This window comes from Procambarus clarkii, chromosome 53 (assembly GCF_040958095.1).
Source record: "Procambarus clarkii isolate CNS0578487 chromosome 53, FALCON_Pclarkii_2.0, whole genome shotgun sequence".
Lineage (NCBI taxonomy): Eukaryota > Metazoa > Arthropoda > Malacostraca > Decapoda > Cambaridae > Procambarus > Procambarus clarkii.
In genome coordinates this window covers 22,463,489-22,607,667 of record NC_091202.1, presented here as the reverse complement: position 1 = coordinate 22,607,667, position 144,179 = coordinate 22,463,489, and the positions used below count along the sequence as shown (strand labels likewise).

Here is a 144,179-nt window from a genome sequence, read left to right as displayed (position 1 = left end):
TGACCAAGGGTCATTCACGGTCAACCACGACCCCCCCCCCCATTCCATCGACCTCAACCAGCCCCTTCCACCCCCCCCCCCTCCCTGGCACCCATCCCAACACCTCTTTCCCACCCTCACCACACCCACCCTCACCACACCCACCCTCACCACACCCACCCTCACCACACCCACCCTCACCACATCCACCCTCACCACACCCACCCTCACCACACCCACCCTCACCACACCCACCCTCACCGTACACTCACTTGAACATAATATTGTAGAATGTCCCATATTGACTGACTTTCGCCCTCCTGGGCTAAAGTTACCTTACCTTGAGGTTACCTTGAGGTGCTTCCAGGGCTTAGCGTCCCCGCGGCCCGGTCGTCGACCAGGCCTCCTGGTATGCTGAACTGTGTAACTACTATATGAGTACTGGAACACTTGATGATATATTGGACTTGTACCCAAGATTGACCATGTAATGTATCAGTTATACAATGTATGTGATGTAACTATATAACCTGAGCTTGTAAAAGCACCATAATCACCCTTCAGTGGTTAAGTGCCACACTAGTTTCTATAGCAGCTATCTTACAATAGGTTAGATTAGCATTTTAAAAGCACCACACTCGCCTTCTGTGGTTGATTGTTCAACACATCCCAGAACTGTGTGTTTAACAGATCTCTCACTCTGTCCATGGAGGACAGAAGCCATTGTTTATATGCTGGTTAGCAGTGTAAATGTCTGGCCACGTCTGTGGTAGAAGAAAAAAAAAAAACGCTCTCACCCTCCCTAACTCTATACCTATCCTCCTTATCTTCCTGTCCACCTGTTGATGATTCCGAGGATCAACGTCCCCGCGGCTCGGTTTCTGCCCAGGCATCCTGGTTGCTGGTTTGATCAACCAGGTTGTTCGATGCGGCTGCGTGCAGCGTGACGTATGAACCACAGCCTGGTTGGTTAGGGCTTGTCGAGCACCTTATGCTTTGAAGGTGCTTGTCAAGTTCTCTCTTGAACACTGCGAGAGTCCCTTATGTGTAGTGGAAGCGTGTTGAACAGTCTCGGGCCTCTGATGTTGATAGTTCTCTCTTGAACACTGTGAGGGGTCGGCCAGTTATGTCCCTTATGTGTAGTGGAAGCGTGATGAACAGTCTCGGGCCTCTGATGTTGATAGTTCTCTCTTGAACACTGTGAGGGGTCGGCCAGTTATGTCCCTTATGTGTAGTGGAAGCGTGTTGAACAGTCTCGGGCCTCTGATGTTGATAGTTCTCTCTTGAACACTGTGAGGGGTCTGCCAGTTATGTCCCTTATGTGTAGTGGAAGCGTGTTGAACAGTCTCGGTCCTCTGATGTTGATAGTTCTCTCTTGAACACTGTGAGGGGTCGGCCAGTTATGTCCCTTATGTGTAGTGGAAGCGTGTTGAACAGTCTCGGGCCTCTGATGTTGATAGTTCTCTCTTGAACACTGTGAGGGGTCGGCCAGTTATGTCCCTTATGTGTAGTGGAAGCGTGTTGAACAGTCTCGGGCCTCTGATGTTGATAGTTCTCTCATGAACACTGTGAGGGGTCGGCCAGTTATGTCCCTTATGTGTAGTGGAAGTGTTGAATAGTCTCGGGCCTCTGATGTTGATAGTTCTATCTTGAACACTGTGAGGGGTCGGCCAGTTATGTCCCTTATGTGTAGTGGAAGCGTGTTGAACAGTCTCGGGCCTCTGATGTTGATAGTTCTCTCTTGAACACTGTGAGGGGTCGGCCAGTTATGTCCCTTATGTGTAGTGGAAGCGTGTTGAACAGTCTCGGGCCTCTGATGTTGATAGTTCTCTCTTGAACACTGTGAGGGGTCGGCCAGTTATGTCCCTCATGTGTAGTGGAAGCGTGTTGAACAGTCTCGGGCCTCTGATGTTGATAGTTCTCTCTTGAACACTGTGAGGGGTCGGCCAGTTATGTCCCTTATGTGTAGTGGAAGCGTGTTGAACAGTCTCGGGCCTCTGATGTTGATAGAGTTCTCTCTCAGAGTACCTGTTGCACCTCTGCTCTTCAACGGGGGTATTCTGCACATCCTGCCATGCCTCCTGGTCTCATGTGATGTTATTTCTGTGTACAGGTTTGGAACCACTAATTCTAATATTTTCCAAGTGAAAATTATTATGTATCTCTCTCGCTTTCACTCTATGGAATACAGATTTAACATTAAGGAGGTCCCAATAATTTAGAGTATTGAGTGGAGTCTAGCAGTAAAGGATCTCTGCACGCTCTCCAGGTCAGCAATTTCTTCAGCGTTGAATGGGGCTGTTAGTATGCAGCAATATTCCGCACTAGAGAGCACTAGCGTCATAAAATGTATCATCATTGGTGTGTGATGATTAGTATATCTTTGTTTGGCAGGTTCTGGTTATCCAACCTGTCATTTCTCTTGCAGTTGTGACAACTTTGTTGTGTTGTTTAAGCGTAAAGTCTCTGGCATGATTACTCCTAAATCTTTTTACATGGCATTTTCTTTCAATGGTGAGGTTTAACTGTGTTTTATATGTGGTTTCTGCTCTGTGGTTGTCGTTTTTTTCCGTAGAGGCGTAAATGGAACTTGTCCTCTATAAATAATATCATGTTATTCTGTGGCCCATTGAAAGACGTGATTATCATGTGAGTGGAGATGTGTCGTGTCCTCTATGTTGTCTACGCTCAGGAATATCGCTGTATCATCTGCAAAAGATGATACAATACTGTATCTTTGCCACTGTGTATCTACCTAGTTGTGCTTGCGGGGGTTGAGCTCTGCTCTTTCGGCCCGCCTCTCAACTGTCAATCAACTGTTTACTAAGTAAACGAGGACAAGTACGGGAGCCAGCACAGTACCCTTGGGGGGGGGGGGGGGAGACGGAGCTCTTCACAGTAGATGATCCGGATGTTACTGTGTTGACTATTTCACTCTGCTTTCTGTTTGTTAGGAAGTTAAAGATCCATGTCCCTACTTGCTCCTTCTACCTCCTTCTTAGCTGCTCCCTACCTCCCTCCCTCCCTCTCTCTCCCTCTACAAACTTCCCTCCCTCACCTCCCTTCTCCCCCCCACCCCAGTGACCCCCCTCCCCCCCCCCCCCCACACACACACCCGCGGTTCAGCGGTGTTTATGTAACCTGACACACGGGCATCATTTTTTTCCCCTGAGGTTAAGGATAGGGGCTCCGGTCCCGTCCTGGTCGGGTGACCACCAGAGCTGTGCGCATGCGTCGGTACGCGGGTCTATAGCCTCCATTTGTCGGCTGGTCGGGCTGGTTATGTGTATATGTCGTCGGCTGTCGATCTGTCATATGCCAATATGTCAATCCCTGACATAAATTGCATCTCTGTCTCTCTCTCTCTCTCTCTCTCTCTCTCTCTCTCTCTCTCTCTCTCTCTCTCTCTCTCTCTCTCTCTCTCTCTCTCTCTCTCTCTCTTTCTCTCTCTCTCTCTCTCTCTCTCATCTAAGGTGTCTATCATTATCTATCATAACATGATAGACAGAAACTCAGGTGAGCCACACAGAGAGATTTAAGAAGACATTGTCTTCAGAATGTCTTCAAAACACAATCAAATCTGCCCATAGTCGGAAAACATCAAGAAAAGGATCCGGGAATAATAATGTCTGACGACCTAACGTTTAAGGAGCATAACCAAGCAAGTATTGCGTCAGCCAGAACAATGATAGGATGTATTACGAGAACTTTCAAGTCCAGGGATCCCATCACAATGGTTGTACTCTTCAAGTCACTTGTGTTGTCCCGTCTTGAGTACTGCTTAGTACTCACTTCCCCCTTCAGAGCAGGAGAGATTGCTGAAATAGAGGGAATACAGAGAACATATACGGCACGCATAGACGCGATAAAGCACCTAAATTATTGGGATCGTCTCAAAGCTCTCCAAATGTACTCAATAGATAGGAGACGAGAGAGATATCAAATAATATAAACATGGAAAATTCTGGAGGGCCAAGTACCTCACAGGAAGGAAAGCCAAGGTCTGCTTCAATGGAGCAGTCTCCAGAACAGTGAATATGGAACTCGGGACCCCCCAAGGCGGAGTCTTAAGCCCTACACTATTCAATGTACTTATGAACGCCATTGCAAATATTGATTTTCCGGAAGGAACACAACCAGTGGGATATGCAGATGATGTCCTAATACAAGCTCCCACCTTAGGAAAAATTGAACAGTCCATTGAACTCCTTGGAAGGAAATGTGTTGAGCTCTGTTTCACTCTCTCCACAAACAAGACCAAATAATACTCCCATCACAAGCGGAGAACAAATGAAGAACTACAAATTAATGGTGTAACACTTGAATGGGTTGACCACTATCGGTACCTTGGCGTCACTGTCGGCTCTAACAAGGGGAAGAAAGAGGAGCTCAATCAACTCATAGGAACATGCAAAAGTCGACTCTGAAGGCACTGAAAGCTATGACCTGGAATGGTCGTGCCTGTAGAGAGGTTACCTCCCTGGGAGGATGACTCATGCAGGATTATCATCAATGAAATGGCAACGAAAAAGTTCAACATGTTACCACAAGAAATGAGGCACAAGTATCTCGAGGAAATTTATAAAGAAGCCGGAGATGAACTAGATCAAATTTACACTGACGGGTCATCTAATCCTGTCAATGGCAGGGCTGGTGCAGCATACACGGTAATCAAGGATAATACTTTCCAACGCAGAAATGAAGAAAAAGCACATATTGAGAACTATGCCTCTTCAAAGCAAACAGAGTTGACTGCCATTGTTATGGCGTTAAGATTCCTTGAACTAAACACTAATGACGCAGTGATCTGCACTGACTCAAAAGCAGCCTAACTGCAAAGTCTAAGTAAAAGTCGGTCAGAAAATCTTGCGATAGTCGCTGAGATCAAGAGAGCTGTGAGGGTACTACCCAACCAGGGAAGAGTCGTCAAGTTCCTGTGGATCCCCTCCCATGTTGGGGAGCCCCCTCCCATGTTCGGGATCCCCTCCTATGTTGGAATATGTGGGAGTGAACGAGCAGATGTGCTGGCTGCTGAAGGCGCTGAAGGAGACCATATTGAATACTTCATACCCAAGACTCTACTACAAATTAGAGGTATTGTCAGGCAACATCACCGTGACAAGGTAACTGAGGAAAGGAGGATAGAAGCACAAACCAGTGAATCTGTACGATGGTACAACATGGTTGCTGCTGCCAATCCCAATCATTATGGACGAAGAGGAGGAGGACGCGGGAGAGAATCAGTAATAGCGAGAATCCGTCTTGGATACAAATATCCATGGAGATACGGAATGGAAACAACAGTTGAGCAGCGGAGTTGCAGAATCTGTGGTGAGAGTGACGGACACCGCCTTGACCACTACCTGAGAGAATGTGAACACCTGAGAGACATTAGAAATATGTGTAGAATAATAAACCCCACATTGTTTGAGTTAGGAAAACACTATTTGTCAAATATTGATTCTGTTCTTAAAAGATTCCCCCATTTTGCACCCTCAAGATAACGTAAGATTTCAAGGGTTGACAGATTACCATCACTATGGCGGTGTGTCCACTCACAGGATGAGTGGCGCTGCCCAATACTGTCACTATGGCGGTGTGTCCACTCACAGGATGAGTGGCGCTGCCCAATACTGTCACTATGGTGGTGTGTCCACTCACTGGATGAGTGACGCTGCCCAATACTGTCACTATGGTGGTGTGTCCACTCACAGGATGAGTGGCGCTGCCCAATACTGTCACTATGGTGGTGTGTCCACTCACTGGATGAGTGACGCTGCCCAATACTGTCACTATGGTGGTGTGTCCACTCACAGGATGAGTGACGCTGCCCAATACTGTCACTATGGTGGTGTGTCCACTCACTGGATGAGTGGCGCTGCCCAATACTGTCACTATGGTGGTGTGTCCACTCACTGGATGAGTGACGCTGCCCAATACTGTCACTATGGTGGTGTGTCCACTCACTGGATGAGTGACGCTGCCCAATAAACTCGTTCCTCGGGACAAAATTAAAAAAAATCCTCTCAGCGACTATAAGAAATATTGCCGGAACAACCGTGGACATCTTCAAGAGAAAACTAGATTGTTTCCTCCAAGGAGTGCCGGACCAACCGGGCTGTGGTGGGTATGTGGGCCTGCGGGCCGCTCCAAGCAACAGCCTGGTGGACCAAACTCTCACAAGTCAAGCCTGGCCTCGGGCCGGGCTTGGGGAGTAGAACTCCCAGAACTCCATCAACCAGGTACCAAGCAGAATAGAAGTAGTAGACTAGTAGAAAATGGAAGGTAGCGAAGCTACCTCTAACCACTGCCTTAAATCTAATTAAGACAATTAAGAAAACGTTTGCTCAGACCAGTTTAGACGGAGACAAGCCTAACCAGCCGCCGTGTACGAAACCAACTCTCATAATATAACATTAGCGCTGTTGGCTACGTACAAAAGCTTCTAGAACACCGTCGCTTTTGTGTAAATACAGTCCAAGACAGCCAGTCCAGAGGGCACCTTTTAGGGTGTGTGTATGGGGCGATGAACACTGAGATGCGGATGTGATTTAGGTCATTATAGCTGTTATTATTGGTGATTAGCCGTTGTCTCCAGCAGGCAGTAATTAGTGTGGGGCGACAGTAACTACCCGGAGCACTGTAGGACACCACTGGTGAAGGACACCATTCACGCCACAACCGCCCACTTATACATTTTCCCGCCAATGTACCTGGACAGTGAGCCGCCCGGGCCCAGGTGTGAGAGCCGCCAGGTAGCTCGCTAATTGGCTGATAATTGGACGGTGGGCGGAGCCGACTGACACCCGAGAAGGTGATTGGCTGCCGTCTCTCACCCTCCTGTAGCAGCCGACCAGTGAGCTGCCAGGCGTCTCAACTCCTGCTGTTTCCTGAATGACTAGTGTGACGATTGACAGGTGTGTGACGGCTGACAGATGTGTGACAGTGTACATGTGTGTGACAGTCAGCCTGGCTGGTGTTGTAACAGGACTGTGACTGGTACAGTTACAAAAGATGAACATAACAGCGTCTAACAGGCGCGTTGCACCAATGACGAGGGAGGTACAAATAAAGTTGATGAACCAATTGCTTGTTAGGGCGCGTACGTAGCCCCTTGTCCCACTCTCCCACTCACAGAAACATGGGTGACTACAGGAAACTATTACTGGAGTACAGAGTTAAGAGATACAAATGGTTTCATGCTGATAGAGACATTCGACAAAGAGGGTGGGGGGGGGGGGAGTAGCAATGTATGGTGTATTATAGAAGCTATAAACAGGTATGATCCTGTATGCGACCATTCTATACACGCATGTATGACTGAGGCTATACGCACATGTGACCCTGTATGCGTGTATGAGGCGATGCTATACGCATATATGACTGAGGCTATACGCACATGTGACCCTGTACGCGTGTATGAGACGATGCTACACGCATGTATGACAGAGGCTATACGCACATGTGACCCTGTACGCGTGTATGAGACGATGCTATACACGCATGTATGACTGAGGCTATACGCACATGTGACCCTGTACGCGTGTATGAGGCGATGCTATACGCATATATGACTGAGGCTATACGCACATGTGACCCTGTACGCGTGTATGAGACGATGCTACACGCATGTATGACAGAGGCTATACGCACATGTGACCCTGTACGCGTGTATGAGACGATGCTATACACGCATGTATGACTGAGGCTATAGGCACATGTGATCCTTTACACATGTATGAGGCGATGCTATACGCATGTATGAGAGAGGCTGTATGACTGAGGTCATACAGGTCATACATGTACTCACAGTTCCAAGATGGCTCAAGCATCATCACCTAACTACCAGTGCGGCCCCCGGGCCTGGCAGTGGACGTCGAATTTTGTATTATTTTTTAATGACAGGGCATTCACATGATAAAATATCAAACCCACGGAAAGGTAAGAAAGAGGGGGTTGACAGGGGTGAATATGGGTTGGCGGAGGTGAATAGGGCTTGGCGGAGGGGGGGGGGAGGGAAGGAAGGGGGTTGGGGGGGGGAGAGGTAACCTAAGAACAGGGTAGAGAAAACAGTAACTAAGTTAGGCAAACAGATCATTAACACATGAAGGCTCGCTTGTCCTGTCCCATCCCCCTCCCATCTCTCAGTCCCCTCCCTTCCCCTCCTTCTCCCCTTCCTCTCTGTCCCCTCATCCCTCCTCCCTTTCCTCCCTTGGGATGCCCTTTGGTCAATCTCCCTTTGTTTCTTAGGATAAAGGTAGACTCTCTTCCTCCCATTAATTATTTCTGTCGTGTGTGTGTGTCCCTGTGTGTGGTGTGTGTGTGTTTGTGTGTGTGTGTGTGTGTGGTGTGTGGTGTGTGTGGGTCCCTGTGTGTGTGTGTGTGGTGTGTGTCCCTGTGTGTGGTGTGTGTGTGTTTGTGTGTGTGTGTGTGTGGTGTGTGGTGTGTGTGTGTCCCTGTGTGTGGTGTGTGTGTGTTTGTGTGTGTGTGTGTGTGGTGTGTGGTGTGTGTGTGTCCCTGTGTGTGGTGTGTGTGTTTGTGTGGGTCCCTGTGTGTGATGTGTGTGTTTGTGTGGGTCCCTGTGTGTGGTGTGTGTGTTTGTGTGGGTCCCTGTGTGTGGTGTGTGTGTTTGTGTGGGTCCCTGTGTGTGGTGTGGTGTGTGTGTGTGTGTGTCCCTGTATGTGGTGTGTGTGTTTGTGTGTGTCCCTGTATGTGGTGTGTGTGTTTGTGTGGGTCCCTGTGTGTGGTGTGTGTGTGTTTGTGTGTGTGTGTGGTGTGTGGTGTGTGTGGGTCCCTGTGTGTGTGTGTGTGGTGTGTGTATGTCCCTGTGTGTGGTGTATGTGTGTTTGTGTGTGTGTGTGTGTGTGGTGTGTGTGTGTCCCTGTGTGTGGTGTGTGTGTTTGTGTGTGTGTGTGTGTGTCCCTGTGTGTGGTGTGTGTGTGTTTGTGTGTGTGTGTGTGTCCCTGTATGTGGTGTGTGTGTTTGTGTGGGTCCCTGTGTGTGGTGTGTGTGTTTGTGTGTCCCTGTGTGTGTGTGTGTGTGTGTGTGTGTGTGTGTGTGTGTGTGTGTGTGTGTGTGTGTGTGTCCCTGTGTGTGGTGTGTGTGTGTGTGTGTGTGTGTGTGTCCCTGTGTGTGGTGTGTGTGTGTGTGTGTGGGTCCCTGTGTGTGGTGTGTGTGTGTGTGTCCCTGTGTGTGTGTTGTGTGTGTGTGTGTGGGTCCCTGTGTGTGGTGTGTGTGGGTCCCTGTGTGTGTGGGTCCCTGTGTGTGTGTGTGGTGTGTGTGTGTGTTTGTGTGTGTGTCCCTGTGTGTGTGTGTGTGTGTGTGTGTGTGTGTGTGTGTGTGTGTCCCTGTGTGTGGTGTGTGTGTGTGGGTCCCTGTGTGTGGTGTGTGTGTGTGTGGTGTGTGTGTGTGTGTCCCTGTGTGTGGTGTGTGTGTGTGTGTGTGTGTGTGTGGGGGTCCCTGTGTGTGGTGTGTGTGGGTCCCTGTGTGTGTGTGTGTGGTGTGTGTGGTGTGTGTGTGTGTTTGTGTGTGTGTCCCTGTGTGTGTCCCTGTGTGTGGTGTGTGTGATGTGTGGTGTGTGTGTGGGTCCCTGTGTGTGGTGTGTGTGTGGGTCCCTGTGTGTGGTGTGTGTGGGTCCCTGTGTGTGGTGTGTGTGGGTCCCTGTGTGTGGTGTGTGTGTGTGTGGGTCCCTGTGTGTGGTGTGTGTGTGTGTGGTGTGTGTGTGGGTCCCTGTGTGTGGTGTGTGTGTGTGTGGGTCCCTGTGTGTGGTGTGTGTGGGTCCGTGTGTGTGGTGTGTGTGTGGGGTGTGTGTGTGTGTGTGGGTGCCTGTGTGTGGTGTGTGTGTGTGTGTGTGGGTGTCTGTGTGTGGTGTGTGTGGGTCCCTGTGTGTGGTGTGTGTGGGTCCCTGTGTGTGGTGTGTGTGGTGTGTGTGTGTGTGTGGGTCCCTGTGTGTAGTGTGTGTAGGTCCCTGTGTGTGGTGTGTGTGTGGGTCCCTGTGTGTGGTGTGTGTGTGTGGGTCCCTGTGTGGTGTGTGGTGTGTGGTGTGTGTGTGTGTGTGGTGTGTGTGTGGTGTGTGGTGTGTGTGGGTCCCTGTGTGTGGTGTGTAGTGTGTGTGTGGGTCTCTGTGTGTGGTGTGTGGTGTGTGTGGTGTGTGTGGGTCCCTGTGTGTGGTGTGTGTGTGGGTCCCTGTGTGTGGTGTGTGTGGGTCCCTGTGTGTGGTGTGTGTGTGTTTGGGTGCAGCTTCCTCTTATGTCCTCTTGTTCTACTTCCATTTAATTTAGAGAGGCTGTATTTGTCTATTCCCCCTCAGTATGTTGTATGGTGTGATCATGTCTCCTCTCATGTCAGGCGCACTCCTAGACACGTCGGGGGACCCCTAGACACGTCAAGGACCCCCTAGACACGTCAGGGGCACCCCTAGACACGTCAGGGGCACCCCTAGACACGTCAGGGGCACCCTAGACACATCAGGGGCACCCCTAGATATGTCAGGGGCCCCCCTAGACACGTCAGGGCATCCCTAGACACGTCAGGGGCATTCCTAGACACGTCGGGGGACCCCTAGACACGTCAGGGGGCACCCTAGACACGTCAGGGGCATCCCTAGACACATCAGGGGCATCCCTAGACACGTCAGGGGCCCCCTAGACACGTCAGAGGCCCCCTAGACACGTCAGGGGCACACCTAGACACGTCAGGGGCACCCATTAAAACGTCAGGGGCCCCCTAGACACGTCAGATGCACCCCTAGACACATCAGAGGCACCCTTAGACACGTCAGAGGCCCCCTAGACACGTCAGATGCACCCCTAGACACGTCAGAGGCACCCTTAGACACGTCAGGGGTACCCCTAGACACGTCAGGGGCACCCTAGACACGTCAGGGGCCCCTTAGACACGTCAGGGGCACCCCTAGACACGTCAGGGGCACCCCTAGACACGTCAGGGCCCCCCTAGACACGTCAGGGGCACCCTTAGACACGCCAGGGCCCCCTTAGATACGTCAGAGGCCCCTTTAGACACGCCAGGGGCCCCCTAGACACGTCAGGAGCATCCCTAGACACGTCAGGGGCACGCTAGACACGTCAGGGGCACCCTAGACACGTCAGGGGCCCCCTAGACACGCCAGGGGCCCCCTAGACACGTCAGGGGCATCCCTAGACACGTCAGGGGCCCCCCTAGACACGTCAGGGGCACCCTTAGATACGTCAGAGGCCCCCTATACACGCCAGGGGCCCCTAGACACGTCAGGGGCACCCTAGACACGTCAGGGGCCCCCTAGACACGCCAGGGGCCCTCTAGACACGTCAGGGGCATCCCTAGACACGTCAGGGGCACCCCTAGACACGTCAGGGGCACCCTTAGATACGTCAGAGGCCCCCTATACACGCCAGGGGCCCCTAGACACGTCAGGGGCACCGTAGACACGCCAGGGGCCCCCTAGACACGTCAGGGGCAGCCCTAGACACGTCAGGGGACCATCGCCCACATGGTAATGTGTGTATAACTAAGGCGAAGAGTGTTCCGTCCTCCGGTGAATATGTTACATGCTGACCCCGTCCCTCTCTCTCATGCCAGTGGTGGCAGGCTGGTGGCAGGCTGGTGGCAGGCTGGTGGCAGGCTGGGTGGTGGCAGGCAGGCTGGTGGCAGGCTGGTGGCAAGCAGGCTGGTGGCAGGCTGGTGGCAGGCTGGTGGCAGGCTGGGTGGTGGCAGGCAGGCTGGTGGCAAGCAGGCTGGTGGCAGGCTGGTGGCAGGCTGGGTGGTGGCAGGCAGGCTGGTGGCAGGCAGGCTGGTGGCAGGCAGGCTGGTGGCAAGCAGGCTGGTGACAGGCAGGTGGCAGGCAGGCTGGTGGCAAGCAGGCTGGTGACAGGCAGGTGGCAGGCAGGCTGGTGGCAGGCAGGCTGGTGGCAGGCAGGCTGGTGGCAAGCAGGCTGGTGACAGGCAGGTGGCAGGCAGGCTGGTGGCAGGCAGGCTGGTGGCAGGCAGGCTGGTGGCAGGCAGGCTGGTGGCAGGCAGGCTGGTGGCAAGCAGGCTGGTGACAGGCAGCTAGCAGGCTGGTGACAGGCAGCTAGCAGGCTGGTGACAGGCAGCTGGCAGGCAGGCTGGTGGCAGGCAGGCTGGTGGCAGGCTGGCTGGTGGCAGGCTGGCTGGTGGCAGGCAGGCTGGTGGCAGGCAGGCTGGTGGCAGGCAGGCTGGTGGCAGGCTGGCTGGTGGCAGGCTGGTTGGTGGCAGGCAGGCTGGTGGCAGGCAGGCTGGTGGCAGGCTGGCTGGTGGCAGGCTGGCTGGTGGCAGGCAGGCTGGTGGCAGGCAGGCTGGTGGCAGGCAGGCTGGTGGCAGGCTGGTTGGTGGCAGGCAGGCTGGTGGCAGGCTGGCTGGTGGCAGGCAGGCTGGTGGCAGGCTGGCTGGTGGCAGGCTGGTTGGTGGCAGGCAGGCTGGTGGCAGGCAGGCTGGTGGCAGGCTGGCTGGTGGCAGGTAGGCTGGTGGCAGGCTGGTTGGTGGCAGGCTGGCTGGTGGCAGGCAGGCTGGTGGCAGGCTGGCTGGTGGCAGGCAGGTTGGTGGCAGGTTGGCTGGTGGCAGGAAGGCTGGTGGCAGGCTGGTGGCAGGCTGGCTGGTGGCAGGCAGGCTGGTGGCAGGAAGGTTGGTGGCAGGCATTCTGGTGGCAGGCTGGTTGGTGGCAGGCAGGCTGGTGGCAGGCAGGCTGGTGGCAGGCTGGCTGGTGGCAGGCAGGTTGGTGGCAGGCAGGCTGGTGGCAGGCTGGCTGGTGGCAGGCAGGCAGGCTGGTGGCAGGCAGGCTGATGGCAGGCAGGTTGGTGGCAGGCTGGCTGGTGGCAGGCAGGCTGGTGGCAGGCTGGCTGGTGGCAGGCAGGCCGGTGGCAGGCTGGCTGGTGGCAGGCAGGCTGGTGGCAGGCAGGTTGGTAGCAGGCAGGTTGGTGGCAGGCAGGCTGGTGGCAGGCAGGTTGGTGGCAGGCTGGCTGGTGGCAGGCAGGCTGGTCGCAGGCTGGCTGGTGGCAGGCAGGCTGGAGGCAGGCAGGCTGGTGGCAGGCTGGTGGCAGGCAGGATGGCGGCAGGCTGGCTGGTGGCAGGCAGGCTAGTAGCAGGCAGGCAGGCTAGTAGCAGGCAGGCTGGAGGCAGGCAGGCTGGAGGCAGGCAGGTTGGTGGCAGGCAGGCTAGTAGCAGGCAGGCTGGTGGCAGGCAGGCTGGTGGCAGGCAGGCTGGTGGCAGGCAGGCTAGTGGCAGGGAGGCTGGTGGCAGGCAGGCAGGCTGGTGGCAGGCAGGCTGGCGGCAAGCTGGCTGGTGGCAGGCAGGTTGGTGGCAGGCAGGCTGGTGGCAGGCAGGCTAGTGGCAGGCAGGCTAGTGGCAGGCAGGCTGGTGGCAGGCAGGCAGGCTGGAGGCAGGCAGGCAGGCTGGAGGCAGGCAGGTTGGTGGCAGGCAGGCAGGCTGGAGGCAGGCAGGCTGGTGGCAGGCAGGCTGGTGGCAGGCAGGCTGGTGGCAGGCAGGTTGGTGGCAGGCAGGCTGGTGGCAGGCAGGCTGGAGGCAGGCAGGCAGGCTGGAGGCAGGCAGGTTGGTGGCAGGCAGGCAGGCAGGCTGGAGGCAGGCAGGCTGGTGGCAGGCAGGCTGGTGGCAGGCAGGCTGGAGGCAGGCAGGCTGGTGGCAGGCAGGCTGGTGGCAGGCAGGCTGGTGGCAGGCAGGCGAGAGAGAGGGCGGGGGGGGGGGGGGGAAGCGCACTAACAACCACCCTAGGGACCAAAATATCTAATGAGCTGTTGTACGTAAATCTTCCCACTACACTGTCCCACTACACTGTCCCACTACACTGTCCCGCTACACTGTCCCACTACACTGTCCCGCTACACTGTCCCGGTACACTGTCCCACTACACTTTCCCACTACACTGTCCCACTATACTGTCCCACTACACTGTCCCGCTACACTGTCCCACTACACTGTCCCACTACACTGTCCCACTACACTGTCCCGCTACACTGTCCCACTACACTGTCCCACTACACTGTCCCGCTACACTGTCCCACTACACTGTCCCGCTACACTGTCCCACTACACTGTCCCACTACACTGTCCCGCTACACTGTCCCACTACACTGTCCCGCTACACTGTCCCACTACACTGTCCCGCTACACTGTCCCGCTACACTGTCCCACTACACTGTCCCACTACACTGTCCCACTACACTGTCCCACTACACTGTCCCGCTACACTGTCCCACTACACTGTCCCGCTACACTGTCCCACTACACTGTCCCACTACACTGTCCCGCTACACTGTCCCGCTACACTGTCCCGCTACACTGACCTACTAGACTGTCCCGCTACACTGTCCCGCTACACTGTCCCACTACACTGTCCCGCTACACTGTCCCGCTACACTGACCTACTAGACTGTCCCGCTACACTGTCCCGCTACACTGTCCCACTACACTGTCCCGCTACACTGTCCCGCTACACTGTCCCACTACACTGTCCCGCTACACTGTCCCACTACACTGTCCCGCTACACTGTCCCGCTACACTGACCTACTAGACTGTCCCGCTACACTGTCCCGCTACACTGTCCCACTACACTGTCCCGCTACACTGTCCCACTACACTGTCCCGCTACACTGTCCCACTACACTGTCCCACTACACTGTCCCGCTACACTGTCCCACTACACTGTCCCGCTACACTGTCCCACTACACTGTCCCGCTACACTGTCCCACTACACTGTCCCACTACACTGTCCCGCTACACTGTCCCACTACACTGTCCCGCTACACTGTCCCACTACACTGTCCCGCTACACTGTCCCGCTACACTGTCCCACTACACTGTCCCGCTACACTGTCCCGCTACACTGACCTACTAGACTGTCCCGCTACACTGTCCCGCTACACTGTCCCACTACACTGTCCCGCTACACTGTCCCACTACACTGTCCCACTACACTGTCCCGCTACACTGTCCCACTACACTGTCCCACTACACTGTCCCGCTACACTGTCCCACTACACTGTCCCACTACACTGTCCCGCTACACTGTCCCACTACACTGTCCCACTACACTGTCCCACTACACTGTCCCGCTACACTGTCCCACTACACTGTCCCGCTACACTGTCCCACTACACTGTCCCACTACACTGTCCCACTACACTGTCCCGCTACACTGTCCCGCTACACTGTCCCACTACACTGTCCCGCTACACTGTCCCACTACATTGTCCCACTACACTGTCCCACTACACTGTCCCGCTACACTGTTCCACTACACTGTCCCGCTACACTGTCCCACTACACTGTCCCACTACACTGTCCCACTACACTGTCCCGCTACACTGTCCCACTACACTGTCCCGCTACACTGTCCCACTACATTGTCCCACTACACTGTCCCACTACACTGTCCCGCTACACTGTCCCACTACACTGTCCCACTACACTGTCCCGCTACACTGTCCCACTACACTGTCCCGCTACACTGTCCCACTACACTGTCCCGCTACACTGTCCCGCTACACTGTCCCACTACACTGACCCGCTACACTGTCCCGCTACACTGTCCCACTACACTGTCCCGCTACACTGTCCCACTACACTGACCCGCTACACTGTCCCACTACACTGTCCCGCTACACTGTCCCGCTACACTGTCCCACTACACTGACCCGCTACACTGTCCCACTACACTGTCCCGCTACACTGTCCCGCTACACTGTCCCGCTACACTGACCTACTACACTGTCCCGCTACACTGTCCCGCTACACTGTCCCGCTACACTGACCTACTACACTGACCCACTACACTGTCCCACTACACTGTCCATCACTACACTCTCCCACTACACCGTAACACTACACTGTCCCACTACACTGTGCCACTACACTGTCCCACTACACTGTCCCACTACACCGTAACACTACACTGTCCCATTACACTGTAACATTAAACTGTCCCACTACACTGTCCACCACTACACCGTAACACTACACTGTCCCATTACACTGTCCCACTACTCAGTCCCACTACACTGTCCCGCTACACTGTCCCGCTACACTGTCCCACTACACTGTCCCACTACACTGTCCACCACTACACCGTAACACTACACTGTCCCACTACACTGTCCACCACTACACCGTAACACTACACTGTCCCACTACACTGTCCCACTACTCAGTCCCACTACACTGTCCCACTACACTGTCCCGCTACACTGTCCCGCTACACTGTCCCACTACACTGTCCCACTACACTGTCCACCACTACACCGTAACACTACACTGTCCCACTATACTGTCCCACTACACTGTCCACCACTACACCGTAACACTACACCGTCCCACTACACTGTCGCACTACTCATTCCCACTACACTGTCCCGCTACACTGTCCCACTACACTGTCCCACTACACTGTCCCGCTACACTGTCCCACTACACTGTCCCACTACTCATTCCCACTACACTGTCCCGCTACACTGTCCCACTACACCTTCCCACTACACTGACCCACTACACTGTCCCACTACTCAGTCCCACTACACTGTCCCGCTACACTGTCCCACTACACCTTCCCGCTACACTGCCCCACTACACTGTCCCGCTACACTGTCCCATTACACTGTCCCGCTACACTGTCCCACTACACTGACCCGCTACACTGTCCAGCTACACTGTCCCACTACACTGGCCACCATTACACTGTCTCACTACACTGTCCCACTACACTGTCCACCATTACACTGTCTCACTACACTGTCCCACTACGCTGTCCACCATTACACTGTCCCACTACACTGTCTCACTACACTGTCTCGCTACACTGTCCCGCTACACTGTCTCGCTACACTGTCCCGCTACACTGTCCCGCTACACTGTCCCGCTACACTGTCCCACTACACTGTCCACCACTACACTGTTCCACTACACTGTCCACCACTACACTGTCCCACTACACTGTCCACCACTACACTGTTCCACTACACTGTCCACCACTACACTGTCCCGCTACACTGTCCACCACTACACTGACCCACTACACTGTCCACCACTACACTGTCCACCACTACACTGTCCCACTACACTGTCCCGCTACACTGTCCCACTACACTGTCCCACTACTGTCCCACTACACTGTCCCGCTACACTGTCCCACTACACTGTCCCGCTACACTGTCCCACTACACTGTCCCACTACTCTGTCCCACTACACTGTCCACCACTACACTGACCCACTACACTGACCCACTACACTGTCCCACTACACTGTCCCACTACACTGTCCCACTACACTGACCCACTACACTGACCCATTACACTGTCCCACTACACTGTCCCACTACACTGTCCCACTACACTATCCCACTACACTATCCCACTACACTATCCCACTACACTATCCCACTACACCGTCCCACTACACCGTCCCACTACACCGTCCCACTACACTGTCCACCACTACACCGTCCCACTACACTGTCCACCACTACACCCTCCCACTACACTGCTAGAGGACCTGTGGGAGGTGTTAAGGCCCAGAGGTTACCCTGAGAGAACAGTGAACCACGACCCCACAAGACACAACACGCGGGAACACCAGAGATCACCTAGCCCAGACCCCTGACCCCATGGTTGGAGGATAGGAAATGGTTCCTCCCTACCCCCTATTCTCCCCTGGTGTGGCGGGGAAACTGGCACACAAACTCTCAGGCTTCTGGCCCTGGATGAGGGGAAAAACAGTGATTTTAGGGGAGAATTTCCCCGCAAGATCCAGCAATGGTTGCTTGGAGGCTAGGTTGGTCCATCGGCGGACCGCCTCGTCCGAGCTGGTCTACCATCTCTAAATTGAAGGGATCTCTGCGGCACGGAAGAGATTGTATCTTGCGAATCATATTCTCAAGTCACAATCGACTTGAGAACGGTCCAGGATGGACCGACAAGTCGTCGTCCCTTCACTTTCTGGTGTGTGGTCTGGTCCACTTGTCAAAGGAACCCGTCGGAACCCGCCAGCGCAGACCTGCCCCGACACAAAAGCCCGCACAACAGTGATTGGGCTTTTTACCCAATATTCCGTTTTGCGTAATTTTTACTGCATTTACAATTTATTACTGTTGAACGGAATGGTTTTTTTCCTGGTGTCCTGCTGAAGATGTTATTAATGTCGACGGGGAGTTTGTACAGGTCTTGTACAGAGGTGAGTTCTAGGGCTGACTTTTGTACCATCTGGAAAAAGATGATTCGAACCTGTGACTTGTATTTTGCTGTATATCTGATCATAGAATGAGCTACAGCTGTGGTTTAAGGTCTATGTCCTGAGGTACAGTGCGTTTCACTGTCATTAGACTGTGCCCTGGGGTACAGAGCTTTACACTGTCCTTACACTGTGCCCTGGGGTACAGAGCTTTACACTGTCATTAAACTGTGCCCTGGGGTACAGTGCTTTTCACTGTCATTACACTGGACCCTGGGGTACAGAGCTTTTCACTGTCCTTACACTGTGCCCTGGGGTACAGTGCTTTACACTGTCATTACACTGTGCCCTGGGGTACAGTGCTTTACACTGTCATTACACTGTGCCCTGGGGTACAGAGCATCTCCCTCGTTGTATCCCATCTACCTCAACCACACTCCCAGGGTAAAGAGGAACCCCCACAATAACACAACTCTCCCACAGAGAACAAGAGTCCCATACAGTGACTCACTCTCCCACGGTACACAAGAGTACACAGTCACTCTCCCACGGTACACAAGAGTCCCACAGTCACTCTCCCACGGTACACAAGAGAGCTACACTTACTGTGGGACTGAGAGAGCTCTACAGTCTCAAGCTCTCACTTAATTATGCATTTAATACCAAGTTTGCCTCGAACAACGACCCTCTGAACGGCGTCCCAACTGAAGCATATATATATAAATATATATATAATATATATATATATATATATATATATATATATATATATATATATATATATATATATATATATATATATATATATGCGAACAAGCCTGAATGGTCCCCAGGACTATATGCGAATGAAAACTCACACCCCAGAAGTGACTCGAACCCATACTCCCAGAAGCAACACAACTGGTAACTACAGGGCGCCTTAATCCGCTTGACCATCACGGCCGTCAAAAGGAAGTGATAGCCGAGGCTATTTGAGCCACTTCCCCGACGGCAACTCGGATGGTAATCTTGGGCATAGCATTTCACCAAATCACCTCATTCTTTGGGGCACACGTGAGGAACACAAATGCGAACAAGCCTGAATGGTCCCCAGGACTATATGCGAATGAAAACTCACACCCCAGAAGTGACTCGAACCCATACTCCCAGAAGCAACACAACTGGTAACTACAGGGCGCCTTAATCCGAGTAGTTACCAGTTGTGTTGCTTCTGGGAGTATGGGTTCGAGTCACTTCTGGGGTGTGAGTTTTCATTCATATATATATATATATATATATATATATATATATATATATATATATATATATATATATATATATATATATATATAATATTGGTGGTGGCACTGATAATAATAATTGTGGTGGCACTGATAATAATGGTGGTGGTGTCACTAATAATGGTGGTGGTGGCACTGATAATAATGGTGGTGGTGGCACTGATAATAATGGTGGTGGCACTGATAATAATGGTGGTGGCACTGATAATAATGGTGGTGGCACTGATAATAATGGTGGTGGCACTGATAATAATGGTGGTGGCACTGATAATAATGGTGGTGGTGGCACTGATAATAATGGATGGCACTGATAATGGTGGTGGTGGCACTGATAATAATTGTGGCGGCACTGATAATAATGGTGGCACTGATAATAATGGTGGTGGTGGCACTGATAATAATTGTGGCGGCACTGATAATAATGGTGGCACTGATAATAATGGTGGTGGCACTCGTAATAATGGTGGTGGCACTGATATGGTGGTTGGCACTGATAATACTGGTGGTGGCACTGATAATGGTGGTGGTGGCACTGATAATAATGGTTGGTGGCACTGATAATAATGGTGGTGGTGGCACTGGTAATAATGGTGGGTGGCACTGGTAATGGTGGTGGTGGTGGCACTGATAACAATGGTGGGTGGCACTGATAATTGTGGTGGCACTGATGATAATGGTGGTGGCACTGATAATAATGGTGGTGGTGGCACTGATAATAATGGTGATGGCACTGATAATAATGGTAGTGGTACTGATAATAATGGTGGTGGTGGCACTGGTAATAATGGTGGGTGGCACTGATAATTGTGGTGGCACTGAAGATAATGGTGGTGGCACTGATAATAATGGTGGTGGTGGCACTGATAATAATGGTGGTGGCACTGATAATAATGGTGGTGGCACTGATAATAGTGGTGGCACTGATAATAATGGTGGTGGCACTGATAATAATGGTAGTGGTACTGATAATAATGGTGGTGGTGGCACTGGTAATAATGGTGGTGGCACTGATAATAATGGTGGTGGCACTGATAATAATGGTGGTGGCACTGCTAATAATAGTGGTGGCACTGCTAATAATGGTGGTGGCACTGATAATAGTGGTGGCACTGATAATAATGGTGGTGGCACTGATAATAATGGTGGTGGTGGCACTGATAATGGTGGTGGTGGCACTGATAATGGTGGTGGTGGCACTGATAATAGTGGTGTGGCACTGGTAATAATGGTGGTTGTGGCACTGATAATAATGGTGGTGGCACTGATAATAATGGTGGTGGTGGCACTGATAATAATGGTGGTGGCACTGATAATAATAGTGGTGGCACTGATAATAATGGTGGTGGTATTGATAATAGTGGTGGTGGCACTGATAATAGTGGTGGTGGCACTGGTGGCACTGATAATGGTGGTGGCACTAATAATAATGGTGGTGGCACTGATAATAATGGTGGTGGCACTTGTAATAATGGTGGTGGCACTGGCAATAATGGTGGTGGCACTCGTAATAATGGTGGTGGAACTGATAATAATGGTGGTGGCACTGGTAATAATGGTGGTGGCACTGGTAATAATGGTGGTGGAACCGATAATAATGGTGGTGGCACTGATAATAATAGTGATGGCACTAATAATAATGGTGGCACTGATAATAATGGTGGTGGCACTGATAATAATGGTGGTGGTGGCACTGATAATAATGGTGGTGGTGGCACTCATAATTGTGGGCGGCACTGATAATAATGGTGGTGGCACTGATAATAATGGTGGTGGTGGCACTGATAATAGTGGTGGCTCTAATAATAATGGTGGTGGCACTCATAATTGTGGGCGGCACTGATAATAATGGTGGTGGCACTAATAATAATGGTGGTGGAACTGATAATAATGGTAGTGGCACTGATAATGGTGGCACTAATAATAATGGTGGTGGCACTCATAATTGTGGGCGGCACTGATAATAATGGTGGTGGTGGAACTGATAATAATGGTGATGGCACTGATAATAATGGTGGTGGCACTAATAATAATGGTGGTGGCACTGATAATAATGGTGGTGGTGGAACTGATAATAATGGTGATGGCACTGATAATAATGGTGGTGGTGGAACTGATAATAATGGTGATGGCACTGATAATAATGGTGGTGGCACTAATAATAATGGTGGTGGTGGCACTGATAATAATGGTGGTGGTGGAACTGATAATAATGGTGATGGCACTGATAATAATGGTGGTGGCACTAATAATAATGGTGGTGGTGGCACTGATAATAATGGTGGTGGTGGAACTGATAATAATGGTGATGGCACTGATAATAATGGTGGTGGCACTAATAATAATGGTGGTGGCACTGATAATAATGGTGGTGGCACTTGTAATAATGGTGGTGGCACTAATAATAATGGTGGTGGCACTGGTAATAATGGTGGTGGCACTGATAATAATGGTGGGTGGCACTGATAAAAATGGTGATGGCACTGATAATAATGGTGATGGCACTGATAATAATGGTGGCACTGATAATAATGGTGGTGGCACTAATAATAATGGTGGTGGCACTGATAATAATGGTGGTGGCACTGATAATAATGGTGGTGGCACTGATAATAATGGTGGTGGCACTGATAATAATGGTGATGGCACTGATAATAATGGTGGTGGCACTGATAATAATGGTGATGGCACTAATAATAATGGTGGTGGCACTGATAATAATGATGATGCACTGATAATAATGGTGATGGCACTGATAATAATGGTGGGTGGCACTGATAATAATGGTGATGGCACTGATAATAATGGTGATGGCACTGATAATAATGGTGGTGGCACTGATAATAATGGTGGTGGCACTGATAATAATGGTGGCACTAATAATGGTGGGTGGCACTGATAATAATGGTGATGGCACTGATAATAATGGTGATGGCACTGATAATAATGGTAATGGCACTGATAATAATGGTGGTGGCACTGATAATAATGGTGGTGGCACTGATAATAATGGTGGTGGCACTAATAATAATGGTGGTGGCACTGATAATAATGGTGGCACTGATAATAATGGTGGCACTGATAATAATGGTGGTGGCACTGATAATAATGGTGGTGGCACTAATAATAATGGTGGTGGCACTGATAATAATGGTGGCACTGATAATAATGGTGGCACTGATAATAATGGTGGTGGCACTGATAATAATGGTGGTGGCACTGATAATAATGGTGGTGGCACTAATAATAATGGTGGGTGGCACTGATAATAATGGTGATGGCACTGATAATAATGGTGGTGGCACTGATAATAATGGTGGTGGCACTAATAATAATGGTGGGTGGCACTGACAATAATGGTGGTGGCACTGATAATAATGGTGGTGGCACTGATAATAATGGTGGTGGCACTGATAATAATGGTGGTGGCACTAATAATAATGGTGGCACTAATAATAATGGTGGGTGGCACTGATAATAATGGTGATGGCACTGATAATAATGGTGGTGGCACTGATAATAATGGTGGTGGCACTAATAATAATGGTGGGTGGCACTGATAATAATGGTGGTGGCACTAATAACGTCATGGTGGTGGCACTAATAACGTCATGGTGGGTGGCACTGATAATAATAATGGTGGTGGCACTGATAATTGTGGTGGCACTGATAATGGTGGTGGCACTGATAATAATGGTGGTGGCACTGATAATAATGGTAGTGGCACTGATAATAATGGTGGTGGCACTGATAATTGTGGTGGCACTGATAATGGTGGTGGCACTGATAATGGTGGTGGCACTGATAATAATGGTGGTGGCACTAACAATAATAATAACGGTGGGCGGCGGCACTAACCTTGTCATTAAGGGCGGCGGCTGCGGCAGGGTTGGTGGTGGCAGGTGTGGGCGGCAGGTGGGCCCTGAAGGGTTGAGGGGCGGCGGCTGCGGCAGGAGGGGCGGCTGCGGCAGTGGGCGGCGCCGCTGGGTGGTGGTGGTGGTGGTGGTGGGCGGCGGCGGCGGCGTCTTCAGCGTGCAGGACCTCCATGAGGTAGGCGATGTAGGAGGTGGCGAGTCTTAGCGTCTTGATCTTGGAGAGCTTAGTGTCGGCGGGCACGTTGGGGATACACTCCCGCAGCTCCGCGAAGGCGTTGTTGATGCTCTGCGTCCGCCGACGCTCCTTCTTGTTGGCCGACGACCTCCGCTTCACCACACGACCACACCCGTCCACCATCTCGATGGTGTAGTCGCCGCCCAGGTCGTGCGGCGACCCCGGCCCCAGCACGAAGCCCCCAGATACCCCGTACTCCGGGCACGCCACCTCCGTCGTGTAGCCCGGCGAGTACCCCGAGGGGGTGTAGCCCCATCCTGGGTACAGCGTCTGCCCCGGGGGGCTCGGATGAGAGTAGTAGGGCGAGTATAGGGCCTCCGGGGACGAGGCGGCACCCATGGCGGCGTGGCCGTAACTCTGCGGCATGGAATATCCTCCGACGAGACTCATCGTCACTACCCACTGACCACAACTGCCCAAGGGTTCAACACCGAGTGCCAGACCTCGCGCCGACTCCCTCACTCCACCCACACCTCGGCATCGGAGCCCCGCCCACACGCGCCTATCATTGGTCCACATTTGACTTAAGCCCATACTACCCTCGCTTCCCATTGGTCCAGCTGCGGGTGAAGCCCCGCCCTAAAACGTGCGTTTCGGCGGGAGCCGGCCAATACGGAGGAAGGAGGCGGGGCCACGGAGTGACGTATGTGGGCGGCCATCACGATCTTTGTAACTCAATTACGGTAAATTGGTGGCCGTTCCCGACGCACTTTACCGGATTACGGGGCTCCGGCGGTGACTTAGGAAGCCGTAAGTCACGCCCCCGCCGCGCACTCCGCCGCTAAATTACCTCCCTTCAGATGACTGATTCTCAGGTCTGTTTGGTTAATAATTACGGCCCCCGGCACCGGCCCCCCCGGCCACCATCATGGTGTGCTGACGGAGTCTTTCCCGCCCCCTGGGACCCCACTGGTGACCTGGGACCCCACTGGTGACCTGGGACCCCACCTGGACCCCACTGGTGACCTGGGACCCCACTGGTGACCTGGGACCCCACTGGTGACCTGGGACCCCACTGCTGACCTGGGACCCCATTGGTGACCTGGGACCCCACTGGGGACCTAAGACCCCACTGGTGACGTGGGACCCCACTGGTGACCTAGGACCCCACTGGTGACCTTGGACCCTACTGGTGACCTGGGACCCCACTGGTGACCTAGGACCCCACTGGTGACCTAGGACCCCACTGGTGACCTGGGACCCCACTGGGGACCTGGGACCCCACTGGGGACCTGGGACCCCACTGGGGACCTGGGACCCCACTGGGGACCTGGGACCCCACTGGTGTGACCTGGGACCCCACTGGTGTGACCTGGGACTCCACTGGTGACCTGGGACCCCACTGGTGACCTGGGACCCCACTGGTGACCTGGGACCCCACTGGTGTGACCTGGGACCCCACTGGTGTGACCTGGGACCCCCACTGGTGACCTGGGACCCCACTGGTGACCTGGGACCCCACTATTGACCTGGGACCCCACTGGTGACCAGGAACCTCCACTGGTGACCAGGGACCTCCACTGGTGACCAGGGACCTCCACTGGGGACCAGGGACCTCCACTGGGGACCTGCTACTCAACACGACACAATGCTCATGTTAGCCGCCACTTGAGCGCCAATTGCTCCCTCTCCACTTCCAGCTAGTTGTTAATTAGCCCCAAACTCCACCAATTTAGTCAGGTACAGAGAAGTTTGGTAGTGAGGTTTAGGTAATTAGGTTACCCTGAACCTTCCGCAGACAGTAATGGATGGCTTCACCGGCGAGGTTTCCACCACCCGTACAGGCTTCCTGTCACCCTCTGGAGGACTGAGAAGGGACCTCCCTGAACTTGACGTCTGACGTGTCCAAAGTTCCAGAGTAGAACTAGTTCCAAAGTTCCAAAGTAGTTAGAATTGTACAACGGAAGAATTGTATTCTAAACGGCTGGTTTCATGGAGCCTAAGTTCAATTCAAATTGAAGAACGTTTATTGAGACACTGAGATACAAAATGATAGAGTAGCTTAGGCTATGTTTATCGTCTCATCCTGGAGCTTCAAATTCTAAATTTCAAGTTATTATTTAAAAACTAAATTTACTACCAAATTTATTACCGAAACAAAATTTGAAAATTTCAGGAGGCTATTAAACAACTTTGAATTATCGCTAAAAACATTTTATTCACATAAAAATACATACATGTGATACAAGATACAGTGCAGAATTCATACATAATAAATGTATAATACATACAGCCACTAAATACACAGAACTGGACCAACGAGACTGTTATGATCGCGTTACAACAGCCTGACAGAGGGATACTATACACACGCAGTATACCTCCCTGTATTGGTGTATATACACTGGAAGTTTACTTAGTCCTGTACTCTGCTCATGACTCACTGGTAGCTCAGTGTGTCGCCTTAATAACCCTCCATAGTTAGTTAGTTAGGCGTCAAGCCCAACAACCTGATGGGTCAGGGTACCATCTACAAGATGCTACAGGAACACTACAAGATGCTACAGGAACACTACAAGATGCTACACTAACACTACAAGATGCTACAGGAACACTACAAGATGCTACAGGAACACTACAAGATGCTACACTAACACTACAAGATGCTACACTAACACTACAAGATGCTAAAGGAACACTACAAGATGCTAAAGGAACACTACAAGATGCTACAGGAACACTACAAGATGCTACAGGAACACTACAAGATGCTACAGGAACACTACAAGATGCTACAGGAACACTACAAGATGCTACACTAACACTACAAGATGCTACAGGAACACTACAAGATGCTAAAGGAACACTACAAGATGCTACAGGAACACTACAAGATGCTACAGGAACACTACAAGATGCTACAGGAACACTACAAGATGCTACAGGAACACTACAAGATGCTACAGGAACACTACAAGATGCTAAAGGAACACTACAAGATGCTACAGGAACACTACAAGATGCTACAGGAACACTACAAGATGCTACACTAACACTACAAGATGCTACAGGAACACTACAAGATGCTAAAGGAACACTACAAGATGCTACAGGAACACTACAAGATGCTACAGGAACACTACAAGATGCTAAAGGAACACTACAAGATGCTACACAAACACTACAAGATGCTACAGGAACACTACAAGATGCTACAGGAACACTACAAGATGCTACACTAACACTACAAGATGCTACACTAACACTACAAGATGCTACACTAACACTACAAGATGCTACACTAACACTACAAGATGCTACACTAACACTACAAGATGCTACACTAACACTACAAGATGCTACACTAACACTACAAGATGCTACACTAACACTACAAGATGCTACACTAACACTACAAGATGCTACAGGAACACTACAAGATGCTACACTAACACTACAAGATGCTACACTAACACTACAAGATGCTACACTAACACTACAAGATGCTACACTAACACTACAAGATGCTACAGGAACACTACAAGATGCTACACTAACACTACAAGATGCTACACTAACACTACAAGATGCTACACTAACACTACGAGATGCTACACTAACACTACAAGATGCTACAGGAACACTACAAGATGCTACACTAACACTACAAGATGCTACACTAACACTACAAGATGCTACACTAACACTACAAGATGCTACAGGAACACTACAAGATGCTACACTAACACTACAAGATGCTACAGGAACACTACAAGATGCTACACTAACACTACAAGATGCTACAGGAACACTACAAGATGCTACACTAACACTACAAGATGCTACACTAACACTACAAGATGCTACACTAACACTACAAGATGCTACACTAACACTACAAGATGCTACAGGAACACTACAAGATGCTAAAGGAACACTACAAGATGCTACAGGAACACTACAAGATGCTACACTAACACTACAAGATGCTACACTAACACTACAAGATGCTACAGGAACACTACAAGATGCTACAGGAACACTACAAGATGCTACACTAACACTACAAGATGCTACAGGAACACTACGAGATGCTACACTAACACTACAAGATGCTACACTAACACTACAAGATGCTACAGGAACACTACAAGATGCTACAATAACACTACAAGATGCTACAGGAACACTACAAGATGCTACAGGAACACTACAAGATGCTACACTAACACTACAAGATGCTACAGGAACACTACAAGATGCTACACTAACACTACAAGATGCTACAGGAACACTACAAGATGCTACACTAACACTACAAGATGCTACACTAACACTACAAGATGCTACAGGAACACTACAAGATGCTACACTAACACTACAAGATGCTACACTAACACTACAAGATGCTACACTAACACTACAAGATGCTACAGGAACACTACAAGATGCTACAGGAACACTACAAGATGCTACACTAACACTACAAGATGCTACAGGAACACTACAAGATGCTACACTAACACTACAAGATGCTACACTAACACTACAAGATGCTACAGGAACACTACAAGATGCTACAGGAACACTACAAGATGCTACAGGAACACTACAAGATGATACACTAACACTACGAGATGCTACACTAACACTACAAGATGCTACACTAACACTACAAGATGCTACACTAACACTACAAGATGCTACACTAACACTACAAGATGCTACAGGAACACTACAAGATGCTACACTAACACTACAAGATGCTACACTAACACTACAAGATGCTACAGGAACACTACAAGATGCTACACTAACACTACAAGATGCTACAGGAACACTACAAGATGCTACACTAACACTACAAGATGCTACAGGAACACTACAAGATGCTACAGGAACACTACAAGATGCTACAGGAACACTACAAGATGCTACAGGAACACTACAAGCTGCTACAGGAACACTACAAGATGCTACACGGAACACTACAAGATGCTACAGGAAACACTACCAGATGCTACACTAACACTACAAGATTGCTACAGGAACACTACAAAGATGCTACAGGAACACTACAAGATGCTACAGAACACTGACAAGATGCTACAGGAACACTACAAGATGCTACAGGAACACTACAAGATGCTACACTAACACTACAAAATGCTACACTAACACTACAAGATGCTACACTAACACTACAAGATGCTACAGGAACACTACAAGATGCTACAGGAACACTACAAGATGCTACAGGAAACACTACAAGATGCTACAGGAACACTACAAGATGCTACACCTAACACTACAAGATGCTACAAGAACACTACAAGATGCTACAGGAACACTACAAGATGCTACAGGAACACTACAAGATGCTACAGGAACACTACAAGATGCTACACTAACACTACAAGATGCTACAGGAACACTACAAGATGCTACAGGAACACTACAAGATGCTACAGGAACACTACAAGATGCTACACTAACACTACAAGATGCTACAGGAACACTACAAGATGCTACACTAACACTACAAGATGCTACAGGAACACTACAAGATGCTACACTAACACTACAAGATGCTACACTAACACTACAAGATGCTACAGGAACACTACAAGATGCTACAGGAACACTACAAGATGCTACACTAACACTACAAGATGCTACAGTAACACTACAAGATGCTACACTAACACTACAAGATGCTACAGGAACACTACAAGATGCTACACTAACACTACAAGATGCTACACTAACACTACAAGATGCTACACTAACACTACAAGATGCTACACTAACACTACAAGATGCTACACTAACACTACAAGATGCTACAGCTACAAGATGCTACACTAACACTACAAGATGCTACAGGAACACTACAAGATGCTACACTAACACTACAAGATGCTACAGGAACACTACAAGATGCTACACTAACACTACAAGATGCTACACTAACACTACAAGATGCTACAGGAACACTACAAGATGCTACACTAACACTACAAGATGCTACAGGAACACTACAAGATGCTACACTAACACTACAAGATGCTACACTAACACTACAAGATGCTACAGCTAACACTACAAGATGCTACACTAACACTACAGATGCTACACTAACACTACAAGATGCTACACTAACACTACAAGATGCTACACTAACACTACAAGATGCTACACGGAACACTACAAGATGCTACACTAACACTACAAGATGCTACACTAACACTACAAGATGCTACACTAACACTACAAGATGCTACACTAACACTACAAGATGCTACACTAACACTACAAGATGCTACACTAACACTACAAGATGCTACACTAACACTACAAGATGCTACACTAGGAAACACTACAAGATGCTACACTAACACTACAAGATGCTACACTAACACTACAAGATGCTACACTAACACTACAAGATGCTACACTAACACTACAAGATGCTACACTAACACTACAAGATGCTACAGGAACACTACAAGATGCTACACTAACACTACAAGATGCTACAGGAACACTACAAGATGCTACAGGAACACTACAAGATGCTACAGGAACACTACAAGATGCTACAGGAACACTACAAGATGCTACAGGAACACTACAAGATGCTACACTAACACTACAAGATGCTACAAGAACACTACAAGATGCTACAGGAACACTACAAGATGCTACAGGAACACTACAAGATGCTACAGGAACACTACAAGATGCTACACTAACACTACAAGATGCTACAGGAACACTACAAGATGCTACAGGAACACTACAAGATGCTACAGGAACACTACAAGATGCTACACTAACACTACAAGATGCTACAGGAACACTACAAGATGCTACACTAACACTACAAGATGCTACAGGAACACTACAAGATGCTACACTAACACTACAAGATGCTACACTAACACTACAAGATGCTACAGGAACACTACAAGATGCTACACTAGAACACTACAAGATGCTACAGGCTACACTACAAGATGCTACACTAACACTACAAGATGCTACACTAACACTACAAGATGCTAACAGGAAACACTACACGATGCTACAGGAACACTACAAGATGCTACAATAACACTACAAGATTGCTTACACTAACACTACAAGATGCTACACTAACACTACAAGATGCTACACTAACACTTACAAGATGCTACATGCTACACTAACACTACAGATGCTACACTAACACTACAAGATGCTACACGGAACACTACAAGTATGCTACACTAAACACTACAAGATGCTACAGGAACACTACAAGATGCTACAGCTAACACTCAAGATGCTACACTAAACACTACAAGATGCTACACTAACACTACAAGATGCTACACTAACACTACAAGATGCTTACACTAACCCTACACGATGCTACACTAACACTACAAGATGCTACACAGAACACTACAAGATGCTACCACTAACACTACAAGATGCTACAGGAACACTACAAGATGCTACACTAACACTACAAGATGCTACAGGAACACTACAAGATGCTACACTAACACTACAAGATGCTACACTAACACTACAAGATGCTACAGGAACACTACAAGATGCTACAGGAACACTACAAGATGCTACACTAACACTACAAGATGCTACAGCTAACACTACAAGATGCTACACTAACACTACAAGATGCTACACTAACACTACAAGATGCTACACTAACACTACAAGATGCTACACTAACACTACAAGATGCTACACTAACACTACAAGATGCTACAGGAACACTACAAGATGCTACACTAACACTACAAGATGCTACAGGAACACTACAAGATGCTACACTAACACTACAAGATGCTACAGCTAACACTACAAGATGCTACACTAACACTACAAGATGCTACACTAACACTACAAGATGCTACACGAACACTACAAGATGCTACACTAACACTACAAGATGCTACAGGAACACTACAAGATGCTACACTAACACTACAAGATGCTACACTAACACTACAAGATGCTACAGGAACACTACAAGATGCTACAGGAACACTACAAGATGCTACACTAACACTACAAGATGCTACACTAACACTACAAGATGCTACACGGAACACTACAAGATGCTACAGGAACACTACAAGATGCTACACTAACACTACAAGATGCTACACTAACACTACAAGATGCTACACTAACACTACAAGATGCTACACTAACACTACAAGATGCTACAGGAACACTACAAGATGCTACACGAACACTACAAGATGCTACAGGAACACTACAAGATGCTACAGGAACACTACAAGATGCTACAGGAACACTACAAGATGCTACACGGAACACTACAAGATGCTACAGGAACACTACAAGATGCTACACTAACACTACAAGATGCTACACTAACACTACAAGATGCTACACTAACACTACAAGATGCTACAGGAACACTACAAGATGCTACAGGAACACTACAAGATGCTACACTAACACTACAAGATGCTACACTAACACTACAAGATGCTACACTAACACTACAAGATGCTACAGGAACACTACAAGATGCTACAGGAACACTACAAGATGCTACAGGAACACTACAAGATGCTACAGGAACACTACAAGATGCTACACTAACACTACAAGATGCTACAGGAACACTACAAGATGCTACAGGAACACTACAAGATGCTACAGGAACACTACAAGATGCTACAGGAACACTACAAGATGCTACACTAACACTACAAGATGCTACAGGAACACTACAAGATGCTACACTAACACTACAAGATGCTACACTAACACTACAAGATGCTACACTAACACTACAAGATGCTACACTAACACTACAAGATGCTACAGGAACACTACAAGATGCTACACTAACACTACAAGATGCTACACTAACACTACAAGATGCTACAGGAACACTACAAGATGCTACACTAACACTACAAGATGCTACACTAACACTACAAGATGCTACCATAACACTACAAGATGCTACACGAACACTACAAGATGCTACAGGAACACTAACAAGATGCTACAGAGAACACTACAAGATGCTACACTAACACTACAAGATGCTACACTAACACTACAAGATGCTACACTAACACTACAAGATGCTACAGGAACACTACAAGATGCTACAGGAACACTACAAGATGCTACACGAACACTACAAGATGCTACAGGAACACTACAAGATGCTACACTAACACTACAAGATGCCTACAGGAACACTACAAGATGCTACAGGAACACTACAAGATGCTACAGGAACACTACAAGATGCTACACTAACACTACAAGATGCTACACTAACACTACAAGATGCTACACTAACACTACAAGATGCTACAGGAACACTACAAGATGCTACACGGAACACTACAAGATGCTACAGGAACACTACAAGATGCTACACTAACACTACAAGATGCTACAGGAACACTACAAGATGCTACAGGAACACTACAAGATGCTACAGGAACACTACAAGATGCTACAGTAACACTACAAGATGCTACACTAACACTACAAGATGCTACACTAACACTACAAGATGCTACAGGAACACTACAAGATGCTACAGGAACACTACAAGATGCTACAGGAACACTACAAGATGCTACACTAACACTACAAGATGCTACAGGAACACTACAAGATGCTACACGGAACACTACAAGATGCTACACTAACACTACAAGATGCTACACTAACACTACAAGATGCTACAGGAACACTACAAGATGCTACACTAACACTACAAGATGCTACACTAACACTACAAGATGCTACACTAACACTACAAGATGCTACACTAACACTACAAGATGCTACAGGAACACTACAAGATGCTACAGGAACACTACAAGATGCTACAGGAACACTACAAGATGCTACACTAACACTACAAGATGCTACACTAACACTACAAGATGCTACAGGAACACTACAAGATGCTACACTAACACTACAAGATGCTACACTAACACTACAAGATGCTACAGGAACACTACAAGATGCTACACTAACACTACAAGATGCTACACTAACACTACAAGATGCTACAGGAACACTACAAGATGCTACACTAAACACTACAAGATGCTACACGAACACTACAAGATGCTACACTAACACTACAAGATGCTACACTAACACTACAAGATGCTACAGGAACACTACACAAGATGCTACAACTAACACTACAAGATGCTACACTAACACTACAAGATGCTACAGGAACACTACAAGATGCTACACTAACACTACAAGATGCTACAGGAACACTACAAGATGCTACACTAACACTACAAGATGCTACACTAACACTACAAGATGCTACACTAACACTACAAGATGCTACACTAACACTACAAGATGCTACACTAACACTACAAGATGCTACACTAACACTACAAGATGCTACACTAACACTACAAGATGCTACAGGAACACTACAAGATGCTACACTAACACTACAAGATGCTACACTAACACTACAAGATGCTACAGGAACACTACAAGATGCTACACTAACACTACAAGATGCTACACTAACACTACAAGATGCTACAGGAACACTACAAGATGCTACACTAACACTACAAGATGCTACAGGAACACTACAAGATGCTACACTAACACTACAAGATGCTACACTAACACTACAAGATGCTACACTAACACTACAAGATGCTACACTAACACTACAAGATGCTACACTAACACTACAAGATGCTACACTAACACTACAAGATGCTACAGGAACACTACAAGATGCTACACTAACACTACAAGATGCTACACTAACACTACAAGATGCTACAGGAACACTACAAGATGCTACACTAACACTACAAGATGCTACACTAACACTACAAGATGCTACACTAACACTACAAGATGCTACACTAACACTACAAGATGCTACAGGAACACTACAAGATGCTACAGGAACACTACAAGATGCTACACTAACACTACAAGATGCTACACTAACACTACAAGATGCTACAGGAACACTACAAGATGCTACAGGAACACTACAAGATGCTACACTAACACTACAAGATGCTACACTAACACTACAAGATGCTACACTAACACTACAAGATGCTACACTAACACTACAAGATGCTACAGGAACACTACAAGATGCTACAGGAACACTACAAGATGCTACACTAACACTACAAGATGCTACACTAACACTACAAGATGCTACAGGAACACTACAAGATGCTACAGGAACACTACAAGATGCTACAGGAACACTACAAGATGCTACACTAACACTACAAGATGCTACACTAACACTACAAGATGCTACACTAACACTACAAGATGCTACAGGAACACTACAAGATGCTACACTAACACTACAAGATGCTACACTAACACTACAAGATGCTACACTAACACTACAAGATGCTACAGGAACACTACAAGATGCTACAGGAACACTACAAGATGCTACAGGAACACTACAAGATGCTACAGGAACACTACAAGATGCTACACTAACACTACAAGATGCTACACTAACACTACAAGATGCTACACTAACACTACAAGATGCTACACTAACACTACAAGATGCTACACTAACACTACAAGATGCTACACTAACACTACAAGATGCTACACTAACACTACAAGATGCTACAGGAACACTACAAGATGCTACACTAACACTACAAGATGCTACAGGAAGACTACAAGGTCAAAGTACGCTCTGAACTCTAAGCACAGTTAGGTGAGTACACACACACACACAGCCAGGAATGGTCTAGAAAATGGCTGCTAAAGTTGAACTCTGGAAAGTGTAAAGTAATGAAATTCGGTGAAGGGAGCAGGAGGCTGAACACAAGGTACCATCTGGGAGGTGAAATCCTGCAAGAGTTAAATAGAGAGAAAGATCTGGGGGTTGATATCACACTGAGCATGTCCCCAGAGGCCCACATCAAAAGGATATCATCAGCGGCATATGCTAGATTGGCCAACATAAGAACTGCCTTTAGAAATTTGTGTTAGGAATCGTTCAGGACTCTGTATACCACTTATGTAAGACCAATCCTGGAGTATGCAGCTCCAGCTTGAATTCCATGCCGAGTTAAATACAAGACAATGATAGGAAAGATTCAGAGGTATGCAACCAAACTTGTTCCGGAACTGAGAGGTATGAGCTACGAGGAAAGGCTGAAGGAGCTGAACCTCACGTCCCTGGAAGACAGAAGAGTAAGAGGAGACATGATAACCACCTACAAAATTCTCAGGGGAATTGACAGAGTGGACAAAGACAAACTCTTTAACACGGGTGGGACACGAACAAGGGGACACAGGTGCCAAAAAGCCTTTGATACAGTACCGCACATGAGACTGCTGTTCAAGCTCGAGAGGCAGGCGGGGGTGGGGGGAAAGGTCCTAGCATGGATAAGGAACTACCTAACAGGAAGGAGCCAAAGAGTTACGGTAAGGGGCGAGAAGTCGGACTGGCGAACAGTAACAAGTGGAGTACCACAAGGATCGGTGCTGGGACCAATTCTATTTCTTGTATATGTTAACGACATGTTTACAGGCGTAGAGTCCTACACGTCGATGTTTGCGGATGACGCAAAGTTGATGAGAAGAGTTGTGACAGATGAGGATTGTAGGATCCTCCAAGAGGACCTGAACAGGTTGCAGAGATGGTCAGAGAAATGGCTACTGGAGTTCAGCACGAGCAAATGTAAAGTTATGGAAATGGGACTAGGAGATAGGAGACCAAAGGGACAGTACACAATGAAGGGGAACAGCCTACCTGTGACGACGCGCGAAAGAGACCTGGGTGTGGACGTAACACCTAATCTATCTCCTGAGGCACATATAAATAGGATAACGACAGCAGCGTACTCTACACTGGCAAAAGTTAGAACATCATTCATAAACCTAAGTAAGCAGGCATTTAGGGCGCTTTACACTGCCTACGTAAGGCCAGTCTTAGAGTATGCCGCCTCATCATTGAGTCCCCATCTGAAGAAGCATATAAGGAAACTGGAAAAGGTTCAGAGGTTTGCAACGAGACTCGTCCCAGAGTTACGAGGGATGGGGTTATCTTGAGGTTATCTTGAGATGATTTCGGGGCTTTTAGTGTCCCGCGGCCCGGTCCTCGACCAGGCCTCCACCCCCAGGAAGCAGCCCGTGACAGCTAACACCCAGGTACCTATTTTACTGCTAGGTAACAGGGGCATAGGGTGAAAGAAACTCTGCCCATTGTTTCTCGCCGGCGCCTGGGATCGAACCCAGGACCACAGGATCACAAGCCCAGCGTGCTGTCTGCTCGGCCGACCGGCTCCCTGACCGGCCGACGGGGTATGAAGAGCGCCTGAGGGAACTGAGCCTTACGATACTAGAAAGAAGAAGGGAGAGGGGGGACATGATAGGAACGTATAAAATACTCAGAGGGATTGACAGAGTGGACGAAATGTTCGCATGTAATAATAACAGAACGAGGGGACATGGATGGAAGCTGGAAACTCAGATGAGTCAGAGAGATGTTAGGAAGTTTTCTTTTAGCGTGAGAGTAGTGGGAAAATGGAATGCACTTCAGGAACAGGTTGTGGAAGCAAATACTATTCATAATTTTAAAACTAGATATGATAGGGAAATGGGACCATAGTCGTTGCTGTAAACAACCGATGGCTGGAAAGGCGGGATCCAAGAGCCAATGCTCGAGCCTGCAGACACAATTAGGTGAGTACACACACACACACACACACACACACACACCCACACACACACACACACACACACACACACACACACACACACACACACACACACACACACACACACACCCACACACACACACACACACACACGAGGCAGAAACAAATGGGCAAAGTTTCTTTCACCCTAAGTGCCCCTGTTACCTAGCAGTAAATAGGTACCTGGGAGTTAGTCAGCTGTCACGGGCTGCTTCCTGGGGGGTGTGTGTGTGGTGTGGGGAAAAAAAAAAAAAAAGTAGTTAGTAAACAGTTGATTGACAGTTGAGAGGCGGGCCGAAAGAGCAAAGCTCAACCCCCGCAAAAACACAACTAGTAAACACAACTAGTAAACACCCACACACACACACACACACACACACACACACACACACACACACACACACGAAAAAAACTAGTGGAGCATCTGGAGCGAAGGAACTTTGTAACACAGCATCAACATGGGTTCAGGGATGGCAGGTCCTGCCTCACAGGGTTACTTGAATTCTACGACCAGGCAACAAAAATAAGGCAAGAAAGAGAAGGGTGGGCAGACTGCATATTTTTGGATTGTCAGAAAGCCTTTGATACAGTGCCACACAAGAGGCTAGTGCGAAAGTTGGAGATGCAGGCTGGAGTGAGAGGGAAGGTACTCCGGTGGATAGAGGAATACCTAAGCAACAGGAGACAACGAGTCTGTGTGAGGGGTGAGGTCTCAGATTGGCGAGACGTCACAAGTGGAGTCCCGCAGGGGTCAGTCCTTGGACCTATACTGTTTCTGGTATATGTAAATGATCTCCCAGAGGGTATAGATTCGTTCCTCTCAATGTTTGCCGACGATGCAAAAATTATGAGGAGGATTGAAACAGAGGATGATAGTAGGAGGCTACAAGATGACCTGGATAGACTGAGTGAATGGTCCAACAAATGGCTGTTGAAGTTCAACCCGAGTAAATGCAAAGTAATGAAACTAGGCAGTGGAAACAGGAGGCCAGGCACAGGATACAGAATAGGAGATGAAGTACTTAATGAAACAGACAGAGAGAAAGACCTAGGAGTTGATATCACACCAAACCTGTCTCCTGAAGCCCACATAAAGAGAATAACGTCTGCGGCATATGCGAGGCTGGCTAACATCAGAACGGCGTTCAGGAACCTGTGTAAGGAATCATTCAGAATCTTGTACACCACATATGTAAGACCAATCCTGGAGTATGCGGCCCCAGCATGGAGCCCGTACCTTGTCAAGCACAAGACGAAGCTGGAAAAAGTCCAAAGGTATGCTACTAGACTAGTCCCAGAACTAAGAGGCATGAGTTATGAGGAAAGGCTGCGGGAAATGCACCTCACGACACTGGAAGACAGAAGAGTAAGGGGGGACATGATCACAACCTACAAAATCCTCAGGGGAATCGACCGGGTAAACAAGGATGAACTTTTCAACACTGGTGGGACGCGAACAAGGGGACACAGGTGGAAGCTGAGTACCCAAATGAGCCACAGAGACGTTAGAAAGAACTTTTTCAGTGTCAGAGTAGTTAGCAAATGGAATGCATTAGGAAGTGATGTGGTGGAGGCTGACTCCATTCACAGTTTCAAATGTAGATATGATAGAGCCCAATAGGCTCAGGAATCTGTACACCAGTTGATTGACGGTTGAGAGGCGGGACCAAAGAGCCAGAGCTCAACCCCCGCAAGCACAATTAGGTGAGTACAATTAGGTGAGTACACACACACACACACACACACACACACACACACACACACACACACACACACCCATCACCCCACCATAAGATAAACAAAGGTAAACAAGAGGGCGGGGAGGGCAGGAGGCAACAAAAGAGGGTCGGGTGGCGCGCCTGGCGATACAACTTGTTCCGGCGGCGCCCGGGGTAACCGGAGCCCGCGCCACCACACCAGCGGATACTTGTTTATTGCCACACCTGCCCCGGGTGTAGCACGTGCCCCAGGGGGGGGAGGGGGGCACTATCTCAACCACCACCACTACCACCATTACCCCCTACACCCACTACCACCATCACGGAGTGACTTCTAGGGGAAGACTTAGGGTAGGGCGTCCCAGACAGAACGTGTGCTGTACATAAGGGCCCTGTCTGCCTGTCACTGGCTCTGTCTGCCTGTCACTGGCTCTGTCTGCCTGTCACTGGCTCTGTCTGCCTGTCACTGGCTCTGTCTGCCTGTCTCTCTTATTATAAATTTCCTCATCAACTCAGCGCCTTCATGTACCAGGAAGCATCCTGTCTGTCACCAGTAGATCATTTCCTGTGTAAATCTGGATACACTTTCCTGTCCTTAATTCCTCGCCTGCGTGACACAAGGCTTCCATTCCCATAAATACACTGCGGTAAGCATAGATTAGACTATGACTGTGTCTATTAGACTAATAGACTATGACTAATGACTCTAATAGACTAGACTAATAGACTGCCGCACCAGTTCTGTGCACCTACTCCCAAAGCGATATGAAAAGGCTTGAAAGCATTCAAAATGAACCCATGACAATCATTCTTGGAGTTCCAAGAACTGCCAAAACGTTTAATCTACGAGAGGAGTTGTCCCTTCCCAGTGTTAAAAGCAGAATTAAGGAGCTGAATGCTAAGCTTGCAATTAGGATAGCCAGAGATCCCCATTACGATGATATTGCTAAGAAAAAACTGAGCTCTCTGCTACTTTCAGGGGGAAACAGGAGAAGCAAAAAATGGCATCACAGATCAGTCTGCTACTTTGAAGAGCTTCACCTGCTTGAGCAAGCCCGTGAGCTCCTGCCTGTAGAGAGGTTACCTCCCTGGGAGGATGACTCATGCAGGATTATCATCAATGAAATGGCAACGAAAAAATCCAACATGATACCACAAGAAATGAGGCACAAGTATCTCGAGGAAATTTATATAGAAGCCGGAGATGAACTAGATCAAATCTAAACTGACAGGTCATCTAATCCTGTTAATGGCAGGGCTGGTACAGCATGCACGGTAATCAAGGATAATGCTTTCCAACGCAGAAATGAAGAAAAAGCGCGTATTGAGAACTATGCCTCTTCAACGCAACCACCCCCTCCCCATCCGGCCCGTTGGCGTCGTGAGGAGGCTTCGTGGACGGCTGCTGGAGTGTGATGCTCCGTTGGGCAGTCCTCTGTCCTTTTCTGGCCTTGCACTCCTGCTGCTGTCTTCTCTAATTGTGCCGGATCGCTTTTCCTTTTCCTTATGTTTCGTTTTTCTCCCCCCTCTTCTCCTATCTGCTTGTCGTTTCCTGCCGACCTTTTGCTTGTTTTGGATTATTTCTTTGGACTTCTTCTATTTTGACGCCCGGGTGCTTGAGGAGGCATACTCTTGCACCCGTAGAACTGTAGTACCCAACGTCTCGAGCGAGGGGAACCTTTTATTGTCAATCCCCCTTTCGTCGCTGAACCCGATCTCGACGGACTGACGATTCTTAAGGTGGCGTTTGTGGGGCGTATACTCACAACGCACCCCTAGGGGGCCCCGGCATGATCGGCGATAGCTTCCTGTTGGGTGTCCTGTCTCTAATGGTGGCTCCATGGTGGGTATGGGGGCACATTCGTGGATGAATTTATCACTCTTCGTACCTATGTCGTTAAATGCTTCTGTTTTACCCTCTCGGGCTCGTGGGGTGGGCGACCAAGCCCCCGAGTCGGTCTGTCTTGGAAGACCGGGCTCTGTAGCCTCCGCTGCGTTGAGCCCCGACCTTGCTCCTCCTTTGACCATCCTGACTTCTTCCCCCAGCTCCCCTCCCTCCTCTGTGGTTGGGTCGAGCCTCCAGCCTCCAGTGGTGACCACTTCGTCCCCTGGTGCGGCTAAGTCTCTCGTTGTGACTACTGCTCCTTTTGACCCCTCTCTGGGGGTTCTCAACGCCATTCGCGCTCCGGCCGCACTCGCTCGATTCCTTCCCGTACTGATGCGTATCGGGCCTTGTTTGGTCCCGCTTCATGGGCCAAATACTTTGATCTCCTCCCTCTTGATTCTGCGCCTCCTGCCGATTTCTCCCTCCATCGGCATCTTGTTGATTCCGTTGATGCGTCGGTTACCTTTAACCCCACTCGTCTCGGTACACGTGTCGTTGCTGCCCCTTCTCGGGATGCAGCTTCCCGCTTGGCAGCCTTGTCTTGCCTTGGCGAGTCCCTGTTCGGGTTTCCAAGAACGTTCAGATGAATGCCAGTGTTGGCACTATTCTCCTCCCGCCCCATGTTGCCACCGGTGTTCGGAATCTGCAGGATTGCCACGATGATATTCGGCATATCCTTGATGCCCAAGGCCATTCAGTCCTCCAGGTTGACTCGTTTACTCGTCCCCCTCGTGGTCGTCGCCGTCAACCCCTTCGTGTTGTGAAGATCACCTTTGATGGTAGGACCCTTCCATCCTCTGTCATTCTTGCTGGTGCTAGGTGCTCTGTCCAGGAGTATATTCCTTCTCCTCGGCTTTGTAATAAATGCTGGAGGTTTGGGCATGGTGCCCTCCGCTGCTCTGGGACTGTCTCTCTCTGTCCTTTGTGTGGGGGTGAAGGTCACTCTAAGTCGGAGTGCACTTCTCCCCAAGCTCGCTGCCTGAACTGCGGTGAGGCCCATCCTGCCTTCTCCCGTGCCTGTATCCATTACAAGCTTGAGGCGGCCGTCCTCAACTTGAAGCACCGGGAGCGTTTATCTTTTCCTGAGGCGAGGCGCCAGGTTCGCCGGCTCCCGCATTATGCTAACGTCTCTTATGCTCGCGTGTTGCGCTCTTCCTCTCCTCGTCCTCCCCTCCTTCCTCAGACTCACAACCGTTTCCGTGCCTTGGACCCTGATATGCCCACTGCCCCCTCCTCTGTTCCTTTGAGTTCTGTCCCGAAGGGTCCCCCTCCTGGTCCTCTGTCTGAGGTTCCCCTTCTTTCTACCCGGTCTGTCGTGTCTCCTGTGTCTCCTTCCTCGTCTCCCTCCGATCCTCCTTCCCTTCCTCTTCCTCCATTTATTGGCTCTCCCCGCCGCCTGTCGGTGCAGGCGGATGTCCATCACTCTCCTAACGGCCGTCGTGTGTGCTCTCGTTCAGCTTCTCCTGTTGAGACACTGGAATCCGTTGCCCGGTACGTGGTTGCTGGAACACCGGTCTCTTTAAGTCAGAAGCGTAAGCCTGGCTCCTCTCCTTCCTCCTCCCCGGCAGGTAAGAAGGCTTCGCTTTCTTCCTCAGCCCCTACTTCTGGCTCTGTTGCTCCTTCCCCTCCCATTTCAGTGATTGCGCCCCCTGTTCCTGCTATGGAGGTTTCTTTGGCCCCTGCTTCCCTTTCGGTTGCTGCTCTTGCTGAGGTGCGCTCCCCTCTTTCTACTCCCCCTCTTCCTGCTGCTGTCCTTGACTGCTCCTCTCCGTTGTCTCCTCCTCTTTCTCCTCCTCCTCCGGACCCTGCCCGCCCACCTCTGGTCTGCTCTCCCGCTTCCTTCCCTCTGTCTTTGCTCAGTTTACCCCCCCCCCCCCCCACCAGCCGTTGCTGGGGCTCCTAATTTTTCTGCTTTCTTGATTCGTGCTGATGTTCCCTTTGTTCCTTTACTTTTTCCTTTGCCTCTCCATTGTTCTGCTGCTCGTATCTTTGTGGGGAAATGGTACACAGTTTGTTCCATTTATCTCCCCCCGAGTATCCCGCTTTCTCTTCCTGATTTGAAACACCTCTTGGACTCCTTGCCGGAGCCTATGCTCCTGCTGGGTGACTTCAATTGTCGTCATTCTCTTTGGGGTGATGTTCTGACGAATACCCAGGGTCGCCTTCTTGAGCCTTTTCTCCTCTCTTCTTCCCTGTCTCTTCTGAATTCTGGTGAGCCCACTCATTTGGACTCTCGGACTCGCACCCTTTCATGTCTTGATCTTTCTCTCTGCTCTTCTTCTCTTTACTTAGATTTCACGTGGCAGGTTCTTGATGACCTCCATGGCAGTGATCATTTCCCTATCCTTGTTTCCTTTTTCTAGTTTCGCCCTTCACTCTCTTTTCCTAGGTGGCAGTTTGCTAAAGCGGACTGGAACCTATTTACCCTCAGTGCTGCTCTCTCTGACCTCTCCGTTCTGCCTCTCCCTCGCGCTCTCCTCCTTTTTCATGACACTATCTTCGACGCTGCCCTCCGCTCTATTCCTCGCTCTTCTTCTCGGGGTCCACGGAAGTGCGTTCCCTGGTGGAATGCGGACTGTGCTCGGGCTGTCCGCTGTAAGCGTGCAGCCTGGAAGAGGCACCGCCATCGGCAGACGGCCGATTCTTTTCTTTTCTTTCAGAAAGCGAGTGCGGTGGCCCGTAGGGCCATCAGTACGGCTAAACGTGAATGTTGGGCGTCTTATGTCTCAACAATTACGTCCGAAACTCCTCTGCCCCAGATATGGAAGCGTATCCGCAAAATAGCAGGTAAGTTCATTCCCGATGTTTCACCGGTCCTTCACCTCCATGATACTCTTGTGGCGGACCCGTTGCAGGTTGCTTCCGAACTGGGTTCCCACTTTTCTTCTGTTAGCTCTGGTCTTCATCTTCCCCAATCTTTCCTTCTTCGTAAACCTGTCCTTGAGTCTCGTCCTTTAGATTTCTGCACTCGTCTTCAGCTTCCCTATAATGATCCCTTCTCTCTCTCTGAACTTCGTTCTGCCCTGGCCCTCTGCGGTTCTACGGCGGCGGGCTCCGATGGTATTCATTATGAGATGCTTCGCCATCTCCCTCCGTGCACGTCTCAGTTTTTACTGAGTCTGTATAATCGGATCTGGGAGTCGTCGTCAGTCCCTAAGGACTGGCTCGATGCCGTTGTCCTCCCTGTTCGCAAACCGGGGTCTCTGGGTACTTCCCCTAAGGACTTTCGCCCTATTGCTCTCACAAGTTGTGTCTGCAAACTCTTTGAACGTATGGTTAACGTTCGTCTGATGTGGTTCCTGGAACACCATCACCTCCTCTCCCCTTCTCAATTTGGTTTCCGCAAGTGACGCAGCACGACAGATGTCCTGGTGAACTTGGAGGTCTATATTCGTACTGCTTTTTCTGTGAAGACCTCCGTTGTTGCCGTCCTTTTTGACCTGGAAAAGGCTTACGACACCACTTGGCGATATCATATTCTATCTCAACTTCATTCTTTTGGCCTTCGTGGTCATCTCCCTCTCTTTCTCCGCAGCTTCCTCTCTCGTCGTTTTTTTCGGGTGCGCCTTGGTACTGCTCTCTGCCTCTTTTCAGCAATACGAAGGTGTTCCCCAGGGTAGTGTTCTGAGCACTACTCTTTTTCTGGTTGCCCTCAATGGTCTTCTTTCCTCCCTTCCTTCTGGTGTCTTCTCCGCTCTCTATGTTGATGATCTTACCCTTTGCTGTCAGGGTGATGATTCGCCTCTCCTTCAGCGCCGGCTTCAACTTGCGATTGATGCCGTGTCGTCTTGGGCCACCGATCATGGCTTCAAGTTCTCTACTTCTAAGACTTGTGCCATGTCTTTTACTAGGAAACGGGTCGTTCTTCGTCCCTCTTTGTCACTTTATGGTCATCCCCTTGAATACAAAGATTCCGCGAAGCTTTTGGGGTTATTCCTTGACACTCGTTTGTCTTGGTCTCCCCATATCTCTTACCTCCGTGTTGAGCGCTCTAAGGCCCTTACCCTCCTTCGGGTCTTGTCCCATACTTCTTGGGGGGCAGATAGGTGCACTCTCCTTGCTTTACATTCCTCTCTCGTCCTATCTAAGCTCGATTATGGTTGCCCTGCTTACTCGTCTGCTTCTCCTTCTACTCTTCGCCGTCTTGATGCTTTGCACCATACTGGGTTGCGCCTCAGTTCTGGTGCCTCTCGTTCGACTCCCGTCCTTAGCTTGTATGTTGACACTGGCTTCCTGTCTCTCCAGGACCGCCGTGATTGCTACTGTCTTCGCTATCTTGCGCGGTCCTTACAACATCCTTCCTCTCGCCTCTGTCGTGCTTTAACTTTTACCCCTCCTGCGGTTCCTGTTCCTCTTCACCACCTCCCTCTTTCTGTCCGGTTATCTCGCCTACAGGACTCTCTTTCCGTTCGTATTTCTCATTTTTCTCCTCGTGTTGTTCCTTCTTTGCCCCCGTGGAGAGTCCCTCTTCCGTGGTTTTGTACATCCTTGACCCGTATCACTAAAGCTTTTACCCCTCCTACGGTTCTAAAACGCCTTTTCCTTGAGCACTTTTCTTCTCACTCCCGCTCCGTTTCTGTCTTCACCGATGGGTCTAAATCTGCAGATGGTGTTGGCTACTCTGTTGTTTTTCCTGATCGCACCTATATGTGTCGCTTACCTCCGGAGACTAGCATCTTTACAGCGGAGCCTTATGCTATTCTCTATGCTCTTCGTCTCCTGCTTTCTCGTTGTCAGTCTTCCTTTGTAGTTGTTGTTGACTCTCGTAGTGCCCTCATGGCTCTCGGGTCCTTTAATCCGGTTTATCCAGTAGTTGTCGAGATCCAGCATTGGCCGTTTCTTGTTCACAGTAAATTTAAGTCGGTTGAGTTTTGTTGGGTTCCCAGCCATATTGGTGTGTCTTTAAATGAGCGTGCGGATGCTGCCGCCAAGGAAGCTGTCCGCTCTTGTCCCATCTCTCGTAAAGGTATTCCATATTCCGACTTTTACCCGGTTATCCATTCCTCCGTCCGTACCCGTTGGCAGGCTTCTTGGTCGTCTGTTACTGGTAACAAACTACGTACTCTTAAATGTTGTGTTTCCTCGTGGCCGTTACCTTACCTTGAGGTTACCTTGAGGTGCTTCCGGGGCTTAGCGTCCCCGCGGCCCGGTCGTCGACCAGGCCTCCTGGTTGCCGGACTGATCAACCAGGCTGTTGGACGCGGCTGCTCGCAGCCTAACGTATGAGTCACAGCCTGGTTGATCAGGTATCCTTTGGAGGTGCTTATCCAGTTCTCTCTTGAACACTGTGAGGGGTCGGCCAGTTATGCCCCTCCTTCCACCATAACCGGCGGTGGGAAACAGCTCTGGCGAGGTTGCGTATTGGCCATACTCGCTTAACCCATGGTCACTTGATGGAGCGCCGCCCTGCTCCTTATTGTCCTAGTTGCATTGTCCCTCTTACGGTCGTGCATGTCCTTCTTGAATGTCCTGAATTCCAGGACGAGCGTGTGTCTTGCTTTCCGACCGCCCCTCGCGGTCACCTGTCCCTCAATAGAATTCTTGGTGACTCGGATACTTTTGATATCGTTCGCCTTATGCGTTTTTGTTCTCGTATCGGCATCCTTGGTGATATTTAGCGCCCTCTGATTATTCTGCACATTTGATGGTGCTACATAGCCTTCCCGGTTTGGTGCCTTCTTTTGATAATTACTTACTTACTTCAATGCAAGCAGAGTTAACTGACATTGTTATGGCGTTAAGATTCCTTGAACTAAACACCAATGGCGCAGTGATCTGCACTGACTCAAAAGCAGCACTGCAAAGCCTAGGTAAAAATAGGGCAGAAAATCTTGCAATAGTCGCTGAAATTAAGAGAGCTGTGAGAGTACTTACCAATCAGGGAAGAGTCGTCAAGTTTCTATGGATCCCCTCCCATGTTGGGGAGCCCCCTCCCATGTTGGGGAGCCCCCTCCCATGTTGGGGAGCCCCTCCCATGTTGGAATATGTGGGAATGAACGAGCAGATGTGCTGGCTGCTGAAGGCGTTGAAGGAGACCATATTGAATACTTCATACCCAAGACTCTACTACAAATTAGAGGTATTGTCAGGCAACATCGCCGTGACAAGGTAACTGAGGAAAGGAGGATAGAAGCACAAACCAGTTAATCTGTACGATGGTACAACATGGTTGCAGCTGGCAATCCCAATCATTATGGACCAAGAGGAGGACGAGGGAGAGAATCAGTAATAGCGAGAATCCGTCTTGGATACAAAAATCCATGGCGATTAGGAATGGAAACATCAGTTGAGCAGCGGAGTTGCAGAATCTGTGGTGAGAGTGACGGACACCGCCTTGACCACTACCTGAGAGAATGTGAACACCTGAGAGACATTAGAAATATGTGTAGAATAATAAACCCCACATTGTTTGAGTTAGGAAAACACTATTTGTCAAATATTGATACTGTTCTTAAAAGATTCCCCCATTTTGCACCCGCATGATAACGCAAGATTTTAAGGGTTGATAGATGTTAATCTTCTTGTTTGAGGAGCTGTTCACTTGAGACAGTTAAGTAAGTCTCAGCTGTGTCTGGGTACAAGTGACAGGATGAACAACCCAGCGGATTTTCTTCCTATTGGGGAGTGTTGTACATGCTGCTATGGCGGTGTGTCCACTCACAGGATGAGTGGCGCTGCCCAATACTGTCACTATGGCGGTGTGTCCACTCACAGGATGAGTGACGCTGCCCAATACTGTCACTATGGCGGTGTGTCCACTCACAGGATGAGTGGCGCTGCCCAATACTGTCACTATGGTGGTGTGTCCACTCACAGGATGAGTGACGCTGCCCAATACTGTCACTATGGCGGTGTGTCCACTCACAGGATGAGTGGCGCTGCCCAATACTGTCACTATGGCGGTGTGTCCACTCACAGGATGAGTGACGCTGCCCAATACTGTCACTATGGCGGTGTGTCCACTCACAGGATGAGTGACGCTACCCAATACTGTCACTATGGCGGTGTGTCCACTCACAGGATGAGTGACGCTGCCCAATACTGTCACTATGGCGGTGTGTCCACTCACAGGATGAGTGGTGCTGCCCAATACTGTCACTATGGCGGTGTGTCCACTCACAGGATGAGTGGCGCTGCCCAATACTGTCACTATGGCGGTGTGTCCACTCACAGCATGAGTGGCGCTGCCCAATACTGTCACTATGGCGGTGTGTCCACTCACAGGATGAGTGACGCTGCCCAATACTGTCACTATGGCGGTGTGTCCACTCACAGGATGAGTGGCGCTGCCCAATACTGTCACTATGGCGGTGTGTCCACTCACAGGATGAGTGACGCTGCCCAATACTGTCACTATGGCGGTGTGTCCACTCACAGGATGAGTGACGCTGCCCAATACTGTCACTATGGCGGTGTGTCCACTCACAGGATGAGTGACGCTGCCCAATACTGTCACTATGGCGGTGTGTCCACTCACAGGATGAGTGGTGCTGCCCAATACTGTCACTATGGCGGTGTGTCCACTCACAGGATGAGTGGCGCTGCCCAATACTGTCACTATGGCGGTGTGTCCACTCAAAGGATGAGTGGCGCTGCCCAATAATGTCACTATGGCGGTGTGTCCACTCAGAGGATGAGTGGTGCTGCCCAATACTGTCACTATGGCGGTGTGTCCACTCACAGGATGAGTGGTGCTGCCCAATACTGTCACTATGGCGGTGTGTCCACTCACAGGATGAGTGACACTGCCCAATACTGTCACTATGGCGGTGTGTCCACTCACAGGATGAGTGGCGCTGCCCAATACTGTCACTATGGCGGTGTGTCCACTCACAGGATGAGTGACGCTGCCCAATACTGTCACTATGGCGGTGTGTCCACTCACAGGATGAGTGGCGCTGCCCAATACTGTCACTATGGCGGTGTATCCACTCACAGGATGAGTGACGCTGCCCAATACTGTCACTATGGCGGTGTGTCCACTCACAGGATGAGTGGCGCTGCCCAATACTGTCACTATGGCGGTGTGTCCACTCACAGGATGAGTGGCGCTGCCCAATACTGTCACTATGGCGGTGTGTCCACTGACAGGATGAGTGGCGCTGCCTAATACTGTCACTATGGTGGTGTGTCCACTCACAGGATGAGTGGCGCTGCCCAATACTGTCACTATGGCGGTGTGTCCACTCACAGGATGAGTGGCGCTGCCCAATACTGTCACTATGGCGGTGTGTCCACTCACAGGATGAGTGACGCTGTCCAATACTGTCACTATGGCGGTGTGTCCACTCACAGGATGAGTGACACTGCCCAATACTGTCACTATGGCGGTGTGTCCACTCACAGGATGAGTGGCGCTGCCCAATACTGTCACTATGGCGGTGTGTCCACTCACAGGATGAGTGGTGCTGCCCAATACTGTCACTATGGCGGTGTGTCCACTCACAGGATGAGTGACGCTGCCCAATACTGTCACTATGGCGGTGTGTCCACTCACAGGATGAGTGGCGCTGCCCAATACTGTCACTATGGCGGTGTGTCCACTCACAGGGGTGAGTGACGCTGCCCAATACTGTCACTATGGTGGTGTGTCCACTCACAGGATGAGTGGTGCTGCCCAATACTGTCACTATGGCGGTGTGTCCACTCACAGGATGAGTGGTGCTGCCCAATACTGTCACTATGGCGGTGTGTCCACTCACAGGATGAGTGACACTGCCCAATACTGTCACTATGGCGGTGTGTCCACTCACAGGATGAGTGGCGCTGCCCAATACTGTCACTATGGCGGTGTGTCCACTCACAGGATGAGTGACGCTGCCCAATACTGTCACTATGGCGGTGTGTCCACTCACAGGATGAGTGGCGCTGCCCAATACTGTCACTATGGCGGTGTGTCCACTCACAGGATGAGTGACGCTGCCCAATACTGTCACAATGGCGGTGTGTCCACTCACAGGATGAGTGGCGCTGCCCAATACTGTCACTATGGCGGTGTGTCCACTCACAAGATGAGTGGCGCTGCCCAATACTGTCACTATGGCGGTGTGTCCACTCACAGGATGAGTGACGCTGCCCAATACTGTCACTATGGCGGTGTGTCCACTCACAGGATGAGTGGTGCTGCCCAATACTGTCACTATGGCGGTGTGTCCACTCACAGGATGAGTGACGCTGCCCAATAAACTCGCCCTTCGGGGCAAAATTAAAAAAAAAAAAAAAAAAAAAAGTGTACCCCCCCCCTCCTTCCTTTGTTCACCACCTCATGCATGAGAGGGGGGGTGATGGAGGTGGGGGTTACCCCCTTACACACTGTCTCAGGTGTGAGGGAGGAGGGGGGGCGGAAGTGAGGGAGGGGGGGGGGAGGGAGCACGTGGCCAGAGTTATGGTAAACAGTTTATAACAGACCCCCTTACCCCCCCCTACCCCCCCCCCCCCCCGTACCTGCATTAGTTGGAGGGGGCATGGTGGGGTCACTGAGGGCAGGATGGGGCCAGGAAGGAGGGCAAGATGGGGCCAGGAAGGAGGGCAGGATGGGGCCAGGAAGGAGGGCAAGATGGGGCCAGGAAAGAGGGCAGGATGGGGCCAGGAAGGAGGGCAAGATGGGGCCAGGAAGGAGGGCAAGATGGGGCCAGGAAAGAGGGCAGGATGGGGCCAGGAAGGAGGGCAAGATGGGGCCAGGAAAGAGGGCAGGATGGGGCCAGGAAGGAGGGCAAGATGGGGCCAGGAAAGAGGGCAGGATGGGGCCAGGAAGGAGGGCAGGATGGGGCCAGGAAGGAGGGCAAGATGGGGCCAGGAAAGAGGGCAGGATGGGGCCAGGAAGGAGGGCAAGATGGGGCCAGGAAGGAGGGCAGGATGGGGCCAGGAAGGAGGGCAGGATGGGGCCAGGAAGGAGGGCAAGATGGGGCCAGGAAGGAGGGCAAGATGGGGCCAGGAAGGAGGGCAGGATGGGGCCAGGAAGGAGGGCAAGATGGGGCCAGGAAGGAGGGCAGGATGGGGCTAGGAAAGAGGGCAGGATGGGACCCACATCCTCGAAGAAGAAAACAAAGAGCATTCAGAGAAGATCTTGTGGATTCTCACTGAATACTGTATTGTTTTCTTCTCCTACCACCTCTATTATTTTTTTGTATGTTCTGTTTCATTTTGTTTCATTTTATTACAATGCTGCAGTTTACAGCGAACACACATATATAACAATATAACAATGAGCGTTCGAAGACCTCGTCCAGCTCCTCGGGGTCGGGAGCGTACCCAAGATACAGCACGCATTTCCCCTCTGAACAGCGACACTGAGGCGCTGGAACAGGAAACTGGCTGCTCGTGGGTATCTAGTTTTCCCAGTGAGTTCCTCGCCCACCTTCTTCAGGAACTTGAGTGCACATTTACCCCAGGCGCCCAGGGTCTCAGAGCCTGTCGGCACGAACCTGTAACAACATTCTTGGTCTCTGTACTTGTTGATTTTCTGGGTCTCCCTGAAGGTGGCCGCCCCGCCTCCCTCCGCTGCGCTGTAAGGTAGATAGGTATCAGCCAATGTAGATGCACACGTGTAGTCCCACACGACCTGTTTACCATCCCTCCACGGCTGCAGGGTGACTCCATCTGGGCGTTTTTGGCTGTAATATATATATATATATATATATATATATATATATATATATATATATATATATATATATATATATATATATATATATATATATATATAATATAATGTGTGCTATGTCATGTAGATCATTTTCGCGCCAGTAAACTGGTGATCTTACCGACTCACTCAACCCGAGACATTTTGGGTTGATGTATATGAGGCCAGGAGGTACAGTGATTGACTGGGCACAGTTCCAGACCAGGCGCCTTACCTGGGCATGACCACACCCACCAGAGGGTACAGCCACATACCCCCCCCCCCTGTGGAAATGTTCCCAATTTACCTGTTTAAGGAGAATGATTAGTGTGTGTGAACACAGTGTGAGGTGAGCAGTGTTAACTACGGATGTGAACTACAATTAACTACACGCGGATGTCAACAACTGCCTCGAGTTACGTGTATATTCACAAAGACCACCTAACCTAATACAGGGCGTTGTCTGCTAACATTTACTCTAATATCAGAATCGTCCTTTGCTAGAGATTAAGATTTACAACTTAAGTCATTCTAGACAAGTGTCAAACACTTGTGATGTAAGTATATTGTAAGACTCTCCCCATAGACCCCTAAGTCATACAAAATCTCCAAGTTTACTCCAACTAGACACAAAACACTTATGAGTTCCCTTAAAGCTTGCATTTGGGAAACATACTATATAGATTAGAATGGTGGTTGGTAACTAATAATAAACAAGGCCTTAGCAGCCAAGGAATTCCTACAATACACACAGCACGTCCGTCAGCCATGACCGCCAGATAACAATTGAACCTCAGCCGGGCTCAGCTACTTCCCTCAGGCAACGCTTAGGCAAAATATCGTACAGTAACTGAAGTTTACAGCTATATTTCCACCACCAAACTTTACAAAGACATTCTATACATGGTATAATCCATTGGTTGATTAATACACGAATAATTCACCAATTTGTATCTCTCAAAACACGCCAGTAACATGTTATATATGTATCATACCAAGGCAGCACTGCAGGACCACATATTCTCACCCTTCAAACCCTTTCTTTGGTTATTTGCAAATAACCGTTGTTTCCCTGCATAAGCCAACCCTGGTCATATCAACCCCACTTCCCGGTGTATCTACACTGAGAAGGAAAGTTTGAGAGGCACGATTTTAATGGTAAATTTGGTTTTAAGGGATTGTCAGGAGAGAGGCTAGACAAAATGGCGCCGAGGATCACGAGCAAAGGGCAAGATCCCGCCTGATACGGCGACACCGGTCTAGAGACTATACAACGAGTGACATGAGTGGCTGGAGCGGCAAGGTTGCAGCCAATCAGCGAAAATCTTGCAGTGACGTCACCATCGAGCACCGAGACGGGACAGGAGATTGGCGAGACAGTGACCTTGCAGCCTTGATCAGGGGCAAACGTAGGCGCCAGCGCTCCAGGAGAAAAATTGTCAATTTTGCAATTGTGTGGTAAGTTGAGCTTACCAGAAGGAGCAAGAATACCTTTGACCACAAGAAGAGCGGCTGACATTCTTTTGGATAAGATGAAAAACAGTTTACACACGACTCACAACTGCTGACGTTCGATCACTTCCGGAACAAGTGCTTCACTGATGAATTTTGTTCGAACCACAACGCTGTAAATGCTTCACCCACGTACTACAAACACAAATAATCGCCAACAGAACCTAAACACCTAACCTAACCTATGCCTATGTATGCACAATATGCTAATATATTTTTAACTTATATTTGACAAAATTCCCGTTTTGAATGAACAGCATGTACAAATTTATGAATGCGTCTGTGGGGGTCGACCGCTGGATGGAATGGACTTGAGTCGCGGACGGGTTGCCAGAGGAGTTGATATACAGAAGACCCCACAGTAAGATGCTTGTAAGATTGAACAGGAACAGTCAGTAGTGACAATCCTTTCGCCTCAGATCACGTCCAGTGGCTGCTGCTAGAGCTTGATCTGCCAATCAGTAGAGACAGTGGTCGTGTGGTGGTGGTGATTGTGGTCGTGTGGTGGTGGTGATTGTGGTCGTGTGGTGGTGGTGATTGTGGTCGTGTGGTGGTGGTGATTGTGGTCGTGTGGTGGTGGTGATTGTGGTCGTGTGGTGGTGGTGATTGTGGTCGTGTGGTGGTGGTGATTGTGGTCGTGTGGTGGTGGTGATTGTGGTCGTGTGGTGGTGGTGATTGTGGTCGTGTGGTGGTGGTGATTGTGGTCGTGTGGTGGTGGTGATTGTGGTCGTGTGGTGGTGGTGATTGTGGTCGTGTGGTGGTGGTGATTGTGGTCGTGTGGTGGTGGTGATTGTGGTCGTGTGGTGGTGGTGATTGTGGTCGTGTGGTGGTGGTGATTGTGGTCGTGTGGTGGTGGTGATTGTGGTCGTGTGGTGGTGGTGATTGTGGTGATCCCAAGCTCACGTAGTTTAGCAGTGAAGGCGACACTATCCAAAGGCTACAGAGGCTATAGAGGCCGCCTGGCGGAGCTCAGAGCTCATACTCTGATGGGAATATAGAGCTCTTCGGGGTGATGGGGGCAACCCGCCTCCCCTTATTGCTCTCCAAGGAACCAGAGTGATAAAAGCTAGAGATTAATAGCCCTTAATAACTCTCCAGATGTTGATAGGTCTTTGATAACCCTGCAGAGGTTGTTAGGCCTTAATAACCCTTTAGAGCAGGCATGTTAAACTGAGGGACCCCGAGGGCCATATGGGCCACATGTGGTGTCATAAGGGCCACACACCACAACTGAGGGGCCATATGGGCCACATTTGTCTTGTCATGAGGGCCACACACCACAACTGAGGGCCCCCGAGGGCCATATGGGCCACATGTGTCATGAAGGCCACACACCACAACTGAGGGGCCCCCGAGGGCCACATGTGGTGTCATGAGGGCCACACACCACAACTGAGGGCCCCCGAGGGCCACATGTGGTGTCATGAGGGCCACACACCACAACTGAGGGCCCCCGAGGGCCACATTTGTGGTGTCATGAGGGCCACACACCACAACTGAGGGCCCCCGAGGGCCATATGGGCCACATGAGGGCCACACACCACAACTAATTAAGTCATGTAATAAAAATTATTCCATAATATAGCCTCATACAGGAATACAAAGTAATGAAGTACTTTAACAAAAGGAAATTATAATCGGCGACAAAAACGTCTATACAACAACAACAAATACATTGTTCAAAAATTCCAACAGTTCTTCTGTTGTAAATGTTCAAAATGAACATTTATTTACGACTATTCAACCATTTTTAGCGGTTTTGTTCTGAGGCTTGACACCTCTTTTTTTTAATGATAATTTTTGCTATGTCTGGCTGCAATGTCTGTGCAAGGTGACACAGCAACCTTGCAACACATGAAGCGAGTGCATGCAGGTCGGCGTTCAATCCCCGACCGTCGACAAGTGGTTGGGCACCATTCCTTCCCCCCGTCCCATCCCAAATCCTTATCCTGACCCCTTCCCAGTGCTATATAGTCGTAATGGCCTGGCGCTTTCTCCTAATAATCAAAAAGAATCTGCCTTGGCAATATGGAAGATGAATGGTGCTGAGAATTGTTCAAAGTTGTGTTCATAAAGTGAGAAATCACGAAATCTTTCCTGAAATTTATTTGACAAGAATTCCAGGTGAGTGACATACTTAACAAAGGTAAGTATAGACTCAGTATTGGCAGTGTTGGTCAGCTCTTTGTACTTAGGAAAATGACCTAAATATTCGACAACTGTGACCAAACTCTCACAAGTCAAGCCTGGCCCCGGGCCGGGCTTTGGGGGAGTAGCTCTCACAAGTCAAGCCTGGCCCCGGGCCGGGCTTGGGGGAGTAGCTCTCACAAGTCAAGCCTAGCCCCGGGCCGGGCTTGGGGGAGTAGCTCTCACAAGTCAAGCCTAGCCCCGGGCCGGGCTTGGGGGAGTAGCTCTCACAAGTCAAGCCTGGCCCCGGGCCGGGCTTGGGGGAGTAACTCTCACAAGTCAAGCCTGGCCCCGGGCCGGGCTTGGGGGAGTAGCTCTCACAAGTCAAGCCTAGCCCCGGGCCGGGCTTGGGGGAGTAGCTCTCACAAGTCAAGCCTGGCCCCGGGCCGGGCTTGGGGGAGTAGCTCTCACAAGTCAAGCCTGGCCCCGGGCCGGGCTTGGGGGAGTAACTCTCACAAGTCAAGCCTGGCCCCGGGCCGGGCTTGGGGGAGTAACTCTCACAAGTCAAGCCTAGCCCCGGGCCGGGCTTGGGGGAGTAGCTCTCACAAGTCAAGCCTGGCCCCGGGCCGGGCTTGGGGGAGTAACTCTCACAAGTCAAGCCTGGCCCCGGGCCGGGCTTGGGGGAGTAGAAGAACTCCCAGAACCCCATCAACCAGGTAACCAGGTATCCATGAGCTTAGTTTTGTACTGAAGCATTTGATGTCATCAAACAACTGAGAGATGACTTTGTTTTTACCTTGTAATCTCAAATTAAGATCAGTTGATTGTGCAGTAATGTCCACAGTCAAAGCCAGATCCTGGAGCCGACTTTTATCTGTTATTTCCTCTGTGCTTTGACCTTTCATCTCCAAAACCTTAATTATTTCTTGTGTCGACAAATGAAATATTTTCAGCACGTTGTGACATGACAACTAGCGGACCTCTGTGTAGAATGTGAACATTGTGTAGAATGTGAACATTGTGTAGAATGTGAACATTGTGTAGAATGTGAACATTGTGTAGAATGTGAACATTGTGTAGAATGTGAACATTGTGTAGAATGTGAACATTGTGTAGAATGTGAACATTGTGTAGAATGTGAACATTGTGTAGAATGTGAACATTGTGTAGAATGTGAACATTGTGTAGAATGTGAACATTGTGTAGAATGTGAACATTGTGTAGAATGTGAACATTGTGTAGAATGTGAACATTGTGTAGAATGTGAACATTGTGTAGAATGTGAACATTGTGTAGAATGTGAACATTGTGTAGAATGTGAACATTGTGTAGAATGTGAACATTGTGTAGAATGTGAACATTGTGTAGAATGTGAACATTGTGTAGAATGGAGCATAGGGAGCCGGCCGGCCGAGCGGACAGCACGCTGGACTTGTGATCCTGTGGTCCCGGGTTCAATCCCGGGCGCCGGCGAGAAACAATGGGCAGAGTTTCTTTCACCCTATGCCCCTGTTACCTAGCAGTAAAATAGGTACCTGGGAGTTAGTCAGCTGTCACGGGCTGCTTCCTGAGGGTGGAGGCCTGGTCGAGGACCGGGCCGCGGGGACACTAAGCCCCGAAATCATCTCAAGATAACAACTCATTAAGGTACTGCGCTAATTACTGCACTTAGTACCCTCTTGCCCCAGAGGAGACTGGCCAGGAATGTAAAATAACTTAGAAGCTTCGATAATTACCGAAGTGACAATTATGAGTTATTACTTTCTTGTCTTGTTATCTTGAGGTTATCTTGAGATGATTTCGGGGCTTTTTAAGTGTCCCCACGGCCCGGTCCTCGACCAGGCCTCCACCCCCAGGAAGCAGCCCGTGACAGCTGACTAACACCCAGGTACCTAATTTACTGCTAGGTAACAGGGGCATAGGGTGAAAGAAACTGTGCCCATTGTTTCTCGCCGGCGGCTGGGATCGAACCCAGGACCACAGGATCACAAGTCCCACTTGCTGTCCGTTCGGCCGACCGGCTCCCTTTCTGCTTGTTGATAATTTGGATATTAAGGCACTTGCAGATATCCCTGAATAAGACCAACGACCCATTAAGCTCCAGATCACATATCCTCAAGTAGATAACAAAGATAACATGGACTGAAATAGCAAGAGAACTTGAACACAGTAATATATTAATAACGATCAATTATACCTACTCTAAAAGACTGTAGCTGGTAATGGGTTGATCCTGAACAGTTACAACTTCTCTGGTATTCCCAGCCAGGTGCTGAGTGCCGGGGACCAGGGGTTAGATTCACGAAGAGGATACGCCAGCACTTACGAACCTGTACATCTTTTCTCAATCTTTGGCGGCTTTGTTTACAATTATTAAACGGTTAATGAGCTCCGAAGCACCAGGAGGCTGTTTATAACAATAACAACAGTTGATTGGCAAGTTTTCATGCTTGTAAACTGTTTAATAAATGTAACCAAAGCCGCCAAAGATTGAGGAAAGATGTACACGTTCGTAAGTGCTTGCGTAACTGCTTCGTGAATCTGGCCCCTCTCCTCTACGGCACAAGTCCAACCACAGGACCCAAGAGCCGGAGCTCAACCCCGCAAGCACAACTAGGTGAGTACTCCACTGGACTTACCCAAGCCACACTGGACTCTATGTCAACTGGCCTTACACACCGCTAACAACCAGTTGACGGAGGGAAGAGTCGTGACTGGTAACAAGTCCTTGAGGACCTGTTGACAGGTCAAGTTACCTACAAACAGGTACATGTAATATACATGTATATATGTATCTAATACATATACAGCACAGGAGATATACACATATACAGAAGGAGCCGAGCGGACAGCACGCTGGGCTTGTGATCCTGTGGTCCTGGGTTCGATCCCGGGCGCCGGCGAGAAACAATGGGCAGAGTTTCTTTCACCCTATGCCCCTGTTACCTAGCAGTAAAATAGGTACCTGGGTGTTAGTCAGCTGTCACGGGCTGCTTCCTGGGGGTGGAGGCCTGGTCGAGGACCGGGCCGCGGGGACACTAAAAAGCCCCGAAATCATCTCAAGATAACACGAGAAGGCAAGGAGAACATTGACCCTTCCCATATCCAACCACCAGCGATGGAACCTCACAACTGAATTCCTCAGATTAGGCAAAATTGTAAATAATTTTTGTCAATAAAGATATTTAATAGAAATATCATAAGAGGTACTCAGCCCTCTGGTAGGCGCAGCTATCTTGAGGTTATCTTGAGTTGATTTCGGGGCTTTAGTGTCCCCGCGGCCCGGTCCTCGACCTGGCCTCCACCCTTAGGAAGCAGCCCGTGACAGCTGACTAACACCCACGTACCTATTTTACTGCTAGGTAACAGGGGCATAGGGTGAAAGAAATTCTGCCCATTGTTTCTCGTCGGCGCCCGGGATCGAACCCGGGACCACAGGTTCACAAGTCCAGCGTGCTGTCCGCTCGGCCGACCGGCTCCACTACGAGTGGCCGTTAATATTAGGCTGTTGTAACGACCGATGGCGGCTCCGGCGCCGGCACCCCACGCCACCTGACCTCTGACCTCTGGCATGGAGAGAAGGTATGTAGCAGAGCAGGGGAGAGAGAAAAGAGGGATAGGAAAAGGGAGATAGAGGGATAGAGCTGTGTTCCACCAGGCTGTGGAACACCATCATTATGCTAGATGACCCAACACTTGACTTCTCTGAGACACCCTCTTAGCTTGGGGCCCAGGAGCTCGAGTCCACTCAGTACCAAACCCCCACAATACATAATTCCTACATAAAATACACACCAGAGGACCTCCATTACCAAAAATATGATTATGTAAAGACGGACAAAGTGCACATACATTAACCCCTTGAGAGTGATTAATGTATGGGTAAGACCACATACATTAACCTGTTGAGTGTATGTGTACAGGGACACATATGTGGTGACACATACACCTGACACACCTCACAAACACTCGCAGCTCTCCGACACAGCTGAGCTCAGCTACCAAACATACACACAAACAGTGTGTCAGCGAGGCGGACAGCCCGCCTGTCATCATAACTCTGGGACACAGGGAGACACAGACGCAGGGACACATAGATACAGAGACACAAGAACCGAGAGAGACGCAGGCACACAGGGCTACAGAGAGACACAGAGAGAAGGGACTGTGTAACACACCACCAACATGGGTTCAGGGATGGTAAACCTGTCTCGCAGGTTTACCAGAAGTCTATGACCAGTCGACAAAAACTGGGCAAGAAAGAGAAGGGTGGGCGGACTGCATTTTCGTGGACTGTCAGAAAGCCTTTGATACAGTACTTCATAAGAGGCTAGTACAGGATTTGGAGAACCAGGCTGGAGTAGCAGGTGAGGTACTCCAGTGGATAAGGGCGTACCTAAGCACACTGAACCTGTCCCCAAAAGTCTATATCAAAAGGATATCATCAGCGGCATGTGCGAGACTGGCTAACTTAAGAACTGTCTTTAGAAACTTGTGTAAGGAATCGTTCAGAACCTTGTATACCACATATGTCAGACTAATATTGGAGTATGCAGCTCCAGAGTGGAGTCCATATCTAGTCAAATTCAAGACAAAGTTATAGAAAGTTCAAAGATTTGCCACCAGTTTAGTCCGCGAACTGAGGGGTATGAGCTACGAGGACAGGCTACTGGAATTAAACCTCACCACACTGGAAGAGAGAGGAGCTTGGGAACACATGATTACGACCTACAAAATTCTCAAAAGAATTTACACGGAAGAAAAAACTAACTATTTAGCACAAATCGTACACGAACAGTGGGACACAGGTGGAAGTTTGTTCCCAAGTGAACCAAAAAGACGTTAGAAATATTGTTTTCAGTGTCAGAGTAGTTAACAGATGAATGCATTAGTCAGTGACGTGGTGGAGGCTGACTCCATACACAGTTTACAATGTAGATATGATAAGAGCCCAATAGGCTCAGGAACCTGTACACCAGTTGATTGACGGTTGAGAGGCGGGACCAAAGAGCCAGAGCTCAACCCCCGCAAGCACAACTTGGTGAGTACATCTAGATGAGTACAACTAGGTGAGTACAACTAGGTGAGTACAACTAGGTGAGTACAGTTAGGTGAGTACAACTAGGTGAGTACAACTAGGTGAGTACAGCTAGGTGAGTACAACTAGGTGAGTACAACTAGGTGAGTACAACTAGGTGAGTACAGCTAGGTGAGTACAACTAGGTGAGTACAGCTAGGTGAGTACAGCTAGGTGAGTACAACTAGGTGAGTACAACTAGGTGAGTACAACTAGGTGAGTACAGCTAGGTGAGTACAACTAGGTGAGTACAACTAGGTGAGTACAGCTAGGTGAGTACAGCTAGGTGAGTACAACTAGGTGAGTACAACTAGGTGAGTACAACTAGGTGAGTACAGCTAGGTGAGTACAACTAGGTGAGTACAACTAGGTGAGTACAACTAGGTGAGTACAACTAGGTGAGTACAGCTAGGTGAGTACAACTAGGTGAGTACAACTAGGTGAGTACAACTAGGTGAGTACAGCTAGGTGAGTACAACTAGGTGAGTACAACTAGGTGAGTACAACTAGGTGAGTACAACTAGGTGAGTACAGCTAGGTGAGTACAACTAGGTGAGTACAACTAGGTGAGTACAACTAGGTGAGTACAACTAGGTGAGTACAGGGGACACAGCAGGGTGTGACGCACTTGGAACAAGACACAAATATTTACACAGTGACATCTCCCACCCTCCCACATTCCTCCCCTCCCTCTCTCCCACATTCCCTCCCACCCTCTCTCCCTCCCATCCCTTCTCACGGAAAATAGTAATGAGGAATATCGGGAACGCCACAAAAGATTTCCAGGAGGTCTTAAGAGAAGAACCAGCGTGGAGACCAAGATTGAGAGATGAAAGGCTGGAAGAAACAATGGATAACATTGCAGTTACTGTAGAAGAGGTGAGAAAACACCTGCAGGCACTAGATGTGACAAAAATCAATGGGAGGGGGGTTGCAGTTACTCTCGCCATGGTTGCTGACGGAGGTTAATGGAACTAAATTTCACACCACCACAGTGCCCCCCCCCCCTCACCACCACAACTGTGCCCCCCCCCACCACCACCACCACTCAGTACGGTATAATAAAGACAATCACCAAGCCCATTTCTCACGAGGCCTCCACAGTAACATCGACATTGCATATAAATTTGTCTACTTAAAATCCCATTAGCTAAAAACAAAGTCCGTGCGGCCTGGGCAGCCTATCATGGGTCTGGTCCCCCTGGCCCTCTTCACCCCAGATGATTGGGTTATGGCCCAAGATTGATATCAAGTAGCCATAATTACATCAGCTTATTTCCCGCCATTTCCAAAATGTATTAAGCTTGTGTTGCCATCTTCTTGTCTTCCCCTCAGTATATTTCGCAATATAGTTTATGCCTGACGTTCATGCTTATTTAGATGCTTATACATATTTAAGACATAAACGAACCATATGTGTGTTGAGATATTATTTTCCAAATGGCTTAAACGGTACAGATGCGAGTATTTTATTCGGTAATCTCTCTCTGGCAACAGTATCGCGACTCTGGAGGGGGCGCGAGGGTAAACAAAGAATTTGGCGGGAAAAGTGACGCTATCTGGCGACAATCCCGCCAGACGGCGCCCGGACTTATTGGTGCCAGATTGCTCACGCTCTTACTCTCTCTCTTACTCTTTTTTCCAGTCGCATTGTATATGACTGATCTCTTAGTCTGTAAAATTGACGTAGTACGGTGTTGGACTTGAGAACCATCAACCTCCGGAAGGTGACTGAGGCCAATACAATAGATTAATGACCATTCAGCATATATAATATATGTTCTCAGGACTATATGGTAGAGTAATATTCACTCTCAGTGTATATATATACACTGAAAGGTGTATATATATATATATATATATATATATATATATATATATATATATATATATATATATATATATATATATATATATATATATATATATATATATATATATATGCACCTTTCAGTGTACAGGAAAGGTGTACACCCCTGAAAAGGGTGTACACCTTTCAATGTATAAAATCTTTGAATGAATGAATATTGTTGACAACTTTCTGCTTCAAATGCGAACGGTGGAAAATGATGTAACTGTAAGTATTTACAATCGTAAATGTAAACATTTATAACAGTAAGTGTAAATATTTAGTTTGTTACATATTAATGTTATGTATCATTGTGCATGTTAATTATAAATGTTCACATGTTTTTGGGCTAATGCAGTAACCGCGAGGCTTAGTTATGGTGAGTATGTTAGGCTATACTCCCGCTGTGTATACTTGTTACACTATGAGTATGTTAGGCTATACTCCCGCTGTGTATACTTGTTATAGTATAAGTGAGTATGTTAGGCTATACTCCCGCTGTGTATACTTGTTACACTATGAGTATGTTAGGCTATACTCCCGCTGTGTATACTTATTATAGTATGAGTGAGTATGTTAGGCTATACTCCCGCTGTGTATACTTGTTATAGTATGAGTATGTTAGGCTATACTCCCGCTGTGTATACTTGTTATAGTATGAGTATGTTAGGCTATACTCCCGCTGTGTATACTTGTTATAGTATGAGTATGTTAGGCTATACTCCTGCTGTGTATACTAATTACAGTATGAGTATGTTAGGCTATACTCCCGCTGTGTATACTTGTTATAGTATGAGTGAGTATGTTAGGCTATACTCCTGCTGTGTATACTAATTACAGTATGAGTATGTTAGGCTATACTCCTGCTGTGTATACTTGTTATAGTATGAGTGAGTATGTTAGGCTATACTCCTGCTGTGTATACTTGTTATAGTATGAGTGAGTATGTTAGGCTATACTCCTGCTGTGTATACTTGTTATAGTATGAGTGAGTATGTTAGGCTATACTCCCGCTGTGTATGCTTGTTACAGTATGAGTGAGTATGTTAGGCTATACTCCCGCTGTGTATACTAATTACAGTATGAGTATGTTAGGCTATACTCCCGCTGTGTATACTTGTTACAGTATGAGTATGTTAGGCTATACTCCCGCTGTGTATACTTATTACAGTATGAGTGAGTATGTTAGGCTATACTCCCGCTGTGTATACTTGTAACACTATGAGTGAGTTAGGCTATACATGTTTATACGTATACATATGTGTACAGATATCAGGGGTATACACATGTTAGGTATACATGTGTTAGGGAATGTGTTTGTGTATACATATCAAGGGATACACCATTGTGTGTATGGGTATACTGGAGTATGCGAGCGGCTGTATGCGTGGAGGGTGTGTATTTACTATTTGTGCCTGCAGAATCGAGCTATTAGCTCTTGGACCCCGCCTTCGTAACCAATTAATTTTCCTCTATCAAGTCAACGACATATATTTCTTTCTAACACGCGCACTAGGAAGCAGCCCATAGCAGCTGTCTATAACTCCCAGGTACCTATTTACTGCTAGGTGAACAGGTGCATCAGAGTGAGAGAAACTATGCCCATTTGTTTCCGCCTCCGCCGGGATCAATCCTCAGACCCTGTGATTACGAACCCCGAGCGCTGTCCACTCAGCCATCAGGCCCCTGTGTGTGCCCAGGGGGGGGGGGGGACACGCCGCCATAGTGACAGTATTGGGCAGCGTCACTCATGCTGTGAGTGGACACACCACCATAGTGACAGTATTGGGCAGCGTCACTCATCCCGTGAGTGGACACACCGCCATAGTGACAGTATTGGGCAGCGCCACTCATCCTGTGAGTGGACACCGCCATAGTGACAGTATTGGGCAGCGCCACTCATCCTGTGAGTGGACACACCGCCATAGTGACAGTATTGGGCAGCGCCACTCATCCTGTGAGTGGACACACCGCCATAGTGATAGTATTGGGCAGCGCCACTCATTCTGTGAGTGAAGACACCGCCATAGTGATAGTATTGGGCTGCGTCACTCATCCTGTGAGTAGACACACCGCCATAGTGACGGTATTGGGCAGCGCCACTCATCCTGTGAGTGGACACACCTCCATACTGACAGTATTGGGCAGCGTCACTCATCCTGTGAGTGGACACACCGCTATAGTGACAGTATTGGGCAGCGTCACTCATCCTGTGAGTGGACACACCGCCATAGTGACAGTATTGGGCAGCGTCACTCATCCTGTGAGTGGACACACCGCCATAGTGACAGTATTGGGCAGCGTCACTCATCCTGTGAGTGGACACACCGCCATAGTGACAGTATTGGGCAGCGTCACTCATCCTGTGAGTGGACACACCGCCATAGTGACAGTATTGGGCAGCGTCACTCATCCTGTGAGTGGACACACCGCCATAGTGACAGTATTGGGCAGCGCCACTCATCCTGTGAGTGGACACAACGCCATAGCAGCATGTACAACACTCCCCAATAGGAAGAAAACCCGCTGGGTTGTTCATCCTGTCACTTGTACCCAGACACAGCTGGGACTTGCTTAACTGTCTCAAGTGAACAGCTCCTCAAACAAGAAGATTAACATCTATCAACCCTAAAAATCTTACGTTATCTTGCGGGGGCAAAATGGGGGAATCTTTTAAGAACAGTATCAATATTTGACAAATAGTGTTTTCCTAACTCAAACAATGTGGGGTTTATTATTCTACACATATTTCTAATGTCTCTCAGGTGTTCACATTCTCTCAGGTAGTGGTCAAGGCGGTGTCCGTCACTCTCACCACAGATTCTGCAACTCCGCTGCTCAACTGTTGTTTCCATTCCGTATCTCCATGGATATTTGTATCCAAGACGGATTCTCGCTATTACTGATTCTCTCCCTCGTCCTCCTCCTCTTCGTCCATAATGATTGGGATTGGCAGCAGCAACCATGTTGTACCATCGTACAGATTCACTGGTTTGTGCTTCTATCCTCCTTTCCTCAGTTACCTTGTCACGGTGATGTTGCCTGACAATACCTCTAATTTGTAGTAGAGTCTTGGGTATGAAGTATTCAATATGGTCTCCTTCAGCGCCTTCAGCAGCCACCACATCTGCTCGTTCATTCCCACATATTCCAACATGGGAGGGGGCTCCCCAACATGGGAGGGGGGCTCCCCAACATGGGAGGGGGGCTCCCCAACATGGGAGGGGGCTCCCCAACATGGGAGGGGGCTCCCCAACATGGGAGGGGGGCTCCCCAACATGGGAGGGGGGCTCCCCAACATGGGAGGGGGCTCCCCAACATGGGAGGGGGGCTCCCCAACATGGGAGGGGGCTCCCCAACATGGGAGGGGGCTCCCCAACATGGGAGGGGGGCTCCCCAACATGGGAGGGGATCCCCAACATGGGAGGGGGGCTCCCCAACATGGGAGGGGGCTCCCCAACATGGGAGGGGGCTCCCCAACATGGGAGGGGGGCTCCCCAACATGGGAGGGGGGCTCCCCAACATGGGAGGGGGCTCCCCAACATGGGAGGGGATCCCCAACATGGGAGGGGGGCTCCCCAACATGGGAGGGGGCTCCCCAACATGGGAGGGGGCTCCCCAACATGGGAGGGGGGCTCCCCAACATGGGAGGGGGGCTCCCCAACATGGGAGGGGGCTCCCCAACATGGGAGGGGGGCTCCCCAACATGGGAGGGGGCTCCCCAACATGGGAGGGGGCTCCCCAACATGGGAGGGGGGCTCCCCAACATGGGAGGGGGGCTCCCCAACATGGGAGGGGATCCCCAACATGGGAGGGGATCCCCAACATGGGAGGGGGGCTCCCCAACATGGGAGGGGGCTCCCCAACATGGGAGGGGGGCTCCCCAACATGGGAGGGGGGCTCCCCAACATGGGAGGGGATCCACAGGAACTTGACGACTCTTCCCTGGTTGGTTAGTACCCTCACAGCTCTCTTGATCTCAGCGACTATGGTGTAGGGCGGAGGGTGACACTCAGGGCTGGTGTAGGGCGGAGGGTGTCACTCAGGGCTGGTGTAGGGCGGAGGGTGTCACTCAGGGCTGGTGTAGGGCGGAGGGTGTCACTCAGGGCTGGTGTAGGGCGGAGGGTGTCACTCAGGGCTGGTGTAGGGCGGAGGGTGTCACTCAGGGCTGGTGTAGGGCGGAGGGTGACACTCAGGGCTGGTGTAGGGCGGAGGGTGTCACTCAGGGCTGGTGTAGGGCGGAGGGTGACACTCAGGGCTGGTGTAGGGCGGAGGGTGTCACTCAGGGCTGGTGTAGGGCGGAGGGTGTCACTCAGGGCTGGTGTAGGGCGGAGGGTGACACTCAGGGCTGGTGTAGGGCGGAGGGTGACACTCAGGGCTGGTGTAGGGCGGAGGGTGTCACTCAGGGCTGGTGTAGGGCGGAGGGTGACACTCAGGGCTGGTGTAGGGCGGAGGGTGTCACTCAGGGCTGGTGTAGGGCGGAGGGTGACACTCAGGGCTGGTGTAGGGCGGAGGGTGACACTCAGGGCTGGTGTAGGGCGGAGGGTGACACTCAGGGCTGGTGTAGGGCGGAGGGTGACACTCAGGGCTGGTGTAGGGCGGAGGCTGTCACTCAGCGCTGGTGTAGGGCGGAGGGTGACACTCAGGGCTGGTGTAGGGCGGAGGGTGTCACTCAGGGCTGGTGTAGGGCGGAGGGTGACACTCAGGGCTGGTGTAGGGCGGAGGGTGACACTCAGGGCTGGTGTAGGGCGGAGGGTGTCACTCAGGGCTGGTGTAGGGCGGAGGGTGTCACTCAGGGCTGGTGTAGGGCGGAGGGTGACACTCAGGGCTGGTGTAGGGCGGAGGGTGTCACTCAGGGCTGGTGTAGGGCGGAGGGTGACACTCAGGGCTGGTGTAGGGCGGAGGGTGTCACTCAGGGCTGGTGTAGGGCGGAGGGTGACACTCAGGGCTGGTGTTGGGCGGAGGGTGTCACTCAGGGCTGGTGAAGGGAGGAGGGTGACACTCAGGGCTGGTGTAGGGCGGAGGGTGACACTCAGGGCTGGTGTAGGGCGGAGGGTGTCACTCAGGGCTGGTGTAGGGCGGAGGGTGTCACTTAGGGCTGGTGTAGGGCGGAGGGTGACACTCAGGGCTGGTGTAGGGCGGAGGCTGTCACTCAGGGCTGGTGTAGGGCGGAGGGTGACACTCAGGGCTGGTGTAGGGCGGAGGCTGTCAATCAGCACTGGTGTAGGGCGGAGGGTGTCACTCAGGGCTGGTGTAGGGCGGAGGGTGTCACTCAGGGCTGGTGTAGGGCGGAGGGTGACACTCAGGGCTGGTGTAGGGCGGAGGGAGTCACTCTGGGCTGGTGTAGGGCGGAGGGTGTTACTCAGGGCTGGTGTAGGGCGGAGGGTGTCACTCAGGGCTGGTGTAGGGCGGAGGGTGACACTCAGGGCTGGTGTAGGGCGAGGCTGACACTCAGGGCTGGTGTAGGGCGGAGGGTGACACTCAGGGCTGGTGTAGGGCGGAGGGTGTCACTCAGGGCTGGTGTAGGGCGGAGGGTGTCACTCAGGGCTGGTGTAGGGCGGAGGGTGTCACTCAGGGCTGGTGTAGGGCGGAGGGTGACACTCAGGGCTGGTGTAGGGCGAGGCTGACACTCAGGGCTGGTGTAGGGCGGAGGGTGACACTCAGGGCTGGTGTAGGGCGGAGGGTGTCACTCAGGGCTGGTGTAGGGCGGAGGGTGTCACTCAGGGCTGGTGTAGGGCGAGGCTGACACTCAGGGCTGGTGTAGGGCGGAGAGTGTCACTCAGCGCTGGTGTAGGGCGGAGACTGTCACTCAGGGCTGGTGTAGGGCGGAGGGTGTCACTCAGGGCTGGTGTAGGGCGGAGGCTGTCACTCAGGGCTGGTGTAGGGCGAGGCTGACACTCAGGGCTGGTGTAGGGCGGAGGGTGTCACTCAGGGCTGGTGTAGGGCGGAGGGTGTCACTCAGGGCTGGTGTAGGGCGAGGCTGACACTCAGGGCTGGTGTAGGGCGGAGGGTGACACTCAGGGCTGGTGTAGGGCGGAGGGTGTCACTCAGGGCTGGTGTAGGGCGGAGGGTGTCACTCAGGGCTGGTGTAGGGCGAGGCTGGCACTCAGGGCTGGTGTAGGGCGGAGGGTGACACTCAGGGCTGGTGTAGGGCGGAGGGTGACACTCAGGGCTGGTGTAGGGCGGAGGCTGTCACTCAGGGCTGGTGTAGGGCGGAGGGTGACACTCAGGGCTGGTGTAGGGCGGAGGCTGTCACTCAGGACTGGTGTAGGGCGGAGGCTGTCACTCAGGGCTGGTGTAGGGCGGAGGCTGTCACTCAGGGCTGGTGTAGGGCGGAGGGTGACACTCAGGGCTGGTGTAGGGCGGAGGGTGACACTCAGGGCTGGTGTAGGGCGGAGGGTGACACTCAGGGCTGGTGTAGGGCGGAGGGTGACACTCAGGGCTGGTGTAGGGCGGAGGGTGTCACTCAGGGCTGGTGTAGGGCGGAGGGTGTCACTCAGGGCTGGTGTAGGGCGGAGGGTGTCACTCAGGGCTGGTGTAGGGCGGAGGCTGTCACTCAGGGCTGGTGTAGGGCGGAGGCTGTCACTCAGGGCTGGTGTAGGGCGGGGCTGACACTCAGGGCTGGTGTAGGGCGGAGGCTGTCACTCAGGGCTGGTGTAGGGCGGAGGCTGTCACTCAGGGCTGGTGAAGGGCGAGGCTGACACTCAGGGCTGGTGTAGGGCGGAGGGTGACACTCAGGGCTGGTGTAGGGCGAGGCTGACACTCAGGGCTGGTGTAGGGTGAGGCTGACACTCAGGGCTGGTGTAGGGCGAGGCTGACACTCAGGGCTGGTGTAGGGCGAGGCTGACACTCAGGGCTGGTGTAGGGCGGAGGGTGACACTCAGGGCTGGTGTAGGGCGATCCTGACACTCAGGGCTGGTGTAGGGCGAGGCTGACACTCGGGGCTGGTGTAGGGCGGAGGGTGTCACTCAGGGCTGGTGTAGGGCGGAGGCTGACACTCAGGGCTGGTGTAGGGCGGAGGGTGACACTCAGGGCTGGTGTAGGGCGAGGCTGTCACTCAGGGCTGGTGTAGGGCGAGGCTGTCACTCAGGGCTGGTGTAGGGCGGAGGGTGACAGTTCTAGCAGTAACCACTAATGTGTGGTCAGGGGGGTGAGGGAGGGCCCTGAGTGACGGCCGGGGACGCCAGAGGGAAGTCAGTTGAGGACCTAAATCACAGGTGTCAATTACCGCCGGTGCCGCCGCTCCCTGAGTCCTGAGACCACAGCGACCCTCAGCCCTGGCCTTGTGGCTACCTGTTTGTCTTAAACCTTTCCTCAGTGTGTGTGTGTGTGTGTGTGTGGTGTGTGTGTGTGTGTGTGTGTGTGTGTGTGTGTGTGGGTGTGTGTGTGTGTGTGTGTGTGTGTGTGTGTGTGTGTGTGTGTGTGTGTGTGTGTGTGTGTGTGTGTGTGTGTGTGTGTGTGTGTGGGTGGGTGTATGTGTGTACTCACCTAGTTGTGCTTGCGGGGGTTGAGCTTTGGCTCTTTGGTCCCGTCTCTCAACCGTCAATCAACAGGTGTACAGGTTCCTGAGCCTACTGGGCTCTATCATATCTACACTTGAAGCTGTGTATGGAGTCAGCCTCCACCACATTGCTTCCTAATGCATTCCATTTGTCAACCACTCTGACACTAAAAAAGTTCTTTCTAATATCTCTGTGGCTCATTTGGGCACTCAGTTTCCACCTGTGTCCCCTTGTGCGTGTGCCCCTTGTGTTAAATAGACTGTCTTTATCAACCCTGTCAATTCCCTTCAGAATCTTGAATGTGGTGATCATGTCCCCCCTAACTCTTCTTCCAGCGAAGTGAGGTTTAATTCCCGTAGTCTCTCCTCGTAGCTCATACCTCTCAGATCGGGTGCTAGTCTGGTGGCAAACCTTTGAACCTTTTCCAGTTTAGTCTATGGATCTTGTATGTCGTTACCATAGCTGCTCTATACGCCTGCGTGTCCTGGGTGAAACTTATTATTTTTTGGATTGTAATGTTCAATCCTGTTCTTAATTTGCATTTTGTATTTTAAATGTATCGTAATACTATATATGGTACACACTTCAAGCATATACTCACCTAGTTGTGCTTGCGGGGGTTAAGCTCTGGCTCTTTGGTCCCGCCTCTCAACCGTCAATCAACTGGTGTAAAGATTCCTGAGCCTATTGGGCTCTATCATATCTACATTTGATATAACAAGGAATATCTACCAATGTGTATCAACGAGGAACTGGCTATTGACTTACAGACCATCCAAACGCTCTCACAATAATACGGGTTAAGTGTCTCAATCCATAAAGACAATTAGAGTTAAACAAGCGTTGGGATGGAGTAGGCTTGAGTGTGTGTGTGTCAGTTCCCGCCAGCCGGCCCGCCGCCGCCTCTCGCCGCTCCCAACCAAACGCGCGGATACTGTTTCAGTTCCACCAATTAGGGAAGTATGCCATTTCCCGCCAAATTACGAGATAATATGGCGGGAAGATTGCTGTCTTAGGTCCTCCCTCGTCACCCTATGGTCTCCCCTCGTCCTCCTCGTCACCCTATGGCCTCCCCTCGTCCTCCCCGTCACCCCATGGTCTCCCCTCGTCCTCCCTGTCACCCTATGGTCTCCCCTCGTCCTCCCTGTCACCCCATGGTCTCCCTTCGTCCTCCCCCGTCACCCCATGGTCTCCCCTCGTCCTCCCCCGTCACCCCATGGTCTCCCCTCGTCCTCCCCCTTCACCCCATGGTCTCCCCTCGTCCTCCCCCGTCACCCCATGGTTTCCCCTCGTCCTCCCCCGCCACCCCATGGTCTCCCCTCGTCCCCCCGTCACCCCATGGTCTCCCCTCGTCCTCCCCGTCACCCCATGGTCTCCCCTCGTCCTCCCCGTCACCCCATGGTTTCCCTTCGTCCTCCCCCGTCACCCCATGGTCTCCCCTCGTCCTCCCTGTCACCCCATGGTCTCCCCTCGTCCTCCCCGTCACCCCATGGTCTCCCCTCGTCCTCCCCCGTCACCCCATGGTTTCCCTTCGTCCTCCCCCGTCACCCCATGGTCTCCCCTCGTCCTCCCTGTCACCCCATGGTCTCCCCTCGTCCTCCCCATCACCCCATGGTCTCCCCTCGTCCTTCCCGTCACCCCATGGTCTCCTCTCGTCCTCCCTGTCACCCCATGGTCTCCCCTCGTCCTCCCCATCACCCCATGGCCTCCACTCGTCCTCCCCGTCACCCCATGGTCTCCCCTCGTCCTCCCCGTCACCCCATGGTCTCCCCTCGTCCTCCCCGTCACCCCATGGTCTCCCCTCGTCCTCCCCGTCACCCCATGGTCTCCCCTCGTCCCTCCCCGTCACCCCATGGTCTCCCCTCGTCCTCCCTGTCACCCCATGGTGTCCCCTCAGTCACCCAACCGTCACTCCTCCCTCCCACAACCGACATCCTCTTCCATCCGTTTCACACGCTAAGATGAATGTATAGTGAGAGAATTTCACACAATTCAATCCCAGACGATAAATGCTTATTTGTGTAATTTAGATGCTTTAGTTACCCCTAAACGTTATCTTCTAATGCATTTTCTTTTAATATGATAAAAAATGGAACATTAGGGGTGTCTAAAGTAAATTTCAAATGTAGCCTTAAACCAATTTAATGAATTTTTATTTAATTCATTAAATTTAATTTCAATGAGTATTAGTTCTATATTTTATATTTGATAAGTCTTTAATATCCCGTAGGGTATTTTAGCTTCATATATTGTTTTATTGTAACAATAATATATAAATTGTAACTGATTTTTTGTCAATGAATTAAAAAAACATTGACTATAGGTCTAGTCACAAAAATATTACTATAAATACTAAATAATAATAATAATATCTAGTAACTGTTATATCAGGTAAACACATAGGATGTAGATATATATATATATATATATATATATATATATATATATATATATATATATATATATATATATATATATATATATATATATATATATATATATATATATATATATATATATATATATATAAGATCAAACTACTGACCCTTGCCAGGATGCAGCCCTCAACAGTAGTAAAGAGTAAATAAGTAGTAAATAGACACATTCGACATTCGGGTATTATTTACTAGTAGAAAACAGCAGCATTAGGTGAAAGGGATCGTACCCAACCATTTCTGTCCCGCCCGGGAGTCGAACCCGGGATCCCTGATTATGAATCGAGAACTATTCCAACTGTACCACGAGCCTTTAGACTCAAAACCAGACTATAAGAAGAGCTAAACTCTCCTCCTCTGAAATATATTTAAAGAAGTAAAATGAAACATAAAATACACACGGACAAGGTAAGATAACTATCAGTAGAAAGCGCTAAGCAATTTCGACTATATATAGCACTGGGAAGGGATCAGGATAAGGATTTGGGATGAGACGGGGAGGGGGAGGGAATGGTGGCCCAACTCTTTGGACAGTCGGGGATTGAACGCCAAACTGCATACAAATGCAATACAATACAAGTATTTATTCAGGTAAAGTACCTACATACATACATACATACAAGGTGAAATACAAAAGTTGATGGATTTATAGATAGAGCTAGTACATACAATGCCTAAAGCCACTATTACGCAAAGCGTTTCGGGCATGAAGCGAGACCGTCCGCTCTACCGTCCAGCCCAAGTGGTTGGGCATATATGAACAGTCAACTCAAACCTCCAAACACACACAATAAACAGATTAAGCTCGCAAAACACGGACACTTCCTAGCCTCAGATATAGAAGCAATAACTCAACATATTATATTTTTTGGATCGACTAGCCTGACCCCGGCCTGGCCTTGGGTAGTAGAACTCTTATAACCACATCCAGGTACAATCCAGGTAAACCTAACCTTGCCAGAACCCAGAACCATCCCAGAGAAACACAAACAAATGTTACATATCTCGTCAGCAGCTACCCCAGCTCTCTGTGCCTTGCGGCAATCAGTCCCTCCGGGAGTACAATCTGTAATGCCTTCAGTCCCCCCTACAACACGCAGGGACATCAGAGAAAATGGCCAGACCTCATGGAGACCAACCACTCACAACCAGGTTGTTATTATTGTTGCTATTGATTTATGGGGCCGCGAATGGGCTAATCTGATCCCTCGATCGTCGTCGGCCCCTCAGGCAACAACAGTATTTAGGTTAAAGTGAAGGTTAATGCCTTATGGGTATATGAACGTCACTTGTCGGCGAAACGAACGCATCTTACAGCCAATAAGCACACTGATAATGTCTGGGGAGCCCCTGGAGTCCCTCAGGGACGCGATCACCGGCCCTACCCTGGGTAGCCAAACCTGACGGCAGGATAGCGATTCAATGGGTAAGCTCGCATCGCGTGTTCCAGGAGGCCCCTCAGGCGTAGCAGGCGTCCGGACGTCCGTTCGTCGAGGTGGTTGAACCGGGAGTCTAACCGGTTTGTCCTCCCGGTACAAGCATGTAAACACGGTGGCTTTGGTGTCCATCTTGCGTGTGTACACAGGGTCTCATAATACAGTTGGCTTCGTTCTTAACTCATATTCGGGGCACCCGGGTTCGATTCCCAGGAACCCTTACCGTAGGTTTTTCTGTCAACAGCAAATGTTATGATGTGGTTTGTAATAATCTCATTTATGTCGTTGGTGAATATAAAAGTGTTGGCAGAGTGGTTGTTGGGTGGCAGGGCCGGCAGCAGTAGCCTATTCTTATGTCCACGGGACAACTTGAGCAAATATTTTATACTTCTTCCTAATGTAATTTACGAAGACGAACATCACAGATTGTTTTAAAGCCTCAACTAAAAAGAATTACTGCCTGCAATAAATTTTTATCCATTGCTAATTTGTCTTGCTGATGCTTGCGGGAGAACTGCTTCCCACCTCAGTCTAAAAAGGAGTAATGTTCGCAACATTTCGCGTACCTGGTGGGATATATATATATATATATATATATATATATATATATATATATATATATATATATATATATATATATATATATATATATATATATATATATTATATACATACATTATATATATAGTATATGTATAAAATATATATATATACATTATATATATATAATATATTATATATATATATAAAATATATATATATATATATTTATATATATATATATATTATATATATATATATATATATATATTATATATATATATATATATATATATATATATATATATGTCGTACCTAGTAGCCAGAACTCACTTTTCAGCCTACAATGCAAGGCCCGATTTGCCTAATAAGCCAAGTTTTCATGAATTAATATATTTTCTCTAATTTTTTTCTTATGAAATGATAAAGCAACCCATTTCATTATGTAAGAGGTAAAATTTTTTTTTATTGGAGTTAAAATTAACGTAGATATATGACCGAACCTAACCAACCCTACCTAACCTAACCTAACCTATCTTTATAGGTTAGGTTAGGTTAGGTAGCCGAAAAAGTTAGGTTAGGTTAGGTTAGGTAGGTTAGGTAGTCGAAAAGCAACTAATTCATGAAAACTTGGCTTATTAGGCAAATCGGCCTTGCATAGTAGGCTCAGAAGTGAGTTCTGGCTACTAGGTACGACATATATATATATATATATATAATATATAAATTATATATATATATAATTTTTTTATACCTTATGCGAGTGGACTTGAAAAAATTGTCTCTGATTTTAAGAAACTTAATATAAATTTGGTGTTCACTAATAGTACGATCAAATCCAATTTAATAAAAAACTCCCCTGACACAGCAGGTTGTGTGTATTCGATTCCCTGCAATGATTGTGATTCTGTGTACCTTGGACAAACAGGAAAGTCCTTACAATTGCGGTTGTCACAACATGCTTATAGTATTAGAACTGCCCAAACGTCTAATGCATTGTATCTACATACGAGTTTATGCGATCACAATATTAACTGGAATGGGGCAAAAAGCATTACCAATTGTGGTGATTTCGTGGAACGGAATTTGATTGAGTCTGCTCTAATCAGTCAGTGTCCAAATCTTCTTAATGTTAGTACTGGAATGTACAAAACTTGATCCATTTTTAAGTTATAATATTGCACAACAGTTTAAGAAACAACTCTGATAGAGAGGCTTACAATGTCTCATTATAACTGTATATTCATATATTGTGTGTTCATGAGGCTTTTCTTTAATCTTTCATCCTTATTCTCTGACCGCTTAATCCTCTTTGACCATTCTAAGCTAAGCTATACCTGTTTTTGGTTAATTACACCTGACCAACCCTAGGGATGGGTTGGTCAGGTGTCGGCCTATATATCCTCCCCCTTCTCCCTTCTCCTTAGTCGGTCTGGTGTTGACAAAGGCTTTAACAAAGCCGAAACGTTCACCTCATTTCATATTTCTCTGTGGATTTTCCGCATATATATATATATATATATATATATATATATATATATATATATATATATATATATATATATATATTATATATATATATATATATATATATATATACATATATATATATATATATATATATATATATATATATATATATATATATATATATATATACATATATATATATATATATAATATATATATATATATATATATATATATATATATATATATATATATATATATATATATATGTCGTACCTAGTAGCCAGAACGTCGTACTCAGTTTGCTATGCAAGGCCCGATTTGCCTAATAAGCCAAGTTTTCCTTAATTAATATATTGTCTCTAATTTTTTTCTTGTGAAATGATAAAGCTACCCATTTCATTATGTATGAGGTCAATTTTTTTTATTGGAGTTAAAATTAACGTAGATATATGACCGAACCTAACCAACCCTACCTAACCTAACCTAACCTATCTTTATAGGTTAGGTTAGGTTAGGTAGCCGAAAAAGTTAGGTTAGGTTAGGTAGGTTAGGTAGTCGAAAAACAATTAATTCATGAAAAACTTGGCTTATTAGGCAAATCGGGCCTTGCATAGTAGGCTGAGAAGTGCGTTCTGGCTACTAGGTACGACATATATATATATATATATATATATATATATATATATATATATATGTCGTACCTAGTAGCCAGAACTCACTTCTCAGCCTACTATTCAAGGCCCGATTTGCCTAATAAGCCAAGTTTTTCCTGAATTAATATATTTACTATAATTTTTTTCTTATGAAATGATAAAGCAACCCTTTTCTCTATGTATGAGGTCAATTTTTTTTTATTGGAGTTTAAAATTAACGTAGATATATGACCGAACCTAACCAACCCTACCTAACCTAACCTAACTTATATTTATAGGTAAGGTTAGGTTAGGTAGCCAAAAAAAGCTAGGTTAGGTTAGGTTAGGTAGGTTAGGTAGACGAAAAAACATTAATTCATGAAAACTTGGCTTATTAGGCAAATCGGGGCCTTGAATAGTAGGCTGAGAAGTGCGTTCTGGCTATTAGGTACGACATATATATATATATATATATATATATATATATATATATATATAATATATATATAATGTCGTACCTAGTAGCCAGAATGCACTTCTCGGCCTAATATGCAAGGCCCGATTTGCCGAATAGGGCGAGTGATTTTCTTTATTTCCAAAAAGTGTTTCCAATTGGATTATTTGAATTATTATTACTATAGTAATACTCTGAACATAAATTATTGACTTAGATATATTAGTTTAGGCTAGGTTAAGATAGGTTAGGTAGGGTAGGTTAGGTTCGGTCATATATCTATTTTTTTTTTTTTTTTTTTTTTTTTGAGATATATAGAAGAGTTGTTACATTCTTGTACAGCCACTAGTACGCGTAGCGTTTCGGGCAAGTCCTTAATCCTATGGTCCCTGGAATACGATCCCCTGCCGGCCGAAGAACCGTAATCTACGTTAGTTTAACTCAAAACAAATAAAATGACTCATACATAATGAAATACATTGGTTTATCATTTCATAAGAAAAAAATATAAATTCAGGAGAAACTTGGCTTATTAGGCAAATTGGGCTTTGGCATAGTAGGCCGAGTACGACGTTCTGGCTATATATAGATATATATATATATATATATATATATATATAATATATATAGTATATATATATATATATATATATATATATATATATAAAAGGTTGTAAAGGTACCATCTCTGGTGCAAATGTGGACATATATATAAATAAAGAGTCCCGGAAGTACAATCGAGTTCGTTTTTCACTCACAATCGGGAATTCCGGGTTCGAATTCCAGGACGAGACAGAAGTTGGTTGGGCGCGTTTCCTCTCATCTATTGCGTCAGTTCACCTAGCAGTAAATAGGTACCCTGGAGTTAGTCAGCTTGTTGTGAAGTTGCATCCTGGTAAGGGTCAGTGGGTCTGGCTGCTTCTTCCCCGACACAAGGAATTATTAACTATTAATTATATTCACTGGCTGCCTATCCCCTACACAATGAATTATTAGAATTATTAAATATGTTGTTGCTGTTGTTGAGTTAGGGGGCGATGACGATCGTGGGATCGGATGCGCCCCGGCGTACCCGTGAATTATTATATACAATATAAAAATAAGGTTTATTTACGTATCCCCTATCTGCTTACGTTTTCTATTAATTTTTTATCAAAGAAAACAATTTTTAGGCTAACTATAACAAATAAGTTTACTCCTTAAATTTCTTTCGTCGGGGACAGACAGCCTGTTTATACATATACGTTAGACTTCATACATGTTAGGCTTATATCAAGGTCCCTCCCCTCCGTGTGGGACTACTGACCCTCCCCAGGGATGCAACCTCACAACAGTTGATAAACTTCTGGGTACCCAATTTACTGCTAGTTGAACAGAGGCATTTGGTAAGATGAAGCATGCCCAATCATTTCTGACCCGCCCGGAATTTCGAACTCGGGATTCCCGATTGAGAATCGAAACGAACCCTCCTATCAATTTATACCGGCGCGCTAATTATCTCTCTTAGTACAGTTGGCTTCGTTCTCAACTCATAATCGGTTATTCCGGGTTGATTCCCAAAGCTGGACAGAAATGATTGGGTATGTTTCCTTTCCCTTAATGCTCTAGTTCACGTAGCAGTAAAATAGTTCTCGGGAGTTAGTCAACTATTGCTGGGTTACGTCCTGGGAAGGGTCAGTTGTTCCACCTTGAAGGACGGGCCCCTCAATGTTTACAGCTAAAACATACCTAGACACAGGATTTGTGTCACAACAAAGCGAATTAATTCACGTTTTTCAATCATACTTTTTTTCCTAAAGTTGTAGATGGACTTTGCTTCAACAAGTCAAGGTCCATAATTCAAGACAGTTTAGTTTAGTTTATTTATTATGCACCCCATACCCATCTTGTGGGCGGTAGTGGAAAGGGTTACAGAGCACATAATGGGCTCAGGGACTGACCCCCACAATTCATTTAGCTAGCAAGTTACAGTCTTGATGAGCTAGTTACAAAAATTCAGTATAAGTCGTCACATCAACAATGGGTTCGAGAGTCGACCACAAGTACAAAGGTTCTAAATTAAGCAACTGACATATGTGGAGAGCTTAGTGTCACAATTGATATGTTTGGTCCTGCACACCGCCCCCCATCCAGAGGGCAGCGGTGGACAGGTTTACAATCAACTTGAGAATGGTCCAGGACGGACCGCCGTCGTCCCTTCACCTTCTAGTGTGTGGTCTGGTCAACATACTTTAGCCACGTTATTGTGACTCATCGCCTGCATAGGTTACAGTCACTTAGTTACTACCTACACTTAGCAAACTGGGGATATTTAGCTAAAATGTCTGGTAGCAGATCATTTTGAATTAAATATTTACACATCTTTGGAACATTTGTCATAGAATTGTCTCTGAATTCATAATCATTTCGCACTCCATCACATAGTGACGGAGAGTGTGCGAATAATTTTGTTGACACAGTTTACATTTGGTCAGGTCTACATCAGCAGATAATGAGAATTCCCAGAGATACTTGTAAACCGAGTCTAAGCCGAGCAGTAGTAACATCTAGAAGTCTGCTGATTTTATTGGATGATCCATAGATGTGTGGCTCCTCTTGCATAATATTATGACGATAGATGGAATTACTGGGTGTCAATTTCACTTTGCCTCAGATCTACAAGAGTTTGTTGAAGTTCTCGGTGTACTGCTGCTCTCAGAGTTGCTCATTGACAATCCAAGGTTACACTCAACGGCTCTTTTAAAGGCAGATTCTTTGGCTAACTTGTCAGCTCTATCATGCATTCGGAGGCCAACATGAGATGGAGACCACATGAAATGGACTCTGTTACCATCATTAATAATTTTGTTGTATTTGTGTCTAGCTTCGGACACGAGCATGTTACAGTTATGTCTTAAAAAGTTGAGAGCAATTAAGGATGATAAATAGTCACTTACAACTACTGTATCAAGTTTGGAGTCTTGTACACATTTCAGTGCAAGGAGCAAGGCAAATAGTTCGGTCTGAAGGGTAGAGGCCCAATTGTTTATACGGACTCCCCACTCAAAGTACAAGCCATCGCCCATTGTCAGAACAACTTGCACTTCCAGCTGCACCGTGGGGCGGTATAGGGGAACCATCAGTGTATATGATTTGAGAGAGAGAAATAATGCTCTGTGGACAGAGCATCAATATGGCTTAGGAACTGTACCTTTCGACACATAGCCAATAAAAATTCCCAAGTTGAGCAGAAGCGATACTTGCAGTGGGTAAGCTGGGTAGCGTAGCAATGCAGCGTTGTCAAGCTGTACAACTCAAGCTGTACTATTACTTAGTCCTCTAGCATACAACTTCCTGAGATTAACATTTTTGTTAATAACGCTCGGCTAATCAAGACTACGAATAGTCGACTAGTTGGGTATGTATATATATATGTTAACAAACGGCGTTACTAGGTCATTAATGTTGTGGAGTGCCTGAGGCCCCAGTGATGGCGTGGATGAAGAGCGCTCTCTCAAGAGCTTTACACTTGGGGTTCCCAGACCACCACTCCACTGTGGCGCCGGAAGTGCAGCTCTTGTCACAGCCACAGATGACGTCACTTCTGTGCTACCTATCGGTACTTACCTATCACTGACTACAGGGAAGTGAGGTCTAGCTTTATATGCCCCGCCTCCTGGCCCTGATGTACCTGTTCTGTTCTTATTTAACTATTCTGGATACGAATCCAAAGTTGACACCTTTAATTACAAGTGACTGTCCTCCCTAAAAGTAGGGAACTCTTCAACACATATTTGTAACTGCTTGTGTCCCACGGAAGGCAATCGTTCCTTACCCCCGTCCCATCCCAAATCCTTATCCTGACCCCTTCAATTTCTCCAAGTTGGTAATCAATTCCCTCTTTACGAGCAAAAGTCTTGGCCAACTCATCAGTTCTATCATGCATTCGGAGACCAATATGGGAAGGAATCCACGGGAGACAAACTCTGACTCCATCATTGATTATTTCACTATATCTGTGTCTAACTTCAGAGATAAGCACGTCACAGTTATGCCTTGGGGAGCTGAGGGCAGTCAAGGATGACAAGGGAGTCACTTACAATTAGCGTGTTAACTTTGGATTCATATACGCGCTCGGGTGCAAGGATTATGGCAACCAATTCTGTTTGAAGAGTGGAGGCCAGTTACTTAGTCGCGCTCCACACTCATGGGAGAAGGAACCATCTCTCCCTGTCACAACAACTGCACTTCCAGCTGCACCATTGGACTGATGCAAGGTCCATCAGTGTAAATAATCTGAATTGATGCTTTAGTCAGAGAGGAGCTAAATGGCGCGTTAGTGGTTTTACAAGAATGTAAAATCATGAATGCTATGTACTCTCATAAACCCAACGAACCTTCTTGTATATAAATAAATAAATAAATGTGAAGACATTTCATTCAAAATTATGCACTACCAGAACTCTGTAACAAGTATCCCAAAAGTTTGCTTAATTGTAAACTTTCCACATCCGCCCAGTGGATGGAGCGGGGTGCATGATAAGGATATCAAATTATAATTAAATTATAATTATAATTAAATTTATAATTATGTGCAACTAGATCACCACAACCGTAAACTACTGCTTATAAACTACTGTTGTCCAGTGTTTGACCCCATTATGTTATAAAAGACTGTTCATAGGTAACTTCCTCTATGTTACCAGCTTATCAAGACTATATAACTTGCTAAGCTAAATGAATTTTAAGGTTCTGTGCCTGAGCCCAATATGTGCCTCTGTAACCTTTTCCACTACAACTCACAAGATGGATATGGGGTCCACTACCACTCACAGGTTTGGTATGAGATCCAGTACCACTCACAGGATGGGCATGGGGGTCCAATACCACTAACAGGATGGGTATAGGTGATATAAGCCTATATGCATACGCTGCATATACGTATGTGTAATCTACGAATAGAGGTATTACATATAATAATATATAGCCATTATTCCGTGCCAAGAGTGTCTCAGCCTGCCTTACGGGTAACTACGTTTATCGGGTATTTTAATAAAAATTAGGCGATACGTCAATGTGTGTGAGATTCAAGCGAAGGGAACAAAGGTGGTCCAATATCGTCCCGGAGATCGCAGGTTAGGACTCGTCAGGTGACGTGGGCGGCTCAGGGACCACGCTCGCACTGTTGCCACGTCTCGCACATTCCACGTCGCCTGGGAGGGCTCTGTCTGTCTGACGTACGAATATCCATATACACTAATTCAACCTACATATTTATATTTCTTAACAGTAATTGCTGGATATATAATAGATTTATAAATTACACTCTCTTCTCGATACAACGCAGAAATGTATTGATCACTTGCGGATGGATTTAGTAGATATGTTTTCCGAGAGCACACGGCAATCAACAAAGAAAATCGAATATTCAACTCTGTGATGTTGTGATGTTTTCTCAAAATACTCACAGCATTATCAAGCTTTGTATTAGTAGGTCATAATATACACCCGATCCTGTGTGTGCTTCTCTCCTATGTTAACAATTGTACGTGTACATGAAAGATTATATATTTTAAACCACTGTAGACAGCTTAAGGCAGTGGTCTTGATTCATGATTATTTCTATTGTTATTATAATCATCATTATTATTAATATTGTTGTTATTATATCCATACGTGGAAGCCTAGGCTCGAGAGGATGATGTCATTGTCCCAGAACTGAAGTTTCAAAACGTGGTACAAAATGCCTGAGTAACTGTGCCCTGTGTTTTAATATTTTGTAATATTGATAGTTTGATCATTTGTAATTATGTATTATTTACTGGTTATTATTTACTATATTTCATAACAAATTATGTAACTAGCTCATCAGTGGTGTAACTTCTCCAGTTAAAGGAATATTTGGGGTTTCAGTGAGGGAGACGAGAGAGATGGACCTCGGTACAGTTAGGTACCTCTGTAACCCGACCTCTGTAACCCTTACCGCTCTCACCCTGGCTACACACTCCATAAACTCAACTAAAATACGTGAATTTATATCAAGTTAAGCAAATTGTTTGGTTACTAAAGACACACACACACACACACACACACACACACACACACACACACACACACACACACACACACACACACACACACACACATGTTCCTGAACGTGGTTCTAAAACAATAGCTAAGACAGACATAATTAATAATTCCCGATGTGGGGACAGGAAGCCTGCGTCTCTATACCACAACTTGCATCACCCCCTCCCTCCCACCCCCCCACAACCCCTCACTCCCCCCCCCCACACACACAGAAGGTCGTACCACTGACCCCCTTTGCTTGACTCCCGGGGTGCCTATTTGCTGCTGGGTGGACAGAGGCATTAGGTGAAATGAAACGTGTGTCTCACTCGGTCTCTCTGTCACGTGTTCACCATGACTTACTTTGTCATATATATAAATTAATAAGGTTACCAATTGAGTTTTCCAAAAATATCAACATGACCGAGTCACAGAGAGGTAACCAAAATGTCTGCACAGTTTAACTGGCCCTCACACATTCCTGACAGCTAAACCACACCACAGTTATTCTCCGTACACTCACCACAGGTCTTCTCTATCCAAGCTTGCTAGATGAGATCAGAGATTCCTGTGCGTGACTGCCTGGTAGCCCTCCTGGTAGAGGCTACCCTGAATGTGGACCTTCCATCCGGAATCTGATCCTGTGGGATCTGAATGGCACCCTGGGAGCACGAGGCTATAGGTCCTCCCTCCTACACCAAGTCTGAGGCTACATCACTATCAAAAATGACCAAACAGCTACAGATTATTGGTCACATCAAAGCAGTGTGAAAATGTGACCCCGCAGATTAGTAGGATGCCGCGGTTTCCGCCCTGGTCATTAACCATTGACCTCGAGACTGGCCGGGTGCTATATCACACACCCTAAGTGTAAGTTACCTTATCCTTCCACAGACTCTGTCTCCAACCCTCCATACTCGCTTTCCTAACTCAACTCTGTATATTTATGTACTAATGCTGGGTACATAAATATACAGAACTGGGTAGTTGTCACAGACTACCAGGGGGGGGGGGAACACGTCACAGACTACAAGAGGGAACACGTCACAGACTACCAGAGGGAACACGTCACAGACTACAAGAGGGAACACGTCACAGACTACAAGAGGGAACACGTCACAGACTACCAGAGGGAACAGACTACCGGGAGGAACACGTCACAGACTACCAGAGGGAACACGTCACAGACTACAAGAGGGAACAGACTACCAGGGGAGGAACACGTCACAGACTACAAGAGGGAACAGACTACCAGGGAGGAACACGTCACAGACTACCAGAGGGAACACACTACCAGGGGAGGAACACGTCACAGACTACCAGAGGGAACAGACTACCAGGGGAGGAACTCGTCACAGACTACCAGAGGGAACAGACTACCAGGGGAGGAACTCGTCACAGACTACCAGAGGGAACAGACTACCAGGGGAGGAACACGTCACAGACTACCAGAGGGAACAGACTACCAGGGGAGGAACACGTCACAGACTACCAGAGGGAACAGACTACCAGGGGAACACGTCACAGACTACAAGAGGGAACAGACTACCAGGGGAGGAACACTTCACAGACTACCAGGGAGGAACACGTCACAGACTACCAGGGGAACACGTCACAGACTACCAGGGGGACACGTCACAGACTACCAGGGGGACACGTCACCACAGATACACAGGTCAATACTTACCAGAAGACCTCGTGACACTATTACTGGCGGACAATACAGATTGCTTTTATATTCCATCAATACTTTTGTTGTACAAATTACCACAAATATGTTGTATTCTGTTGTGTATGGGGCTACGTATCTAAAATGGATTACAGGTGTGGAAGTCCATGTTAAGGTCCTGGATGATGAGTTTCTACACTATCATCGAGTAGACAGACTATGAAGGAAGGAGAAATTGCTAAACACCTCCTGGAGGGAGTTAATAGAAGATCAAAGCGTGAATGCATCGTGAGAAAATAAAAAAAAAAAAATCATTGCTGAACTTGTTCAAAAAGATGTGCCATGAAAGAGAGAGCAAAAGTGAACAAGATGGATGCCACAAGCAGTAAAAATAGTTGTAATATCCAAGGATAACCTCTGGAGAACGTATAAATTTACAAAGAACAACATTGATTATGAGATTTATAAAAGGGCTAAACTCAGCCACTCAGGAAATCTGATCAGCCGAGAGAAACTACGAAAGAAAACGTGCCTAAAATATAAAGGAAGATCCAAATCGTTCTTTGCTTATATACAAAGTAAAACCCAAACAAAGGACTCGGCAGGACCCATAACAGATGAGACTAAGTTATAATGAACGATAACAAAGGCAGCAAACACTCTGAATTAATATTTTACATCAGTGTTCACACTAGAGAGGTTAGATGACATCCCATCACCCACACTGATGTTTGAAGCACGTTAAGGAGATAAATTAAGGAATATCCCCATAACATGTGATATAATCAGGAAGACCAATGACAAACTGAAAGACTCAAAATTAAGCCCCAAGTGTGGACAGAATACAATCCCAAGTCGTTACGGAACTGGGAGTAATGCCTACCATTGAAACTATTTTTCAGAAAATTTCTGCACCAAAGGATACTTCCCCTAGACTGGAAATATGCAAATGTCACCCCTATTTAAACAAAATAAGGATGACATTTGAGGGGTGATAAGGAAATTACAAGCACGTTGAATAAATGGTAGATAACTAGAATGGATAAAACAAAGTGTCGTGCTAAACGGAAATAAATCTGACGGGAGAAATGTGATTGAGTGGGGTGCCACAGGGTCCGTTTTGGGGCCAACCTTTTTGTCTTATTCTTTCTGTTCTCGTATTGGCATCCTTGGTGATATTTAGCGCCCTCTGATTACTGCACATTTGATGGTGCTACATAACCTTCCCGGCTTGGTGCCTTCTTTAGATAAATACTTACTTATGGTCTTATACATTAGTGACAGATGAGAATATTATCACATCATCAGATTTGCAGATGACACTAAGTGAAAGGACCTGGGAGTCAGAGCCGGCCAATCACTGAACGGGTTCAAGCTCAACAAGCAGCAGTGCAGGACCGAAACAGATGCTTTTTCACCTACAGAATTATGAACCTATGGAACCGCCTACCCCCCGAAGCCGGAAACGCCAAAACTCTGCTGAATTTATAATCCCACTCGACAAAATCATCAGGAGAAATGGGGGGACCATCGACTGTTTCTGTCCTTGTCGAGGCCACTTGAAATATGGTGTCCATCAGTAAATTCAGATAAAAACTGCATTGAAGGGATAAGAATATGTTGTATTCTACTGTATGGGAGTTGTGTGTCTAAGACTGTATTGTAAGGACCCATATATATATATTGTATTATTATTATTATGTTTTGTATGGAGTTATGTGTCTATATATAGCTACATTGTTGGGACAAATATATATACAGCGTCTGCAAACGCAACATTCTCTGGGACGAGCGCAAAACGATTCTTATTTGTTTGTGGAGGTGGGAGGCGCCTCTTCCCCTCTAGGTGTGTGCTATAATGCAGCTCCAGGCCGTCTGTGCCCAAGTTACAGACCCGTTCCTGTGCCAGGTAAGTCCTCTACGGGCTCACCATAGCCCGTGCTACTTGCCCCGCTCCTGTGCCAGGTAAGTCCTCTACGGGCTCACCATAGTCCGTGCTACTTGCCCCGCTCCTGTGCCAGGTAAGTCCTCTACGGGCTCACCATAGTCCGTGCTACCTACAGGTTTTTGTTCTGAGTAGCTGAATCTAAAAAAAAAAAAAGTCTGTGCCAGGTATGTACGACGGGCTCGCCATAGCCCGTGTTGCGTGGATGTCCCGGCTTTTGCCCTCTCCGTGCTCCCTGTGATGCCTGTGATTTTAAATTTTTTAATTTTGCCCCGAGGGGCGAGTTTATTGGGCAGCGCCACTCATCCTGTGAGTGGACACACCGCCATAGTGACAGTATTGGGCAGCGCCACTCATCCTGTGAGTGGACACACCACCATAGTGACAGTATTGGGCAGCGTCACTCATCCTGTGAGTGGACACACCGCCATAGTGACAGTATTGGGCAGCGCCACTCATCCTGTGAGTGGACACACCGCCATAGTGACAGTATTGGGCAGCGCCACTCATCCTGTGAGTGGACACACCGCCATAGTGACAGTATTGGGCAGCGCCACTCATCTTGTGAGTGAACACACCGCCATAGTGACAGTATTGGGCAGCGCCACTCATCTTGTGAGTGGACACACCGCCATAGTGACAGTATTGGGCAGCGTCACTCATCTTGTGAGTGGACACACCGCCATAGTGACAGTATTGGGCAGCGTCACTCATCCTGTGAGTGGACACACCGCTATAGTGACAGTATTGGGCAGCGTCACTCATCCTGTGAGTGGACACACCGCCATAGCAGCATGTACAACACTCCCCAATAGAAAGAAAACCCGCTGGGTTGTTCATCCTGTCACTTGTACCCAGACACAGCTGGGACTTGCTTAACTGTCTCAAGTGAACAGCTTCTCAAACAAGAAGATTAACATCTATCAACCCTTAAAAGCTTACGTTATCTTGCGGGTGCAAAATGGGGAAATCTTTTAAGAACGGTATCAATATTTGACAAATAGTGTTTTCCTAACTCAAACAATGTGGGGTTTATTATTCTACACATATTTCTAATGTCTCTCAGGTGTTCACATTCTCTCAGGTAGTGGTCAAGGCGGTGTCCGTCACTCCCACCACAGATTCTGCAACTTCGCTGATCAACTGTTGTTTCCATTCCGTATCTCCATGGATATTTGTATCCAAGACGGATTCTCGCTATTACTGATTCTCTCCCTCGTCCTCCTCCTCTTCGTCCATAATGATTGGGATTGCCAGCAGCAACCATGTTGTACCATCGTACAGATTCACTGGTTTGTGCTTCTATCCTCCTTTCCTCAGTTACCTTGTCACGGTGATGTTGCCTGACAATACCTCTAATTTGTAGTAGAGTCTTGGGTATGAAGTATTCAATATGGTCTCCTTCAGCGCCTTCAGCAGCCAGCACATCTGCTCGTTCATTCCCACATATTCCAACATGGGAGGAGATCCTCAGAAACTTAATGACTCTTCCCTGATTGGTAAGTACTCTCACAGCTCTCTTAATTTCAGCGACTATTGCAAGATTTTCTGCCTGATTTTTACTTAGGCTTTGCAGTGCTGCTTTTGAATCGGTGCAAATCACTGCACCATTAGTGTTCCGTTCAAGAAACCTTAACGCCATAACAATGGCAGTTAGCTCTGCTTGCGTTGAAGAGGCATAGTTCTCAATACGCGCTTTTTCTTCATTTCTGCGTTGGAAAGTATTATCCTTGATTACCGTGTATGCTGCACCAGCCCTGCCATTAACAGGATTAGATGACCCGTCAGTGTAGATTTGATCTAGTTCATCTCCGGCTTCTTTATAAATTTCCTCGAGATACTTGTGCCTCATTTCTTGTGGTATCATGTTGGATTTTTTCGTTGCCATTTCATTGATGATGATCTTGCATGAGTCATCCTCCCAGGGGAGGTAACCTCTCTACAGGCAGGAGCTCACGGGCTTGCTCAAGCAGGTGAAGCTCTTCAAGGTAGCAGACTGATCTGTAATGCCATTTTTTGCTTTTCCTGTTTCCCCCTGAAAGTAGCAGAGAGCTCAGTTTTTTCTTAGCAATATCATTGTAATGGGGATCTCTGGCTATCCTAATTGCAAGCTAAGCATTCAGCTCCTGAATTCTGCTTTTAACACTGGGAAGGGACAACTCCTCTCGTAGATTAGACGTTTTGGCAGTTCTTGGAACTCCAAGAATGATTGTCATAGCTTCATTTTGAATGCTTTCAAGCCTTTTCATATCGCTTTGGGAGTAGGTGCACAGAACTGGTGCGGCATAGTCTATGACGGAGCGCACATAGGCTGTGTACATCATTTTAAGCACGGCAATAGAGGCTCCATGTCCATTCTAGGTCATAGCTTTCAGTGCCCTGAGTCGACTTTTGCATGCTCCTATGAGTTGATTGAGCTCCTCTTTCTTTCCCTTGTTAGAGCCGACAGTGACGCCAAGGTACCGATAGTGGTCAACCCATTAGAGTGTTACACCATTAATTTGTAGTTCTTCATTTTCTCCTCTCTTGTGATGAGAGTTTGCTTTTGTCTTGTTTGTGAAGAGAGTGAAACAGAGCTCAACACATTTCCTTCCAAGGAGTTCAATGGACTGTTCAATTTTCCCAAGGTGGGAGCTTGTATTAGGACATCATCTGCATATCCCACTGGTTGTGTTCCTTCCGGAAAATCAATATTTGCAATGGCGTTCGTAAGTACATTGAATAGTGTAGGGCTTAAGACTCCGCCTTGGGGGGTCCCGAGTTCCATATTCATTGTTCTGGAGACTGCTCCATTGAAGCAGACCTTGGCTTTCCTTCCTGTGAGGTAGTCTTCAACCCGTTTCATGAGTCTCCCCTTGACACCCATGCATGCAAGCTCGTCCAGGATCGCAATCCCCTGTGCTTTGTCGAAGGCTCCTTTGATGTCAACAAATACAGAGTACCTAGCCGTGTCATTAGCCAAGTAATTAACTATACAATTTGCTGTGCTCCGTCCCTGTGATGCCCCTCCCAGCCTTCCCCAGTCCTTGCTGTGCCTGCAGCTGCGCGCTCTGGCTCTGCTCCATGCTGTTTCTTTCTGGGCCCCTGCTCGCTCATTCACCTTGTATATCAGCAGGACCTTGGCATACCCTGTGCTTCCTACCTGCCCCGTGCAGTCCCTCCTCCCTCTTCCCACATGGGGTCTCTTACTGCTCTGTCCCTTACCCAACCCTTGCTTAGTTTTCCTGTGCCTTGCCCCTTTTGTGCTCCTTGGCCTTGCCTTACAGTGCCTGCCCTTCTGGTGTTTTCCCTCCGCCCCTTGGCTGTCAGGTCCTTCATGCACCACTGGGCTCTCCCTCCTCTGCCCTTCTGCCATCCCTGGCCCTGGGTCTCCCTGTTGAATTGTTTTCTTAAGCCGCGCAGAGCTCTTTACATTCATTGTAATCGTGATATATATGTGCTTCAGCCTACAGTTTAGACCTATTGTCTTCTGTATGACCCTCTGTCCTGTGTGACGGTGAATACCAGCATTATTCTCGGTTTAATAGGACTTAATTGAAATCCTCAGATTAGGCAGCAGAGGAGCCGTCGGCTGAGCGGACAGAACACTGGACGCGTGATCATGTGGTCCCGGGTTCGATCCCGGGTGCCGGCGAGAAACAATAGGCAGAGTTTCTTCACCCTGATGCCCCTATTACCTAGCAGTAAATAGGTACCTGGGAGTTAGTCAACTGTCACAGGCTGCTTCCTGGGGGGTGGAGACCTGGTTGAGGACCGGGCCGCGGGGACACTAAGCCCCGAAATCATCTCAAGATAGCCTCAAGATAGGCAAAATTGTAATTAAATTATGACAATAAAGATATTAATAATAATAACAGTTCTTTTCTGAAGGTTGCAGCGTTCGCTTTGCCCCACTCTGCAAGAGTTTCTCCTCTCACCTGATGCTGGTGTTATTCCTCTTCCCTGTTTGGCGGGAGTAGCTCCTCTGACCCTGTGCTGAATGAAGATGTCCTGTGTTGTGCCCTGCTGGCCGGGCTTCTCTCGAATTCTTCCCCAGCACGCAGAGTTACTTGTTTGCTGACAGGCCTTCTGTCTGTCAGGAAACTGTTTGGCAGTTTCCTGCCAGCCGCTGACTGTACAGCACCTGACTGCGGACCCCAGGTCGGCCCTGGCCCAGGACCACATCCACGCCCATCTGCCAGCCTCCGCAACTCCTGCTGACTCAGCAGCGGCGGCTGGACCCCGAACCGACTCTCCCAGAGGCCATGCCAGTGACGCTCTGGCTCCCGCTGTCTGGACACTCACCTGCTACAACGCCTTCGAGCAGGACGGTAGATCGACGGTCTCGCTTCATGCAGGTCGGCGTTCAATCCCCAGTGGTTGAACCATTCTCCCCCCCCCCCCAACTGTCCTATCCCAAATCCTTATCCTGACCCCTTCCAAGTGCTATATAGTCGTAATGACTTAGCTCTTTCCCCCCTGATAATTCCCTCCCTCCCTAGTTCGGGTGCCTAACCTGCTGTCGATTATTCTATTTTCGCTATGCCTTATTATTGAATATCTCCCTTATTATTCCTTTATTTACTTGTCACATTTCAGTCCTGGTTTGGCTTTCATCGTGTGCTTAGAGTTACCTGCAGGACGTAGCTGTCTTCCCCAACATTCATGTTCATTACATCCTCTTAGCCTAGATGTGTTTCCCCAGTGGCTTCCCCCCGACCCTTGGCGCCCACGGCTCTGTCCACCCGCCTCCATTCAGTCCAGCACCCACCAACCTCTCTTAAATTTTCCCCCTACAGCCATGCTCCCTTGGCTCCGGGATTCTCTGCTTGCTATTCTCATGCTGAGTCGACTCCTGATGGCCTCCCAGACCCAGTAGCCTGGGCTGCCTGATGGCTTCACTGACCCAGTAACCTGGGCTGCCTGATGGCTTCACTGACCCAGTAACCTGGGCTGCCTGACGGCCTCCCTGACCCAGTAACCTGGGCTGCCTGATGGCCTCCCTGACCCAGTAACCTGGGCTGCCTGATGGCCTCCCTGACCCAGTAACCTGGGCTGCCTGATGGCCTCCCTGACCCAGTAGCCTCGGCTGCCTGGTGGCTTCACTGACCCAGTAGCCTCGGCTGCCTGATGGCCTCCCTGACCCAGTAGTCTGGGCTGCCTGTTTACAGGCCACATCTTCCCCAACTTCTTCCCACTGTCCCTCTAACAGTGGAACAGTGGCTTCTAACACCCTCAGGTGGGGTGAGTCCCCTGGTGGCCGGATTTTTCGTCATCTGGCACGCTGATGCTTACTATGTTTGTCTAGGCTGGCTTACTTTGCTGTCCTTGACGCCTCATGCTCTCCACAGGCCCTCGGCGCCCAGAACTTTGCCCGCCTGCCTCCTGTTGACTCGACGGCAGCCGCCCAACAACCAGGCTGTCGTCGCCAGAGGTACATGTCCTCGCGCCTCCAGGCAGCGTCCTCTCCTCTCCAGCAGGAGTTATTGTGCCTCTCCTTCCACTTTGTGGGTGTCTCTTCTCTCCTACTTTGCTGGAGACTTCTCTCCCCGTGCTGGATGTGTTGTTTATCCTCTTACTGCTCGGTTTCTCGTAGTCTCCCCTAGCATGCTGAATCGCATTGTTTTCCCTCCCCCCTGGCTGGTTTTCTGTGTTCCGCAGGTATGCTCTCCTTGGCTGCCTAAGTGTAACTAGACCCTAGGAGCCTCTGGACTACGCTCGCCTGCCTCCCTTTACTAACTCAGCGCCTGCCGTCTCCTAGCGACCACGCCCTCGTCGCCAGTGGACCGCACGCCGGCCTCACGACATCTCCCTCTCCTCTCCTGTAGGAGACTGTGTGCTTCTTCTGCTTTGAGGGTTTTCTATTATCTCCCAATGTTGAAGTTCTTCTCCAATGCCTTCTAGTGACCTGCAGCAGGGCATCATGGAGTCCATTACTCTGCCCTCCAGATGTCATGCCCGAAACGCTTTGCGTAATAGTGGCTTTAGGCATTGCATGTACTAGCTCTACCTATAAGTCAACCAATCTTTGTAAAAAATTATTGTATGTATGTACCTTACCTAAATAAACATTTTATTTTATTTTTATTTTATGTCGTCAAGGCTTCTTTGCCTTTGTTGGACGAGGCTGAGTGCCCCCAGCAGCACCCATTCAGCCAGGGGGCCTGGGCTAGGGCTTCACCTACCACCGCCGACACACCTCCTGCCCCGAGGACTGGACATGCTCGTCTCCTTACGACCCCAATCCCCTCCTCCCGTGCTCAGACGGAGGGGATTTTTTTTTTTTTTTGCAGGGATATTCCTAAGCCTCTGGCTGGCCCATTGAGTGTTATTTGTTTCTGTTTTACTTAGGCGGAGTATGAGTATTTATGACTCGTATGGTCGCTTCAGTAAGATTTTGTCCCAAGTGTTTAACAACTTTTTCTGTTGAATCTAAGTTGAAATCTTAATGGGTTTGTAACTGTGCACTGAGTTAGATAATGTTCCAGTGGTCTGTCGGGCATTTCTCCACAGTGCTGACATTTCCTCTCATCTTCCGGAACCTGTAAGCCTATTTCCCATGCACATGGGTATCCAAGCCTGATGCGATGTAAGTGTACTTCTGTTGCTCTGCTGTTCCCTTTCATCAAACTAAGTGGTTCGTAGTTGGTTGAATTCTTGCTGTGTTGTGGTCACTGTACATCTTTTACATTGCTCCGTTTCTAATTACTTTCTTAATCTGTGATAGATTATGTGGCATGTAAATGTCTACATTTCTTCTCTTAGTTGCAAGTTTTGCAGCTTCGTCTGCAATGTCATTTCCTATTATTCCCACATGACTTGGCACCCAGTTGATAAGTACCCGACGGCCTGGACGTTTGAGTGTTTGCATTAATGATATGACATTTGTGACCAGATACATATTATCACATATGTGTTCTTGTTGCAAGGTTTCAATGGCAGTTCTCGAATCTGTACGTATGATAACATGTTGTCGGTATTCAACAAGAGCATGTTCCAAAGCCTTTTGAATGGCTAGCATCTCTGTAAAGTCGAACACCCATTTGAGAGCCTCCAACTATTTACAGTTTCCTGTTTTAACTGCAGCTCCGGTTTCTTGTCCCTGCTGGTCTACTGATCCATCTGTGAAGTATGTGAAGCTGTCGGATGCCAAGTTTGCTTCTATATGCATCTGTGCAATGTTACGTAGCAGATGAGGATTAGTCTGGTTCTTTTTTCCTTCAATAACCATAATCTTAAAGTCTGCTGGCGGAGATTCCCAAGGGGCTTGTATAACAAAGTCTGCATGTATTTCGTCGACACCCTTCTCAGTGACTGTGTTTTATCGAATGTATTGATGGTGTTTATCGCACAATGTGTCCACCTGTTGCTATTGGAGGCTCTTCTGTCCAGAGTTAGTGCTCCAGTGATTATATTTTTAAGTGAACTGATTCTAGGTCTAGTCAACGGAGGGGATGATCTGGTAAACTGATCACCTGAGGGCCACTAACCCTAGTGGCCTCGACGAGGACAGGAACCCGGTGGCTTGTCGAAGGTCCCCCCATTTGCCTTGATCTATTCCAGGTATATTTTAAAACTTAACACATTTTTGGCAGGTACAGCATCGACGGGTAGGCGGTTCCATGGGTTAATAACCCTGTGGATGAAAAAGCATCTTCTGTTCTCAATTGTGACTTTTTGAGCTTCAAACCGTTGCTCCTTGTTTGTGTTATATCTGACCTGAAGAAAATGTCCGGATGAACATCCTCTAACTTTTTCAGTATTTTACTAGCTTCAATAAGATCTGCCCTGTCATGCCTGGTTTGCATTGTTAGCCCTGTGGCCCTCAACCGTTCCTGATACGTGAGTTGACTTAGCTCTGGAATGATGTTTGTTGCCTGGTATTGCACTTTCTCCAGAGCAGCTACATCCTTCTGAAGATTAGGTCTCCATGCTTGGATACAGTAATTCACATATGGGCGCACCAGAGATTTATACAATTGTATCACCACCTTCTTGTCCTTGAAGTCGAAGGTACACTTGAATACCCCATATGTTTGGTTACCTTTTATGACTGCTGCCTCCACCTGCTGTGTAACTGTCATTGAGTGGTGAATTTTGATTCCAAGGTATGGGGTCCACTACCACCCTCCGGATGGGTATGGGGTCCACTACCACCCTCCGGATGGGTATGGGGTCCACTACCACCCTCCGGATGGGTATGGGGTCCACTACCACCCTCCGGATGGGTATGGGGTCCACTACCACCCTCCGGATGGGTATGGGGTCCACTACCACCCTCCGGATGGGTATGGGGTCCACTACCACCCTCCGGATGGGTATGGGGTCCACTACTACCCTCCGGATGGGTATGGGGTCCACTACCACCCTCCGGATGGGTATGGGGTCCACTACCACCCTCCGGATGGGTATGGGGTCCACTACCATCCTCCGGATGGGTATGGGGTCCACTGCCACCCACAGGATGGGTATGGGGTCCACTAGCACCCACAGGATGGGTATGGGGTCCACTAGCACCCACAGGATGGGTATGGGGTCCACTACCACCCACAGGATGGGTATGGGGTCCACTACCACCCTCCGGATGGGTATGGGGTCCACTACCACCCACAGAATGGGTATGAGGTCCATTACCACCCTCCGGGTGGGTATGGGGTCCACTACCACTCACAGGATGGGTATGGGGTCCACTACCACCCACAGGATGGGTATGGGGGTCCACTACCACCCACAGGATGGGTATGGGGCTCACTACCACCCCACAGGATGGGTATGGGGTCCACTACCACCCACAGGATGGGTATGGGGGTCCACTACCACCCACAGGATGGGTATGGGGTCCACTACCACCCACAGGATGGGTATGGGGTTCACTACCACCCACAGGATGGGTATGGGGGTCCACTACCACCCACAGGATGGGTATGGGGTCCACTACCACTCACAGGATGGGTATGGGGTCCACTACCACCCACAGGATGGGTATGGGGCTCACTACCACCCCACAGGATGGGTATGGGGTCCACTACCACCCACAGGATGGGTATGGGGTCCACTAGCACCCACAGGATGGGTATGAGGTCCATTACCACCCACAGGATGGGTATGGGGTGCACTACCACCCACAGGATGGGTATGGGGGTCCACTACCACCCTCCGGATGGGTATGGGGTTCACTACCACCCACAGGATGGGTATGGGGTTCACTACCACCCACAGGATGGGTATGGGGTCCACTACCACCCACAGGATGGGTATGGGGGTCCACTACCACCCTCCGGATGGGTATGGGGTCCACTACCACCCACAGGATGGGTATGGGGTTCACTACCACCCACAGGATGGGTATGGGGGTCCACTAGCACCCACAGGATGGGTATGGGGTCCACTACCACCCACAGGATGGGTATGGGGGTCCACTACCACCCTCCGGATTGGTATGGGGTTCACTACCACCCTCCGGATGGGTATGGGGTTCACTACCACCCACAGGATGGGTATGGGGTCCATTACCACCCACAGGATGGGTATGGGGTCCACTACCACCCACAGGATGGGTATGGGGTCCACTACCACCCACAGGATAGGTATGGGGTCCACTACCACCCACAGGATGGGTATGGGGTCCACTAGCACGCACAGGATGGGTATGGGGTCCACTAGCACCCACAGGATGGGTATGGGGTCCACTAGCACGCACAGGATGGGTATGGGGTCCACTACCACCCACAGGATAGGTATGGGGTCCACTACCACCCACAGGATGGGTATGGGGTCCACTAGCACCCACAGGATGGGTATGGGGTCCCCTAGCACCCACAGGATGGGTATGGGGTCCACTAGCACGCACAGGATGGGTATGGGGTCCACTAGCACTCACAGGATGGGTATGGGGTCCCCTAGCACCCACAGGATGGGTATGGGGTCCACTAGCACCCACAGGATGGGTATGGGGTCCACTAGCACCCACAGGATGGGTATGGGGTCCCCTAGCACCCACAGGATGGGTATGGGGTCCCCTAGCACCCACAGGATGGGTATGGGGTCCACTAGCACCCACAGGATGGGTATGGGGGTCCACTAGCACCCACAGGATGGGTATGGGGTCCACTAGCACCCACAGGATGGGTATGGGGGTCCACTAGCACCCACAGGATGGGTATGGGGTCCACTAGCACTCACAGGATGGGTATGGGGGTCCACTACCACCCACAGGATGGGTATGGGGTCCACTAGCACCCACAGGATGGGTATGGGGTCCCCTAGCACCCACAGGATGGGTATGGGGTCCACTAGCACCCACAGGATGGGTATGGGGTCCCCTAGCACCCACAGGATGGGTATGGTAGTGATTGTTCTGTGCACATTCCATGTTGTCGTGTATTACACCAGTGTGCAGTTGAAACTGTTGTTGTTTAAAAGTCAGCTACTGGGAAACAAAATTTGCACAGGGGGGGGGGGCAAGTAGCACGGGCTATGGTGAGCCCGTAGTGGACTTGCCCGGCACAGGAGCGGGGCTGTAACTTTGTTGGAACTGCAGTCAATGTCCCTTTCATACCACAAGTGTCAAGTGCAGTTAGTGTGTGTTCAGCAAAGCCTGTTCAGGGGCCTGACAGCTGAGTGGACAGCGCTTTGGATTGGTAGTCTTGAGGTTCCGGGTTCGATCCCCGATGGAGGCAGAAACAAATGGGCAGAGTTTCTTTCACCCTGGTGTACCTGTTACCTAGCAGTAAATAGGTACCTGGGAGTTAGACAGCTGCTACGGGCTGCTTCCTGGGGGTATGTAGCAAAAAGGAGGTCTGGTCGAGGACCGGGCCGCGGGGACACTAAGCCCCGAAATCATCTCAAGATAGCAAGCATTCAGTCAGTTCACTTTGTACCTGAACCAGGGGCTCAGCCTACTGGAGCCGTTGAAACGATTCGCACCATGTATAGTTTTATATTGTCTTGGTCGGGATGCTCTTGATTAACGTAACATCAAGCGTCCTCTGTATTAGTAAATTTATTGAATGAACCTTTCCATCATAAAATAGACTTTTCATCAATATTTCCCTAAGTGTTCCCCAAAACTTACTTCTGCTTAGATAGCGCTAAATATATAAGTTTGGTGTGAGAATTCCTAGTGTTATTTCTACTCGAGTGCGTGTCTGTCAGTGCAACGGAGGGGGGGGGGGCGACGCAGAGACAGGGGGTGCCTGTCTGTGCGTCTGGAGGCTACTGTCCGGGGGCCAGACTCACGAAGGTACTTACGAATGTTTTTCTTCTTTGCGACTTCGTAGCGACTACGTCGGTATTCAGGTAGCTACACTAAGAAGAAAAACCTTCGTAAGTTTGGTCCGTGAGCTAAGTGTGGTGTCGACCACTCGTAGCTTTACGTAAGGGGCTAGTATAGCGACCATCATTGGGTTTTCTGGTGTTTAGTGCAGTTGGATAAAATTATATCCCCTTCACATATGTTAAATAATGCCGCACTCACCACTAGTACGCGGAGCGTTTTAGGGAAGCCTGATGCAATTAATCGCTCAGAATATAGCCATCAAGTAACTATCAAAATGCATATATCTTTCCTTTCACTTCAGTTATATTTATGACAAGGGATCTAAAGTTTGCCTATATTTCTGCTTTTCTGATGACATAAAAAACTTTCGTTTATTACAGTATCTACATAAAATTAACATTGATCTTCATTAGAAAATCCCGCCACTAATGAGACCAAAAACGTTTGACCGCGTTAGATCAAGTTAAGATGTTTTGTTTGGGCGCGGAGTGGCCACCGCCCTTCACTTCACATTCAAAAACACTTAAGTTTCGATTGCTACACAGAACAGAGACGTTTGGGCACGTTTCCTTAAACCTGATGCACCTGTTCAGCCAGCAGTAAATTGTGAGTTACATCCTAGAACAGGACAACTGTTGGCTTCCTGTCACCGACACTGGGAACCAAATGTAATCATTAAGGTTATATGTTACGTTAAACATATACGTTATATCTCTAAAGTCTTAAAATGTAAATATTACAAAGACATTCTTTCTTTATAATAACAGTAAAATGAAACGTATTCTATATGCTTACGAACGTGTACATCTTGTCTCAATCTTTCGCGGCTTGTTTATAAATATTAAAGAGTTTACAGACATTGAAACTTCCCAATCGAATATTATTGTTGTTACAAACAACCTCCTAGTGCTTCGGAGCTCATAAGCTGTTTAATAAATGTGAACAAAGCCGCCCAAAAAATGAGAAAAGATGTACAGGTTCGTCAGCACCAACGTATCTGCTTGACGAATCCGGTCCCAGCCAGCACTAGAGAAACGTGGTGTGACGTCATCATGATGTCACTCTCCTCGTGACGTCACTCACCTCATGACGTCACTCACCTCGTGGTCACCATATACAACACGCAACTTTTTATCTTATTTTCGTTAAGCTTAGCTTATGTTGGGTGAGGCTTGCTTATGTTGGGTGAGGCTTGCTTATGTTGGGTGAGGCTAGCTTATGTTGGGTGAGGCTAGCTTATGTTGGGTGAGGCTAGCTTATGTTGGGTGAGGCTAGCTTATGTTGGGTTAGGCTAGCTTATGTTGGGTTAGGCTAGCTTATGTTGGGTGAGGCTAGCTTATATTGGGTGAGGCTAGCTTATGTTGGGTGAGGCTAGCTTATGTTGGGTTAGGCTAGCTTATGTTGGGTTAGGCTAGTTTATGTTGGGTTAGGCTAGCTTATGTTGGGTTAGGCTAGCTTATGTTGGGTTAGGCTAGCTTATGTTGGGTTAGGCTAGCTTATGTTGGGTTAGGCTAGCTTATGTTGGGTTAGGCTAGCTTATGTTGGGTTAGGCTAGCTTATGTTGGGTTAGGCTAGCTTATGTTGGGTTAGGCTAGCTTATGTTGGGTTAGGCTAGCTTATGTTGGGTTAGGCTGGCTTATGTTGGGTTTGGTATGTCTAATTACCCAAAGCTTCCTAGCATTACATAAATAATGAAAAAATATGAAATATTTACTCACTGCAATGTTGGTGCTGAATGTAGAACATGAAGAAACATATTTTTACTCGGAAATAATATCATTTTATAATGAAGTAGACGAAATTAATTGGTAGGTGACGCCACTGGAAGTCGACGATCCAAGCGACAATGTTGGGGGTTTGGGTAATTAGACAGACACAATCTCGCTATAAAATTATATTATTTCAGAGTAAAAATATGTTTGTTTTTTTATGTTCTACATTCAGCACCAACATTATAGTGAGTAAATATATCATATTTCTTCATTACTGACTTAATGCTCGGAAGCTTTGGGTAATTAGACGTGCCCGTCTGGTTAGGTTAGGTTAGGTTAGGCCGGTCCGTCTAAAGTAATGAATAAATATGATATATTTACTAATTATCAATCAAAGCTATCAATGTACTTTAGTATACCTACTAATCTTTATCAAATTTTCTTACAATGTACCTGTTAACATTGTATAAATTTTGCTAGAATTTACCTACTTAATATTATCTGTTAGAGTAGGAACGGGCGCTCGCCTGACCGTCTTGGGTAGAGGACCTGGCAATACTCATGCAAGAAGGACGGGGTATGACATGGTCATATGCTGTTGATTTCTGAGGTAGCCAGTGTTTCCATGCATCTGCAGGCGATGAGTCACAATAACGTGGCTAAAGTATGTTGACCAGACCACACACTAGAAGGTGAAGGGACGACGACGTTTCGGTCCGTCCTGGACCATTCTCAAGTCGATTGTGGACTTGAGAATGGTCCAGGACGGACCGAAACGTCGTCGTCCCTTCACCTTCTAGTGTGTGGCCTGGTCAACTTTCCATGCATCTGTTCGCTCAAAGAACAACTAGCAGAAGTTTTCATGTATAATAAAGCAGCCTGTTCTCGCGAGCGTTCCCAACGTCAAGAAACTGTTGTACTAACATGCCTTATGCTAACCTACCAAAGAATATACGAACAGAACACTATGCATTAGGTGAATTTCACGAACCGCTGTTATTTTCTAGTACCACAGTTTTTGGTCTTAGGTAAAGTGTGTCAAAATGCGATGTGCTATTAGGAGGCTGGGATGTTGTCTGCACCCTTGAGAGTAACTGCTGTTATTAAGGTAGCAAGATTGGTGACACTATAATGTTGGAATACTTATTTGCATATTAACAGGCGTAAAGTGCAGATCTGGTGAAGTGAACGGCAGCGTGCGCACAATGTTCGAAAAGCGCGCCAATAATCCTGCCATTTGGCGGGAAGAGGCGGCGAGCGCGCGGGAGAGTAGTGAAATGGCGGGAAACAGGTTGTGGGGGGATCAATACACCGACCACTTGGCGGTCCGCTGCGGCCGAGCTCACACGCGCTGTGGGAGCGTCTGCCTTCATTACAACTTATAGATAATAAGCAGTATATTATTCCTCATGAACACATATCTTATTTTAAAGGCTAACTAAAGTTTATTCAATGATAAGCAACAGGTACAACTGGTCGTTAGTGCAGGTTTTCGTTAAATGACAGCCTCACGAAGCCACTAAACACGCACAGCGTTTCCGGCCAAGTCTTAAAGCTAGCAGAATTTGCAGTGAACTTTCAAGTTATGACGTGATCAGTTAACCTTAACCAGATACCAGTTACAGGTATACAGTAAGAATTTGGAGTAATTTGAGTTAACATAATTACTGTTAATTAAAGACTACTGTATATAGAATTAGTAAAAGTTATATTTCCAGATACTAAATTATTAGCTGACCTCCCTGCGTGATATTCCAGAGGCCTCGGAGAATATCACACACTCACCCCGACCAGCCAGAGACCCTCGGGAATATCACACACTCGCCCCGACCAGTCAGAGACCCTCGGGAATATCACACACTCACCCCGACCAGCCAGAGACCCTCGGGAATATCACACTCTCACCCCGACCAGCCAGAGACCCTCGGGAATATCACACTCTCACCCCGACCAGCCAGAGACCCTCGGGAATATCACACTCTCACCCCGACCAGCCAGAGACCCTCAGGAATATCACACACTCACCCCGACCAGCCAGAGACCCTCAGGAATATCACACTCACCCCGACCAGCCAGAGACCCTCGGGAATATCACACTCTCACCCCGACCAGCCAGAGACCCTCGGGAATATCACACTCTCACCCCGACCAGCCAGAGACCCTCGGGAATATCACACTCTCACCCCGACCAGCCAGAGACCCTCAGGAATATCACACACTCACCCCGACCAGCCAGAGACCCTCAGGAATATCACACTCACCCCGACCAGCCACAGACCCTCGGGAATATCACACTCTCACCCCGACCAGCCAGAGACCCTCGGGAATATCACACTCTCACCCCGACCAGCCAGAGACCCTCGGGAATATCACACACTCACCCCGACCAGACAGAGACCCTCGGGAATATCACACACTCGCCCCGACCAGACAGAGACCCTCGGGAATATCACACACTCACCCCGACCAGCCAGAGACCCTCGGGACTATCACACACTCACCCCGACCAGACAGAGACCCTCGGGAATATCACACACTCATCCCGACCAGCCAGAGACCCTCAGGAATATCACACACTCACCCCGACCAGCCAGAGACCCTCAGGAATATCACGCTCACCCCGACCAGCCAGAGACCCTCGGGAATATCACACACTCGCCCCGACCAGCCAGAGACCCTCGGGAATATCACACACTCACCCCGACCAGACAGAGACCCTCGGGAATATCACACACTCATCCCGACCAGCCAGAGACCCTCGGGAATATCACACACTCGCCCCGACCAGACAGAGACCCTCGGGAATATCACACACTCATCCCGACCAGCCAGAGGCTCTCAGGCATACCAAGCACCCGCTTCACCACACAATTCGCCAGCCATGCTGTCTCCACCACAAGCTGACGTCATGACATTTGCTTAGTGGGTTTGTCTGACCAACTGGTAATGGTAACACCACTCTTAAAATATATATATATATATATATATATATATATATATATATTTTTTTTTTTATACGGGTTCGTTCTCGATTCAGGAGCGGCCATGAAGAGCATGATGGGTCCGTCACAAAGCTTCCTGGCAATACGTTAGTAATGAATAAATATGATATGTTAGGTTAGGCTGACCTAACCTAACCTAACCTATCCTAACCTAACTTAACCAAACCAAACTTAATCTAACTGAAGCTTGGATCGTCGACTTGATTTGGCGTCACCAGCTTTTTATTTCCTTGTAATATAAAAAGATGCTTTTTTCAGATTAAAATTATGTTTTTTCGTGTTGCACGTTTAGACGGACCGAGCATGATATATGAGCAGACATCAGCGAGACAGACACTTGCGCCAGCTTAACTTAACTCTTTCAGCAAGATAGACAGCAAATAGCTCCTTGTTTGACTCCTTTTTTAGTGAAAAATATTTTGAGAGGATATTACTCCTCTTCACACCTTATTTGTTAGGTATACACAGCAATGTGCTGCTACCCTATCGGGGATAGAAATAGCCTAAGCTACTCTATCCCTTTGAGATGTATTTTTTCTTGTCGCAATAAATATACTTAAACTTGAACTTGCTACCCTATTCTGTATGAGATATTACAGTGTAAATCAAGAACTAACTATAGGTTCAAGTATTGGAGTTCATATTCAACACATATATCTAATATCTAAGGTGGGAACAGTCCCTTAAGCCAGAGTGATGCTCTGGGCACACAGCAGGTTTCCCAATGTCGAGAAACTCTACTAAAGTGTCCTTATCCTAACCTACCAGAGGATCCAAAACAGAAAACGGGACAGTATGTCAATTTCGCGAGCCGCTTCCATTTTTTAGTACGAGTTTGACGTTCTGTTAGGAGGACGGGTGGCCGGGTGAGCGGTGGACTCTCTCCCAAGCTGCAGTGATGGCGTCTCTCCACTGGTGTTGCCGGAAGTGCAGTTATTGTGACAGCAAGAGACGGCGTCTGTTGTGGCCGGGAAGCTGATATATCTACCTGGCCCTCCACGCTTCAGACATAATTGTTTCCAATAAATTTATAAACCAAGTTGACGTGAATTATAAGTGATGCTCTGTCATAATTCTTGGAGCCCCCAGATGCACAAGAATCATCAACATGAAGGAAGAGCTGAAACTCCCAACCATATGCCAAACAATTGAGCGGCTTAGCACAAGCTTCTGTGCAAGGGTCGTGAGCGAGCCAACATCACCCTTACTTACTACTTGAGATAAACTGACCGGTCCTGTTTGTAGGCAGGAGAGTGTTGCCAACACACCAGCGGTCAACCCCTATGTAAACTGGTTGAGTAGAAATGTTGAGAAATGAATATTCCTATTATATGCAATGTATCAGCTAATGATACCCTGAAATACAAGTTTTACACGCCCATTAGAGTAAAGAAAGCCTAGCACTCCTCAAAGAAACAAAGCAGCGACGCTTGAAACTATCGATTCCTTTATAAATATCTTAACGTCCTCACCGATACTCAAAGGGTAGAAAGCACGAGTATAAAGAGTTATGATGTGTTTAGAACAGAGAAATATATGTACGGGTACCACAAAACATCCACTAGCACTAGACTGGGATATCGATATCTATGGAAGTCAGATCAAATGGTATGAGGTATTTTGAGTTCTGTAACTACCTCATACACTCAGGAATATTGGAAGATATTCTTGTGCTGTACCCAGAGTGTGCTCAAGAAACTAAGGTGGTTGTGTCTAAAGCAAGACTCACATATGATAACATCATCTGAGTATGTCTCAATTTAGCCAACGCAAGTGGTCTTCAAGAGAGAATTGATTACCTCCATGCCCTAGAACAGCCAAAAGGCAGAAATATTTACCTAAGTTACCTTATTTTACCTGAGGGCCACTAACCCTAGTGGCCTCGACGAAGACAGGAAGCCGGCGGCTTATCGAAGGTTCCCCTCATTTGCCGTGATGATCTTTTCCTTTCAAACTTAACACAGTTTTGATATTTACGGCTTCGGCGGGTAGGCGGTTCCATGGGTTTATAATCCTGTAGGTGAAAAAGCATCTCCTGTTCCCTGTCCCACATTGTGGCTTGTTGAGCTAGAAACCATTACTCATTGTTTGTGTTACCTCTGACCTTTTGAAGAAATTGTTATACAATATGCTTGGATACAATATGCCGACACCTGCAGCTACATTTTAATAGATCAGAGACAAAGTTAAATTCACACTAGTTAATCTATCATCATACTATTCTGCAGGTAGACCCATAGAGACATCTATGGGTCATCCAGTCGTTACCACTGCTAGGCTTAAGCTTGGCTTAGGCTAGGCTTAGGCTAGGCTACAAGTATCTCTGGGAATTTGCACCAACTACAGACGTAGACCAATTGCAAAATGTCAGCACAACTCCTCAAGTCACTACGTAACTAAATTGAAACAAATTAAAAAAAATAGAAATAACGATCACAAATATTCAAGTTAGTTAGCTTAGTTCATTTATTATGCACCCCATACCCATCGTGTGGGCGGTAGGGGAAAGGGTTACAGAGGCACATAATGGGCTCAGGGACTGAACCCCACAATTCATTTAGCTAAGCAAGTTACAAATATTCAAGAAATGTACATATAACAACTGCTCACTGCAGGCAGTACGATCAGCGCGGTTCTCAGCTTCCCGCCACCGCCTGCTGCACGGATGGCTGCCAGGTGTATGATATATTCATTCAAATTACAGTATATGTAAATTGCCTAGCTCCATGACACTGAAACATTTCTGCCTCCTCACAGACACGATGGGCACCGGGCTAATTATAAACTAATTAAAACTACCCCTCATTGTGTCAGAAGCTCATGGAGGGCCACAGTGATGTTTGATAAACCCAACAGACAGATTAGCTAAGCTGATATTTGGGTTTCGTGACTCCATTTTATGCCTCTGTGGCATTTTCCACTGGCACTCACAGGATGGGTGTAGTGTGGCATCCACTGGCACTCACAGGATGAGTATAGTGTGACATCCACTGGCACTCACAGGATGGGTATAGTGTGACATCCACTGGCACTCACAGGATGGGTATAGTGTGACATCCACTGGCACTCACAGGATGGGTATAGTGTGACATACACTGGCACTCACAGGATGGGTATAGTGTGGCATCCACTGGCACTCACAGGATGGGTATAGTGTGACATACACTGGCACTCACAGGATGGGTATAGTGTGGCATCCACTGGCACTCACAGGATGGATATAGTGTGGCATCCACTGGCACTCACAGGATGGGTATAGTGTGACATACACTGGCACTCACAGGATGGGTATAGTGTGACATCCACTGGCACTCACAGGATGGGTATAGTGTGGCATCCACTGGCACTCACAGGATGGGTATAGTGTGACATACACTGGCACTCACAGGATGGGTATAGTGTGGCATCCACTGGCACTCACAGGATGGGTATAGTGTGACATCCACTGGCACTCACAGGATGGGTATAGTGTAACATCCACTGGCACTCACAGGATGGGTATAGTGTGACATCCACTGGCACTCACAGGATGGGTATAGTGTGACATCCACTGGCACTCACAGGATGGATATAGTCTGGCATCCACTGGCACTCACAGGATGGGTATAGTGTGGCATACACTGGCACTCACAGGATGGGTATAGTGTGGCATCCACTGGCACTCACAGGATGGGTATAGTGTGGCATCCACTGGCACTCACAGGATGGGTATAGTGTGGCATCCACTGGCACTCACAGGATGGGTATAGTGTGACATCCACTGGCACTCACAGGATGGGTATAGTGTGGCATCCACTGGCACTCACAGGATGGGTATAGTGTGGCATCCACTGGCACTCACAGGATGGGTATAGTGTGACATCCACTGGCACTCACAGGATGGGTATAGTGTGACATCCACTGGCACTCACAGGATGGGTATAGTGTGGCATCCACTGGCACTCACAGGATGGGTATAGTGTGGCATCCACTGGCACTCACAGGATGGGTATAGTGTGGCATCCACTGCAGGTCTGCTTTCCTCCTCCTGTGATCTGAGAGAAAGTAGTCGAGTCCAGTCTTAGTGTTGGACACTCCTACCTGAGTACCCAACTTCTATTTTCTTTGTTTTCAATTTTTTCACAAGTCTCCATGACATTCATCAATGCAGGTCGCTTTTATCAAACGCACTTTTGATGCCCAAAGAATGGTGCTTAGCTGTATGATTAGCTAAATAGTTAACTATACAACAGGCTATGTCCCGCTCTTTAACAAGTCCATTGATCAAGAGTTTCAAGCATCTTTTTTCAGACACCCCTTTACATCCTGGGCTGTGAGTGGTTGTCTACTCTCCTCGTTACTAGGTGTGCGTGTGTGTGTGTGTGCGTGTGTGTGTGTGTGTGTGCGTGTGTGTGTGTGTGTGTGTGTGTGTGTGTGTGTGTGTGTGTGTGTGTGTGTGTGTGTGTGTGTGTGTGGTCAAGGGATGCACCGCTTGTGTGGCTGGGTGTGGTAGGGTGTGGTGGGGTTGGGTAGGGAGCCGTGGGGTGTGGTAGGGTGGGATGGGGAGGGGGAGGGGGTAAACACAGGGAAGGCAAGTGAGGATATTGACCAGGGAATACACACTATCAGGCGGGGAATGAGTCCGGGGAGTGTGTACCACACTGTGGGACGCCATGGTGGCCCCGGAGGGAGAGGATGGCGGCCCCAGAGGGAGAGGATGGTGGCCCCGGAGGGTGAGGATGGTGGCCCCGGAGGGTGAGAATGGTGGCCCCGGAGGGTGAGGATGGTGGCCCCGGAGGGAGAGGATGGTGGCCCCGGAGGGTGAGGATGGCGGCCCCGGAGGGTGAGAATGGTGGCCCCGGAGGGTGAGGATGGTGGCCCCGGAGGGAGAGGATGGTGGCCCCGGAGGGTGAGGATGGCGGCCCCGGAGGGAGAGGATGGTGGCCCCAGAGGGAGAGGATGGTGGACCCAGAGGGAGAGGATGGTGGCCCCGGAGGGAGAGGATGGTGGCCCCGGAGGGAGAGGATGGCAGCTCCAGTGAGAGAGGATGACAGCTCCAGTGAGAGAGGATGACAGCTCCAGTGAGAGAGGATGACAGCTCCAGTGAGAGAGGATGACAGCTCCAGTGAGAGAGGATGGCAGCTCCAGTGAGAGAGGATGACAGCTCCAGTGAGAGAGGATGACAGCTCCAGTGAGAGAGGATGGCAGCTCCAGTGAGAGAGGATGACAGCTCCAGTGAGGATGACAGCTCCAGTGAGAGGATGACAGCTCCAGTGAGAGAGGATGACAGCTCCAGTGAGAGAAGATGACAGCTCCAGTGAGAGAGGATGACAGCTCCAGTGAGGATGACAGCTCCAGTGAGAGAGGATGACAGCTCCAGTGAGAGAGGATGACAGCTCCAGTGAGAGAGGATGACAGCTCCAGTGAGACAGGATGGCAGCTCCAGTGAGAGAGGATGACAGCTCCAGTGAGAGAGGATGACAGCTCCAGTGAGGATGACAGCTCCAGTGAGAGAGGATGACAGCTCCAGTGAGAGAGGATGACAGCTCCAGTGAGAGAGGATGACAGCTCCAGTGAGAGAGGATGACAGCTCCAGTGAGAGAGGATGACAGCTCCAGTGAGAGAGGATGACAGCTCCAGTGAGAATGACAGCTCCAGTGAGAGAGGATGACAGCTCCAGTGAGAGAGGATGACAGCTCCAGTGAGAGAGGATGACAGCTCCAGTGAGAGAGGATGACAGCTCCAGTGAGAGAAGATGACAGCTCCAGTGAGAGAAGATGACAGCTCCAGTGAGAGAGGATGACAGCTCCAGTGAGAGAGGATGACAGCTCCAGTGAGAGAGGATGACAGCTCCAGTGAGAGAGGATGACAGCTCCAGTGAGAGAGTATGACAGCTCCAGTGAGAGAGGATGACAGCTCCAGTGAGAGAGGATGACAGCTCCAGTGAGAGAGGATGACAGCTCCAGTGAGAGAGGATGACAGCTCCAGTGAGAGAGGATGGCAGCTCCAGTGAGAGAGGATGACAGCTCCAGTGAGAGAGGATGACAGCTCCAGTGAGAGAGGATGACAGCTCCAGTGAGAGAGGATGGCAGCTCCAGTGAGAGAGGATGACAACTCCAGTGAGAGAGGATGACAGCTCCAGTGAGAGAGGATGACAGCTCCAGTGAGAGAGGATGACAGCTCCAGTGAGAGAGGATGGCAGCTCCAGTGAGAGAGGATGACAGCTCCAGTGAGAGAGGATGGCAGCTCCAGTGAGAGAGGATGACAGCTCCAGTGAGAGAGGATGACAGCGCCAGTAGGAGAGCAGTTATTTAAGAAGCTGGAACAGCAGAAAGAATATCGGCCACCAACCGATGTCTTGATATCCTGAGGAATAACCGGTTAACGCATGCAACGTTTGACATCGTACATCCAGAGGTCATCAAAGTGTATCAAAGAGCAGTGCCGCATCAGCGATGATTCAGAGATGATGACGTTATTAATAACGCTGATTCAGAGTGGAACTATTTATTGCCCAGTGGTTATTGGCTCTGCAGTTGTTAGTTGTCATAGGTCAATATAGACCGGCCTCGTAATAGAACGTCGTATTTTGACGTTCTATTTAACTCTACCTAAAGGCAAAAATCGTCGTACTAGAAAATGGCAGCGGCTGGCGAAATTGACGTACTGTCCAGTTTTCTTTTTTTTCGGTTCTCTGGTAGGTGTTTGCTACTACAGGCTAATAGATCAGCCTGGCATTCCATGTTCTCTCCTGATTCCATGTATGACTAACCATCCTGTGAGATGGGAATATTAAGTGATCTCAAAGTTAGCTTTTGATGTACGCTCTGTAATCCCCTCACATAGCCTAGTGTAGCAGACACACTCTTGTGTACCGAAACTTTGAAACAAAAATTTTAGATTTAAAGTTACTGTACTAAGGATTCTTTATTGTTCATTACGTTCTAAGTAAACTAAGATGAGACTGATGTGTTTTCAGTACAACGGTGGTAATCGCCTCGTGATCGTGTTCATGTTAACTTTGTTTCATAAACTTTTATCACTAAAACATTTTTATGTCAGCACGCGCTACCAGACGTAAAACTAACACAGGTGGCGTCGTTGCCCGTGGCAAGGACGAAGTTGTCGTACACCCGGCAACCTGTCAGTCGACTGATTCATTGATAACATTTTTCGGATAACGTAACGTTTTTCAATTGTTCTTGTGCGAGGTGGCGGCTTATGGAGTTGACACTGTTTTGTATGGATATCGATTCCTGGTAAACAGTATTTAAACGCCGAGTAAGATTTATTTCAACACATTTCAAACAAACGTTTCCAGCGCCGGCGAGGGATCATGCAGATAAGACTAGATTTTTTTTTTTAATCGAATTATTATTATTATTATATATCATTTTCTCTTCCAATAAGCAAAATGAAAATGAATACATTTTAAATGAGGTTTAATATTAAAACATATATTTGCTTTCAATATCGAGGTAAAATTATCTCATTATAGTTGACGATTCGAGGCTTAGTATTTTAATCATGATTAAATTACTAGACTAACTATAACAAAACTTTAGTTCCAAATAAATATGATTGAGAACATTTTCTTCCCAATTAAATTAAAAAAAAAATCTTGGTGTATGTAAAACTTGCATAAAATATCGATTAGGCCTATTTTAGAATATTCATGGTACCCTACTGAATTTGAACAAAAAAAATCAAACATGATAAATTGCAAAGAGTTCAAAATGAAGAACTACGATAAATAGGGAAAGTATCACTAGTGTACAAAGAAGCGGTCTACCCGCGGGCCAAGATGGCGCCAAGGAATACCGTCTACACAGCCTCCAGCATGTAAATCAGTAGACTTCTAGATGTTACTGTTGCTCGGCTTAGACTCGGTTACAAGTATCTCTGGGAATTCTTATTATCTGTTGATGTAGACCTGACCAAATGTAAACTGTGTCAACAAAATTATTCGCACACCTTCCGTCACTATGTAATGGAGTGCGAAAAGATACGTGAATTCAGAGACAATTCTATGACAAATGTTCTAAAAATGTGTAAATATTTCATTCAAAATGATCTGCTAAAGAAATTTTAGCCAAAAATCCCCAGTTTGCTAACTGTAGGTAGTAACTAAGTGATTGTAACCTATCCACCGCTGCCCACTGGATGGGGGGCGGTGTGCAGGACAAACATATCAATTGTGACACTAGCTCTCCACATATGTCAGTTGCTTAATTTAGAACCTGTACTTGAGGTCGATCTCGAACCCATTGTTGATGTGATGACTTATATTGAATTATGTAACTAGCTCATCAAGATTGTAACTTGCTTAGCTAAATGAATTGTGGGGTTCAGACCCTGAGCCCATTATGTGCCTCTGTAACCCACTACCGCCCACAAGATGGGTATGGGGTGCATAATAAATGAACTAAACTAAAACTGCAGCATGTACCGACGGGAGGAAGACCCACTCGTGAGCCTCAACACCATGGCAAGTTTCAGACCCTCCCTACCAGAGATTTAGTTATGTCCGAAACGCTTCGTGTATTAGTGGTCTCAGTAGTTTAACGCAGACGAGGAGTCACAATAACGTGGCTGAAATATGTTGACCAGACCACACACTAGAAAGTGAAGGGACGACCGGAGGGAGCCGGTCGGCCGAGCGGACAGCACGCTGGACTTGTGATCCTGTGGTCCTGGGTTCGATCCCAGGCACCGGCGAGAAACAATGGGCAGAGTTTCTTTCACCCTATGCCCCTGTTACCTAGCAGTAAAATAGGTACCTGGGTGTTAGTCAGCTGTCACAGGCTGCTTCCTGGGGGTGGAGGCCTGGTCGAGGACCGGGCCGTGGGGACACTAAAAAGCCCCGAAATCATCTCAAGATAACGACGACGTTTCGGTCCGTCCTGGACCATTCTCAAGTCCCTATTTTAAACCCGTCCCGTCGTCCCTTCACTTTCTAGGGTGTGGTCTGGTCAACTTAATTAACTGTACATTCTATGATACAATTCGTAAATCACTGTTGGATATTCTTTTGTATATTTTAAAATAAATTATTATTATCAGTGTGAGTAGTAGTAGTATATCCACAACGGAAGTTATACGAGACTATCTATATACGAGTTATATCTACCAAACTAGGAAGAATGGGCTGAAACAACCCGTCCTCTTGCAAATAGCGTCGCTTTTCGCTCGTATGCGCACTAAGGCCAAAAGTTCCAAGTTCTTCTAAGGTTTCAAAACATCATGAAAACTGTTAGTTTAAAGTGTCCTTCCTAACAGACTAAGCCAGAGGACAGAAAACGGGACAGTACGGCACTTTCGCCAGCCGCTTCCATTATCTAGTATGACAATTTTTAGCCTGAGTGCGCATACGGGCGAAAAGCGATGCTATTTGTAAGAGGACGGGTAGCGCACACACCACCATTACTAGGCTTCTAGTGACGCACCAGGCTACCACAAAAAAAATCACTATCATATATGCGAGCATTGCACCTGTTATCATTTCCTTATCTCTGCCTTATATCCTAATCCTTGTTCAAGTGTTACTGTATCTTTATATCCTATCTCTTCCATCCCGTGGCCTGTAACTCTATGGCCATCCCATTCTGTTCAGGATTAGGCTTGAGGCTGCCTCAAGTACCCCCCCCCCGTTCCACTATAGAAAGACTAATTAAGCTTAAATATACAGTAATAAGATGACACCAAATCATTGTTGATGTCATTTAAAGTATTTCTATGATTTCCTCTAAATAGATCAATAACTAATTCATGCTTCTGTTTCTTCAGGTTGTTAGGGGTGAAGATTTAATTTGATCCTATGATTGCTATATCAAATTTACTTTACCTGTGGGCCACCATCTCTAGTGGCCTCGACGGGGACAGGAAACTCGCGGCTTGTCTACTGTCGCCGCCTTTTCCCCCCATTATTCCTGAGGAGGTTTTCATCAGTAGGATTTTCAACTCGAGTAAATCCTGGGCATAAACGGCTTCAGCGGGTAGGCGGTTCTATGGGTGAAAATATGGGTTTTCTGTCCCACGCTGTAGTCTGTGTTATATTAAAACAGCCCATCCTCCTCTATTGGTGGTACTTATAGTAATGATGAGGCCCATAGTCCATATACCGACGTACAACCCAATCAGAAAGTAGAAATCGGACAAACCGGAAAAGATTTTCTATTTATGTTGCAAAGACAAACTAATCTAACCTAACCTAACCATCCTAGGCCTAATACACAATATCTGAGGCCTAATATAGAACATATACTAGGCCTAGGAACATTTAGATTTATACCGTGGCCTAATCTTTTGTACCCGCGGTTATTATATGATGCTGCTGGCCTAATCTTTTGTACCCGCGGTTATTATGTGTTGCTGCTGGCCTAATCTTTTGTACCCGCGGTTATTATATGATGCTGCTGGCCTAATCTTTTGTACCCGCGGTTATTATGTGATGCTGCTGGCCTAATCTTTTGTACCCGCGGTTATTATGTGTTGCTGCTGGCCTAATCTTTTGTACCCGCGGTTATTATGTGTTGCTGCTGGCTTAATCTTTTGTACCCGCGGTTATTATGTGATGCTGCTGGCCTAATCTTTTGTACCCGCGGTTATTATGTGTTGCTGCTGGCTTAATCTTTTGTACCCGCGGTTATTATGTGATGCTGCTGGCCTAATCTTTTGTACCCGCGGTTATTATGTGATGCTGCTGGCCTAATCTTTTGTACCCGCGGTTATTATGTGTTGCTGCTGGCCTAATCTTTTGTACCCGCGGTTATTATGTGATGCTGCTGGCCTAATCTTTTGTACCCGCGGTTATTATGTGTTGCTGCTGGCCTAACCTTTTGTACCCGCGGTTATTATGTGTTGCTGCTGGCCTAATCTTTTGTACCCGCGGTTACTGTGTGTTGCTGCTGGCCTAACCCTTTTGTACCCGCGGTTATTATGTGATGCTGCTGGTCTAACCCTTTTGTACCCGCGGTTATTATGTGATGCTGCTGGCCTAATCTTTTGTACCCGCGGTTATTATGTGATGCTGCTGGTCTAACCCTTTTGTACCCGCGGTTATTATGTGATGCTGCTGGTCTAACCCTTTTGTACCCGCGGTTATTATGTGTTGCTGCTGGCCTAATCTTTTGTACCCGCGGTTATTATATGATGCTGCTGGCCTAATCTTTTGTACCCGCGGTTATTATATGATGCTGCTGGCCTAACCTTTTGTACCCGCGGTTATTATGTGATGCTGCTGGTCTAACCTTTTGTACAGTGTTGAGAGGAAGTGTCTAAGGTACTCTCGTATCTCATGGAATGTGACAGACGGGGCAAAGGTAGTTTCATTAATATTCATTATGGATGCAAGTAGAGTGAGGATATTATCTTGGAACGTTAATGGATTAAAAACTAGAGCGGTGGATGTACACTATTATACTCTTAGAGAGGACTATGGAACTGGGGATAGGGATGGTAGCATTCTGAGGCTAAATGGTTATAAAGGTTTTCACTTATATGCTGATGGAGGAACTAGGGGGGTCTCATGTTATCTCAAAAGTACCATACCTGCCGAGATAACTGGAATCCCTCAGAGATATAGAGGTATTGAAAGTATTAGCTTGCGGATACAATTAAAGGACCGAGAGTTAAATTTCATTAATCTATACATCTCTGATAGCTCCCTTGATTTAAGATACTTGCCAGATTCCTTCTTTTCTGAAGATACACTTGTGGTAGGGGATTTTAATGCCAGACATCCAGCTTTAGGATCAAGGGGTAAAGCAAATAGGAATGGTTGCAGATGGTACCAGTTTTTGCAGGAACATGAAGATGTTCAACTGCTGGGCGAGCCCTCTCCTACTCATCTGAGGGGAGGGAGATTGGATTATGCTTGTTTGATAAATGCTGAGGGAATAGAGGGGAACTGTCTTACTGTAGATGAAATGCTAAGTGATCATTTTGCAGTACAAATACAGCGTAAACTAGATAAAAAGCATGCCTGCCTTCAGAGGAAAAGGTTAAAGTTTAATGAGGAAGAATTAAGGGGTCTTGTTGGCCATATTAAGTCTTGGTATGATAACTTATAAGCCAGTTTCGGCGGAAGCATTTTATGAAGATTTAATTAAGGAGGTAGATGTATTTAATGCAACATTGAACCGGAAAACATCTAGTATAAAAAGCACCCCCCCCCCCAGAAAAGAAAATTATACACATGACAAGATGCTTAAGGGGTGGACATTAACAATGAGGAGAGCTCACAGGAATTGGAATAGGAATGGTAGGATTGAGGAAGGGAAGAATGCTTTACTGGCAGTTGCTAGGCTGTGTGGGGAGAAGAAAGGAAATTAGGAGCAAGTATTGGCAGGAGTTTGCAGAGAAAGTTGGGAGTAACAGAAACTTGAAGGAAATCTGGCAAGACGTAAATAAAGTAAGGGGTAAAAAGCATAATTTTGTTGCACATCCTGACCCGCAAGGAATTACAAATGATTTCGTAAATAAATGGGCGGAAGCTGCCAAACTTAGTTCATTACCCGCTGTAACAAGAGAGTCATTAGATTCTTGGAAAAATTGATTGATTGATGAAGATTAAGCCACCCAAAAGGTGGCACGGGCATGAATAGCCCGTAAGTGGTGGGCCCTTTTCAGCCATTACCAGTATCAATAGCTGATACTGGAGATCTGTGGAGGTGCGACTGCACCCTGCGTGACAGATGTCTCCCGTGAGTCTTGGAAAGACCTAAGAAAGGATTTTATACTTACAACAGGTAACATTGGTGATGTCACTTGCACAGGTATTACCAGAGAAGAACTAATAACGGCAATTAAAGTTGGGAAATCTACCGCCTCTGGGGAGGATGGAGTAACTTATGAAATACTTAATGAACTTGCCATTATGACGAAAAGCCCACTGTTAGACCACTGTTATATTAATTATAAAGAGGTCAGTATTCCCAGTAAATGGAAAACAGCTATGATCATCCCTATCCTTAAAGCCAATGGAGAGTACAGACCTGTGTCTTTAACCTCGTGTTTTTGTAAAATGATGGAGAGGATCATTTTAAATAGACTTTTATATATAATAGGTGATCAGCTGTCTAGTAATTTGTTCGAGTTCCTCAGAGGAAAAAGTACCTCTGACTGTATTATTAAATGTCTAGCTAATGATAATGATCATTATAGAATTTTTATTGATTTACATGGAGCTTTGATAAAGCCAACAAAGAGGTTATTTTATATGAACTAGCTGGTCTTGGTATGTATTAACACGATGTACTGAACGGGGTGAGAATAGCTTGAGCTACCTCATCCCTTTGTGTGTATGTTACCTCAATAAACTTATTTCAATTTCAATTTCAATGGTGTTAAAGGGAGATTATTGCGCTGGATAGGGAATTATCTTTACGAAAGGAAGGCTCAGATGTGGTATCAAGGTTGTATGTCAGGTGTGAGGTCTTTTGAACTCGGCACACCTCAGGGAGCAGTGTTGAGTCCCACCCTGTTTAATGTACTAATGAATAAGATAGCATCTGAGAGATACTCAAATGGGATAACTCCGATCATATATGCCGATGATATTTTGTTTCAGGGCAAAGATATTTCAAAGGTTCAAAGGGTGTTGAATAATTTCGAAAACCTGTGTCACCATATGGGACTGGTGGTTAATGAAATAAATAATAAATAAAATAAATATGTTTATTCAGGTAAGGTACATACATACAAGTGATGTTACATTAATGGATTGATATATAGATAGAGCTAGTACATACAATGCCTAAAGCCACTATTACGCAATGCGTTTCGGGCAAGAAAACAAAACTAAGTTTGAATGTAGAAGTCGGAGGCCCATTATATTGAAAATAAACGGTAAAAATATAGAGTTAATATATATAAATATTTAGGCATATTATGTTGGATATACCCATGAGAGTTTGGAAGCTGAGATGAGCAGACTGTTGAGTCAATGTCGGAAGAGATTACAACCTCTGAAGGCCTTGGCATACTGTGGAAAGGGAGTGGGAGTCCCTGTGCTACGAATGATATACTTGAGTACTGTAAGATCTCTTATTGATTATGCTGCACCTGTCATTTCTTGTTTTGGTAAAGGTAGGATGGGCAAGTTGGAAAATGTACAAAATGAAGCTGAGAATTATCTTAGGATGCCCAAGAAATGCTATGATTGAGATAATGAGGATGGAGTTGAATCTGAAGAGTATTGGGGATAGAATTTCAGAGATAAATGTAGCTTCTGCCATTAGATTAATGAGAGGTGGGGGAGCAAATGAATTAATCCTCTCAGTTCAAAAGGTGGGAAGTAATGAACAATGTATAATAAGAGAGCATATATGAGTACCTGTTGTTCTAATGTTATAAAGTATGATGTTTTTGGTATTACTTTTTGTAGATCAAAAGGTATGAAACGTTGATATTTTTGTTCATCAGTCATCATTTTCAACATTCCACTGACAGGTGTTTTTTTCAGGGATATTCCTGCGCGGACCCTAAGCCTCTGGCTGGCCCACTACGTGTTGCTTTTCAAATTCAAGTTCAAGTATGTTTATTGAGACAAGAAAATAATACATCTCAAAGGGATAGAGTAGCTTAGGCTATTTCTACCCTCCTCTACTTCAAGTCCCTCAAGGGGCGCACAAATTCAGTGAGTACAAATACACAAATAACATTACAAGAATCCCATTTAACATTGCAGGATGATTTAGTAAGCACAGCATATAGCTGTTACACTCTTGGGGCAAAATTCTTGTAGCTCCTAAGTATACTGTATATCATACCATTATCACACATCCAAACAATTTGATGTGGTACACTACTTATTTCCTTATTTCTATAATTATCAATAAGTTGACACTAATACATAATGTTCTAAGGTGTGGGCGTGCGGCATACAACATAATTTACACTCTTTATCTTCTTCACTGACATCAACACCGTATTGCCAGATATATTTGTATCAAATTGAATCCTTCCAAGTAGACTTTCCTTTACTATAGGTGAAGGACGAATGTGTATTTATTACTGAATAATTCTTAAGTGTGTTACTACTGTCCACCATTGCCATTCTCTTTATCATTTCTTCACTCTCTTGGATCATCTTGATTCTTGTTTTTATTTGTTTCAAGGTTAACTGACATACAACATCAACAAGAGTTTTTTTCCGTGGCTCTCTTCGCTATCTCATCAACTACTTCATTCAACAGTATTCCCACATGTGAAGGGATCCACATGAATCTTACTTTACACCCAGCTTTTTATAATTTCTTGACATTCTCTCTACACTGTATCACAATATTCTGGTATACTGGGCGTCTGCTATTTAAAGACTAACGCTCCTCTACTGTCAATAAAGAAGCAGGCATTTTTACCACATTTGACTACTTCCTGTAATCCTGCTAATACTCATTGGAGTTCAGCCTGCGTTGAAGAGACATTGTCAGTTAAGCGGCGTCCAATAACAGTATCTACAGTGCCGATGTCAGTGATCAAGACTCCAAATCCTGCCTTCCCATTTTCCCTAACTACTGACCCATCACAATATACATGTAGAGTGTTTTCTGTAGGTAATTTTCTAAGTATACAATCATATGTTGCCCTCAGCTCTAGTATTACATACATACTTTTTTCTTTTGCAAGAGAATAATTACTACATCTACATTACAATCTTCCCATGGTGGTGTGAATTGTCTCAGGCAAAGCAATACACTCTAATAACATCATTCTATATAACACTAGAACATAAGGTACTCATATATGCTCTCTTATTATACTTTAACATACATTGTTCATTACTTCCCACCTTTTGAACTGAGAGGATTAATTCATTAGCTCCCCCACCTCTCATTAATCTAATGGCAGAAGCTACATTTATCTCTGAAATTCTATCCCCAATACTCTTCAGATTCAACTCCATCCTCATTATCTCAATCATAGCATTTCTTGGGCAACTTAAGATAATTCTCATAGCTTCATCTTGTACATTTTCCAACTTGCCCATCCTACCTTTACCAAAACAAGAAATGACAGGTGCAGCATAACACTTATATGCTGTGCTTACTATATTAACCTGCAATGTTAAATGGGATTCTTGTATTGTGATTTGTGTATTTGTACTCACTGAATTTGTGCGCCCCTTGAGGGACTTGAAGTAGAGGGAGGGTAGAAATAGCCTAAGCCACTCTATCCCTTTGAGATGTATTTTTTCTTGTCTCAATAAACATACTTTAACTTGAATTTGAAAAGCAACAAGTAGTGGGCCAGCCAGTGGCTTAGAGTCCGCGAGGAATATCCCTGAAAAAAGCACCTGTCAGTGGAATGTTGAAAATGATGACTGATGAACAAAAATATCAACGTTTCATACCTTTTGATCTATAAAAAGTCATACCAAAAACTAATTTAATGTAACCTCGCCTATGCCCAAATAAGTAATCCGAGGCCTAATCCGAATTCTTTATATATTAAGCCTAAGAATGATAACGTTGGACAATATGAATATATATATATATATATATATATATATATATATATATATATATATATATATATATATATATATATATATATATATATATATATATATATATATATATATATATATGTTTTTAATTTATTCTGAAATTTTGAGTGACACATTTCCTGAACATCTGAAGCAAGAGTTGGTATAAATCAATCAATCAATCAATCGAGATGGTATAAAAAGGGAGGGTCTAATAAGGTGTTAAGTACATCAACACACAAAAGAACGCGAAACAATGGACATATATGGGGGTCGAAGGTATTTTAACAAAATATCTATTGGTCCGTCCCCACTCACAGGATGGGCGTGGGGTCCACCACCGCTCACAGAATGGGCGTGGGGTCCACCACCGCTCACAGAATGGGCGTGGGGTCCACCACAGCTCACAGAATGGACATGGGGTCCACCACCGCTCACAGAATGACCGTGGGGTCCACCACCACTCACAGAATGACCGTGGGGTCCACCACCGCTCACAGAATGAGCGTGGGGTCCACCACCACTCACAGAATGAGCGTGGGGTCCACCACCACTCACAGAATGAACGTGGGGTCCACCACCACTCACAGAATGAGCGTGGGGTCCACCACCACTCACAGAATGAGCGTGGGGTCCACTACCACTCACAGAATGACCGTGGGGTCCACTACCACTCACAGAATGAGCGTGGGGTCCACCACCACTCACAGAATGAACGTGGGGTCCACCACAACTCACAGAATGAACGTGGGGTCCACCACCACTCACAGAATGAACGTGGGGTCCACCACCACTCACACAAGGATGGGTACTCAGCATATAATAATCAATTATACACAGATATGTTACTAACTCAGCGCATGGCATGAATTTTGTATATCAGTGTCCGGGACAGGAAGCGTGTTACACTTTATCACTCTCCGGAATCAAGGCCAAGTCTGGCCTTACAGAGCGGTCACCCATCTGGTTGCTGGCCATACACAATGGTGTTGAACCCGGCCGAGCCACAGACACGCATTGTTTTACTTTGAAATACTTAAGAAACACCTCATATCCACTAGCTCTTGATGTGGGGAAGCCCGTATACATTTTCCAACGTCTCATGTATATAATAATTAGAAACCCTAGTCGGGTTCATGGATATATATAGTTTATTGTTTAGAATTTATATTGTCGACATAATTTTATTACGAGCTGCGTTATGTATTTGTAGTTTAGACTGGGTGGCATGATAGGCTAGTATGAATTAAGGAGCCATGCAGGCTGCTCTATCCTTCCTATGTACATAATAACTGAAATTGTATATGGGAACTGTTGCTACGTGAAAACCAGGAATATACTTTAAATCAATTGCAAAACCATGAATTTTATTCGTCTCATGCTAGGAAAAAAAATCTAGGAACATAATAGTTCAACAAGGCTGATTAGTAAAGCAAAAATAAGTGCTTAATAAGTTTGGCGGGAATATTAGGAGCAATTGGCGGGGAAATTCGGGAGTTTTGTACGAATCGCCAGCAGCGGGGCATTCAAACCTCGCCCACCAACGTCTGTGATTGGCCGCCCACCCCGAATCTTCCTATCCCATTGGCCAGTTTAAAACTGACGTCATAGGAGCGGGCCAGTAAAAAAAGACGCTCTGCGCGCGCCAGGGGTAACAGTTGTGATAGTGCAGTGGCAGTGAGTGCAGGCGCCATGGTGAGTCCTTGCGAGTTTTTATGAGAGATACGAGTGCTATGTGAGTGGAACCTTCACGGGCGTGGAGGAGGAGGTGCGGGGCGTCGACTGGCCAAGTTTGAAGGCTCAACTCGTGGTTTTAACGTGTAAAATGTTGGTTTGTTTCAGGCAGGAGGTAAAGCAGGCAAGGACTCCGGCAAGGCTAAAGCCAAGGCTGTCTCGCGCTCGGCCCGGGCGGGGCTTCAGGTTAGTTATTGATCTCTGCCGCCACTTTCAAGCCCATTTTGGCCCTAACTTGATATATGTTGCATGTTGTGTGGAGTAGTGGAGGTGATATAAGGTAAAGGCGGCGGGTGACGTTTAAGATGGCGGCGTGGGAGCCAGGGCAGCCAACCTTGTGGTGTTAACTGGTGGTGGTGCCTTGTGTTTCAGTTCCCCGTGGGGCGTATCCACCGGCACCTGAAGAACAGGACGACGAGCCACGGGCGTGTGGGCGCCACCGCTGCCGTCTACAGCGCCGCCATCCTCGAGTACCTGACGGCCGAGGTGAGTCCTCCACGTGAGCCGCCACGGTTGGTACTCCTGTACACCCCCCTCCCCCCTGGCGGCTCCCACTAGGCCTACTTTACTCTATTATTTATTTTAAAGTTTTATATTGTGTGTTGGTGGCGGGGTGGAGGCGGGAGGCGGCGGCGGCGGCGGGCAGTTTGAAGAGGGAGCGGCGGCGGCCATTGTCCCGGGTCGCCGCCGCGCTGACGCCGCCGCCGCCGCAGGTTTTAGCGGGAAAATGTGAAGATGGAGATTGAGTGTGGAGCCTCCAGGAGCCTCTAGGAGCCTCCAGCAGCCTCCAGCAGCCTCTAGGTGCCTTCAGCAGCCTCCTGGAGTCTCCAGCAGCCTCTAGGAGGTGCTGGGGCGCCTTGCTGGTGGTGGCCAGGGGCTCCCCCGCTCCAGCAGGGGTCGCTGGGACACTGGGGTCACGCGTGGCGGGGGTTGCTGGGGTCAGCTTGGCTCCCCAGGCATACAAAATGGAGTTGACTGACTGTAGCGGCCACTGGCTACTGCGGCCACATGCTCCTCCCGCAACTACGGCATTAACATAAGAACATAAGAACATAAGAACAAAGGTAACTGCAGAAGGCCTATTGGCCCATACGAGGCAGCTCCTATTCTATAACCACCCAATCCCACTCATATACTTGTCCAACCCGTGCTTGAAACAATCGAGGGACCCCACCTCCACAATGTTACGCGGCAATTGGTTCCACAAATCAACAACCCTGTTACTGAACCAGTAACAAAGCTAAGACTTGATAAAGAGCTTCCGGCTTGTCGCTCTTTGATAATTTGATAAGAGGTTGAGGTATTCACGTCTTGCCGTTTGCTTGCTTAGTGTAAGGACTTGGTGAATAACTAACTCTACAATGTCCAAACACCGTAAATTTATTTGATTTAAATCTAAAGTTCTCGTGTTTGCATGGTGATAAAGATGCTGTGTAAGCCTACTTCCTTTTTATCAAAGTGGTATTAAATATTTTTAGATGAGCACAAGAAAGCAGTTTAGAACTGGACAATTTATTGGCAAGCGTGGCAGTGAGTTACTGCTTACACCCGGCACCTAATTGTACATTATTCATCTGTTAACAGCATCTGTCCTTGATGCTATTTATCTAAAGAGTTGGGAGACTATTTCATATCTTACAGGACTTGTAATTACAGTTCAGTGAAACTTGTCGTAGTAACGTGAGCATGTTAACTGGGAGACCTTTACCTCTGATGTTCTTTGGCTTTCTTACGCATGTTAGACTCCATTTGAATCATGCCATTCAGTTTGTCAAGGTGCTGTGTAAAGGACCTGGCCACCTGCTTGTGCAGAGGATGTTGGCAAGGATGGTCCAGAATCTGGAAGACTTCTTTGAGAATTATCAACTTTGTTTTACTCTTAGAGGTGGACAGGAATGCATGATTGTGGGTGAAAAGGTGTGGTTAGGGATAGTGTGATGGTGATGAACTTCATAGGATAGACGAGTCCTTGGTGGTGTTGTAATTTGGGATCTGGCTCGAGGAATAGATTACTGGGCGGCATAATCCCAGAATGGGCTGGGCCAGTAGGTGAGCAAGTTTAGTTGGGATGACTGGGAAGTGCCTCACATGGTCCAGTAGGTTTTGTGCAGGTTCATCTAACACTGTTGTATATTACAGTATTTGAATACAGGTGAAAAATTTTCCTACTGCTAATGCACTTCCTATCTGTCTTTTAGTTTTAAATTACCTTTTAAATTGGAGATTGTAGGCAAAGAGAAATGCACTTATTTTGTATGCTGTAATTTGAGAAGAGGGTAAGGTAATTCAATAAGTCATTGGGAAGCATAGATGAAATTTCAGAATTAAGAGACTTTGATTTTCGATGCTGCATTTTTGGCAGGAGAATGTTTATTTTCAAAACTATTTGGAGTCCTTACTTACTAATTTGTTAACTTGTTATCCACCTTTGATGAAATGTTAAAATACACACTTTACAAAAGTAACCAAAGGAAATGCATTTTTTCTTTATTATATAGATTCTCATGTTTCCAATGATACAATATTTGTTCAAACTCAAATGGGGCGAGGGTTAAACTCGTCATAGTAAAAGTGCTCACATTTTGCAGGCTGAATTTAAAATGCAAAGAAATATTAATGAAAACATTTTCAGGGTAAACAGTGTTCAGAACTCTTAAACGAGGTCCTCATTTAAGCAATAACTTCTGAATGCATAATTTTTTTTTTTCTTCTAGCTTAATGTCTAGGTATTTAACAATTTTCATTGTTTTCAAACCTCTTAACCATTTTTCAAAACCCTAAACATAATTCAAGAGTGGAGAGTAGATGTTTTACCATTCATTTTGAAATCTTGGACTTCATTCATTGATTTTACCATGTTCTTGACTTGACAGGTTCTGGGAAGGTTACAACATTTAAGAGTGTGTGTTTGTGTTCAAAGTGCCTGGCTGAAAGGTTAAAGGTGGTTTGGTGGTAGTTTACATTTTTATTGAACTATATGTACATTGGGTTTCTAGATGCATTGTCTAGGACAAGTAAAATATTGAAATCAGTCTTAGTAATTTAACTTAAAGCAGGAAGTGATGGGAGTACTACTAGACTTAAATCTCATGGTACCACTTCCATACCACCGACAAATAATTTTGGCACGCATGAAGCTTTTGTATTTTCTAAATGATGGTGGCTTCAGTTTATCACTAGCAGCATTACCTCTATGCAATATGATTAATAAATGACATGTTGAAAAATCAGAAAGTTCTAAATTAAATTTTTCCTCTAAAAACAGGCCAGTCATAAAATGTGTGCACACATTGTGTCTAGTACTTTTGCCCAATTTCAGGACATCTGGTTTTGCCATTATCATTAACACTAGTAGCCTTGCTACTGTAAATTTGCTTTTGCCATGTAGTTATTAACCACTTACTGGTGAGCGTGTCGGAAGGTATTTTTAATACTCTTCTGGATCTCAATCTAATGTTTAAACTTTTGTCAGACATTTTCTTGCTTGTTGATTTTTATAATTAATGAACCCTTCACATACCTGTACTCTAAAATAAATGTCTCGTCTATGACAAGTAAAAAGATTGGGGCGCAGTTGAAGTCAAATGTGTGAATAAGTTTTCCAACTTTATTGCAAATAATGTTGCTTCTTCCTTGACGTTGGTACATCACAACACTTTCTCTTGTTTGGCCACATTAATCTCTGATGCACTTTGTTTATTGGGACATTCCCTATGTGCCGAAAATCATGTGTTCGCAATTTTTTTTTATTTGTAAAATTATAAATTCCCTTCCCTGAACACGTACATGTAAAAAAAAAAAATAAAAAAATTCCACTTAAGATGTGGGGTCGTGGAGAAGGGGCCGTGTTTGCTGTGTACCCGTGTGTAAAGCTCCCAAGGGTGGTCACGCGGGCCATTCACACACTGCGAGTTGCCACAAATATATTTTCAATTATTTGTTCTATGTATTTCTAATGCAGCTTTATTTTATTATTTTTTTATCGTATACTAGCTGTACCCGGCCACACCAACCTTCCCCTGCCTCCTAGCCATTCCCCCCCTTCCACATCCTCTCGTCCTCCCAACCATTCCTCACTCCCCCGTCCCCTCTTCCTCCCTACTATTCCCCCTTCCCCCATCTCCTCGTCCTTCCTACCATTCCCTCCTCCCCACCATCCCTCACTCCCCTGTCCCCTTGTCCTACCCATCATTCTCCATTCCCCTGTCCCCCTCATCCCCACCATCCCCAACTCCCGTCCCCTCGTCCTCCCCACCATTCTCCACTCCCTATTCTGATGCATTCCCAAATGATCTGATGTTCCCATCACTGAAATATAAGAAAAAGTTAGAAACGAAATGGAAAAACAATGAAAAAAAAACCTCGCTAAATGAACGGTATGATAAACACTACTCAATTCGAACTCAATGTCACAAAATAATTAAATCAAAATGAAAATAAATTGAAATCTGAAAATTCAATTTATCAATAAAATAAACATTGAAATGGAATCGTAACATTTAGTATAGCGTGTGTTCCTCTTACGTGCAACAGATGGCACAGTTTTACAATAAGAGCATGTTTTTCACCTGTCACAGATGAGGCATCTGTACTTGTACTCATGAAATAAACGGTATGGTAAAAACACAACTCCATTCCAATGCAATGTCACAAATTAAATGAAAATAAATCAATATGAAAATTAAATTTGTCAATGCAATCTGAAACATTGAAATGGAATCGTAACATATTTAGTATAGCATGTGTTGCTATTATGTGAAACATATCGTGCTGTTTTAAAAAAAAAAATGTTTTCTCAGGTGTGGCATCTATATAGTAGGTATATAGACACGCATGTATTTGAATGGAATGTTGTCAAAATTTCAAAGCAATGGGTCAAGAACCTTCAGAGATTAGTGTTGCTCATACGTCCAACAGATGGCGCTGTTTTTTAAAAAAAAAAGCCAGTTTTCCTGTCACAGGTGAGGCATGTATATAGTAGGTATATAAAAACACGCGCCTATTCGAATGCAACAGTGTCAAAATGTTGAAGCAATTGGTAAAGAGGTTTCAAAGTTTTCCCTCACATGAAAAAGTTTTTGAAAACGTTTTTTTCCCGTCAGACGTGACATCTGTATAGTACTATATAAAAACTCAATTGGATGCAAATGGAACGTTGTCAGAATTTCAAAGCGATCGGTGAAGAACTTACGGAGATTAGTGATTTTGAACAAACTAACATTTCCATTTTTATTTATATAGATTTGGCCGCAAAATGTGTCCCCGCCAGACATCGGTAAGATTATAAATGGACACATTGCGTTCCCTGCGGGCGAGTGTTAACATCTTTCCAACCTATTGATGCGCTTCCCGATATATGGGCACCATATAACTGCTGCATATTCCAACTAAATTGGAAAGCACAACTAGGCTCCTTGTACATGTGCTTTTATGATCCTCAGATGGTTTTTATTCAGGACCACCTGTAGATAATTCTTTGTCGGTTCTTTAAGAGACCTCACGTAATTTGTGTGGCTTACGTTTTCCTACTTCACTTCCACAATGTGGCATTTATTCACATTAAATTCAATCAGCCAAGTGTTGCTCCATACACTTTTCATGACAATCATATTAAGTTTATATCCCTTAGTAGATTGGCATCAGCAAACATGTTCATATTATTGCGTTCCTTTTGTTAGATCGTTCATATAACACGTTGCAATTGCTAAGCAGCTATTGATGAGCAATGGTGGTGGTTAAAAAAAAAATGAACTTTGTTAGCTTGGCTGATTTGTGTACTACTGCTTGAGGTGACAGCATAATATTACCAACAAATAGCAGCATTACCTGGTCCAGGCATGCTTTTTAAGGGGGCATATTACGAAAATATGCTTTAAATGAAAACGTTCCATTTCAATCAAACTTTTTGACTAGTTGTATATAAAATTGGGTTCAACGGGTCCAAGTCTCAGCATCGTAGCATAAGTAGGAAGGGAGAAGAAAAAATTGTCATTTTCCAAAATGGTCAAAACAATCAAACACGTGTCGACTGAAATCATGTCTATGACTCTAAGCTATCACAATAGCATATAATGAAGTATTTTATTATTTAGTTTTATGCATTTTTTTTATCAGCCAATTTACATGAAACTTATACACCTTACAGCACGTAAGCCTATCTGTAAGTACACAAATTTTGGAGGAAATTGGCTGAAGTCAACTTCAACCGCTGGTGGCAGAATCTTTGATCTTATTTATTGTCAAATAACATAAAATTAGATCTTTCATTTTTTTTTTTTTTCAATTTACATGAAATTTACACCTTTTATGTAGTTTCTCAACAAACATTATAAAACACTTTATTCCCAAGTTCATTTATTGATTTTATAAACATTTGCAAACCTGAAATATTGGCATATATTTTTGGGGAACTTTGACTACTTGTATTGGTAAAACTAAACATACTTTGGATAATCCTTTAAAAAAAATCCTTTACTATATGCTTATATGATAGACGAGTGTCAAATTATTTCATTTGAAACTTGTGGTTGTAGATAATTATTGAAAATGTGTAAAATTCGTTGGGGGGGAAAAAAATCCCTCTTTCTATTTAGGGTGCGAAACTAAAATGTAGAACAGTTGCAGCCCTTCTTATATACAACTAGTAAAAAAAAAAGTTTGGTTGACATTTAACAACATTTAAGAATCGCGTAATACTCCCTTAAGTTGCTAATCATCTGTACCACTTTCTTATGGAGGATTAGTTTCTTCTAAATTAGGCAGATTGCTGAAGAGCTACCTAGTCTGTTCTTGCACGAGCTGTTTTAATTTTTCTTAACATGTAGCTGAAAGCATAATGCCTTTTCCAATCTTTCTTGCAGATAAGGGCAAATAATGACTAAACTTTGTAGTTATTCTGGACAATTAAAATTGAAGTGTAGAGCCATATATATTTCTGTATTTAATGGTTCCAGAGAATATCAGGTTAATCCCATGGGATACTATACTTCAGAAAGTAATCATGAAAATTTAACACTAAATTTTAAAGGCCGATTTACACCTTTCATTTTTTTGCAATTTACCATATCAATTTTATCCCATTTAAAATAAAATTAATATGTTCCATCCAAGATATAAGCCATGCAATATAGCCTTTGTGTATTTGTAGGTCCTTGAATTGGCTGGTAATGCATCAAAGGATCTGAAAGTGAAGCGTATCACTCCCCGCCATCTACAGCTGGCTATTCGTGGTGACGAAGAATTGGATTCACTCATCAAGGCGACCATTGCTGGTGGTGGTGTTATTCCTCACATCCACAAGTCTCTCATTGGAAAGAAGGGCTCGCAGAAACCTGTATAAAAGGGCCAGTTAATATATATTTTGTCAACGTACTCTGCCCAGGGACTGACTACCATGGATGTGCAGTTGTTTGATGATGCTTGTATGTCTGTGGGTAAGGAGGTCCCTGAGAAAGGGGGAGGCCATTAAGGTTTTTGTTAATGAAGGTGGCCTGCCACCTTAATCATCCCCTCCCCCTCCTCCCCCAGTTACCTAACCCTGAAAGCCCGTGAGAGTTATTCTACCTCTAGGAAGGTATTTTGGACACTGCCTGAAAGATGTGAAGCTAGGTTGCAAGGGATCAAGTGGGGGTTGTTGCATCGCTCAAGGAGCTAGCCAGAAATGGTAGTTTAGAGCGTTGCAACTAAAAGTTTCATGTTTTTTCCAACTATTACTCTCAATAATAACTTTTAAAATTTGTTCAACTGGATGCTAGTTTTATCAGAGGTTTTATTTTGTTCAGTTTTGATTAGGAACATTGGGGGAATGCTTTCCTCCTTCCTATGATTTAAAAAAGTGTCGTGTATTACTTAAAAGTACAATTTTCAATGTTTTGATAATGTGTAGAGTAAGTATCACTATACATATTGTAATTAGTGCATTCTCTACAATATAATGTATATTCATTTTTTAAGAATGGTATTTTCTTTTCATTCCTGATACTAGTTTACTCATTATTGTGGAAAAAATAGAACTATTTGTATTCAAAGATTGATAAATGCTGAATGTAAAATGCAGGAGTAACTTATGGCTAGGCAGGTGGCGACTGGGACGAGGCTGGCTGCTAGATAAGCTCTTAATGGCTAGTTTATACAAGGTTCATGAATATTTGGCAAGTAATTTAACTTGCAGCAGTTAACTGTGAATAAATTTAGCTTTTCTTTAGTTACTCATGGTGTTGTCTTGCCAATACCAAAGGATTGATATTTTACTTTGGACTGAGTTGGCCAAATGTTTTCAGATGTGGATGTATGGTTTTTGAAAATCTTAGTGTATTTGGTGCTGAAGTTAACTTTAGCGGATGTTTATGTAAACAAAGTTTGGCTTGGGGATCAATTACCTTGTCCATAATGTGTAATTTCTTGGGCCAATGTGTACTTTGTGGTGAGATTTAAAAAGGAAGGGGTTTCTCACTTGTTAGGGAAGGCACAGTACCTTAAAAGAATGGGGAAAAATATACAAAAGAGGGATAAAGATGTTTTGTGACACCATCTTACATTACTGTCTTTCATTATTGGCAATGGCACAAACTACAGTACTGTAGTACCACTAGTAAAACTTGCACACTAAGTAATAAATAGATAGATATGACGAATGACATTGCATTGTATATTGTAAACCATGAAATATTTGAAAGCAGAACTTAAATGCATAAAAAAGATACAAAAGGACTGGTCTTACATTGCATCCTAAGTAAAATATTGATATGCAGAGGCACAGGTTATGTAGTTTATTGTTAAGTGATGGAAAAGTCACTTGATCCAAATGTGTACTACTGGATCCTTGTATGATTAAGCTGCTCTCACATGTGGTGAAAATGGCCCTAGTCCAAACATGTGGGTCAGTGAGGTGTCCCACTGTTGTCCTTCCGGTGATCATGAACAATAAAAGGAACTGCAGGCCTATTTGACCTTGCTGAGGCAACAGCTGTTTATACCTAACGAAGTTTTCGTTAATTTTATTTCTTTGTGCACCTTGTACCCATCCGGTGGGTGGAGAGGGTTAAGAGGCACATAATCGGTTCAGGAACATGAAACAATGTGTACTGGCCCTTGCAAACCAGTTTTTTCACATCAGCACAAGAATAGTGTCTACAGAAGACCTTTTGCAAATTGTGTGTGCCTAAATATTATCTTTAAAGATAATGTATTCCATATTTTTGTAAATTTTGTACACAAATCTAGTTATTCAACACATTTGCTCATGTGAATTAAACAAGTGATGTAGAAGCATCCAAGGTGATCATTAGTCATCTGGCATATACAGCTGTCTGAATCGTGTATCTGGTGATGACATTTGGAAAATATCTACAGCTCGCCAAACCATTAAAATGTAGGTATTTACTTCATTTCCACTTTTCCATATATTATGCATCCAAATTCTGATTGAAAGGTTGAAATTCAAGGGGTCCCGGTAGTACAGTTTTTGTTCTCGATGCAGAATTGAGAATTCCGGGTTTGAATCCCAGGCGGGACAGAAATGGTTGGACACATTTCCTTTCACCTAATGCCTATGTACACCTAGCAGTAAGTAGGTACCCAGGAGTAAGCAAGCTTGTGGGGTTGCATCCTGGGGGAGGGGGGCTCGATAAAAGCCAAACGTGCATGAAACACTGGTTTGTTGTCCCCCAACACGATGAATAATTATCTATAAAGCAAAAAATGTGTTAATTTTATTTTTACTTCTGATAGTCCCTGTGGTGCAGTGGTAAGATGCTGGCCCCATGGTTTGCAAGTGGTTGGGTCTGGGTTCATGTCCTGGCCCTGGAGGGTTGACTGGGTGCCAATCCTTAACTGTAGCCTCTGTTCACCCAGCAGTGAATGGGTACCTGGTTAAACAATTGGTGGGGCTGTATTCCAAGGAAAATTAAGATTAAGGCCCTGCCAAAACACACACAATGGTGGCTTTACAAGAATGTAAGAACTTGTATGTATAAATAATAATAATAAGCGGGTGGAGATGCACTATAAAGGGTAAGATTGTTTTACAGATTTAAAGCTCTTAAAGTATAACCACAAATGTGACTAATTTAAGCTATTTGCGTGCTATCTAGACTATGAAGGGTTTATCCCAGCTTTGATGAGGGTCTTGCGTAGGGTGCCCCATGGCTGGTGGGACTTAACCTTTGACCCCCTCTCTGGGCATATATGTGCAGGGGAAACTACATAGAGTACTTGTTAGACCATCTGAGGTAGGCTTGGGTGCCTGGGTGGGGGCACCCAGAAGGGAAAGGGGCTTTGTACCAGTGTTTGAGAAAGTTGGATGTAGTAGAACATGGTCATGTTTAAAAGAGGTAGCAGTGGACCATTACAGACTGGAATAGATCAAAATGTACTTTCTCCATTTTCTGAGGTGTGATTTCATCATATTTTCAGCCACGTTATTGTGACATCGTCTGCACAGGTAGGATTGCTTGGAATAAAACTTTCTGCACCAGTGCCTTCCTTTGTCTTGAAAGAAAGTTTGATGTAGTAGGCTCTGGCTCTGGGACCCATGCTATGAAACTGAATACATATAGTAAACTAACCAGTATAGTGTCCTGTACAAACTGTACTGTGTACAGTCTGTCCTATGTACAGTCTCCTGTATACAGACTACTGTGTACAGTCTGTCCCACAAATCCTATGCATCCACCTAATTTTCTTCCAGTGGGTTATTAAAGTATTTATCCTTAATTAAAATAACTGAAATATTGCAACCCAAATTTTTATTTTTATAAAAGTATATACTGTAGAAGCATAAAATGTGATGGCACATATGCACACTTGATCATTAACTCAAGAGTGAATGCATGTTCAGTATATATTTGAAACAACCCTTAAATTCCATATTTAAAGGCTGCTGTGACAAATGAATTACTGAACTAATTTTCTTGAAAGTAGATCAGTCTGAAACATGTTCCTTTGAGGAAAGCCAGAAAGAGGTCCAACGTAGAAAGAGAACGAAGACGTCACTACAAAAGAAGAAAAATTAATGAAAATGCTGAAGCAGACACGACTTTCTATACAAAGGAGGAATAATTTAAACGGAGATTGAAGAAATCGAATAGACTGAAGCATTCATATCGGATTGAAGAAAGGCAACTAGAACAGAAAGCAATTCACGAAATAAAGAAAAACACAAAATATTAATTCACATGCTAAATTAAAAGCAAAAACTACTGCCAGTCTTGGGCCTATCAGTACTAGTGAAGGTTCATATACCGAGGATGACAAAGAAATTAGCGAAATCCTAAAAAAGCAGTATGAGGACATGGTTAGTACCCCGATACACAGCATGAAAGTGAAAGATCTGGACAACTTTATGCGTGATATCCAAACCCCTGTAAATATAACTGGCATCAACATGAGCGTGGCAGATTTTGAAAGAGAAATTGACAATATGCCCATGCACTCGGCCCTGGGTCCAGACTCGTGGAATTCAATATTTATAAAGAAATGCCAAGTGCCAGTAGCACAGGTACTCGGTATAGTGTGGAGGAAGAGCTTGGACACGGGAGATACCAGATCGCTTAATTAAAGCAGCAGATATAGCCTCTGTACACAAGAGAGGTAACAAAGCATTGGCAAAGAATTATAGACCAGTTGCACTAACATACCACATAATAAAAGTATTTGAGAGAGTGATCAGGAGTTAGGTCACTAGTTTCATGGAGACTAATGACCTCCACAATCCAGGCCAACATGGTTTTAGAGCAGGAAGATCATGCCTCAGCTACTTGACCATTACGACAAAATCACTGAGGCATTAGAAGAAAAACAATGCAGATGTGGTATACACAGATTTTGCAAAGGCATTCAATAAATGTGACCATGTGATAGCATACAAAATGAGGTCAATGGGAATAACTGGTAAAGTAGGACGCTGGATACTCAGTTTTCTGTCGAACAGAACACAGAGGGTAACAGTCAACCATATAAAACCGAGTCCAAGCGCAGTTAAAAGCTCAGTACCTCAAGGTACAGTCCTTGCACCACTGTTTTTTCTTATTCTCATATCATATATAGACTCAAATATAAGGCACAGCTTCGTATCATCTTTTGCAGATGACAAAAATCAGCATGAAAATTACCTCTGCTGATGATATTGAAAAACTACAAGCAGATATTAATACAGTTTTTGACTGAGCAGCAGAAAATAACATGTTTAACAGCGATAAATTCCAGGTACTGTACTCAGATACGGTAAAAATGAGAACCTTAAACATAATACAGGGTACAAAACACAGTCAAATTTGCCCATAGTGGGAAAGCAACATGTAAAGGATTTGGGAATAATGATGTCTGACGACCTAAATTTTAGGGAGCATAACCAAGCAAATATTGCAGCAGCCAGGAAAATGATGGGATGGATTACAAGAACTTTCAAATCCAGGGATCCCGTCAGAATGGATGTACTGTACTCTTCAAATCACTTGTGCTGTCCTGTCTTGAGTACTAATCAGTACTCACTTCCCACCTCAGAACGGGAGAGATTGCTGAAATAGAGGGAGTACAGAGAACATATACGGGATTCATAAACGAGATAAAGCATTAAATTATTTGGATTGTCTCAAAGTTCTCCAAATGTACTCGCTAGAAAGACGACGGGAGAGATATCAAATAATATACACATTGAAAATACTGGAGGGCCAGGTCCCAAATCGGCACAGTAAAATAACATACTGGAGTGAACGATATGGAAGAAAATGCAGAATAGAACCAGTGAAGAGCAGGGGTGCCATAGGCACAATTATAGAGAACTGTATAAACATCAGAGGTCCACAGTTGTTTAACATACTCCCAGTGAGCATAAGAAATATTGCTGGAACAATAGTGGACATCTCACCATTTACACCACTTGGTCTCCAGGAGCCGATGCTTGGTGTTCATCCTGGTCTCTTCTGCAGGTGTCTTTGTCATCCCCTCCATCCCTTCCTAGTGCTCACAACTCTACTGCTTGTGTAATCTGCAATGATGTTCCTTTATTCCCACTTTGAAAAAAAATCATCTACTCATTCCATCATTGCTTGTAACTGCCCAAGTAAATGGTATACTGTCTGCTCAATTTATCTAACTTATTTTCTACACAGAAGGCCAGAGAGAAAATAGTACCAGAAGCAGTTAAGAAAGTGACTTGGCAACAACAGAAATCCAAACGACCATGACCTACAGCTTTCAGCAAAGAGCCAACACAAAGTGTACTGTGGATAGACCAACACAGTCCAACAAAAGCATAAATGAGAATTTGGCAATATTATATATGGGATGTATGCAAATATAGGCTACATACAGTGGCGCCTCGATTAACTAGTTTAATCCATTCCGACACCGAGTTCGTCATGTGGATAACGCATCTTGTGAAACAACAATTCTTCGATTCTTTGCGGTGGGGAATCGTATTCCAGGGACCTGCCTGAAACGCTACGCGTACTAGTGGCTGTACAAGAATGTAACAACTCTTGTATATATCGTCATCGGAGGTGAAAGAACCAGCGGGAACGCTCGTTAATCGAGGGAAAGCTCGTCATTCGAGACATATTTTCTGCGAGTGGCTTGCTCGTAACTGTAGTCGCTTGTCACTCGAGGTTCCACTGTATTTGTTCAAAATAATACATGTTCTAATGGAACATGTAAATATAAATGCCCAAGAATGGGCAAAAATACTGTATACTACTGTAAATAGCCAAATACTAAGTAGTCTGCTCAATTTATCTAACATTATTATTAGCAAATTGTATACTAAGTAGGCAAAAAATCAATGGTATACTGCCGTTATGTAGATGACATGTTCGTCAGTAAAAGACCCAGATGAATTAATTGACTTAAAAAGCCATCTAGAGAGAGTCAGTACTCCGTTTTACCCATGAAAATAACAATCTGCCATTCCTGGATGTACTAATAACAAAAACAGGAGCCTCTAAGCATCAGTGTTTGTGCTAAGCCTACAAACATAGGATTATGTCTAAACAGTAGGAGTGAGTGTCCCCAAAGATACAAAGCCACTGTTCTCAACGCTTGTATTAGTCGAGCTCTTACCCACTGCTCTGAATGGAGCAACGTGAGTAGGGAGTTTGAAAGAATAACCCAGATGTTGGTGAACAATGGATATAGCAACACAGAAATAAACACTACAATAAGACGACACCTGGATTGATGGTACAATCCTAAACCAAGAACAGAAACTACAACACCTCCAATAAAATTATATTATAAATCCACCATGCATACCGAACTTAAAAAAGAAGAACGAATAATGAAAGAAATAGTCTGTAAAGGAGTAAAAAGCATAACTCCTAACCAAAATGTAGACCTAATCCTATTCTATAAAACAAAGAAGACTACCGACCTTATTAAAAACAGCCCGAAACCAACGGAGAACCCTTTACAACAGTCAAATGTGGTATATATGTACACCTGTTCTCACAAAGGATGTACCTTCAATCTAAGTACTGTACATAGGTATGATGTTGACCAAGCTGAGACGTTTAACCTGTCGTCTTCAATCAGGCTCCCCAAAAATCACATGAGACAAGCCCATGACATCACCCTAACGAGAGAAATGTTGAATAAGAACACTTGCATAATGGACAAAACCCAGGATGTAAAAAGATTACAAATTCTTGAAGCAATCCATATAAAAATAGAACCTACCATAAACACCCAAATTACAGAACTATTCACTCTACCCACCATGAGAGTAAAAACAAGACCGGAACATGAAGATGCCAACATAAAATACACTGCTCAACATAATAGGCCTACTACACTCCTATTTTTGCCTTTTTTCTTTTACGCCTTACCTTTTCCTTTATTCTTGTCCTAGTTGTGTAGATCTACTTGTTTTCACCTGACCCCTTACTGGAATAAATCTAACACGCTTTGTATTTTCTTATCACTTGAGAATGAACCATGTAGGTTCGAAACGTGTAAATTTTATAATAAATGTAATACATTCTACAGTTATTTATTTATTTTTTCTTCACCTGGAACAAAGATGACCTTTGGAGAACTTTTCCAATTAAACCAAGATTAATTAAACCTAGCTAGAACACTAGTCAGAGGGATAGAAGCCTTACACAAGAAAATAATCAATAGAGAATATGCAGTCATATTTAATGAAACATATACAGTACTAAATAGAGGTATATGTTGCTCTGAAAATTGCAAGTAAAACATTTCATATCAAAGGAACCAAGTGAATAAAATCAGAAGAATGTAATTATGAATACAGTACAGTAACACCCATACATACCAAGAAGATTTTTTAATAAGAGGAAGAGAATGGTTAGAAATGTGAAACTACTATCAACTTGATCAAGTGCTAGACAGAACACAATGTGGCGTCCATACCAAGACCACAGATATTAAAGTAAAGTACTCAACACTTCCACAAATACGATAGCATCCTTATTACGTTAGCATACAAGGTGTCATAACACGCAAAACGGTTCACTTTATAACTGGTCTCCTAAATGTGGCAAATGCAATGTTTGCACATTTGACCCAAACTCTCACAAAGGACTATTATGACAAGATACACATGCCAGATTTCAATCTTTTCAGATATACAAAACATAGGCTGTAGGGAGGGGTCAGCCTGTACATCAAAGAAACATACATTTGCGTAACTGCAGAGAGTTACTGAACACCACAGAATAAAAATACTGCCAATACTGAAAATAGATACTTTTTTTTTTTTTTTTTTTTTTTTACATTCTTGTACAGCCACTAGTACGCGTAGCATTTCGGGCAGGTCCCTGGAATACGATCCCCGCCGCGAAGAATCGTTTTTAGAACCAAGTACCCATTTTACTGTTGAGTTAAATTGTCTTTGATATTATTGAAGATAATACAATGTGTTCAACATGGTAGTGTCTGAACACTATTTTCCTCTTTGCCCTAAATGGCCTTTTTCCTCCCATCCCTCTGGTATTTTTTCAGCACTGTGTTGACGCTCTCTCTCTGCTGTCCTGAAGGTGCCTCTCCTTTTCTCCAACATCAGCTCTAACTTGTGATTGCTAACATGTCTTCCTGGGTCACCAACCATGGTTTCAAAATCTCTCCAACTAAGACTTGTGTCAAGGCTTTTACTTGGAGGTATGTCATTCCTCGTCCCCTGTTGTCACTATGGTAATCCCTTTCTGTATAAAGATACTGCTAAATGTTTGGGGTTAATCTTTGATACCAATCTGTCTTGGTCACCCTATGTCAGTTGTTTCCGAATTGAATGTTCTAAGGTTAATACTTTAAGTAAAGTCTTGCCTGTACACTTTATTTGCATTCTTCTCCTGTGCTGTCCCATCTATTCCTCTGCCTCTCCTTCAACCGTCCTTTGTCTTGATGCTCAACATCGTACTGGATTATGCCTCTGTTCTGGTGCCTGGGTGCTCCACCCAGAGCTTGTATGCCGAGACTGGCATCCTGTTTACAGCTAATTGGACTTGTTTAATTTTACATGCAGGGACTGAGCTTCAGCTATTTGGTCTTGCCTCTCAGGTAATTAACAGTCGACTGACAGCGAAGTGTAGTTACAGGACGTGAGCTACGCTCGTGGTGTCCTGTCTTCCCAGCACTTTTTGTCATATAGTACTTTGAAACTCAAGTTTTTGGCCTCCACCACCTTCTTACCTAATTTGTTCCAAAAATCTACCACTTTATTTGAGAAAGTGAATTTTCTGATACTTCTTCTGCAGCTTTGTTTAGTTAAATTAAATCCATGACCTCTTGTTCTTGAAGTACCAGGTCTCTGGAATTCTTCCCTATCAATTTTGTTGATTCCCATTACCATTTAGCACATAATGATCATATCGCCTCTGTCTTGTCAATTACTCCCATTCAGTACAGTGCCTTTTCTGTTATCCCCACATGTCTCCTGTATTTGTCTTCTGTATTTGTCTCTTGTGGGGAACTGTATCAAAAGCTTTCTAGCAAGTTAACAATGAAAGGATAGCCAGACACTCAAGTTCACTAGTTCTTACTAACACACTATTTTTGGACTGTGAAAGATATGAAAACAGAGATCTAAGTACAGACATTTATTACTGTTCTTATAATAAACAAACTCTTCCTTGCTAACATTACTGTACTGCTTCAAGACAAAATGTAATCTTTGGCAAGAACACAACATTACTGTCTATGGTCAAATTCTGAAAGGAGAAAAAAATGCGAGAAAGGCTGAGCAAGGCATTAGATTTGATAGAATCCTGATTTAGAATGTGTGTGGTTTACTTTGACTCAGAACAAAATGCTTCTGACTAGACAAACTTTATTATAATCAGCTGATGTACAATAAAATAAAGCGATGAGAAAAATAATGCTGAAATTACAGTGTGCATAACACAATCTAAATTGAATACTTTCGAGCCTCTTCAAAACAATGCTAACGAGTTCTGTACAGTTATTTACATAATCCAAATTATAGGATTAGGGAATGATTATATTAGTATATATGGCAATTACTAATTCCATTCAACTTTCATCTCTTATGAAATAACATTATACTGTATATTGAAATGCAGAGTGTAATTAATACTTTTAAAGAGAATAATTTACATAAGTAATTATTTTCATACACTTGCAAAGTGTACAAGCTCACTAGTCATCACTTAATACATACATTCAGTACTACAAACTCATTGACACAAATATTTGTCTACAAGGCCAACAAAATAATGTAACTATGCTGTACTAACTCAATGTTACAGACGACTGGAAAGAAGATATGAACTGTAGCCAGATTTAGTACAGTACAGCATCCACATCTTCCATAGACAGTCATTATTACTACTAAAAATAAAAGACTATGTTAAGTATATTAATGTTTACAGTGTATTCATAATTTATGTACTTGATACATGTACAGTAAAAGCTTTACTATCTGGCATCTTCCAGTCCCAGGAAGCTGTAGTGCTAGATACAAGAAATCAGTTATTAAAGTACTGTATACAGTACCATACACTGCACAATTTTGGGGTCATGTAGTATATCTGAATTATTCATTTATATTAATACCACTTACTAAAATATCTATGAAATATTTATTTAATGTAACTAATGAAAACCAATAAATAAGCATATCTAAGGTGTCAAGAGGTCTAAAACGTCTTTCTGAGTGGCTCCTTGCTTACTACAGTACCCAATCAGGCTGCCAATGTCCACCCAGGACACACTTCACATGCCAGACTATTAAACCTTTATCACATTGTAACAAGGAACTTTGCAAACTGACTTGCCATATAATTGAGGAAGAAGGGATTTGAGCTCAATTCACAACTGATATAGCTTACTATACCACTAAAAAGCAGAGCAAACCTCTCAACATCTCCAAGCAATGCTTTACAACACAAAGCATGCCAATTATCACAACTGGAGAAAACTAGTTGCCACCAAATGGTAATCAGGTCTCCATTACAGAGTCAGCAACTCGCTCAAAGCCCAGAACACCAAAACAAGGACACCTCGGTAGTTTTATGAACCAACTCCAAGAAGACTGTCCCTAAGGGACAGTCCTGACAGCTGAGTGAACAGCGCTTCAAATTCGTAGTCCTGAGGTTCCGGGTTAGATCACTGGTGGAGGCGGAAAACAAATATGCAGAGTTTCTTTCACCCTAATGCTCCTGTTACCTAGCAGTAAATAGATACCTAGGGGTTAGACAACTGTTACAGGCTGCTTCCTAGGGAAGTGGGAAAAAAAGAAAAAAAAAAAAAAAAAAAAAAAAAAAGGCCTGGTCGAGGACCGGGCCGTGGGGACGCAAAGCCCTGAAATCATCTCAAGATAACCTCAAGATCAAGAAGGTCAAGACTCAAAATAAAACATTTGTGAAAGGTGGCTTACCTGAGTAAGAGAACAGAGTCAGACAGGGCTTTAGGGAGGAGGATTATCCCCAAGAATAACATGGTTTAACCCCCTCTCTGCAGACCAGCAGAATACCCATACTGTATTCTTACCTGGTAAATGGCAAGCATTTGAAACACACATTAAAATATAAAACTAGATTGTGCAGAACTCACTAGCAGAATGCAGATGGAACAGCCACCAAACAAAGAGAAACCTTGTTCAAGGGGGTCAGGAACACAAGCTCCAAGAAAGGAGAGGATGGGACCCAAACAACAAGAACAATGAATCTGGGCCCTGCCATAAAGGTGCCCCAAGGCACACACAAATGAAAACCAGCCAGAATGCCTTAAAACCAGAAAATTACCAAGACAAGGAAAACGGAAGAAAGAGCGAGGTCGTTAACACAGAAGCTCGGCGATCAACCTCAGGACAAGCCAAAAGGTGCCAAATATGGAAGACCAGGGCAAAAGCCCCCAGGGACGACGAATGACATTGAAGGTAAAAGGCTACAAGGAGCCCTTACGTAGCTAGTCCAACCCAAAGCCTGGATAAACTACATATACTGTAGATAAAGGCAGGGGGGCAAGTTGAAAAGGCAAAAGGTCATGATTAGCCTGAAGAACCTAGTCCACCCCACAGGACTAGGCCCTAGAAAATTGGGCCCTTACCACTGAACAGAGGGCACTACATGCACAAGAATCCTGACCACCAACCTAGAATAGGAATGGGTAAAGTGAAGTCCATAAAAAGTCCCCATGAGCCATAGGGCCTCAGAATAAAAGGGCATAACAGGCAGTGTCCTAAACATTGTAATTGACACCCTGGCACCCCCAAATGAATGAAAACCAGGCAACCAGTAAAAAAAAGACCCCCCCCCCCCAAGGAAACTGGCACAAGAGTCTAGAGAACTGGGAAACATCCCCAGGAAACACACACTGTAATACAGTACTGAAAAATAGGTATACACCCAGGAAATTGGGACATACCCATAGAGCTGAGGCAGGACCCAGGGAGCTCAACAGGAACCTTTGGCACCCAACTGGACAGGAAAACTTGAATGGGAATAAAAAATTGTATGCCCAGAGCAAAGCGAATCTCACTGTATACCCCATGTGTTGTGCATCATGGGGACATACGACCAGTGAGCAGAAATATTTACCAGGGAATACTTGCAGACGCTCACACACACACACACACACACACCCAAGGCATGGAAAAAGTAACCAGAGATCAGAGGTGCCACTTGAGCAATAGGAAAAATACCAGGATGTTTGAGATCTAATCTGGAGAGTTGGATATCCAAGGGGGGATCACAAGTAGAAACTCCCACTTTAAAGACCCACTTCTATGCCACTAGGTGGCATTCTGGCATTCAGGTAGTGACTAGTTTTATCAGTAGTTTTAGTGGCAATTGGCATTCCTTATTTTTGACAATTATTGATAGGAGGGGCCCAGAGGTACAAAGTTGTACACCGTTCCTTGTCACGGTGGGAGCAAAGGTGCAACAAGCATAGCGTGTGAGCAATGTCCTGGGTGAACCCTCTCAGCATTATTAGTATCTCTTGTCTCCTTACCTTGAGCCTTTCACCGACGTAAAAAAAAAAATTTGAAAGATTATGATATATTTTATAAGACTACCAGGGGTCATTACAATATAATTATTTTTTATTAATATTACATTATTAACACTTTGGCATCGTGATGACGTTAGCGTAGTCATTAAAACAATACACGCAGTTCGAGGCATGACAACATCATCAGCAATTATTTTTTGCTTATTTTTATTAGTAAGTATAAACATTGTGAGTGAAAGAATTTACCATTGAGTTGTGTGCTCACGAGCAATGCCAGTCCTACCTTGTGATGTGATGAGGGTAGCCTGCTGGGCCAGCAAAAGTGTCAAATAAAACTTAAGGTACAGTAGTTCAAGAAGAATCCAAAACCAAGAGAAGGTTGGCAAGAAGTGCCAAGTCTGCTGGGTGGAATCGTTCATATGAATGTTATTTCTACAATATGCATCTATGCTTTGGGGAAAATTTAAAAATGCCCATTAATGGCATTACTGATACTGGAGTGCCAGACAATTGAGCTTTTACTATGCTACCAGAACTTAGTATGCTTAAAATTGTACAATTTAAGTAAGCAAACATTCAACATATTTGCTAAACCAGAGATATTTAGGCTAAACTTACCTGCTGCTCTACATTGAACCACTACGTTTAAATGACTCAATATACATGAATTACTATATATGGAAACAGATGAACATTTTTGAGAATTATATTATATAAAATTCAAAATACACTTTTGGACATGCACACTTTGGCAATTGAAATGTTCACAAATTTATTAATTTAAGAAATACAATAAACAATTTAAGTGGACTAAACTGAAAATTTCCTTTACAATTATTTTCCTCACAAAAACACGTAAGACATATGGATGGATATTATTTTAACAACCCATCCTCCTATTTAGATACTAATCTTTGTAGCTATGTGGACGTTGTACATACATTGACGTAATTAGACAATTAGATAGTAGAATTTGATTCCGTTCACTTTAGAGAGAGTCTGGAAAAAATAAAGCCAAGAACCAAACTTAAATATTCCTAGGCCCAGTATAGCACATATATGTACTATATTAGGTCTCAGATATCATGTTTTAGGCCTACGATGGTTAGGTGATTTTCTTTGCAACATCAATACCAAAACTTTTCCACTTTGTCCAAATTCAATAATACCTGTACTGATTTCCACTTTTTAATTGCATTTTAAGTCAATATATGTACTGTATGTACGATGGTCTTCATCGTTACTACTACCTAAACACGAGGATGGACTCCATTTTGGAAGCAAATATTAACTTGTCAGAAAATAAATGTAGAATATATTAAAAAAATTTTAGTGTTAAAATCTGGGCAGGATTGGTATGGTGTACAGCCACAATGTGTGGTGATGGGACCTCTTGTTTGGTAATATGCACTTTCCAGTTGTTCTCATTTAACCTACAAATCTTCTGTTAGCCTCCTTATTACTTTACTACTGTGGTACTGTTCTCCTGTTGCCCGTACTGGACTACACTAATGCTGCGTAAGCGTTCTTCTGTTGCCTGTACTGGACTACACTAATGCTGCGTAAGTGTTCTTCTGTTGCCTGTACTGGACTACACTAATGCTGCGTAAGTGTTCTTCTGTTGCCTGTACTGGACTACACTAATGCTGCGTAAGTGTTCTTCTGTTGCCTGTACTGGACTACACTAATGCTGCGTAACTGATCTCCTGTTGCCTGTACTGGACTACACTAATGCTACGTAACTGTTCTCCTGTTGCCTGTACTGGACTACACTAATGCTGCGTAACTGTTCTCCTGTTGCCTGTACTGGACTACACTAATGCTACGTAACTGTTCTCCTGTTGCCTGTACTGGACTACACTAATGCTGCGTAACTGTTCTCCTGTTGCCTGTACTGGACTACACTAATGCTACGTAACTGTTCTCCTGTTGCCTGTACTGGACTACACTAATGCTGCGTAACTGTTCTCCTGTTGCCTGTACTGGACCGTGTATTAATGCTGCTCCAGTGGGGACCATGTAAGGAACCTGTTTATAGCACCCACTTCTACACTTAATTACTCTGCTCTAATACAAACAAAAATAATGACTGCCACACTGACATTGCTTTTTAATATAAATTATAGACCTCACTTAATATATTTGTTATATCCACACATTTACACATCTTCAACAAGCAGGACATCTTGATAATAAAAAATATTGTACATATGTAAGGTATTATTTGCCTGGATTAAAACAAGCAAAGAAACATTAGGCTCTGTTCAAAATTAATCAAAATTAATATAAATATAATGTATGTTGTACCTAGTAACCACAATGCAGTGCTAGGCCTACTATGCAAGGCATTATTTGCCTAATAAGCCAAGTTTTCTTGAATTTATATTTTTTCTAAATTTGTTCTTATGAAATGATAAAGCTATCCATTTTATGATGTACGAGTTAATTTTGTTCAATTTAAGTTAAAATTAACGTTAATATATGACCAAACCTAACCTACCCTACCTAATCTTAACCTAACCTAAACTAACATAACTAAGTCAATAATTTCTGTTCCCAAGATAATATAATAATTTAAATAAACCAATTGGAAACAACTTATTAAAAATAAAGAAAATTACTCAGCCTATTAGGCAAATCAGGCCTTGCATAGTAGGCCGAAAAATGTGTCCTGGTTATTAGGTACGACATATATATACATTATATATATATATATTATACACACAGTATAATATATAATGAGATCAAATTTTTATAACATTATGTAACTGTACGTAACTGCAAAGTAGATCTATGCAATTGTATTATAAACAATCCACAAAGATTAGAGCATGATTACAGTTGACCAGGTGCTTTCCAGACACCTCTTATCCGGATGTGCTTGGTATTCATGCTGGATTTGTCTGAACACGCACGTGTGTGATAAACTGCCGAGGTGAGTGGCCAATCACAATAGAAATGTGTGACAAAGTGGAGTGTGGCAGTCGTACAAGGACAGTACATCTACATGCAAGAGGGTTTGTCATCTGGTTAAATAGCCTGTCAGGCTAGACAGGCTGCACAGACTGCCAGACTGGAGAGAGAGAGAGAGAGAGAGAGAGAGAGAGAGAGAGAGAGAACCCTGGACAGATAGATGGTGATGCCATCTCCTTCCTGTTCATCCCTTCCCCTTCCACCCTTCCTCAACTCATCGTATAGGTTAAATTACATCAAAATCCATTTTTATTTTAAGTATTTAAATGCATAAATAACCAAACCAACACAACTTCTGTATTATGTTGTTATTTACAATTCATCACACAAGCAAGCAACTCCCACACCACTTCTGACCCTCCTACCTACAACCAACCCTCCCCCAATCCTTCCCCAGCTAGGGTTAA

The 144,179-nt window shown here is 46.3% G+C and overlaps 5 protein-coding genes across 5 annotated transcripts in view; 2 read left to right on the top strand and 3 right to left on the bottom strand.

Annotated features, from left to right (window-relative positions):
* Window positions 1-23,982, bottom strand: part of LOC123767196 (heart- and neural crest derivatives-expressed protein 2) — a 49,848-nt gene extending 25,866 nt beyond the window's left edge. Inside the window, exon 1 of the mRNA XM_069304788.1 lies at window positions 23,304-23,982. Coding sequence (XP_069160889.1) covers window positions 23,304-23,945 — 642 coding nt within the window. The 5' untranslated portion in view covers window positions 23,946-23,982. The remainder of the gene's footprint in view (window positions 1-23,303) is intronic.
* A 32,125-nt stretch (window positions 23,983-56,107) lies between these two features.
* LOC138352437 (uncharacterized) lies at window positions 56,108-56,515 on the bottom strand. Its single transcript, XM_069304929.1, has one exon. The coding sequence runs from the start codon at window positions 56,513-56,515 to the stop codon at window positions 56,108-56,110; it is 408 nt and encodes a 135-aa protein (XP_069161030.1).
* Window positions 56,516-66,048: 9,533 nt separating this feature from the next.
* On the bottom strand, window positions 66,049-90,529 carry LOC123767198 (mucin-2-like). Its single transcript, XM_069304928.1, has 2 exons — window positions 90,481-90,529; window positions 66,049-67,400 (listed from the first exon to the last, which is right to left on the bottom strand). The coding sequence occupies exons 1-2, from the start codon at window positions 90,527-90,529 to the stop codon at window positions 66,049-66,051; spliced, it is 1,401 nt and encodes a 466-aa protein (XP_069161029.1).
* Window positions 90,530-99,805: 9,276 nt separating this feature from the next.
* LOC138352436 (putative protein FAM47C) lies at window positions 99,806-102,069 on the top strand. Its single transcript, XM_069304927.1, has 2 exons — window positions 99,806-99,829; window positions 100,924-102,069. The coding sequence occupies exons 1-2, from the start codon at window positions 99,806-99,808 to the stop codon at window positions 102,067-102,069; spliced, it is 1,170 nt and encodes a 389-aa protein (XP_069161028.1).
* An 18,123-nt stretch (window positions 102,070-120,192) lies between these two features.
* His2Av (Histone H2A variant) lies at window positions 120,193-128,324 on the top strand. The gene is made up of 4 exons (XM_045756563.2): window positions 120,193-120,330; window positions 120,478-120,555; window positions 120,742-120,855; window positions 127,517-128,324. Exons 1-4 carry the CDS (start codon window positions 120,328-120,330, stop codon window positions 127,706-127,708), a joined length of 387 nt encoding a protein of 128 aa, XP_045612519.1. The 5' UTR covers window positions 120,193-120,327; the 3' UTR covers window positions 127,709-128,324.
* Window positions 128,325-144,179: the final 15,855 nt, after the last annotated feature.

Excerpts from the sequence above, each read along its gene's own strand:
- LOC138352437 (XM_069304929.1), bottom strand. The coding sequence starts at position 56,515 with ATGTTCACATTCTACACAATGTTCACATTCTACACAATGTTCACATTC.
- LOC123767198 (XM_069304928.1), bottom strand. The coding sequence starts at position 90,529 with ATGAAGCGAGACCGTCGATCTACCGTCCTGCTCGAAGGCGTTGTAGCA. Across the intron at positions 67,401-90,480 it reads GCTCGAAGGCGTTGTAGCAG|CCCAGAGTGACTCCCTCCGC; the intron begins GTGAGTGTCCAG and ends GCCCTACACCAG.
- LOC138352436 (XM_069304927.1), top strand. The coding sequence starts at position 99,806 with ATGAGTCACAATAACGTGGCTAAA. Across the intron at positions 99,830-100,923 it reads GTCACAATAACGTGGCTAAA|AGGCCTCGGAGAATATCACA; the intron begins GTATGTTGACCA and ends GTGATATTCCAG.
- His2Av (XM_045756563.2), top strand. Across the intron at positions 120,556-120,741 it reads CGGCCCGGGCGGGGCTTCAG|TTCCCCGTGGGGCGTATCCA; the intron begins GTTAGTTATTGA and ends CTTGTGTTTCAG. Across the intron at positions 120,856-127,516 it reads TCGAGTACCTGACGGCCGAG|GTCCTTGAATTGGCTGGTAA; the intron begins GTGAGTCCTCCA and ends GTGTATTTGTAG.